Consider the following 144,179-nt stretch of genomic DNA (forward strand, 5'->3'; position numbering starts at 1 on the left):
CCTGTTCTTGGTCCATGCTAGTGACAGGGGCCCTTTGTGGTGCCACATGGTCCCGCAATGTGCTGACAATCTGATTGAGAGCCACAACGATGGTGCCCATTGCGGAACTAATGTTTCTGAGTTCCTCCCTGAACCCCATAAACTGTTCCTCCTGCAGTACCTGGATCTCCTGGAACCTGGCCAGGACCGTCGCCATCGTCTCCTGGGAGTGGTGGTATGCTCCCATGATGGAGGATAGGGCCTCGTGGAGAGTGGGTTCCCTGGGCCTGTCCCCCCCCTGTCGCACAGTAGCCCTCCCAGTTCCCCTGTTTCCCTGGGCCTCTGTCCCCTGGACTGTGTGCCTACTACCACTGCCCCCAGGTCCCTGTTGTTGTTGGGGTGGTGGGTTAACCTGGGTGCCCTGTAGTGGTGGACACACCGCTGATTGACGTGTCCTGGAGACAGAGGCATGGGCCCGCTGGGTGGGTGCTGTGCTGGTGTTCCCAGAGGGGGGTAGGTCTGCTGTGGCCTGTGCCTGTCTGAGGGGAACCGACTGTCCCGAGGTCCCCGATGGGCCGGGCTGGTCATCTGGGTCCAGGGAGACAGAGCTGCTGTCATCACTGTGGGCCTCTTCTGGGGGTGGAATGGACATTTCTGGACCCTCCTGGGCGGTGTCGTGGCGTTCGGGTCCTGCAGGGGTATAAGAGTATGGTTATTGCTTCTGTGTGTGGCATAGCGTGCAATGGGTGGGTGCCCGTGTACCCCAGTGCTGGCATTCCCTTGTGGGGGCTGTTGTGACGGTGGTTTGGGGGGGATGGGTATGTGCAGTGGGCATGCTTAGGTGATGGGTGTCCATGGTTTGTGGTCGCATGCAGGGCTTGGTGTTGGGATGGGTGGGTTGTGATGGTGAGACATTAGCAAGGAGGATGTGTGATGGGGGTGGGGGGGAGGGTGGGTGTATGATTTGGCATGCCGGTGGGGGGGATGAAGTAGTTGAGATTAGACTTACCAGAGTCCATTCCTCCGCCTACTCCTGCGAGGCCCTCAGGATGCAGGATCGCCAAGACCTGTTCCTCCCATGTTGTAAATTCTGGGGGTTGAGGTGGGGGTCCGCCGCCAGTCTTCTGCACAGCGATGTTGTGTCTGGATACCATGGAACGCACCTTCCCCCGTAGGCCGTTCCACCGCTTCCTGATGTCGTCCCGATTCCGTGGATGCTGACCCACAGCGTTGACCCTGTCCACTATTCTTTGCCATAGCTCCATCTTCCTGGCAATGGTGGTGTGCTGCACCTGTGCCCCGAAGAGCTGGGGCTCTACCCGAACTATTTCCTCCACCATGACCCTGAGTTCAGCGTCTGAAAACCTGGGGTGTCTTTGGGGTGCCATGGGGTGGTGTGGATGAGGTGTGGGGTGGCGTTTGTGGTGATGAGTGTGGTGAGTGTGGTGGTGTGTGGTGTTTTGTGCGTGGATGTTGTGTGAGTGATAGTGTTATTTGCCTGTGAATGCTCTGTACTAGCTGGTGGTGTCTCTCTCTGGCCTTAGTCAATAAATGGTGGTCCTAGGGGTTTGTGGGTGATGTGGGTGTGTGTTTTATATTGTGTTGGGTGTGTGGGAGTGGTGTTTGTATGTGTATCAGGTGTGTGTGTTTCAAAATGACCAATGTGGCAGTGTTTTGGAGCTGTGTGTGTATTTTGACCGCGGCGGTGTGTACCGCCAATGGAATACCGCGGTTGAAAGACCGCCGCGTGGATTCGTGGGTCGTAATGGAATGGGCGTATTTCTGTTGGCGTGACAGTGGAGGTTTGGTCATCGCCAGTTTTTCGCTGGCCATTGGTGTGGCGGACTTTTGTAGATGTCAGGTTTTTGGCGGTTTGCCTGTTGCGGGTCAGAATGACCGTGGCGGTTTCCCGCGGCCGCGGCGGTGTTATGGCGGTCTTCTGACCAGTGGTAAGCGCCTTTTACCGCTGAGGTCAGAATGACCCCCAAAATGTTGCTAAGTTTTCATTGCTGTGAAACCAGCTGACATGGCTGCATCCCCCTTTACAGAAAAGAGATACCCTCATAAGTAGCCCTGTAACCATGTCTCAGACCTGCCACTGCAGTGTCTGGGTGTGCAGTTTTAAACAGTAAATTCAACTTGGCAGGTGTGTCCACTTGCTAGGCCTAACCCTTCCCTTTTCCTACATGTAAGACACCCCTAAGGTAGGCCCTAGGTAGCCCTATGGGCACGGTGCAGTGTTTGGTTAAGGTAGGACATATACTATTGTGTTTTATATGTCCTTACAGTGAAATACTGCCAAATTCCATTTTCACTGTTGGAAGGCCTATCTCTCTCATGAGTTAACCCGGGGACTGCCGTTAGACATGATTAAAGCGTAGCTTCCCTTTGGGAGCAGATAGACATGTGGAGTTTGGGACCTCTTAACTCACAATTTAAAAATACATCTTTTAGTAAAGTTGATTTTGAGATTGTGTGTTTGAAAAGTTTTTGAATACTTTTAGAAAGTGGGCATTTTCTTGCTTGAACCATTTTTGTGACTCTGCCTGTTTGTGGATTCCCTGTCTGGGTTAGTTTGACAGTTGGGCTGTTTGCACTTCTGTCCAGACAGTGACACAAAGGGGGCAGGGGCGTAGCCTCCATATTCTGATGAGCCATCTGTGCAAAAAGAAAATCAACACAGTGCCAGCGTTGCGAACGGAACTTCGAAGCATGGCCCACCGGATGGGTGCACAGCCGACTCGGGGCAACGCAGCCCAACTTCCAGAGAGGAATCGACACAGCGCCTGCTTTGCCTTGTGTGTGACTTGCCCTGACTAGAGTGAGGGTCCTTGCTTGGACAGAGTGTAAAGCTGACTGCCAACCAAAGACCCCATTTCTAACAGGTAGGTTGTCTACCTCGGTCATAGATGTCAAGACTTCAGTCATTCTGGTTGATGGGCTTTACACAAGGACCTAAATGAGGCAATAAGCCAAACCTTTAAACCAAATTTGCAATTGCAATTATAATTAGGGGCATGTTGATACTCTGCTTGCGCTGAATGTGCGTCCAAAATTTTGATGCACATTCGGCGCAAACCGTGCACCATATTTAAACTTTGACGCCCAAGCATGCAAACGCCAAAATTCCGCTGTGTGCATCATTTTCTGGATACGGTAAACCGCCTTGCGTTAATGACATGCAAGGTAGGCATTCCCGTCCAAAAAATGACTCAAACACCCGTGCGCCTTATTTATCCAACCACACAAAAATCCTGCACGGCCGGGAGGCGAAGTCGGAAAATGATGCACAGCCCGACTTGCATAAAAAAATAACTCCTGGGTCCGGGCAGCCGTTAAAATGGGGCAAACACACCAGTACTTAATGAAAACACACAGAAGCAACAACAGAGCTCCAAAAGGAAGACATGGAGGTGCTTTTCATCCAGCATGCACGCAGACACAGAGCACAGGACCAACAACAGCAGCTTCCACAACACCAGCAGGGACCCCAAAGGCAACGAAGATGGCAGGAGAGTATATTCCGCACCAGGACAACCCTTCTGGGACTCCGCCAACAAGACATCATCCAGAGGTAAAGGCTCAACTGGCAAGCCATTCAGCAGCTGCTGCGTAACATTGAGCCACAGTTGGCACCCAGCTTGCAGACACCCCGCACCATTCCACCAGAAACCAAGCTGCTAGCTGTACTCCACATGTTGGCAAGTGTCTCCTTCCAAACCACTGGTGCCCAGGTTGTCGGGATCTCACAGCCCTCATTCTTTGCCTTTCTACCCAAGGTATTGGATGCCATCGTCTCTTTCACCCCCCCCCCCCACATCAGCTTCCCAAACACACAGCAGAAGCAGCAGGAGACCAAACAGGGCTTCAACCAAATCAACGGCTTCCCACACGTCCTTGGAGCCATTGACTGCACACATGTATGCATTGTGCCACCTGCTGCAACCGAGCATATATACCTCAACAGGAAGCACACACACTCCATCGATGTGCAGGCCATTGTCGGTCACCGGGGTTTGATCACCAACATCGTGGCAAAGTATCCTGGGACTGTACATGATGTATTCATCTTCCGTCACTGCACCATCAATCAACACCTCCAGGATGGACAATATGGAAACGGCCTACTTGTTGATAAGTACAGAAACCTACTTATATACACACAGCACAGCAACCCTCTACGACACACAAAACATACACCACGACATCGACACGTGGCCAGGAAGTGAATGAGGTTGTGACACTGCTAGGCATGTGTGATACCCTGACCCATTTGGAAATACACCTATGGATAAATGACAGTACCAAATAACAACAGATGCCACTCCACAGACACAGACACAAGGGAACAATTTAAAACAACACAATGATAATGAAATGGCCTCAACTGGCAGTACAACTTGGAAGATTAATCTTTCAATATCACATCAATACCACTCAATCAAATACCCTTCCAACCAATACGTACTGAGTAAGGGGTGTGTAATGTGTTATGCTGCAGGTCAAACACCATGATACAAATAGCATGATGATGACTACGATGAAGGTGACATGGAATCATTGAGGCTGTACCAATATCTCACATCACTCCTGCTCTCACATTTCCCACTACCAATAAGCAAGTGGACTTTGCGAAGAACACAAATTGATGTGACAATATTGAAAGTCCATATTCCTACACATACGGATTGAGACAATTTCACACACACACAACAGATGTAAAGGCATACGGACCTTCTGACACTCAAAATGACAACCTCACAACCAAGTTAGCCAGCTGAACTAGAACATGTTCAGATGTATAGGTACACGTTACAACCTGAGTCGACTTGGCAAGGACAGAGAAATAGGTCTGCAGAGAACTTGTCACACATGGGATATTTGGGATAGTCATTGTACTTCTGTCTGCGTGGACGTCTGGTTAAATAATTCACTGCCTTGTAGTCTGTAGGGCCTGTAATCACCTGTACATTGCTTCCCATGTGAAAGGTACTGTTGGCCCTTTGAACTTGATTCTCACCTACAGGACTTGTGAGAGAATGAAGCTGCAAACACCTGTGAGTACCTCAATGCAGACCAGCCATTTGAACATGCACTGCCCTTGCTGCTGCCTGGAACAGCATAGAAGCTGCCATTTTATGTATAACGCTGTTATGCATTGCTATATAAATCACTTGTGTAACACAGTCCTTGGGTTATGTGTTACGTTCCAAAACACAGGACAAACACAGTTTTCATTTTCCACAGTGTTGTTCCACCTTTGACCAGTCTCAGTCTGCTCACTGTGTATTTGCCTTGGTAAATTTGTTTATCCTGATTGACCCTGCATCCTATTAGCCTGGCTGGTTCCTGTCTTTGAGTTACCGTACAGGTTCCCTGTGGCTACATTTGTATCATAGTTGCTTTCTCAGCCCTCACTTTCCTCCTGGAGTATTGTGTCAGGTGGGTCTACAATGAATACTCAAATACATTGTATAGCATAATCAGTTTACTTATCGTACCATGGGTGGAAATTGTCTCCAAATAGCGTAATCATGGCCCATCCTTGTTTGGTTTTCATGTATGCATGATTGACAAATAGTGACAGTGTACCATGGCTGTATGCATGGATTGGGTATGGTGCCTCCAGCACAACAAACAACGTCAGATAATGTGCATGAAATGTCAACACATGTTAGGACCCTGACAGTCCACATGCTCATTCACATTGTCCCCCACATATTGTTGGGGCTTGTGTGGTGAATAGCTGTGAGATTAATCAGCACAGAGGCACTGATGTTCCCGGATGCAGTGGGAATTTTTCGAGGCCAACCTGTGCACAAATGTTGTGAGGAAACCTGCCGATTTAAAATTCCTGATCCATTAACTTTGTCAGCAAACCAGGGTTGCCCTGTTTTCAGTATCATAACACGTCTGCAGTGCCATAGCTGGACTATCCCCATGTGTGTTCTCAATTCCTCATTGGCTTAACTTCAATTCAGCTGTGAAGGATACTTTGTAGATGCAGGAAATGGCTCCACAGACTCATGACAAGACCTTTACGTAACTGTGACAAGATGGACCCCAATAATGATACAGGCTAAACATTGGCCCACACACTTGAACCGGACACCTTTGTGCATTTTACCACTGGAAATATGTGAATATGCATGGTCTGCTGGCTCTCCACTGCCACAGGAGAGTCCTGGCTGATTTATATGACTCCAACTGTGGCATGACATGACATTTGTGGTTTGTATTTGTGACTCAGTGCCACAAACACCGTACCCAGATAGCACTATCCCATGCCTGACTTATGGGGAGTAAACAAACAAGTACCTAGGAAGTAGTATCCAACATTCCAGGACATGTGATGGCTTAGTTTTGGAACATTGCCATGATCAACCGTCTGCTATCTATCCTGTGCATGCTTTATCATTGGTGGTGCTTATGTTCCAAAAAACCTAGGAAGTGAGCACAGCATTTGTTGCTACGTGTATGGCAAACACATTTCCTCTCTCATTTCCACACTGAATAGCATCTGATGGTTGGACACATTGACTCCACATGCATACAAGCAGATTTGCAAAAATGCGTCTTGTGATGTTCACACAGTGGGCCAACTACAATAGTAAGAGCCAAATCACACACGTTAATCCATAGGCATTGAGTTACTGTATTGAGTTGCGTAGCCTTGCTATCCTCTCTTGACGCGAAACATGCCCAAACTGGTTGTATAAAGTAATTGTATTTCACACGTTTGGCCATCGATTGCGTCAGTGAAGAGTGCAATTCCGGTACAACAAGTAGAGGATCATGGTCCGCTGTAGTATGATCTGTCACATGTGTCCATACACCAGAATGCACAATGTTGGTACAATCAACCTATCTCTGTATTGTCACACCTGTCATGTACTATTACAAATGAGAAATGACCTAAACCCAGTCAAAGACAGAAATTTTGATGCATACGCATCAAAAAAGACGCACATGCGTCAGAAAATGACGCATATGCATCGAAATATGACGCTCATTGCCATGAAACATCCATTGGCCCTGAGCGGTAATTCCCACACTGTACCCCCTGAAATTGGTTAAGTATGAAACATATTTCAAAATATGCATGCCGGGTTATTTCTAAGCACGTGCGTAAATATAATGACTCGCAGACTGTAAGCGTTATAATATTTTGAGCATAAGATTAAAAGTGCACCCCATTTGAGGCAGGAAGTGATGTAATAGAATATCCTGTTTACAGAATTGGTATAGTGGGTGTACTTTCACTTTCACTTTGCAGTCTGCGATATTTCCTGACTTTGTGGCTGTGTTTTGACTTGTCTCTCTGTGCATTTTGTGAATTTGTCTCCATTGTGCTCTTTAAATTGTCTTTTTGTGTTTCCTAAGTGTCTGTGGTATCCTGTGTTAGTGTTTTTTTGGTCATTTCTGGTGTCTAATTTTTCTTTATACTCTTGGGAGTCTGTTGTGTGTAGTGTTAGTTTGGGGATAGTTGGGCTGTGTCAATAGATGATGCAAATGTGGCTCTATCATATGTTTTATGCAGGGTCTGCGAGTGTACCAGGAAACACATGTTTTAAATCCAGATTTGTACAAGAAATATTGTGTCCCTCAATTTTTTCGGATACATATCTGAACTGGATTCTGACACATATGTAACAAGTTATAGCTGACCTCAGGTAACATCTTAGACTGATATTTGGACTTTGTAGTGCCACAATTAAGTCAGGGATGGATGCTAAAAGTTATGCACATAGGTTCATATCTCTATGGTTGGTGCAACTTACCATAGCTGTGGCACATAAAATGAAGAAAAAAATACAAATTGAGGGCTAACAACTGTCCCTGGCCCTCTGTACATTGTACCTGCGTGTTTTAAATTGGTCTTAGTCACAATAGCTGGGTGACAGGTATTGCAGTCCTCAAGGAAGTGGCTTTACATGTCTCTCATGGATAAACATGATGAGAGGAATACACTCCATGAATTAGTCTGCTAACTAATGATGGAGATTGTTTGACACCACATGATAGTTAGGGCCATTGCATGTGTGCAGATATGTGTTTATCACTCACTGGAGTCCCCGGGTCTGTACATGTTTGCAATGGTATATCGGATGCAGTATCATCATGTCTGAGAGGCTTTGACTTTCTGATTTAATATTACACATAGTATTTGTATTTGGAAGTGTTGTTCAGTGCACAGACATTGAGCACATTTCTCCCTTCCATGCCTTCCAGGTGGACCTGCCACCTACACTATCGGAGAGGTGGCTCGATTTGCAGACCCAGACATCTCTAGTAAGTGTTGATATTTCTGTTCTATGTTGTGTTTGCTGATGTTGTGTGATTAACTCCTGTGTTTTGGACACAGCAGTGAGATGCAGTGGTCAATGATCGGATATGTTCCTTGAGTGGAGTATCATTTTTCCCCATCTTTGAGTTGGCCATTCATTAGCGTATTTTCATAATTTGGGATTGTAAGTCAGTCCTGTAAGCATGTCCATGTGAATAGGGATGAGTTTTGTGGATAAAACTTAAAATCAGAAAATGTAGCAGAGGACCATATTTGTGATTTAGTCAGCAAGTCAGACCCTGATTCTCACAGAATAGGGATTCCAAAGTCTTACCCACAGACTTCAGCTTCCCTATTCACTAATGCACATGTTTGACTGTATGTTTGACTTCTAGCAGCATGTAGCTCCACATGTTGTGCTACGAGTATGATGCACTTGAGTACAATGGCCTAGGTGTGCATGCAGCTCATGGCCAGATGTGTGCTTGCATCTATCTACTTGTTATAAGTCATGTGTTACTGGTAGGAAATGAAGTTGACAATTTGCTGCATTTCCAAATTTAAGTGTGGATGGAATTGTCCAAGGTTTGGCTGTGTCCTAGTAGGACTTCGGGCCATATGTATGAACACTTTTCCCATAGACACAGAATGGGTAAAAACCTTTGCTACATCTGGCCCTTCGTCCTTACCTGTGGTGGGCTGCCCAAAACCATGTACAGCTGTCCGAAGCTTCCTGGGTATCCTTGTTGTTTGAAAGTATTTGTTGCCTGCCCCCCTCAGGCACAGGGGTAGGGTTGTGAAAAGTGTACCAAGGACTGATGATCCAATTTTAGCACACAGACATGTAAATCTGTAAGTGACTGGTCCTAGGATACCCACTTATGATTAGCAACTTCATTCTATCCTGGCAATTCCATTAACAACTTGCAGATCTTGTGGATCTTGATTGTCATGAAGAACATAGTCATTAGTTGGCCTGTCAGTGTCAGGCGTTGCAGCATTTTTTTACGTGACAAATGGCTGAACAATGATGCATAAGTCATTCAAGTTCTTACCCATCTTTTAGAGTATTGCTGTGCTGTTTTATAGGACATGTATAGGCTGCATTGGCATGTACTTCCTCAGGGACAATCAGTGATCTGTATGGTGATATGCCCAGTTTCTGGTACATTAGATGTATTGTCTGATTTACTTCTGGAGCCATATCACACAATGAAGTACCTAATGTTTGGTTTTCTATTTGTTTTAATAGCTGCCAATATGAGTCCCATCCAGATTCGGGAGTTTCAGCGCAGGGCAATGCGTTACTGCCACATTCTGGATGTGGAGTCGGTGTTCCACAACATGACAAGGTGTTATCGCCATGTAAGAGCCTCCGGAGTGTGGAGGGCATTTGCCCAAGGGTGCCCTTCCGTGTCCACCACAGCCACCACTACCATCCAGGTGGCAGCAACATTAGTAGGTACCTTTGCTAGACCGTCAACCTCCACTGCTCCAGGACCTGTCACAGCACCACCTGCACCTCCTCCTACTGACATGGCACCGACAAGGGCAAATACTACCTCAACTGGCACAGAGACCACCCCTGCTGCAGTCATAGACCCAGCAGCTTTTCAACAGATGCAACGGAACTTGGACCGTAAGTTGCGGAAAATGACCAGGCTGCAGCAAGAGGTGGCACAAGTAAGTCGGACCCTGCGGAGGGCAAACTTATAGACAATATACCCTCAGCCATGATTCCCTCCCTTCTCTTCACTGGGTCTTTAAATTAGTGGGTTTGGGGGGCTTAGTGTTAGGTTAGTATAGGCTATTAGTTTAGCTAGTAGTAGTGGGTGGGGGATGGGGTATGATACTTTTAATATCTGTTTTTTATTATGTGTGTGACTGGGTGGGTGGGATATGATGTTGGTCTTTTAAAAAAAAAGAACACAAAAAAACATATATATATATATATATGATGTGTTTAGTATAAGATAGTATGGCCCTCATTACAACCCTGGCGGTAAAACCTGCTTACCGCCATGCAGAAGACCGCCAACATACCGTCGCAGCTGTGGAATTCAGCTACAGGTATTACGACTCACAGCTCGGAATCCGCCACAATACAGACACCCATACAAGTCCGCCACACCAAAGGTCAGTGATAAAGTGGCGATACCAAAACCCACACCATCACGCCAACAAGAATATGCCCACAGTATCATGACCCACGAATCAACGAGGCGGTCTTTCAACCGTGGTAATCAATTGGCGGTACACACCGCCGCGCTCAAAATACACACACATATAGAAAACACAACCACATCGGACAATTCGAAATACACACACCTGAAACACATACACACACCACACCCACACACCTAATCCAATATAAAGCACACACCCACATCACCCAAAAACTCTTACAACCAAAAATTTTAAATAAGGCCAAGAGAGAGATCAGCTAACTCAACACCAGCATCCACAGACACACAACACCATCACTTATACAACATCCACGCACCTCAAACAACACACACCAACACATCCCCTCACACATCACAACAGACAGCACCTCACACATCACCCACACCACATCATGGCACCTCAAAGACCCCCCAGGTTTTCTGAGGAGGAGCTCAGGGTCATGGTGGAGGAAATTATCCAGGTAGGGCCACAGCTCTTCGGATCACAGGTGCAGCAGACATCTATTGCTAGGAAGATGGAGCTATGGCAGAGAATCGTCGACAGGGTCAACGCAGTGGGACAGCATCCAAGAATACGGGATGACATCAGGAAGAGGTGGAACGACCTACGGGGAAGGTACGTTCTGTGGTATCTAGATACTAGATTGCTGTACAGAGGACTGGCGGTGGACCCCACCTCCTCCCCCACAACTAACAACATGGGAGGAGCAAGTATTGGCGATCATGCATCCTGAGGGCCTCGCAGGAGTAGCAGGAGGACTGGATTCTGGTAAGTCAAATCTTAACTACCATATCCCCCCACCCCACCTGCATGCCATCACATACTCCCACCCTCACCCTCACACCCATCACCCCAACACCCCACAGATATCCCAAAATCAAGCCCTGCATGTAACACCAATGCATGGACACCCATCACCAAAGCATGTCCAGTAGAGAGACTCACTCATGCCCCAAAATCACCAATCACACAAGGGCCACGGCAATAATGCAAGCACAGGAGTAGAGGTTAACTCACCCATTGCACAAGATGGAACACACAGATACTAAGATTATGTATTCACACCCCAACAGGACCCCTACCCAATGTCACCGGACCGGAGGTGCCAGACATATCCAGTCCCCCCACAGAAGAAGCCCACAGTGACGATAGCAGCTCTGCACGCCTGGATCAACATGACCAGCCCAGCCTATCAGGGACCTCGGTACAGTCGGTTCCCCTGACACAGTAACAAACCACCACTGAACCTCCCCCTCCCGAAACACCGCCACAGCACCCACCCTGCGGGCCCATCCCTCTGTCCCCAGGACACGTCAATCAGCAGTGTGTCCACCACTACAGGGACCCCAGCAACCCCACAAACACAGGACGATCAGGGACCTGGGGTCAGTGGCAGTGGGCACACGGTTCAGGAGACAGAGGCACAGGACAACAGGGAAGCTGGGAGGACTGCTGTGTGATAGGGGGAGGATAGGCCCAGGGAACCCACTCTCCACAAGGCACTCTCCAACATCATGGGAGCTTACCACCATTCCCAGGAGACCATGGACCAGGTACTGGCCAAGTTACAGGAGAACCAGCGGCTGCAGGAGGAACACTACCTGGGGATTAGGGAGGCCTTGAAGTCCATTAACAACACCCTGGTCACAATTGCAGGGGTGCTGGCAGACCTTGTGAACACCAGGAGGGACACAGTGGCGCACCAACGAGCCCCTGACACTAGCCTGGACGATGAACAGCCCTCTACCTCTGCCTGCGCTAGTGGACAGGAGGCACTGCCACAGGAACACCAGGCCACCAGCACCCTACCCCCTGCAAAAGGAGAAGCACCCCGCAAACAGTGCCTGCAGTGCCTGAGATCCAGGAACAAGACAGAATACATTGCCAAGACCCCCGCCAGGAAATAAGACTCACCTGAATGTCACCCTTCTGTCACACTTTGAAACCCTGTCCACCTTAAACCGCCATTGCTCCAATTCCTATGCCCCATTGGACAATGCACCTGTGAAACAAATAGAATGGACCCTGCCATGGACATTACTCCACCATCCCCCCAGCCCATTGTACAACCCCCTCCACTTATATGCACAGAAATAAACACCCCTGAATCACAAAAGTGTGAGCTTTCACAAATGTGTAATTGGAAAATCTCTGGAATATAGCAATGTCAATGTACTTGTTCACATACCAATGTTACACAGCTGTAGGCCACCAGTAAACATAGCATAGGACACAAATTGGGACCCAGATCTGTGAAATGGAAAGGCAAAGTAACAAGTCAGGGTCCATACACTGAGTGAAAATGACAGACCTATGCTAGCTCCAACAATAGTATCTTCTTAACTGTGTCCCACTGGAAGTATTGCATGATGATGTTGTTTAGGTTGTCGACATCTTCTTCTTCTCCCTCCTATTCTTCACTGTTCACAGGCTCCACGGCTGCCCCAAGACTACCATCTGGCCCATCCTCCTGCAGAAAAGGCACCTGGCGTCGCAAAGCCAGGTTGTGCAACACACAGCAGGCCTCGATGATCTGGCACACCTTCTTTGGTGAGTAGTATAGGGAGCCACCTGAAAGATGGAGGCACCGGAATCTGGCCTTCAGGAGGACGAAGGTGCGTTCTATAATCCTCCTAGTTCACCCATGTGCCTCATTGTAGCCTTTCTCTGCTCTTGTCCTGGGATTCCTCACTGGGGTCAGTAGCCATGACAGGTTGGGGTAGCCAGAATCACCTGCAAATGTCGAGGGACAACTATTAGACAGACACTAACCCTTAGGGACAACCCCATACAACTATGTCAACTGTATTGGGACCTTGGGCTCACCTATTAGCTACACCCCATGCCTCTGGAGTTGCCCCATCACATAAGGGATGCTGCTATTCCTCAAAACGTAAGCGTCATGCACAGAGCGAGGATACTTGGCATTCACATTGGAGATGTACTGGTCTGCCAAACACGCCATCTGCACATTCATAGAAAGGTAGCTTTTCCAGTTTCAGTACACCTGTTCATTCCTGCGGGGGGGGACAAATGCCACATGTATACCATCAATGGCACCAATGATGTTGGGGATATGTCCCAGGGCATAAAAGTCACCTTTCACTGGGGGCAAATCCTCCACCTGAGGGAAAATGATGTAGCTGCGCATGTGTTTCAGCAGGGCAGATAACACTCTTGATAACACGTTAGAGAACATTGGCTGGGACATCCCTGATGCCATGGCCACTGTTGTTTGAAAAGACCCACTGGCCAGGAAATGGAGTACAGACAGAACCTGCACTAGAGAGGGTATTCCTGTGGGATGGTGGATGGCTGACATCAGGTCTGGCTCCAACTGGGCACACAGTTCCAGGATTGTTGCATGATCAAGTCTGTAAGTGATAATGATGTGTCTCTCTTCCATTGTCGACAGGTCCACCAGGGGTCTGTACACTGGAGGATGCCGCCATCTCATCACCTGCCCCAGCAGACGTGCCCTATGAAGGAGAACAGCAAACAAAGGGTCATCCAACACTTAGGTATCACATTGTGTTATTTGGTTAAAAGTTGCAAATTCGCAATGTGCCTTTATCTGTCCATATTCCAGGCCTAAATAGGTGTGACGCAGTTTTTTCCATGCCATGTGGACCCCTGAAATGTCGGCTGCCTGACCTGTAAGGTGGGACAAGGGGAAATGAGGTAACTGCGCTGGCATTGTACACCGTCGCGGTGGGCGGTCGAAGACAGCGGCGCAATTCAGCATTGGTTAACATTAGGCCCTCTGGGTCCCAGGAGCCAATGACGATGTACGCCGGCGGTGATGGTACGCACCGCCGCGGATGTGGCCGCCATTTTCTTACTGTTCATTCACTTGATACCTGACCTTCTACAGGAGAGGAACTACACTGCAAGTGCTGCTGTGACCTGTGTCTGGAAGCGACGATGGCTACAGTGTCTGGGGAAAGGGTCCATCCCTTCACTTTGGAGGAATTGGAGAAACTGGTGGATGGGGTCCTCCCCCAGTACACGCAACTGTACGGTCCTCCAGACAAACAGGTGAGTACACTGTGAGCATGGTGGATGGCACATGAGTGTATGAAGTGGTGTTGATGGAAGAGGGTGGGGAGGGGTACAGGCCAGCATGACAGGATTGTGTGTGTATGTATGTCTGGGCCAGGGTGGGAGATGAATTGTACGGATAGAAACATCCATTTTTACTTCACTTTTCCTCTAGGTCAGCGCCCACCAGAAGAAGGGTATTTGGCGTGCCATCGCTAAGGACGTCCGGACCCTGGGGGTCTAGCATAGACGGAGCACCCACTGCCGTAAAAGATGGTAGGACCTGCGCCGCTTGAGCAAGAAGATGGCGGAGGCCCAGCTGGGATGGCCTCCCAATGTCGAAGGGGTGCCCGTCGCACCATGACCCCCCTGATGTACCGGATCCTGGTGGTGGCCTATCTGGAATTGGAGGGGCGCTTGAGGGCATCACAGCAGCCACAAGGGGGTGAGTACACTCTCCTTCAGCTGACTCTGTGCGCGTTACGAGGTGTCTGGGTGGTCGAAGTGGGCTGTGGGTTCCCCTACGCCAGGGTGAACTTGGTAGGCTAGGTCCCTTGTTAGGCAGGCTCTGTGGCACCCCAACCCCAATACTGGTAATAGCCATCTACACCTAGTCAGGCTCCTGTGGCTTCCAGGTGTGCAGCAATTAGGCCTAAGCCTCGTCCCCCAAGCCCATGTGAATTTTCTAGGAACTGTTAGTGCATTGCTTAGTGCATAGGGCTGCTGCCTGTATGTTGTGTCCGCCAACTGTAGTGGTGTTGCATGCACTCTCTGTCTTTCCCCCCCATTTTGTTTTGTCTCCCTGTTCTTGCGTGGATTAGCATCATCTGGCGGAGGAGCATTGGCACCGGAGCAGGAGGGAGCTACAACCCACATGGCTCTGAAGGGTGAAGCAACGGAGTCTGAAGCCACCAGTGGGACGGAGGGCGAGGGGAGTCCACGACGGGGACAGGAGCATACACCAGCGACAGCGACTCCTCCTCTGATGGGAGCTCCCTTGCGGTGGCGGGCACCTCTGTGCCCACCGCATCAACACCTACCAGCACCACCCTCCCAGCAGCCCCTCAGCGTGTGTCCCGTGCCCGCTCACCCAGGAGGGTGGGCATCTCCTTCGCCCCAGGCAACTCAGCCCCTGTCCCAGTCAGCCCTGCTGCCCTCAGTGGGGAGGCTATTGACCCCCTGAGATCCCTCACTGTTGGGCAATCTACCATTTTGAATTCCATCCAGGGTGTTGAGAGGCATTTGCAACAGACAAATGCATACCTGGAGGGCATTCATTCTGGGCAGGCGGCCCAACAGAGAGCATTTCAGGCTCTAGCCTCAGCACTGATGGCAGCCATTGTCCCTGTGTCCAGCCTCCCCCCTCCAACTTCCTCCACCCTGACCCAATCCCCTGATCCTCAGCCCATCACAAGCACACCATCAGCCCAGCATGCACACTCATCAACACACAAGAGTTGACATGGCAAACATAAACCTCACACATCCCACAAGCACTCACACAAGCACAATACCCATTCAGACACAGCAACATCCACTGCCTCCACTGTGTCCCCCTCCTCCACGTCCTCTTCCTCCCTCCCTGTCTCGTCTCCACTCACACTTGCATGCACTACATTCTCAGCCACTACCTCCATCACCAGCATGCTCATCACCACACACCGCTGAAGTGCAATCACCACTCCCACTACTATTCACACATCCCCAGTGTCCTCTCCCAGTGTGTCTGTGAGCCCTCCTCCCAAAGTAAACAAAAGCAGACACACACCCACCCAACAGCCATCCACCTTACAACAGCCTCCGGCCCATACACCTTCACCCAAATTCAGCAAACGTACACCTCCTACAACCACTACCTCTTCCTCCACTCCCAAACCCCCTCCATCTTCCCGTTCCAGTGTGTCTAAAAAACATTTCCTGGCTAACTTTGACCTCTTCCCTTCACCTCCCCCCCAGGCCTTCCACTAGGGCCAGGCTTTCCAGGTCCCAGCCCAGCACCTCAGCCACCAAATCCCCAGGCACAGTGGTGCCAGCAACTGCAGGGTCATTGAGTGCACCACCCATCAGGGCTGCCAGTGTGCCACGTAGCGAGGCCAAGGACATTCCGCCACCTGCCAAGGTGAAGAAGGTGCCCACATCCCGAAGGAGAAGCCGCACCTATCAGCCACCAGGGGCTCATCCAAAACAAAAGGGGACAGTGGCAAGACACCTGTGGCACCATCAAAGGTGGGGAAGGGACACAAGCTGAAAAGCAGGTCAGAACAGCGCACTGTAGCTCCAACTGAGGGACTTGAGTCGCCCCTTCTGTCAACCACTACAATAACCTGTACGGCGGCGAACACCGCCACCAGTACTGCCACCTGCACTGCCACCAGCACCGGTGGTATGTGGTATGTGGTAATGGGACCAGCCACGCTGCATGTGGAGCACTCTGGGCACAAAGCTCCCTCCGGAACCAGTGGAGAAAGACCTCCACTACCTCAGTCATTGGTAGGATGTAGCACTCCGGGCACAAAGTCCCCTCCAGAACCAGTGGAGAAAGACATCCACTACCTTAGTCCTCGGCAGGAGGAAGCACCCTGGGCACAAAGCCCCCTCCAGAACCAGTGGAGAATCACATCCAGTACCTCAGTCCTCGGCACAATGAAGCACTCTGGGCACAAAGCCCCCTCCAAAACCAGTGGAGAATCACATCCACTATCTCAGTACTTTCACAGGATGAAGCACTCTGGGCACAAAGCTTCCTCCAGAACCAGTGGAGAATGTTATCCACTTGAGAGACTGTGGCTTTGCACTCCCCAGGATGGTACAGTGGGCAAACCACCCACTGAAAAGACTTGTGAGACTGTGGCTTTGCACTCCCCAGGATAAAACAGTGGGCAAACCACCCACTGGAAAGACTTGAGAGACTGTGGCTTTGCACTCCGCAGGATACAGCAGTGGGCATGGAGCCCCCTCGGGCAGCAGTGTTGTCGTGCGTTCATCCAGCTGAGGTGCATTCCCTCCCTTTCCCCCTGAGGTGCCTGTTTAATTTCGATCTGATGCCCCAGCAGTGTTCTCTCCGTTTCGTGTCAGGTATCTTGTGTGGGCTTCACCCATGCATGTTGGGACCACTGGTCTTGTGTAGTTGGTGTACATATTTGTATATACTGAATTGTGAACTTTCTCTATCTGATTTTTCATGATTACACTTGTTACAATCATTTCCTTTTGTCCTTGTGTTCTTTCAGGGGGTGACAAGTGTATATGTAATGTTGCTGCATGTATTTGTGTGTATGGTGTTGTGGGTGAGGGTGGTGGTGTTGTGTGTTGCGTGTGCGTGTCACTCTCTTTTCCCTCCCCACTCCCCTGTGTTGTAGGTGCAGTACCCACCGTGGTCATCGACGGCGTCTGTCCTGCTACTGATAGAGCAGGAGGAAGACGAGCATGGGCAGTACGTGTAACTCGGGCACCATGGAGTCCTGGTTCCTCGTTGCGTGTCGAGAGGTGAGTGGTTTCCCTTCTGTGTACTGTTTCTGCTGTGCTTTTGATAGCGTTGGTTCCACCCTGGAAAAGGTGTTGGAATACAGTGGGCGGTACTTTGTCCTCCGCCTATCTGTTGGCGGTTACCGCTGCGGTGTTTGTTTCTACTGCCGTGGCGTTCGGAGTGTTAAAGTGGCTGTCTATGTTGGCGGTTTCCACCATGGTCGTGTTTTTTTTTTTTTATTTCCGCTGGCCTGTTGGTGGTATTACCGCTGCTTTAACACCGACTGCCAGGGTTGTAATGAGGGCCTATGTGTTTAGGTTAGTATATGTTGTCCTCCATGTGTCCCGTCTTATAAGGGGGGTAGGGGGTTGTTTTTAGATCGTTTCATTAAAAGTAAGTTTAGCTTAGGTTAGTTAGGGCCAGTTGTGGGTAATGTGTAGTTAGGATAGGTTAGGCTAGGTAAGGTGTTTCCCCTGGTTTTAGCTTCTGTTTTTACTGTTTAATAAATATTTAGGTAACCCTTTACAGTATGTGCCACATGCTTGGAGATCAGGGCCTTGGCATGAGTGAACGGTGTCTCTTTTGTATTAGCTTTTGTGTCCCATGCTGCAACCAAATCCCAACTGAGCTGTTACATTGGCAGCTACACCATAGCTAATTTGCTAAGATTCTGCCATTCATTGCACCCACCACTCATGGTTACTATGGATCCAAAAGTGTTGTTAATTTTTGATTTATATTTTCAATGTCACATACTTTGCTAACAGAATTGGTATTGAGGACACTGTGTTAAGTCTGCCTGCAGCCTGATGTCCAAGTGAATCCTTATAAGGTGAGTGGCAGTATGCTCTCATGTAGTATGGCATACATAACTCACACCTATCATTTGTTACAATGTTCAGCCCGGTGACATCTTTGTATGTAAACTCATATACATCCATTCATGCAGTATGGTGTGTGTTAGGTAAAATTTGGGTCAAATGTCACATACCTATGTTTTGGCTTGAAGAAAAATTTGAAGGCAATATTTTTTGGCTTACACATCCCTTGAGGAAGCGTTATTCCGTCCAACAGAGAATTATGGTGTATAGTTTCTATTTTCCTCTGAAATAACCCTCAGGAAGGGCAGATGATGGTACAATCCAGTCCACTGTGCATAGTTATCAGCCAACATTCTTTCAGGTCAGGTGTATTGACAATCTATAATCATTGACCTGAGGTAAACATCACTGATCTACCTCACGGTTGATGTTTCACATTACACAGAGACAAAGTTTTTGTGTAAGTGCTATTTATTTTAAAGTGCTGTAGTGCTATATGTACATTGTCCATGATTGATGCATTAGTGTGACACCTTCCATTGTGATCCTACACAAGTGCAAAAGGACATTTCATTGGACATGCTGGGATGAAGTGTCAGACAGTGCAGAGGGACAGGATTTGCCAATGAGTTAGTGAGAGACAATCACAGGGCAGGTTGACAAGATAAACAGTGGGCTGAAGAACAGTGCTTGAGTACAGTTGTTGCAAGACTGGAATGTTACAAAGTACAAGACCTTTGCAATAGGTGGCCATGTGGCAGGGACTAGTGCTACCGGCTACTTTTATGGGTGAAGGTGATCTGTTCCACGTCCTCATCTTCTGATGTGTGTGTTGTCTCCTCTGCCCTTGGTGGTGGTTGTGAACGGGCAACACACACCTCAGTGTTTGAAGACGTGGAGTCAGACATCCCGGTAGCTGCCAACTGTGGGGCTATTAAGGGCAGTACTGCAGCAAGGAGGAGCTGCTGGTTCTTAAGAATAGCAGCCACATCACTGTGGTAGGCAGCCAGGTCGGCCCTGAGGGTTTCAATATTGCATTTGTGCATGCGTTGACAGGATTGTTGTTGTAGGTGTTGGGTCAACTCTCTTACAGCTGTGCTGATTTCCTTCAACCTTTTTTCAAGTTCCTACAAGACAGATGTTCGCCCTTGCATGGCTGCTGTCTGTTCTTCAGTTGACATCATGCACAAACGCACCTCCTCTAGGCTGGCTGTCATATTTTGCATCCCCACCCACACGTCCTTGGCCAGCTCCAGCTGTACTCCAACTACAGTTCTCTCAAAGCTGCTGCCAGTGTCGTAAGAGTCCTCAGCTGTGTTGGAGCTAGCAGGTTGTACAAATGGGGTGGTGGGTGGCTCTTCTGTGATGGCTGCTAGTTCTGTTCTCCTCCTTGTGACTGAAGGTGGGGTCTGGAGGGCTCCAAGGACATCTTGGAGGGTCTGCTGGCTGATGTTTGTCAGCTCATCATCCATGTCATCAGGGTACTCCTGGACAGGCATTTCCGCAGGAGAGCCATCATCCTCTGCAATGAGATATGGTACAATTAGTGTGTCTGTGTTGTAGGATTTGTAATGTGAGGTGCCTGCCTTCCTATTATTTTCACATTGTGATCTTGGTTATGTTCATTGTTCCTGTCTTTCATATTTGCATTCTCCCAGGCCTATGCCCAACCTGCATGTCACATGTATTGTGGTCAGTTTATGGACTTGTCAGCCTCACATCCTCCAGGTGTTGGTTGTGGCCAAATTGTGAATTGCCACCTTCTTGTCCTACTCAACCCTCCGTCTACTTCGATTCTCATGGTGAGGCCTTTCACTGGCTGTGGGTGTTCTGATGGCACTAGCAGCACACTTAAAATTCTGGAACTGCCCCAGTCTCTGATATTTCACATCCACCTTTATGTTACTGAGATCTAGCATATACTATATATAGCATTGGCTTGGCACGATACGGATGCCAGCATTGGTAATGTGTACTGCTGATGTTGGGAAATGTGTGCTACATTAGATTGCACTGATGGTCCTAGCAGTGCTCCATTTCCTCCTCTGACTGTGCGGGTGAATTTCTGTAACCAGTTACATATGCCCTCCGCCTCAATGCTGTTGTCTGAGCAGTATGACATTTGGGATGTTGCATTGTGACCCAGGCACAGGGTGGACCCTGACATATGCAGCATGGGTATGGCATTAGTGCTGTGTACCTCATAATGTTTATGACAATGGCTGATGTTTGTAGCAACTATGGAAAATCACATTTGACAGAATTGGAACATTTGTATTGATTTCAGGGCACTGATAACGTTGTCATCCTGAACCCTCTAATTTGGGTGTGTTTGATCCATGGGGACGTTACTGCCATTAGCTACTTGACCTGCACACACAGCAGAGGTGGTAATGGCAACTGTTTTCAATGTTAAATTCCACTTGTAGATATGGCCAGAGGTTGTTAATCAGGCCCTAGTTCATGTAGGGAGAATACAGGCTGACGTGTGACAGCGTGCCAGTTTTATGTCATACCCTACCCTCCTGGCCTGGCTTTACCTTTCCAATGTCGCGTAGCCTCTCATTATCCTAATGAGACTACTGGATTTTGAGCAGCAAGATCGTTCACAGTGTGGAGGACTAAGTCTGACCCACGGTGAAGGACCCTTATCACTCTAAATCTGGGTTTTCCTCAGGCTAACTGGCAGTGCCTCATCTCTCCCAAATTGGAGAGACAATTGGGCAGCCGAGCGCATGACATCTTAGCACTTCCCAGGGTAGTCGTGGTCACTCAGGTCACAACCGTTCTCTCATACACAGTACAGTCTCATATATAAATGACAAAGGCATTTTAGATAGCAAAGTGTGAGCTGCAATAACCAGAACTACACAACACAGTAGGATTAAAATAGTAACGATGAAAGTGAAGCACAAGAATAAGGCTATCATAGTGCCACTAGATTATTTTCTCTCTAAGTTATATTCCGAGCACAGCATGTGAAGCTCTAATCCTGCCTTTGAGGTTCCCCTGGGAGGACATCAACCCTAATACCTGAGCAAAGACCTGTAATCTGCATCAGCATCTGCAACGGGGCATTCAGCATCTAGTTGTAGGTTCCTGGCTGGAATCTCCCTTTTGGCGTGTACTAGGACTAGGAAGTGTTTTTATACTAACACGCAGATGTTCTAGAAAAATGTCCCTGCGTAAGGATGTGTATTTTCTATGAATACTGGAGACTAAACTTCTACCACGTTTACCGGCAATGTACCAGACTGTAACCTTGACTGAAGCACAGGGCGATCAAGAATGCATTATTTGAGAACACAGTGCTGAACTAAGCTAAACAGTGCGATAGAAGAAATTAAAACAAGACCGTAAAACTGTTTATTGTAAAATAAAAGAACAAAGTTGATTCAAATATATCTAGGGCAAAGTGCACAGCGGCCTAGAATGCTAAACTAATATGCATGAAGCTATATTAAAAATGGCTATACTACACCCTCTCCTTGTCGGTAGAAAGTGGTTTAAGCCTAAGCTAAAATGCCCTAAGCTAAAATATATGTAAAACCCTACTTAATTTTAACAAGTTAAGAGGACACACAAGCATACTATTTGGTAATTTTAAAACGAGCATGCAGCCAAAAAGCCGAATTCAAAGGAAAATGTCAATTTAGGACCGTTCCAAATCAAGCATCAGTCATGGAAAGCAGGAGATTCTCCACCTCGGCCGATGACAAAACCGGTAAATCCATGCCAAAAACTATCAAGGAGCAGGTGTGTTCCATAGCCCCAGTGTCAACTAAGGTGGCATCCCGTGCAGTGCCTGTGAACGAGTGAATGGTAACTTCCTCCAGGAAGGGTAGCTCATAATCGGCTTCTCTGAGCTAATGCAGCCGAAGCGTGTATGTCTGGTAATGAACCCTCAACGAGAACATTAATAGATCAGCATCAATCACTGAGGGGCATTGCTGTGAGAAGCAAACTTCTAGTGCCTGTTCAAAAGAGCAGCAACGGCATCGAAACACGGGCTGGACACAATCCAAAACCAGTCTGAATGACAGAGACCAGTCACCCCCCCAAATGTTCCAGGAGTGTTGCTCCAAAGTGCTGCATCATGCGTTCACGACACAGCTGCACTGATGGGAGCAACCTCATTTGTATTGTTGCGGCGGGACAGCCATTGCAGAAAAACAACAGCAACAGCAAAATGCCGGCTAATAAAGCCAAAGTTATCGGAAATCCCCCAAAAATGCTTCAGAAAATTGAATGAATAGCCAAAGGTATTAAACCGAATATGGAGGATAAGGTGTGAACAAAACCAATACCAACAGCTTTGAAAAAATGTGCTAATCCAGCAGTGCAGGACGCATTAAATATACATCCCACGAGTTCACCAAAATGTCTCGGAAAGTTTGTATTTAACAGGGACTGTATTTCAGCCGATGACCTTGCCACCTGAAGTGCGTAGGTCTCGCGTGCAGATGTAAGGGCGACATGGTTCTGAAACAATAAAGCCTTTAGTCTACTTAACTTGTCAAAATTCACCTTGGAAGTAGCAATGTGAGGCCAAATATCTGCTACCTCCCTAATTTTAGTGGGGGGAAACAACACATTCCCGCAGCATGTAACGACCTTAGTGACCGAAACAGCATAAACTATTCCGGCCTGTATGCCACAACAGTCTTCATTATTGAGAAGGACGTAGGTGCCGTTTGAAAGGACCTGGAACGTGCATTTAATCAATTGGCGTGGAACTCCCTTCAGATAGCAAGCCAAGTTTGCAACCGAGGCATTACACGCCCCATGCAAGGACAGCTGCTTACAAATCGTCGAATGGCTGACTGAAGTCTCGCATTCACTACCGCTAAGAAAGACCTATTTCATACCATTGAGGCATTTGTACGAGAAGGGAAGCTCCCACACCTCATGGATGTAACTATCTCCCACCTTTCATATCTGCCCACCGGAACATGTTTCAAACAAGAAGTGAATTGTAATGTAGAAATAGGCAGATTAATAACCCCGTGTATCAACCACTCTGCTGAGGGAATCTCAGCCACAGTAAAAGGCAATCTTTCTATATTTTCAATGTTAAGCATGACATAAGTCGCTTCCTTTTTAGCCATTAGTTGTTATTGTCGCGTCAAGTTAAAGGAAACAAATATTTCCCTGGCACTGATGTGCTGCCACGGAACGCGACCTGCCTTCAATGTCTGAAGTGTCCAACCCAACTGTATAATGGACCTAGTCTGTCCATGATATAAAGAAGACATATCAGATTGTATAATGTCTATAGCATAAGAAACAATGTTGTTAATTGTGTATATCCGGTCGGACAAGGTGTGAATCCCATTATCCACAACAGCTAATGCCTTTTTCAGATTTACCTGATCCATCTGCCTTAACCGGGCTGCAGCCTCTTTTTGGGAAAGTTTCCATATTTCATTGTTTACCTCATACAAGAAATACTTCCTACGTGGTATCTTTGGGCCTGACAAAAAAATCTTGGAAGTCAGTGTCGTTAGACAGGAGACTGAGGCGTGTCTTAACCACATCAAGTGAGGATGATTTCAGCCGCTGTTGGCACAATTTTCCTACACTATGGCCCTCATTCTGACCTTGGCGGGCAGCGGAGGCCACCCGCCAAGTCCCGCCGGCAGAATACCGCTGCGCGGTCAAAAGACCGCCGCGGTTATTCTGAGTTTCCCACTGGGCTGGCGGGCGACCGCCAGAAGGCCGCCCGCCAGCCCAGCGGGAAACACCCTTCCATGAGGATGCATGGCAGACACTGAAAATCTTTGTGGGGCCCTGTTACGGGGGCCCATGCAGTGCCCATGCCATTGGCATGGGCACTGCAGGGGCCCCCAGGGGCCCCACAACACCCCATACCGCCATCCTCTTCCTGGCGGCCAAAACCGCCAGGAACAGGATGGCGGTATGGGGCTCGGAATCCCCATGGCGGCGCAGCAAGCTGCGCCGCCATGGAGCAATTCCCCAGGGCAGGGGAGAACCGGCGGTACACCGGCAGTTCTCGGTTTCTGACCGCGGCTGTACCGCCGCGGTCAGAATGCCCAAGGGAGCACCGCCAGCCTGTTGGCGGTGCTCCCGCGGTCGTTGGCCCTGGCGGTTTTAACCGCCAGGGTCAGAATGACCCCCTATATGTTGTAATTATTTCAGCATGTTCTGGTGATATATAGCGAGGGTCTGACTTACTCGTTCGGACATCCCCCGAGGAAGTGACAAAACGTTGATGACACCCGTTGGTATCTATTGGCCACAATAACCACCCGCCTGAACGTGTCAATGAAGCATTAAACGTACCATTCTGGATCCACTCATTAAGCTCACTAAAAGTTGCATTCGTGTAGTTTTGCAGGGGCAGGTATACTGGGCATGTTTAATTCTCTAATTGTAGCTAAGCCTAAGCAACTGGTCTGTTGTACTGTTTCATTTAAAAAAATCATTTGAACGGGGATGAGACATGCTCTAAACAATGTTTCTCTACCCTTGGTCTGCCAATTTTTTGTTCCCCAAACACTTTTCAAATCAACATTTTTTTACCAATATTCATAACCTTCAATTGATAACTGGGAAACAAAGGAGTCCGAATTTATAAATTTTGTGTTGGTCAACAGCATTTGTTTATCCCTAGTCGGAGTTATCTTAAAATAATATGACATTTTTTTTATGATGCCCTAAAAATACGCAAATTTTTCAAAATACGTTTTCGAACTCCCTTGCAGGGGGGTTGGGAAATGTTCCCATTGTGCATAATCAAATATCATTTTTGGACTGCTCGCTTTATGTATGAATTGTTGCCCATAATAATGATAGCAAAACATGTCACTATAATTGTCTTTAAACTAGTAAACATCTCAGTTTTCATAGACAGTATAATATTGCAATTCTGTCATCATTGAATCAACTGTTTTCACATCCCACTTATACGATACAATGCCTGGTATTACTATATCGTTCATAGGTAACTTTAACACATACGGTATTTGAATTATTTCAGTGGGACCATATATATCAAACATTACTTTATCCCACACAATCCCATCCAGAATTGGCACTGCTGAAATGTTCACAAAGGGCAAGTCTCTTCGAACCTTATGTGATGGAAAATGTGGTTTGAATACCTCCTCCACCTTTTCAACCGCTGATCTCTCGGGAAGAAAATGACCATGTATTAACAAAAAAAAGGTAATAACAAACCCAATCCAAAGAAAAAACTCTAGGACAGTCAAGAAAAGCCACACATAGTTCGGTGGAAAAATGAAATACATATCTTTAACCCAATGTATCAGCTTACGTGCACCTGATCATTCAGCAGTCGAGGAGGCAAACGAGTCCGATAGACCGTCGTTGTAGTTGGCAAAATTACCAGAGGCAGTTATTGCAAAAGGTGTTGCCGTAGTCAATGGAGGAGTTGGTGTTTCCTGTGGTGGTACACTGTAAATAGCACCATCCGTCTGGCCTGTAGTCATAGTGACTTGATCAGATGTTTCTAAGTTGTTTGTCATTAGTGGAACCAATGCAAGATCATCATCTTCCACCCTCCCCAAGGTCGGAGAGGCATCAGTGTTGGTGTAAACAACTTGAAGCGGAACTTCTTATCCAGTAGTGAGAGGGATTCGCAAACTACTGGATGTTCCTCTTGGTCGGCTGTGTAGAATCGGACACATGTTGTAGCTTGACATTGTCAATGGAAACAAAGCGGTTTTCTTTGGCACCTGGCAACGGTGGTAGAATAAAAGTTCTGGTACTGTGTATCCCCAACACAGGGACTGGTGCTCGATATGAAGGGCTGAATTCTTTTTTCACTGCGACCTTTTCACGCACAAGATCCCCAACTCTGGGAACCCTGCCGGTAGGTGTTACTGGCATATCCTTAATTCCTGTGGAGGCAGCACTTTTAGAAGAGTTATCTTCATGGAACTGCTGTAATTCCTGCAAAACAGTGACACGTTCATTTATGTCAAAAGGTGTTTCCGCCGCCTCCGCACCAGGACCATCAAGATCCGGAAAAAACATTTGTGTTCTGAACAGGCACTCATATGAAGTCCGACCCCCCAGGGACCTTCTAGGCAGGTTATTTAGTGCTCTCTGAACTCCATTCAGGTGGGTTAGCCAACTACGACCCGTACCTTAGACTCTGGCCGTTAAGGATTGCTTTAAATCACGGTTTAAACGCTCCACAACAAAATTTTCCTCGGGATGAAATGAAGACGATTACTGGAGCTGGACCCCAACGAAGCCATGGTGTCCCTGAATGCCCTTGAGGCAAAAGCAGGGCCCTGCTCCGAATGGAATGCCGCAACTGCATATGTACCAACAAAGACTCACAAATCTTTAATAACAGTCCGAGCGTCAGCTAGCGTTGTGGCCACACCCACACAAATCTGGAGCAAGAATCAACAGCGACTAGTATATATTTGTATGCACTATCAGGTGTTAATGGACTGCAATGATCCAAGTACACACATTGTAATGGTCTATTTGAGATTAAGAGGGGTGTCTGCGGCGGGCGCTTAGCTGTGGAAACTTTAATTTGTTGACAGATGTCACAACAAAGGACATACTGCTTAGTCTCTTTATAGAGACCAGGCCATCAGTAACGGGCCTGCAAGAGTGATATTGTAGCCGCCACGCCAGCATGTGCAGATGCCACCCCCTCATGCACAGCTTTAATCAATTGTATTCTTAACTCTTTATTGGGGATGTCACGAACACCTACGCCTGGAATTTTAACTTCAGCATTTAGCATACTTCCCATCAAGTATTGATATTTATTAGGAAATCCTTTAGGATAAGACGTACCATCAACCGTAGCTTTTATAGCAGCCATAATGTCTGTGTCTGGTTTGGAACGCGAACGAGTCACTGCAGCTACAGTGGCAACTGCCACTGCCAACTTTGCGGCTTCATCAGCCAAAGTATTTCCAGCAACTTGTATCCCAACGCGCTGGTGTCCAAGTGTATGCACAACATGGACTTTGGGTAGCGTCTCTTTCAGGTCTGCTAACTTTCCCCACGGGAGTCTGTGTTTTATGGTGTTGCCTTTCGAATCTCTGAACCCATTCAAGCGCCAGTAATGCAGGTATTCATTAAAAAAATGGACGCATGTAGGAGGCTGGCCTGGCTTGTAGTGGGTACCAAGGGGTACTTACACTCTGTACCAGGTCCAGTTATCCCTTATTAGTGTAGAAGAGGTGTTTCTAGCAGCTTAGGCTGATAGAAGGTGTTGTAATTTAGCAGTGATTAGATTAAGCATTAGCAGAAGACATCTTGTATTTATTAACTATTGTGAACATCTTGCGGAATCCATTTTGTATTCATGGCAGCCATTTTCTCTGCTACATGCTGCCATGTGCTCACCATGTGCTCTGTCCTACCTTTCTGTTAACTGCTCTTGAAATCTGCCTAGTGACAAGTTATATTTAGCATCTCTTACTTTCGCACATGCTCAGTAAGGTCTGCAGCTGTTAGTCCTTGGAAACTGTTAGCTCCTCCTACATGTCGACTGTGCATTTTCCACATGACCTTACATGTATACAAGTCTTGTTTCTATAATTGTACCATCACCTTTTAGCCCCTGTGTGGGTATAAAAGGACCATGCTCTCTCAGTTCAGTGTGCTACTTCAGACATTACCCTAGGGTGCTGTTTGAACTGTAGTACCACCTCATGAGGTTAATAAACTTTTGTCTTTTGTTCCAGTTTCTGTGCCAACTTCTTCCTGCATGGTCTGAGGACTTTGTGCAGAGAAAGGTGAACCCCTTGCACTAGTAAGCCTTGCTGAGGCTTACTTCAACAAATTGGCGCCCGAACAGGGACTCATCGGCGACTCGGATGCCCAACAGATTGGTCGCGACGAAGGATTGGGATCTCGCTGCGGACGATCAATGCCTGAGGAGACCCGAGTCTTGGCAACCACGGCGTTTTTCCCTTCTTTCTGATTTGACAATCCAGGTGGCGCCGGTCCTCGACTGAGATCCTTTTTGTTCATTCGTCATGCAGTGACCATTTGGTCAATTTTAGAACTTGGCAGTTGGAACCTGGACACCCTGTGATTGGTAAGAGCCGTTTTACAGCACTTGCTGTGGGTTTTGATGCCTGTGTTTGGTAATGTAGTTTAGCACTACTTACTGTGGCTCTCGTGATTTGGGTGACTAGTCAATTTGTATTCTTTGGATTTGATATATAAACTGCAATTTTATATAGGCAGGTAATGAGGAGAATTTTCTCCAATTTAATTTTGATTTGAACGGCACCTTAAGTGCTACTTTGATTATAATATTGCATATTCTGCACTATTTTTGGCATGCCTGTTTTTAGCGCACTTCGTAGGATGAGTTGCTTTTGTAATGGTACCAATTTGAGATTGGAAGAATCGCAACCGGCACCCCCAGAGGGGACGCCAAATAGAGATATGTATGTTAAACATGGTCTTTCTTCTATAATGTACAGCACATTATGGAATAAATACACCCGCGCGGATCCTGAATTACGTTGGCCTATGCATGGGTCATTTGATTTGCGAAAGATTGAGTATGTGGAACAATGTATGTGTAAGCGAAAGTCTAGGCAAGATATGTTTGACTGTGTACGAATGTGGGAGAAAGAAGCGCGTGGACGAGTGAAGCATGAGCAAGCCTTGCTTGAGAAAGAGCAGCGGAAGAATGTATATGTGAAAGCATTGGAAATGAGAAAGAAAGAAATAAATGACTTAAAGGAGCTAGAAGAGAAAGAACGTAAGCTACAGGTAACTGGCCAATACACTGTTAGACAACCTCTCTATCCTATCCTTAATAAACCACATGATGATCTATTCTTACTAGATCGCCCTCCACCTCCGTATGTCGTCCCTTCTGCCCCTCATGAGTTACCTAAAGTCTCCAGTTCGGAGCAACAGAAGATGCGGGACAGTCGCTCTATGCTGCCTGCTGACCGTGCGTCTGAGCTTAGATCTATTGCTTGTAAAACAATTCGTAGCGTTGTTTCTGCTTCTGAACTTTTAGACAACATGAAAGGGTGGACGGAAAAGGAGCAGCTATATTTTACTGAGGCATTTGGCTCAGAAGTTATTGAACTATATCGGAAATATTCTGATGAGTTAGATCCCGATGATGTAGCAGCTGATCATAAGCAAATGCGTGATGGTCTTTTTGTTTTCTCCCAGGTGGCTGATGCAATCAGGCGTTTAATAAAATTACGTATTGTGGCAGTCCGTTTGCAAGAAGAGAAAAGGGCTGCGGACGCAGTTGCACGAGCATCTCAGACCGAAGGGGTGCAAGCTTCCATCTTTGAAACAGATAAGACTATGATAGTTCACGCGAAACCAATGCGGGAGGCCGCGCCTTTGTATGTTCCTCCTAAAGGATTGGGTACAAATGATGATAAAACTTCTGTTGATGCTAAGGGTTATTTTATTTATAATTGGGTGTATACTCCTTGGAATAGGGCAGATGTAATGGCACTTAAAACAGCTTTACCTGACCCGCGGAAAAATCCAGCCGCCTTTTATGAGGAAGTTGAGGGAGAAATTAGTTCTTGTACTATGACTTTGGCTGACATTGATTTATTTTTCGGATTGATATTACCGCCAGATATGTGGAGAACTGTTCGTTCAATTGATGATCGTACAGTTTTTGGGGCATCATGGAAAGAAATAGAACAGATGGACGGGATAGGGAACCTGCGAAAAAGCCATATCAGTTGATTCTAGATCTTCCTGCAGCCATATTAGTTAGGTTGAAAACGATTATTCCCCCTAAAAAGATAGATTGGACTGTTTTAGCGTCATGTAAACAAAAGGCAGATGAATCGGTCTCTGATTTCTTTACACGCTTTGAAGAAGCATTTCATGATTTTAGCGGTCAGTCATTGTCAGATGATACGGGCAGACATTTGTTCGTCGATAAATATGTTGCAAATCTGTTACCAGGAATAGCTAGTCGTCTAAAAGCTAGTGAAAGTTCATGGACTACCTCTACTCCGGTTTCTCTTTTGACTATGGCTCAGTATTATGAACGACAGGAATTAGAAGCAAAAGGTAGCGAGGAGAAAAAGATTAAAGAATTAAAGACGAAGGTTATGTTGGCTCAAGCTTATGGTCCGTCTTTTAGAGGTAGTGATAGAGGTGGACGTGGATCTTATGGTTCTTTTTACACTCGTTCGAATTTGTCTGATGATCAGTGTGCGTATTGTAAGAAATGTGGGCACTGGGCTGCCGATTGTCCAGCACTACGTGTTCAGCAGTGTTCACGTGGTCGGGGACAAATGAGAAATCGCTCAGGATATTCAGGACCTAGAAGAAGCACAAATGATCATGCTAGGGTTGATGCTAATACACAAGGGCAGGATGGGTTTAACACTTTTGATAGACGGAACCAATACCAGATGTCTGATGTGCAGCCTGATTTCCAAGATTCTGCTTATGCATTTGGATTGCCTAGGATGAGGTAAGGAATCAGTTGAAGTTCCAGTAGATCAGAGGGGTCCCTATGTTACAGCACATGTTTTGGGTCTGACTGATCAGTTTCTGGTTGATACAGGAGCTACTCGTAGCGCCTTGTCTAAACAATTGATTCCAAGGGCTCCCCTGTCTGGCTTAACTATTACATCGATAGGTTTCGATGGAACACCTTCCCCTAGTACATTGTCACAACCACTTGCATTCCATGTTGATAAATTTACTGCTCCATGTCCAATTTTGCTTTCTCCAAATACACCAGACAATATTGTGGGTCTTGATATGCTCAAGTATTTCAGGGCTACAATACGATGCTCTCCTGAAGGGGTGCGTGTTATTTTAAATGATAATCATCCTGTGATGGAAAGAGTTTATCTTGTTAAAGAGGATGTTGCATTAGCTTCACTCCCTAGTACTTTGTGGGCTACTTCAGATACTGATGTGGGACAAATGATTATTTCACCGGTACATATTAGTGTCAAAGATGGAGCTGTATTGCCACGTTTGCCTCAATACAAAATTTCACAGGAGGGTGAAGAAGCACTCATACGAATTGTGCATGATCTTATTGCAGTTGGAGTTGTCGAGGAAGTTCTGTATAATGTTTGTAACAGTCCGATTCTTCCTATTCTGAAAAAGGATACTGATACTAGGATTTACCGATTCATTATTGATTTACGAGAAGTCAATAAGATTGTGATACCACAATATCCTGTGGTATCTGACATCACGACACTCCTTACTTTGGTTCCCCCGACAGCAACTACGTTCTCTGTGATAGACTTGAAGAATGCTTTCTTTTCGATCCCTATTCATCCTGACAGCCGATATTTGTTTGGTTTTACTTTGAATAAACGATCATTTAGATTTTGCAGAGTTCCTCAAGGCTAAACGGAGAGTCCAAGTATTTATAGTCAGGCGTTAAAACGACAACTTGATTGACAACTTGAAGGTGTGGCTCTCATACAATATGTTGATGATATTTTGTTGGCAGCTGATACCCCGGAGCAATGTGAAAAGTGCACTTTGTCCTTACTTTCTTTTCTTGTTTCACACCATCATAAAGTGTCACAAAAGAAATTGCAATATTGTAGACCAAAGGTAATCTATTTAGGTCACCTTTTGTCTAAGGAGGGCCATGCACTTACATCAGATCGTATTCAAGCAATTTTAGACACACCAGTACCCTCTACTCAGAAAGATGTTCGTGCATTCCTTGGTCTTACTTCTTTTTGTAGGCAATGGATATTAGGGTTTTCACACATTGCCAAACCTTTGCTAGCACTTTTGACTAAAGATACTCTAATGCCCCTCCCATGGACAGATGAATGTGAGACTGCTTTCCGGCAGCTGCGACAAGCCCTTTTTTCTGCACCAGTGTTAGGTACTCCAGATTACATGAAGCCTTTTGCACTTTACGTACACGAGAAAGATGGATGTGCATTGTCAGTTTTAGTACAGACACATGGCGATAAGCAGCGTCCCTGTGCATATTTTTCAGCAGTACTTGATCCTGTCACTCGAGCGTTGCCCGGGTGTTTTCGTTCAGTTGCCGCAACAGCTGTCTCAATACGTCAGAGTGAAGGGATAGTTTTATCACATAAGCTGTTGGTGCTAGTACCCCATGCGGTTGATGCTCTTTTAAATCAAACAAAGACACAACATTTAACTAGCGCCCGTATGACAGGTTATGAGTTGACATTGTTGGCTCCTCACATTACACTGAAGAGATGTGCGACACTAAATCCAGCTACTTTGTTGCCATATCCGGTGACTCAGCCTCAGTCACAAGAAACACATGATTGTATATTCCTTACCAAAGAACAGACAAAGGGTCGTGTTGATTTACAAGATACGCCCCTTTTAGATGTAGACAGGGAACTGTGGGTTGATGGGTCTTGTTTGAAGCTGCCAGATGGTACGACCTCAGCTGCATATGCAATCACCACAATACACACGGTAGTGGAGACAGCTCGTATACCACAGAAGTCAGCTCAAGCAGCTGAACTAATAGCTTTGACACAAGCATGTGAGCTTAGTACTGATTTAAGTGTGAACATTTACACAGACAGCCGCTATGCTTTTGGAGTGGCTCATGATTTTTGTTTGCTTTGGAAGGAGAGAGGTTTTTTCACATCCCACGGGATGCAGATAATGCATGGAGAATTAGTGCATAACCTCTTGACTGCATTGACATATCCAAATAAACTAGCTATTGTGAAATGTAGTGCACATAAGAAAGTGACCGATAAGATAGGGCAAGGTAATGCTCTTGCAGACCGTGTAGCACGTGAGACTGCGATGCAGCGAAGTACTACTTCTATGTATGTAGTGAAGTCACAAGCTGAACGTTGGCATAATGCTAGACAAGACGTATTAGATATACAGAAATCTGCTTCTGTGAAAGAACGTGAGCAATGATCTAAAGATGGAGAATTGGATGATGAGGGCTGTTGGCGGAATAAGCAGATGGATAAATGGAAATTGCCTATAGCTTTTGTACAACCTATGGTTCAGATGGCACATGGGCTGGCACATGTTGGAGCTTCAACAATAACGAAGTTGCTTACGCAAGTTTGGGAGCATCCAGAAATTTCCAGTACAGCTAAGAGAGTAGTACAGTCTTGTTTGATCTGCTTACAATACAATCCTGGAAAAGGGACACGTACTCCTGCAGGAGGGTTTGCTACACCAACTGCACCTTTTGAAGTTCTACAAATGGATTATATTCAGCTTGAACACTGCAACAATTTAAAGTATGTCTTGATGGTGGTTTGTGCCTTCAATAAATGGATAGAGGCGTACCCCACAAAGGATAATACTGCTATTACCACAGCGAAGGTGCTTTTGAAAGAATTTTTCCCTAGGTTTGGTGTTTGCAGACTTTTATGGAGTGATAACAGACCTCATTTTGTTGGGGAAGTTATTAAGTATGTCCTGAAAGGATTAGGGATCAAACAGAAGTTCCATGCGGTTTTCCACCCACAATCAGCAGGGTTGGTGGAAAGGTATAATGCTACATTGAAGCTGAAATTAGTGAAGATACAGGCTTCCACATCCTTAACTTGGCCGGATGCATTACCATTGGCATTATTGTCTATTAGGTCAGTGCCACACTCCCGACTTGGCCTTAGCCCCTATGAAGTAGTATTTGGGAGACCAATGAATATTTGGGGAGTTCCTAAACCAAAATCTGTATATGATGTACCTTGTGTCCTGATGAATAATTATTTGGCACAGTTAACTGACAATTTGGTTTCTATTCATCAACAGGTTCGAGAAGCACTTCCTGACAGATCTACAGGTGAAGGCCATGAACTCCGACCTGGTGACCAGGTGATGATTAAGTCTTTTGAAAGATCAAGCAGCTTGGAACCAAGGAGGCGAGGTCCAGAACAGGTGCTCCTTGCGACAAGGACAGCAGTTCGAGTGACGAACCGAAAGAATTGGGTCCATAGTACTCACTGCAAGAGAGTGCTACCTACCTTGGTGGAACCTGCTGTGCTGTCCGATCATGAAGAGATTTTGACTACGGAGAAAGGCCGTGCTACATCACCTGATGAATCTGCAGAGGTCTTCCCGGACCATACGACTTCTGGAGTGTCGCGATATAATTTGAGACCAAGGAAAGAATCAGAAAATTGTTTTGAAAAAACTGGTTGAGCTACCGCCCTGGGTTAGTGAAACGGAGAGCCAATGTGGCAAGGGGGCTGGATCAGCCGTGCATTAGAGTAGTGACACCCGTCTTGGCCCGTGGTGAAGAAATCAGCGGCTGCCCAGGGATAAGAGCTCCAACGATTGTTTTTAATTCATTTCTGAAAGGGTCGATTATCACTGTTGCTAAAATGAATAACAAATTGATCATTAGTATTATGGGGTTTGTTGTTGTTTTGGTGGTTACAGCAACAATCACCTGGTTTATTGAAAAGAAGTCTCCTGCTCGTGAGTTTTTTGTTGCCACTACTCCAGTACCAGAGGATCACTATTACTTTACGCTTCCCTATCAGGAGCAGAAGCACCGTCAATCGTACTTCAATAATACTTTCATTCAGATGTTGCATCATACTCATAATGCTACAAATACTACTAACTGTTGGGTATGTGGAATGATACCTGCGCATCAAAAGAAAGGAGGAACACCTTTCATTCCTCTTCCTTTTTCACACAATGGTTCTTGTCAAGCTTGGTACATGCTTTTGTTTGCATCTGGAAAACGTACAGAGGGCGGACTTCTTTTTCGCCTTAATAAAGTGTGCTACCAAGACAAAGATGGGTATCCCCAAGCTAAAGGAACTAAATGGGAATCGGAAGAGTATCAACCGGACAATGTTTCAATACCTAGGGGGTTATTCTAACTTTGGAGGAGTGTTAATCCGTCCCAAAAGTGACGGTAAAGTGACGGATATACCACCAGCCGTATTACGAGTTCCATAGGATATAATGGACTCGTAATACGGCTGGTGGTAAATCCGTCACTTTTCCGTCACTTTTGGGACGGATTAACACCTCCTCCAAAGTTAGAATAACCCCCCATATGTCTCCACAAATATACGAGACTCTGACAAGAAAGAACAATTTGTGATTTCTGTTACAAAAACTAAAGCAGATTTATGTATACGAAGCATTGGACGAATTCCAGTAGGGATAAGCGATTGTACCTTGATTTTAACTATTGAGGGTGTAAATAATAGTAGTTTTACAGCTTCACATAGTACATATTTTGTTTTTGGTAACTATGGATATTACCAACTACCTGTTGGGTGGTCAGGTGTGTGTTATGTATCTTTTCTATTACCCCCTGTGTTTTTGGCCCCTGCATCATATCACTGAGATTTAAAACTGTTCAATGACATCATTAACAATAGATATAAAAGGGAAATAAGTACAAATGAGGTAGACCAAACGGATACTAGCCTGCAACAATATGTTGATTTTAATTTAGGATTGTTCCCCTTTGTAGGTGTTGCGTTAAACAGTAGGAAAGTGAGACAATTGACTAGGGTTGTGGAAGCTGTTACCAATCAGGCAGCTCTGGCACTTGGGAATATTACCGAGGAGCTCCAAGTTGCGAGGATTGTAGCGCTCCAAAATCGTATGGTACTAGATGTGATATTAGCTGATCGAGGTGGTGCATGTCGAATCATCGGTAGTAGTTGTTGTGTTTTTATCCCAGATCACTCACCTTCAGTATATGATGCAATATCTAAATTGCATAAAATTGCTGCAGAAATCCATACAGAGACTGGTACTTGGACTTTTTCTGGATGGTTTTGGGCTCTTGTTTCCGCCTGGGGCTGGAAACTACTGACTATCCTGTATGTAATAATTGCAATATTTTTTACATGCTGTATCTGTATTCAGTGTGGTCCAATGTTCTGCTCCATGTGTATTACTGCTTGTATGCCTACCAAAAGAAATATTACAGAAATGAAGGCACAACATATGTTAGATAAGGAAATAGCTGAAATGATGAGCATAAATGTACAGGATGAATATTTAGATTATCCCAGAAAGACGAAGGTCTTCAGCTAATGCTGAAATGGTCGTCTGTTGTAATTTAGCAGTGATTAGATTAAGCATTAGCAGAAGACATCTTGTATTTATTAACTATTGTGAACATTTTGCGGAATCCATTTTGTATTCATGGCAGCCATTTTCTCTGCTACATGCTGCCATGTGCTCACCATGTGCTCTGTACTACCTTTCTGTTAACTGCTCTTGAAATCTGCCTAGTGACAAGTTATATTTAGCATCTCTTACTTTCGCACATGCTCAGTAAGGCCTGCAGCTGTTAGTCCTTGGAAACTGTTAGCTCCTCCTACCTGTCGACTGTGCATTTTCCACATGACCTTACATGTATACAAGTCTTGTTTCCATAATTGTACCATCTCCTTTTAGCCCCTGTGTGGGTATAAAAGGACCATGCTCTCTCAGTTCAGTGTGCTACTTCAGATATTACCCTAGGGTGCTGTTTGAACTGTAGTACCACCTCATGAGGTTAATAAACTTTTGTCTTTTATTCCAGTTTCTGTGCCAACTTCTTCCTACATGGTCTGAAGACTTTGTGCAGAGAAAGGTGAACCCCTTGCACTAGTAAGCCTTGCTGAGGCTTACTTCAACAAAGGTAGCTATAGCAGAGCAGCTTAGGCTGAACTAGGAGACATGCAAAGCTCCTACTATACCACTGGTGTCATATGCACAATATCATAAGAAAACACAATACACAGATATACTAAAAATAAAGGTACTTTATTTTTATGACAATATGCCAAAAGTATCTCAGTGAGTACCCTCAGTAGGAGGATGCCAAATATACACAAGATATATGTACACAATACCAAAAATATGCAGTAATAGCAAAAGGAATTAATGCAAGCAATGTAGAATTAAAGTAGATTGCAATAGGAGAACATAGGTATAGGGGCAACACAAACCATATACTCCAAAAGTGGAGTGCGAACCACGAATGGACCCCAAACCTATGTGAGCTTGTAGAGGGTCGTTGGGACTGTAAGAAAACAGTGAGGGTTAGAAAAATAGCCCACCCCAAGACCCTGAAAAGTAGGTGTAAAGTGCACCTATATTCCCCAGAGAGCACAGAAGTCGTGATAGGGGAATTCTGCAAGGAAGACCAACACCAGCAATGCAACCAAAGTGGATTTCTGGACGAGAGTACCTGTGCAACAAGGGGAGCAAGTCCAAGAGTCGCGACAAAGTCGAGATTGGGCAGACGCCCAGGAAATGCCAGCTGAGGGTGCAAAGAAGCTGCCACCGGATGGTAGAAGCTGTGGATTCTGCAAGAACGAAGAGGACTAGGAACTTCCCCTTTGGAGGATGGATGTCCCACGTCGTGAAGAAGCTTGCAGAGGTGTTCCCACGCAGAAAGAGTGCAAACAAGCCTTGCTAGCTGCAAGGGTCGCGGTTAGGGTTGTTGGATGCTGCTGTGGCCCAGGAGGGACCAGGATGTCGCCACTTGGATGAGGAGACAGAGGGGGCACCCAGCAAGTCAGGGAGCCCTCACAGAAGCAGGCAGCACCTGCAGAAGTACCGGAAGAGGCACTTGGAAGAGGAGTGAACCGAAGTTCACCCGAAGACACAAAAGGGAGTCCCACGACGCCGGAGGACAACTCAGGAGGTTGTGCACTGCAGGTTAGAGTGTCGGGGACCCAGGCTTGGCTGTGCATGAAGGAAATCCTGGAAGAGTGAACAGGAGCCGGAGCAGCTACAAATCACGTGGTACCCAGCAATGCAGTCTAGCGTGGGGAGGCAAGGACTTACCTCCACCAAACTTGGACTGAAGAGTCACTGGACTGTGGGAGTTGCTGAGTTCCAGGGACCATGCTCGTTGTGCTTAGAGGGGATCCAGAGTACCGGTGATGCAGTCTTTTGTTGCCTGCGGTTGCAGGGGGAAGATTCCGTCAACCCACGGGAGATTTCTTCAGCGGTCCTGGTGCAAGAAGGAGGCAGGCTACCCCCAGAGCATGCACCACCAGCAAAACAGTTGAGAAGGTGGCAGGATCAGCGATACAAGGTTGCAGTAGTCGTCTTTGCTACTTTGTTGCAGTTTTGCAGGCATCCTGAGCAGTCAGCAGTCGATCCTTTGGCAGAAGGTGAAGAGAGAGTTGCAGAGGAACTCTGATGAGCACTTGCATTCGTTATCTAAATAATTACTCAAAGCAGAGACCCTAAATAGCCAGAAAAGGAGGTTTGGCTACCTAGGAAGGAGGATAGGCTAGCAACACAGGTGAGAGCCTATCAGGAGGAGTCTCTGATGTCACCTGCTGGCACTGGCCACTCAGAGCAGTCCAGTGTGCCAGCAGCACCTCTGTTTCCAAGATGGCAGAGGTCTGGAGCACACTGGAGGAGCTCTGGGCACCTCCCCTGGGAGGTGCAGGTCAGGGGAGTGGTCACTCCCCTTTCCTTTGTCCAGTTTCGCGCCAGAGCAGAGCTGGGGGATCCCTGAACCGGTGTAGACTGGCTTATGCAGAGATGGGCACCATCTGTGCCCATCAAAGCATTTCCAGAGGCTGGGGGAGGCTACTCCTCCCCAGCCCTGACACCTTTTTCCAAAGGGAGAGGGTGTAACACCCTCTCTCTGAGGAAGTCCTTTGTTCTGCCTTCCTGGGCCAAGCCTGGCTGGACCCCAGGAGGGCAGAAACCTGTCTGAGGGGTTGGCAGCAGCAGCAGCTGCAGTGAAACCCCGGGAAAGGCAGTTTGGCAGTACCCAGGTCTGTGCTAGAGACTTGGGGGATCATGGAATTGTCTCCCCAATGCCAGAATGGCATTGGGGTGACAATTCCATGATCTTAGACATGTTACATGGCCATGTCCAGAGTTACCATTGTGACGCTGTACATAGGTAGTGACCTATGTACAGTGCACGCGTGTAATGGTGTCCCCGCACTCACAAAGTCTGGGGAATTTGCCCTGAACAATGTGGGGGTACCTTGGCTAGTGCCAGGGTGCCCACACACTAAGTAACTTAGCACCCAACCTTTACCAGGTAAAGGTTAGACATATAGGTGACTTATAAGTTACTTAAGTGCAGTGGTAAATGGCTGTGAAATAACGTGGACGTTATTTCACTCAGGCTGCAGTGGCAGGCCTGTGTAAGAATTGTCAGAGCTCCCTATGGGTGGCAAAAGAAATGCTGCAGCCCATGGGGATCTCCTGGAACCCCAATACCCTGGGTACCTTAGTACCATATACTAGGGAATTATAAGGGTGTTCCAGTATGCCAATGTGAATTGGTGAAATTGGTCAATAGCCTGTTAGTGACACTTTTGTATACAGAGAGAGCATAACCACTGAGGTTCTGATTAGCAGAGCCTTAGTGAGACAGTTAGGCATCACACAGTGAACACATACATATAGGCCACAAACTTATGAGCACTGGGGTCCTGGATAGCAGGGTCCCAGTGACACATAACAAGCATGCTGAAAACATAGGATTTTCACTATGAGCACTGGGCCCTGGCTAGCAGGATCCCAGTGAGACCGTGAAAACACCCTGACATATACTCACAAACAGGCAAAAAGTGGGGGTAACAAGGCTAGAAAGAGGCTACTTTCTCACAACGCAATAATAGGAATCACAAACAATCAGTGTAAACTGTGTCGGATCTGTGTGTTCTAGTGCCATTAGTAGAGCCTTTAGCTCAGCCAACTGTGGTGTAGAATCCCCTAAGGTCTGTGTATAGGTATGTTGGGGACAGATATTCTGGATATGAAGGTTGAATCTCGTTACGACAGTGATCTTTACCCTTGTTGCCTTACTCTATTCAATAAAGCCTTTGGGAGAACTCAACATCTAGAGAACACTGACGTCCCGATCCCTTCCCTAAATTCCAGGCAAACCCGTGTTAGTTGGCCAAAAGTTATATCTAACCCATTTTTGGTCAAACAAATTTATTCCTTTTTCTTACAGTTGTTCTCTGGTCTTGAAAATCAAGAGGTCAATAGTCTTCCAATCATGAAAATTCATGTTGAATTGACAAATCTTTTACAGAACATTTTCCCTTGGACCACTACCTGCCCTGAAATAATTGTTTTGGGTCCATTCGCAAAGGGGAAGGGGTCCCATGGGGACCCCTTCCAATTTGCGAGTGGGTTACCATCCACTTGAAGTGGATGGTAACTGCGATACCATTTGCGACCGCATATGCAGTCGCAAATGGTATTGCATGCCACTCCGAATCGCAAATAGGAAGCGAACACCCCTTCCTATTTGCGATTCTGAAATGCATATTGCGAGTCGGTCCCGACTCGCAATATGCATTTCTGCATAGGGAAATGCGATTAGCGAGTCGCAAACGGCAATTTTTGCCGTTTGCGACTCGCTAATCGTTTCCTGCATCTGGCCCTAAATTTGTAGCCGATTTTGGCAAACCCTACACCAATGCGGGCTACCCATCTTAAATGTTGTAGTAACTCGTCATCCATGAGATATATATCGTCCACATATGACAATGCTTCAGGGTATACCTCGTGTAAAATAGCAGTCACACGAGCTGCAAACAGTCCTTGGCTGTTTTTATACTCTTGAGGCAAACGACAATTTTTTTTTCTAGGAGCCTAGTGTGCTAAAGCTTGTTAAATCTCTACTTTCAGGTGCTATATTCTGGCAGAAGAATCCATTCGAGAAATCTAAAGTCGTTTTATATTTTTTTCCGCACAATGTTGCTCATTAGTGCAGTGCTGTGCAAATTTTGTATAGCATATGTACATGTATGTCCGTTTAAATGTCTGTAGTCTAACACTATTCTGTATTAATGGTCCAATTTAGCTACAGGAAACAAGGGATTATTCATCGGTGAGACACAGGGTTCAATCACCCCCTGGTATTCTAATTGCATAAGTATTTCTCTCACCGGTGCCCTTGCTTTATGTTTTATGGGATACTGCGGCTGTGGCTGAGGTTCACCTTTAATGGGAATTACATGGTATGGAGAATCCCTATCCAACCCTACGTGATTTCTATATAAGGCAGGTGCTTGTGGTAGAGCCCATTCTATAGAATAGGACTCAGCGAGTTCCTCCGGAACAAGGGGTGAGAAGGAAAGTTTAATAACCTCCTCTCCATATGGGCAGGTGCGGACAAAATCAGGCGGCCAATCTTGTTCAGCCAACAAAATGTCATATATTTTTACTACACGATCCCACAATATTGCGTGTATGGTGCATTCAATGTCTCCTTCTAATTGTAGAGTTACTCTATACACCCTATCGGGTTCAGAGACACGCATATCTGCTGTTTCTACTTGTATGAAGTCATCAGTTGCTTTCACCTCCAAATGCTCTAGAAGATGCCGGCGAACTATTGTGACCTTTGCCGCGCTGTCTAGCAGTGCTAGAGCCCATTTCTTGTTCTTCAAGAGAACCCTCTTCCTAAGTGGCATGTCTAACTGAGACAACTGCCACTTTTTTCTTTTTAAATTGTTGTTTTTGTTATACCGGTTTCTCTTCCTTCTTAACAGAAACCTCTGAAGAGCGTTGTGATTCCTGTCTCAGTTTCACGTACTCTGTTCTCTGTTCTGATCACCCACCTCTCTCATTTCTCTTTTCCGATGAGTCTTGAAAGGAACAAGATTGGCGTGTATCAGTATATTGATATCTATCCGGCCTTTTTATATTCTTTCTATTTCTGAGATTATCCCTATTCTGTGCGGTCTCTGTGCATGGAGATTCTCTCCTTTCTTTTTTAGGCGTTTGTTGTTTTTTCTCCCAGCGTTTCTTATTACCCTCAGGTTGTTGTTTAGTATTTTCTTTATGAATTTTACCCTGAAATTGAGGTTTTAGTGGTCTAGCTCCAAGGCTATCTCGACCAATACTGGAATATGTTTCCGCTATTATTTTAGGCAGTTCTCGATCCTGATCTTGTTGCGGAACGTCAGGAAGATGCATGCGCACTGCAAGTGCAACTGCTTCCCCTTTAAGGTTACTTAGGATAATTGAAGAAACTGTGGCAAAATTGCCCATCAGTTGCATTCCCAAGTCTAGGGCCGGGCCAGCCCCGTATTCATCTTGAATTTGTTTAAGCACTTCCAGTAGGTTGGCTAGCGTTGGTGTACCGCGTGCCGTTGTATAGAGCGTGGCAAATACCGTGCCCCATGTATTACAGTGTTCAACTATAGCAACCATCCCAAAGGGAAAGCACATAGTTAATATTCTATGTTGATCCTGAGGTCCCGTATGGGGAAATACTGCCTCCAGCGTATTAATTATTTATGCTAGCCAAAACGGAGTCTCCTCTTGTTTGGCTGGGACCTTACCCATAATAGAGTGTACAGTCACCGGATTTATACCTGGTGTTACTGCATGTGGTTGTGCTGGAGCAGCACGCGCTGGGTTTGTATTTAGAGTCTGCATCACAAATTGTACTAATCGTCCATATATTGCTGTTAATTCAATATATAAGCGTCGAACCTCAGCTACCGCCATATTCGCAACCGCAGGATGAAGTGTATATGTGGCCAATAAAGGCCAGGTAGGACCATCATTACTTAGTGGACCTAACCGTACTGGTAATATTGTATGGGGTAGGGATCCATCAAGCCAATTATTATGTTCTTGATAAGATAGAGGTATCTCTAAGTATGCGTACACCCTGTACTGCCCAGGCGCGTTCACAACTGTATATATATGAAATGTATTTGTGTTCCCATCAACTGCTGGAAATGTGACCCAAGAGTAAAACAGCTCTGTTCTATAGGCTGCGTGAGCATCCACCACAAATGTGACTGGACCTCCCTGTGCTGTAAGACCATGTGCTAGTAAAAGTGTCATAAGTGGTTGTCTCATGTTAAGAGCTATTTGTACAGCCTGGGGATTCGCCATAATAAAGACACTAAGAGTTCAGAGAAGGCACACCAAGATGTTTTTTTTTCCTTTGAAGGTTCAAGCTTGAACAACCACCCGCTGTAAAATAGGGTTACCTATACGGCGGTGGTGGAAATCCTCAGTACCACGGACGTCTCCGTATACGGAACTGACAGGCCATTATATAAAAATGAGACCGAGATATGCTGGTGTACCCAAAAATTAGAGCCTGACCAAACGTTGGCGGCGCCATGTCGCGTAGGCTCTCATTATCCTAATGAGACTACTGGATTTTGAGCAGCAAGATCATTCACAGTTTGGGGGACTAAGTCTGACCCACGGTGAAGGACCCTTGTCACTTTAAATCCGGGTTTTCCTCCGGCTAACTTGCAGTGCCTCATCTCTCCCAAAAGGGAGAGACAATTGGGCAGCCGAGCGCATGACATCTTAGCACTTCCTAGGGAAGTCGTGGTCACTCAGGTCACAACCGGTTCTCTCATACACAGTACGGTCTCATATATAAATAACAAAGGCAGTTTAAGTTTTAAAGATTGGTTAATAAAACAACTGCATTTTAGATAGCAAAGCGTGAGCTGCAATAACCAGAACTACACAACACAGGAGGATTAAAATAGTAACGATGAAAGTGAAGCACAAGAATAAGGCTATCATAGTGCCACTTGATTATATTATATTTCGAGCACAGCATGTGAAGCTCTAAGCTTGCCTTTCAGGTTCCCCTGGGAGGACATCAACCCTCATAGCTGAGTAAAGGCCTGCAATCTGCATCAGCATCTGCAACGGGGCATTCAGCATCTAGTTGTAGGTTCCTGGCCGGAATCTACCTATTGACGCGTACAAGGACTAGGAAGTGTTTTATACTAACACGCAGATGTTCGAGGAAAATGTCCCTACGTAAGGATGTGTATTTTCTATGAATACTGGAGACTAAACTTCTACCACGTTTACCGGCAATGTACCAGACTATAACCTTGACTGTAGCACAGGGCGATCAAGAATGCATTATTTGAGAACACAGTGCTGAACTAAGCTAAACAGTGCGATAGAAGAAATTAAAACAAGACCGTAAAACTGGTTATTGTAAAATAACAGTACGAAGTTGAATAAAATATATCTAGGGAAAAGTGAACAGAAGCCTCGAATGCTAAACTAACGTGCATTAAGCTATATTAAAAATGGCTACACTACACCAACATTCTTGGCATGGCAGCATACCCCCATGCAAAGGTTGCTGGTGTAGTGTAGTACTGTGCCCCAGGTTTCCTCTGAATGGGCCATGCCCCCGTACCGTGCTCCTTTAACTATGCCACTCCCTGAATATCATGACTTCCATGCATTGTGAAGTGGGTATGTTCCCCCCCCTCGGTTGCAGTTAACAATTAGGCATTTTAGTTCCCCATGTGACTTACCCTTCATCTGTGTTGTCCCCTGGTAGTCTTCCCTGTCCTTAAATCCCTGTGACGATCTCCTCAGGGATGACGGCTGCCACCATCTCCTCCATGTGGTCCAGGGCCTCCTGCGGTGCTGGACTCCCAACTCCAGTCTGCAGTGCTGCTTTCCTGTTACTGTCCATCTTTTCCTTGGTCCTGCGCGTGCAGTCATGCCAGCGTTTCTTGCACTCAATTATGGTTCTCTGTACTTCTGCCACACTGTTGATTTTGTCAACAATTTGTTGCCATATTGCCTCTCTCCTACTAATTGGCAACTTTGAGGTGACAAACAGTTGGTTCTGGTGTTCTGTCACCTCTTTCACCAGAATTTCCTGCTCCTCTGCACTGAAGCAACACTTTCTTTTCTTCTTCTCCCTGTCCTGGGTCTTGTGTGGGTCCTCCTGGCTGGTTCCTGGTCTGTTGTCATCATTCCTGGTCTCTGTGCAAGCATCTGGGATCCATTTTGGCTCTCCTTAGCACATTTTGCTGTGTTTGTGCCGCTTTTTGATGCTATTGCGTCAAAAAATGGCGTGTTTCCGGTGTGCGATGTTGTAAACCGGCTCACAGTCATTTTCACTGCATTAACCACAATTTTCTTTACGATGTGACGCATTAGTTTAAGTAAAAAAAAAGACTCACACCTGTGGTTTGCGCCGCCATGTGTCAAAGTAAATAATTTGACGCCTGCACGGCACAAAGAAATGGCGTTAGCAGGCGGTAACATTTTTGATGCAAAACTGCATTGGCGCAGTTTTGCATCAAAAAGTATAAATATGGCCCTTACCTTTTTAAAAAGATAATCAATAAATATAATGATATTAAACAATGAGTTAGTGAATAAATTGGAAAGCAATATTTTTTCAATCAAAATTGGAGAAATTATCTTTGGGCAATGGTTGACAATATTTATCCCTTCAGACCTAATGCTGATCTACCAAATTGAGTGGAAATTGCTTCTTTTTTGATGAGGCTAGGCACATAAATAATGTGCAAACAAAAAAAAATCTTATGATTCGATCTAGAAGATGCAGGTGTGCATAACTTATTTATACCTATTATTATCTTGAGGTGATATGCTTCTTCTTCCTTTTATCAATCTTAAACACTTTTTAGGTTTTTTGTCCGGTTAACATTTACTCAAATGAGTCTAAGACTAGACAATAAAAAATTAACAAATGTGACTAGACAGATAAGGAGAACATATAGCATGGGATGCCAATCTGTGTGATTACACAGATGTCTAAAATATCATTTTACCTAAAGAAATGGATTCCCTAGCAACTAAATTTCATAACTAAACAATGACATAAATACCAGAAAATACAGGGGGATATCTAAGAGCCCATAGCAATACTGGAGTGCCGCTTTATGTGGCGCTCCAGTGGCGCTAACCTCTGCTCCATATTTACAAGGACGTGTAATGCCACTTTTTGTGGCGTTACACCTTCTTGTAAAGATGGACCACTCCGAAGCAGTTTTCTGAGTCAGATCGGCATGCAATGGGTTTTGCTGTGGGCATGCCGGAGCAACACCCATTTCATTTCGACGGTGCCTCAGATTAATGAGATTTCTTAATTTTGAGGCAGTGCTAAAATATAACACCACCCTTGGGTGGCATTAGCAAAGCTCAACAATTAGGAATACTTTTATTCCTCCTCATTTTTTGCTTTTTCTATGTGTGAAGCATTCGGCAGCACGCATAGAAAGAGCAAAATGTCAGACATGATTATTTATGTGCAGGAAGGTGTCCCTTCCTGCACATAAACAATTATTTCAAAATGATACTTTAGCACTTCTGTGTGTGCTGCATTTTGCAGCACACACAGAAGTGCCAAATCGCCATTAGTGATTGTTTATGTGCAAGAAGGGACACACATAAAAAAACAAACCCCTCAACACTGACATCCTTCCACGATGGTGCAAGGATGCCTGTGTTGGTGCATGCAGCATAATTTAGTGCCAGTGCAGGGGACAACACAGGGGTAGGCCATATTCAATTAAATACGGCGCATACCTGCATTGTGAAAATGATGGAGCGCTGTGCTGTCAATTTTTGCGCAGCATCAGGCTTCATAATTTTCTTTTAAACATAGGCCTGCATTGTAATAAAAATGTGTCTATTAGAAGCAGCTACCAATCAAAATACACACTGTTATAGATTGTGATAAGCAAATAGCACAGCAACAAATAGGTGACATTTTCAGAGCAAATCACTAAAAGCAAAAAACAAATTGAAGATACAACATCGATCCAAAGTGGCATGATTCCACTAACATGAGACACCAGTGTCATCACTGTCACTGTAGCATGTGGAATGTTCATTAGGAGTAGAATTTAATACTGAATGATGCTACAGTTTACAATGTACTAGGTTAGACTAAAAAGGTCTGAGCCCAGTACAATGGATATGGAGTGTAATTAGATACACATACAAGTGCAACCCCTCCAGGAGAGCACAGAGTGCACAAAGATGGTGGTTAAGAAAAAGATTCAAGGAGAAAAAAAATGAGAATGTATACAGAGATGTAATCAAGACAACAAAAGTAACTTTCTACCCATTATCATACCTTATACCCCAAACAAGAGGAAGGCACCCCCCATACTGGTGGCAGAAACAAATCCTGTATGTATTTTAGAATATTAACCACTAAATTCCTAAGTGAGTAAGGTGAAACACAAGTCACATCCTATTACTATCAGTATGCTAGGATTAATGTTAAGTTATCTATGCAGTCAACCCAAAGGTATATGCCAGAAGAGGTACAACAAGGGCAGAGAAAGCTTGGCTTGCCCGTTCCCATAGTTGAAATTAATTTATATTAATTACACACATATGGTTATCAAGAAGCTGTCAACACTCTGGCCCTCATTCTGACCCTGGCGGTCGGTGATAAAGCGGCGGCCAAGCCGCCAATAGGCCGGCGGTCTAAAATATGCAATCCTGACCCTGGCGGGAACCGCCAACACAGCCCGCCAACTTAACACTCCGACCGCCACAGCGGTACAAACAAACAGCGCGGCGGTTCCCGCCAACAGCCCGGCGGCAGACAAAGTACCGCCCACCCTATTACGACCCACCAATCTGCCACCTTTTCCGGAGCGGGAGCACCGCCGATAAGAACACGGCGGAAACAGACTACGAACGGGAAAACGCTCACCTCTACGCACTCCACGCGAGATTCCGGCAGTATGGAGCCAGAGTTGCAGGTCATCCCCGCACTCCTATTCCTGCTCATATACCAGGAGCACGCCCGGCGGCGCGGAAGACATCGGTGAGTACGGCACCTACGACACAGGGGAGGGAAAAGATTACCGGCACACACCCACCCACCCACACCCACTACAACACACACATCAATGCATTCCCACAGATCACTGTCACAACCCACAAACTACCCCCCTCCGAAATAATGCAAAGACCAAAAGAAGAGATCATAAACGGGCAGATATATTGAAATATGTACACCATTAATCCCAATAAATAAATAAACTATGTACAAAATATATACAGCTACTAAATGTAGTCCAACCACTGTCCGTGGATCACAGGGGTCCTGTGCAAAGGGGCAAGGCCCAGTCCCACAACAAGAACTCCACGGAGAGAACACTGCAGGGGCATCAGAAAGAAAATAGGACAGGCACCTCAGGGGGAAGGGAAGGGGGGGCACCTCAGCCACTTGAGTACACGACGCCAGATCCACGAGGGGACTCCATGACCACTGGCCCATCCTGGGGAGAGCAAAGCCACAGTCCAAACAGTCCATACAGTGGGTGGCCTGCCCACTGGGCCATCCTGGGGAGAGCAAAGCCACAGTCCATACAGTCCATACAGTGGGTGGCCTGCCCACTGGGCCATCCTGGGGAGAGCAAAGCCACAGTCCATACAGTCCATACAGTGGGTGGCCTGCCCACTGGGCCATCCTGGGGAGAGCAAAGCCACAGTCCATACAGTCCATACAGTGGGTGGCCTGCCCACTGGGCCATCCTGGGGAGAGCAAAGCCACAGTCCATACAGTCCATAACAGACCCCACTGCCACTGGAGGAGGCAAGTTGGCCAGAGGACATCCTGCAGCCCTGCCCGAGATAGATCCTGCCCTGCCACGTCTGCCAAAGGGCCAGCGGTTCTTGCCCTGAAGGGCCCAGTTCAGCGGTTCTTGAGACGGCGGGGCCCAGTTCAGCGGTTCTTGAGACGGCGGGGCCCAGTTCAGCGGTTCTTGAGACGGCGGGGCCCAGTTCAGCGGTTCTTGAGACGGCGGGGCCCAGTTCAGCGGTTCTGGAGACGGCGGGGCCCAGTTCAGCGGTTCTTGAGACGGCGGGGCCCAGTTCAGCGGTTCTTGAGACGGCGGGGCCCAGTTCAGCGGTTCTTGAGACGGCGGGGCCCAGTTCAGCGGTTCTGGAGACGGCGGGGCCCAGTTCAGCGGTTCTTGAGACGGCGGGGCCCAGTTCAGCGGTTCTTGAGACGGCGGGGCCCAGTTCAGCGCTTCTTGCCTTGAAGGGCCCAGTTCAGCGGTTCTTGAGACGGCGGGGCCCAGTTCAGCGGTTCTTGAGACGGCGGGGCCCAGTTCAGCGCTCCTTGCCTTGAAGGGCCCAGTTCAGCGGTTCTTGAGACGGCGGGGCCCAGTTCAGCGCTCCTTGCCCTGAAGGGCCCAGTTCAGCGGTTCTTGAGACGGCGGGGCCCAGTTCAGCGGTTCTGGAGACGGCGGGGCCCAGTTCAGCGGTTCTGGAGACGGCGGCCGGTCTATGGCCAACTGCTAATTGCCTGGTGGTGCCCTCCTGGCCAGCGGGGATGGTGCTCCTTCACTGCCCACCTGGGCTGTGGGTGGTGGGGCCCTCCTGGCCAGCTGGGCTGGGTCCTCCCTGGGCAGCGGCTATGGGGGTTGTGGGCTCCTCCTGGGCAGCAGGCCTGCTGCCTGACCTCTCCGACTTGCTGCCCTTGCCCTCCTTAGTCGTGGGCCTGTGGCCCTTTCCTCCCTTTGGAGCTGTGGCTGGTGACTGTCTCTGGGTGGTGTCCGGGGGGGATGTAGAAGGCGGGCTCCTGCGGCGACCCTTCCGCCTTCTGCTCCTCTTCCCAGGGGGTGGGCTGGCTGTCCCCTTGCTGCTGGGCGAAGATCCAGACATGCGGGCTGGCGGGCTCCAATACCCCTGCACCCTTGTCAAGGGGGCTGCAGGGCTGGTGGTGGCTGAGGTGCTCTTCTTACCCCGACGAGAAGGAGGGGGGGGCTCAGGGTCAGGAAAGAAGTTAGTAGTGGCGAGGAAGAGCTTCTTGGGACAATGGAGATTGGTAGGTACAGTGGGAATGGGAGTGGAGGGAGAGGATGTGGTTGTAGGTGAGTCACGTTTGCTGTCTTTGGGTGCAGGTGCAGGAGGGATAGGCTGTCGTGAGGTGGATGGCTGTTGGGTGGGTGGGTGGCTGCGTTTGTGTGGTGTGGAAGAGGGGGTGACAGACACAGTGGGAGAGGACACAGGGGACGTGTAAATGGCAGTGGGGGTGGTGACTGCACGTGTGCGGACTGGAGTGGAGGGTGTGCTGGTGATGGAAACATTGGCTGATGGTGAGGTGAATGGAGGTGTGAGTGTAGACGTCACAGGGAGGGAGGAGGGAGACGAGGAGGTGGGGGTCACAGAGGTGGTAGTGACTGTTGGCATGTCTGCATCGGAATGTTGCGTGTGTGAATGTCTGCGTGATCTGTGGTGCTTATGTTTGGATGAGCTTCTCTTGGGTGTTGAGGTGTGTGCAGGCTGGTCTGATGGTGTGGGTGGGACAGGCAGAGGAACAGGAGACTGGGAGGAGGGAGTTAGTAGAGGCAGGCAGGAGACAGGGACAATGGCTGCCATCAGTGCTGAGGCCAGAGCCTGGAACGATCGCTGATGGGCAGCCTGACCCGAATGAATGCCCTCCAGGTACGCATTGCTGCGATGAACCTCCCTCTCCACCCCCTGGATGGCATTCAAAAGGGTAGTCTGCCCAACAATGAGCGTTCGGAGGAGGTCAATGACCTCCTCACTGAGGGCAGCGGGGGTAACAGGGGCAGGGCCTGAGGTGCCTGGGGCGAAGGAGATGCCCGGCTTCCTGGCAGAGCGGGCACGGGGCGAACGCTGAGGGGCTGCTGGGAGGGCGGAGATGGTGCGCTGGGTGGCGGCTGTACCTGTAATGGCGGGGGGCACGGATGGTGCCACCCCCGCAAGGAAGCCCCCTTCCGAGGACGTGTCCGTGTCGCTGCAGGGTCCAGTCGTCCCCGTCGTGGAGCTCCCCTCGCCCTCCGTCTCACTGGTCCAGTCTGACTCTGTGGCATGGCCCTCCTGGGCCATGTGAGATGCAGCTCCCTCCTGCCCCGATGCCACTTCTCCTCCGCCTGATGATGCTGATGCACACAAGCACAGAAAGACAAACAAAAAGGGTGGGGGAGAGAGAAATAAAGGGATATTGAGTACATGGATCTCCGGTACAGTTAGCGGACATGACAGACACAGATGCCCCCTGCACTAAGTTGCGCACTTGGGGTACGCTACGCATTCCGTGGAACATGGCCTACACGCCTAGAGTTGACAACTGCACCCATGGATGACACGGCCCAGGGATGGCTGTACTGACAAACTACTGAGGGTGGTGGCTGGGGACACAGGGGCTTACGGGGGTGCCCAGCCTACAGATATCGCCCTGGCCTAGGGGGACCCCCAGCCCTCCTCCCCCACCCAGACATCTCCACTGCGCGACAACAGAGTAGATAATGCTTGTACTCACCCCCTTGTGTCTGCTGTGCTGCCCTCACGCGCCCATCCAATTCAGGGTAGGCCACCGCCAGGATCCGGAACATCAGGGGGCTCAGTTGACGGCAGGCACCCCGCCTACGTTGGGAGGCCATCCCCAGCAGAGACTCAGCGGTCTTCTTGGTCCCGCGGCGGATGTCCTCCCACCTCTTGCGGCAGTGGGTGCCCCGTCGATGGTGGACCCCCAGGGCCCGGACTTCCTTGGCGATGGCACGCCAAATCCCGATCTTCTCATGGGCGCGGACCTATGTGACACGTACAGGGAGGGAGAAATACCACGTTCAAGTTTCTCAGCATTTTCCTTTCCAGTGGCCTAACGCCCCCCATCCCCGCCAGGCCCCCGCCATGCCCAACATGCCCCCCATCCCCGCCAGGCCCCCCGCCATGCCCCCCGCCATGCCCAACATGCCCCCCATCCCCGCCAGGCCCCCCGCCATGCCCAACATGCCCCCCATCCCCGCCAGGCCCCCCGCCATGCCCAACATGCCCCCCATCCCCGCCATGCCCCCCGCCATGCCCAACATGCCCCCCATCCCCGCCAGGCCCCCCGCCATGCCCCCCGCCATGCCCAACATGCCCCCCATCCCCGCCAGGCCCCCCGCCAGCCCCAACATGCCCCCCATCCCCGCCAGGCCCCCAAGCCAGCCAGTGGCCCCAAATCCATATTGAATTAAACTCACTTGTTGGTCTGGAGGACCGTAGAGTAGCGCATACTGGGGGAGGACCCCATCCACAAGTTTCTCCAACTCCTCTCCAGTGAAGGCAGGGGCCCTTTCCCCAGTCGCAGCAGCCATTGTCCCTTCCAGACCGAGGTCACAGCAACACTTGCAGTATAGGTCCTCTCCTGTGAAAGTTCAAGTGGATAAGTAGATAGAAAATGGCGGTCACGTCCGCGGCGGTGCGTACCGCGGCTGTGCGTCCCGCCACCGCCGGCGCCCTTCGCCATTGGCTCCTGAAACCCATAGGCTTCAATGTTAACCAATGCGGCTTCGCGCCGCGGTCTTCGCCCGCCGCCCGCCGCGGTGTGCCACGCCAGCGCATTGACCTCACATCCCATTGTCACACTTCACAGGTCAGGCAGCCGCCATTTCCAGGGCCCACATGGCTCAATTTCAACTGCGTCACACAGGCCTAGGCCTTGCATAGCCACTCAGACACGCCATTCACTGCATAGAGAATCGTATACTGTGCTAGCTGTGAGTACGTACCTGTGGGTTGCTTGACTGTGTGCTCCATGTTGTCCTTCCTAGGCACCGTCCGCTGGGTTGGGCGAGGAGACGGATGAATCCTCCCGTGTACCGACCGCTGGTGGACCTGTCGACAATGGAAGAACGCCACATTATCCTGACCTACCGTCTTAACCGTGCCACTATCCATGAACTGTGTGCCCAGCTGGAGCCCGACCTGATGTCCCCCATCCGCCAACCCACAGGGATTCCCCCTCTGGTGCAGGTCATGTCAGTACTACATTTCTTGGCAAGTGGGTCATTTCAGACAACCGTGGGAATTGCTTCCGGGATGTCTCAGCCCATGTTTTCGAAGGTGTTATCCAGAGTGTTGTCTGCCCTGATGAAATCCGTGAGGAACTACATCATTTTCCCTGAGGTGGGCGAATTGGCTACAGTGAAGGGTGATTTCTACGCCCTTGGACATATTCCCAACGTAATTGGTGCCATTGATGGGACCCATGTGGCTTTGGTTCCCCCAAGAGACAGGGAGCAGGTGTACAGGAACAGAAAAAATTACCATTCAATGAACATCCAGGTGGTGTGTTTGGCTGACCAGTACATCTCGCATGTAAATGCCAAATTCCCAGGGTCAGTGCATGACGCCTACATCCTCAGGAATAGCAGCATCCCTTACGTGATGGAACAGCTACAGAGACACCGTGTATGGCTAGTGGGGGACTCTGGGTACCCCAACCTGTCGTGGCTACTGACCCCAGTAAGGAATCCCCGGACCAGGGCAGAGGAACGGTACAATGAGGCCCATGGGCGTACTAGGAGGGTGATCGAACGCACCTTTGGCCTCCTAAAGGCCAGGTTTCGCTGCCTGCATATGACAGGTGGATCCCTAATGTACTCACCTAAGAAGGTGTGTCACATCATCGTGGCCTGCTGCATGCTTCACAACCTGGCTTTGCGCCGCCAGGTGCCTTTCCTGCAGGAGGATGGTCGAGACGGTGGTGTTGTGGCAGCGGTGGAACCTGAGGAGAGTGACGAGGAGGAAGACGACGGGGCTGAAACAGACAACAGGGACAGAATCATTGAACAGTACTTCCAATAGGACACAGGTAACATTTCAAAGATAATTTAGTAAATGTTAACTACTCTCCAGCATCTCTGCTGCCTGTCTATTTGCCCCAGTGTATGATGACTGAGTTTTGGCTTTTCCCTCCCTATTTCAGATCTGGGGTCCCCACTACGAGTCCTGTGCTTCGTTTCCCCATGGACTACAGCTTTGTGGCAGCTGTTTGTTGACTTCACCATGTACAAGGACATATTTGCACTGTCATGTCAATTACAATCTATTGAAATCACAGCCAGACTCCTGATATTTTGGTGCAAAATAGGTGTTTATTGAAGTGCTCAAAATGGGATGGGTGGTTTCAAGTGGGTGGGGGCTATGGTGAAGGTATGTCCATGGCAGAGTCCAGAGTAACAGTCACACAGGTGCATTGTCCAGAGGCCTGTGGAGAGATGGAGCATGGGCAGTTCAAGGATGGACAGGGTGACAATGTGGGACAGTGGGATGACATCAGGTGGTATCCTTTGCTGGCGGGGGTCTTGACATCCTACTCTGTCTTCTTGCGAGATCTCAGGGCCCTCTTGCGGGGTGGTTCTTCTCCTGCAGGAGGTGGGGGTCTGGTGGGCTGCTGCTGTGCGGGGGCCTCCTGTCCACTAGCGCCGGCGGAGGTGGATGGCTGTTCTTGGTCCAGGCTAGTGGCAGGGGCCCTTGGGTGTTGTTCAGTGTCCGCCCTGCTGTTTACGAGGTCCTGCAGCAGCCCTACCATGGTAACCAGGGTGGTGTTGATGGCTCTGATGTCCTCCCTGTACCCCCGATAGTGTTCCTCCTGCAGCACCTGGATCTCCTGGAACCGGGCCAGTACCGTCGCCATCGTCTCCTGGGAGCGGTTGTATGCTCCCATGATGGTGGTGAGGACCTCGTGGAGAGTGGGTTCCCTGGGCCTCTCCTCCCCCCCCTGTCGCACAGCTGCCCGCCGAGTTGCCCTGTTTCCCTGGGCCTCTGCCCCCTGGCCGGTGTGCCCACTACCACTGCCCCCAGGTCCCTGTTGTTGTTGGGGTGGTGGGTTATCCTGGGTGCCCTGTAGTGGTAGACACACCGCAGATTGACGCGCCCTGGAGACAGAGGCATGGGCCCGCTGGGTGGGAGCTGTGCTGGTGTTCCCAGAGGGGTTTGGGTCTGTAGTGGCCTGGGCCTGTGTGAGGGGAACCGACTGTCCAGAGGTCCCCGATGGTCCGGGCTGGTCATCGGTGTCCAGGTCGACAGAGCTGCTGTCATCGCTGACGGCCTCTTGGGTGGGGGGTGGGGATAATTCTGCCCCCTCCGCCGCGGTGTGTTGACGGTCGGGTCCTGCAGGGGTATAGAGGTATGGTTATAGTTTCAATGTGTGGCATATGGGTGTATCTGTGGGTTCTCGTGTCCCCAAGTGCTGGCATTCGTGTGTGGGGGCTTTGGTGAGGGTGGCTTGTGGGGGGGATGTGTATATGCATTGGGCATGCTTTGGTGATGGGTGTCCATGCTTAGTGGACGCATGCAGGCCTAGGTTTTGGGATGTGTGGGTTGTGATGGTGAGACATTGGCGGGGAATAGGTGTGCTGGGGGTGGGGGTGAGGATGGTGGTGGGGGTGAGGATGGTGGTGGGGGTGAGGATGGTGGTGGGGGTGAGGGTGGGGGTGAGGATGGGGGTGGGGGTGAGGGTGGGGTTCGAGGATGGGGGTGAGGGTTGGGGTCTGATTTGGCATGCAGGTGGGGGGGAAGCAGTATTGAAGCTTCAACTTACCAGTATCCATTCCTCCGCCGACTCCTGCGAGGCCGTCAGGATGCAGGATGTTCAAGACTTCCTCCTCCCATGATGTGAATTGTGGGGGTTGAGGTGGGGGTCCTCCGCCAGTCTTCTGCACGGCGATGTTGTGCCTGGATACCATGGAACGCACCTTCCCCCGTAGGTCGTTCCATCGCTTCCTGATGTCTTCCCGATTTCTGGGGTGCTGTCCCACTGCGTTCACCCTGTCGACAATCCTCTGCCATAGCTCCGTCCTCCGGGCAATGCTGGTGTATTGTATCTGTGTGCCGAACAGCTGGGGCTCTACCCGAACGATTTCCTCCACCATGACCCTGAGTTCTTCGTCTGTGAAGCGGGGTTGTCTTTGGGGTGCCATGGGGTGGTGTGTATGATGTGTGGGGTGGAGTATGTGTATTTAAGTGAGTTGAGTGTGGTGGTGTGTGTTGTTTTGTGTGTGGATAGTGTGTGGGTGATGGTGTTGAGTGGCTGTGGCTGTTATGTTTTGGATGCTGGTGTCTCGCTCTTGCCTTCTTTCAGAATTTTTAAGCGTAGGGGTTTGTGGGTGATGTGGTGTGTGTTTTATATTGTATTGTGTGTGTGGGAGTGGTGTGTGTATGTGTATCAGGTGTGTGGGATTCAAATCGTCCAATGTGGCTGAGTTTTGTTCGTTTGTGTGTATTCTGACCGCGCCGGTGTGTCCCGCCAATGGAATACCGCGTTTGAATGACCGCCGCGTGGATTCGTGGGTCGTAATGGGATGGGCGTATTTCTGTTGGCGTGGCGGTGGAGGTTTGGTCACCTCCACCTTTCCGCCGACCGCTGGTCTGGCGGTCTGTTGTGGCGGTCGGATTTTCGGAGGTTTGCCTTCTGCGGGTCAGAATGACCGTGGCGGGTTTCCGCGACCGCGGCGGGATTATGGAGGATTTCTGACCGGCGGTAGGCGCCTTTTACCGCCGAGGTCAGAATGACCACCTCTGTATACATTATGGGCCTGATTCTAACTATGGAGGACGGTGTTAAACCGTCCCAAAAGTGGCGGATATACCACCTACCGTATTACGAGTCCATTATATCCTATGGAACTCGTAATACGGTAGGTGGTATATCCGCCACTTTTGGGACGGTTTAACACCGTCCTCCATAGTTAGAATCAGGCCCTATGTCTATAGGCTACACTATTCTTAACATGCTCTAATAACTTTGCTTGTCCATGGACGAATGCATTCATCCTAGATGTCAGTCAGTTTTTGTCCAGGATCTAAAGATCATAGGATTAAGACACCAAAACTGCGTTCTATTATGTCGTTGCCCACATTGGACACTGGACTTCCAAGAGTTATTCTCCTATTGTTGATGGATTGGCTCCTACAGCTACACCTCTCTACAAATATTTTGGATGCCATAGACCAGGGTTCTGCAAAGTCGGTCCAGGAGAGCCGGGTCCATGCCAGATTTTTAGCAAAACCACATTTAGAAAATGTAGATTGCTGAAACATCTGTCTTCTAAATGTGGATATGCTAAAAACCTGGCATGGATCCGGCTCTCCAGGACCGACTTTGCAGAACCTTGTCATAGACTTTTCAGTAGGCCTACTGACTGTAGTCTGAATCGTAATGCTGACCAATGTGGCAGGCCTCATGCAATCAAGGAATTAAACACTTGTGTGGTGGGACAGACAAAGATAACATGAACCACAAGAGTTACTGTGTATAATTTTCAGTGAGTTTATGTTCCCTAACGCAGAAGCCTGATCACACCGGAAGAATGGAATTCACATGACTAACTACAGCAAGAAATTTTCTTTAAAAAAAGTCAATAGCCACATTCATAGATACACATCTGCATGAAAAATATGGCCTGTCCCCGCCTCTTTGTTTCTTAACAACAAGTAATTATCTGAGGGCCACACAAGAACCTGTATAATTTAATCCAACATAACTGATACCAGAAAAAAAAAAAACACAATCAAGGATTGAGACTTACCCTATGCTTTCAAGAAGGAATGTAGCAGCTGTGAGGGAGAAAACCAACCTCCCCAGTTTTCTTCAGTAGGAAGCAGGATAGCAATTCTGATACCATTATCATCAGATCCTTAAGAAAGAGAGAACGGGAAGTCATACTACATGTATCCTTTGGGTTGTGATATTGTGTTAGCAAAGGCAATCAATGTAACAGTCAACCATAGGTTATGTTGGGTACAATAGGTGAATTAGGTTATCACAAGGAGAGTGCAACAGGTAATGGAGTGAAGCAGGAGACATACACTATGACTTAGGTATGTCTCTTTATCAGGATGGTGTTTTCCTAATGGAACATCAGACTCAGGGGTGCACAGACAGATGTTGCTTTCAAGATACTGCCTTGCCTAGGCCAGGCCTCAGACACAAACCAAGGGGTTAGAGACTGACTTGTGTGAGGGCAGGCATAGCCCTTTCAAGTGTAAGTGACCACTCCTTTCTTCCTCTCTAGTCCAGATGGCCCATCAGGCTACACCCCAGCTCCCTTTGTGTCAATGTCTAGTGGAGAGATGCAAACAGCCCAACTGTCAAAGACCCAGACAGGGAATCCACAAAAAGGCAGAGTCACAGAATGGTTTAAGCAAGAAAATTCCTACTTTCTAAAAGTGCCATTTTCAAACATACAATTGAAAAAACAACTTCACTGAAAGATTATTTTTTTAATTGTGAGTTCAGAGACCCTAACTGCCATGTTTCCCGAAGACCCTAACCGCCATGTTTCCCAAAGGGAATCTGTGCTTTAAACACATGTAAGGGCAGGTCCCATGTTAACCTGTGCGAGAGAGAGGCCTTGCAACAGTGAAAACTGAATTTGGCAGTGTTTCACTGTTCGGACATGTAAAACACATAAGTACATGTCCCACCTTTAACATACACTGCACCCTGCCCATGGGGCTACCTAGGGCCTACCTTAGGGACTCTTTACATGTATATAAAGGGAAGGTTTAGGCCTGGTGTTAGAAATGGGGTCTCTAGTTGTCAGAGGTATGAACCTTTGTCAAAATAGGGATCACAATCCTAGTCAGGGTAAGTCATACACAATCCAAATTATCCTGAGCCCACCCGCTGGTAGCTTAGCACTGAACAGTCAGGCTTAGCTTAGAAGGGCATGTGTAAAATATTTGTGCAATAAATCATGCAATAATAGAGTGATAACACCACAAAAAGACACCACACAGGTTTAGAAAAATATAAGATACTTATCTGATTAAATTAAGGTCAAAATGATCAAGATTTGATAACTGCAAGTTGAAGTATTGCTTTTGTAATGATAAGAAGGGTCTTTAGTTCTTAAAAGCAACAATTGTCTCTTCCAAGCACAAAGGACCTGGTTTGCGTCAAAATTACATGCACAAAGACCGCAGAGGAGTAGATGCGTGGAAAAACATAGGTGTCCAGCAGATTTCCAGGCGCACAGACGATGCATCGATTCTTTTCCACGGAGCGAGGGTTTTGCTTCGAATTCCGGCATGCAGGCTTGAATCCTCTTTGCGATGCGAGGTCTTTTGATGCCCAGGGACGATGCGTGGAAATCCTGGGCGTGTGGGATGAAGTCACGGCTGTTGCGTCGATCCAGTGGGTGATTCGGCGGAGTTTCTGTTACACGGCTGGCGCTGCATTGATTCATCTCACAGGAAGTCAGGCTGCATCGTTCCGGCTCGGCGATGCGTGGATCCGGTGGGCTGTGTATCGATGTTTCAGTTGCGATGTTGGTGCTGCGTCGATCTCCATTTGCGGAGCTGGGCTGCGTCGTTCTGGTTCGGCAGTGCATGATTTTACCACCGCTGGGCAGGCTGTGGATTGATTCCAGCAGGCTGTGCATTGATTTTCGCCACACAAGGCGTTTCTTTGCAGAGATAAAGTATTTTTGGCCCTAAGACTTCAGGAACAGGAGGCAAGCTCAATCCAAGCCCTTGGGGAGCACTTCTCAGCAGTACCATAGGCCAGCAAGGCAGCAGCGCAACAGCAAGACAGCAGTCCTTTACAGCAAAGCAGCACAGGTGAGTCCTTTGGGCAGCCAGGAAGCTTCTATTGGCAGGTTGCAGGTTCTAAAGCAGAGTGTCTTTCTCAAGAATTGTCTATCTTGGTAGGGTCAGGGACCAGGTTTATTACCCAAAAGTGCCTTTAAAGTGGGGGAGACTTCAGAAAGTGGTTTGAAGTGCACAAGGTCCCCTTTCAGTACACCCCTGTCTGCCAGGGACCCAGTAGGGGGTTTGGCAGTCCATTGTGTGAAGGCAGAAATGTAAGTATCAGGCCCTCCACCCTTCCAGGCCAGGAAGACCCATTCAATATGCAGATGTGTGCAGGTGTGACTGAGCATCCTGTGTTTGTTGCTGTCTGGGTGAAATGCACAAGAGAGCTGTCAACCAGCCCAGCCCAGATGACATGGATTGGAGACAGGCTGTAAGGCACAGAAGGATTCTAAGTGCAGAGAAATGCTAAAAGTGGCATTTCTAAGATAGTAATATAAAATTCAACCTCACAAGTCAACAGGATTTTGTATTACCATTCTGGCCATACTAAATATGACCTGTCTACTCCTTTCTGATCAGAATCTACCTCTCAAACAGTATATGAGGGTAGCCCTAATGTAAGACTAATAAAGGAGCAGGCCTCACAGCAGTGGAAAACGAACTTGGGAGTTTTCCACTAAAAGGACATATGAAACACATAGGTATATGTCCTGCCTTTTATCTACAAAGCACCCTGCACTCTGGGTTACCTAGGGCCTACCTTAGGGGTGACACATATATAGAAAAAGGGGAGTTTAAGGCTTGGCAAGTACTTTTACATGCCAAGTCAAAGTGGCAGTGAAACTCCACACAGACCTTGCATTGGCAGGCCTGAGACATGGTTAAGGGGCTACTTATGTGGGTAGCACAATCAGTGCTGTAGGCCTACTAATAGCATTTAATTTACAGGCCCTGGGTAAATGCAGTGCACTTTACTAGGGACTTACAGGTAAATTAAATATGTCAATTAGGTAGGAGCAAATGTCACCATGTTTTAAGGAAGAGAGCATATCCACTTTAGCACTGGTTAGCAGTGGTAAAGTGTGCACAGTCCTAAAATCAGCAAAAGCAGTGTCACAAAGTGGAGAGAAGCAGGCAAACATTGGGGGTGACCACCCTAAGGCTGTCAGGTCTAACACCTGGCAAGTGGGTACACTTGCCAAGTCGAATTGGAAGTTTAAAACTGGACACATAGACACTGCAGTAACAGGTCTGAAACATGTTTACAAAGCTACTTATATTGGTGGCACAACCAGTGCTGCAGGCCCACTAGTTGCATTTGATTTACAGGCCGTGGGAGCCTCTTGTGCACTTTACTAGGGACTTACTAGTAAATCAAATATGCTAATCAGCAATAAACCAATCAACAATACAATACAATTCACACAGACAGCATCTGCACTTTAGTCCTAAAGCCAGCAAAACATGTCAGAAAAAATAGGAGAAAGGAGTTAAAAAAAATGGGGATGACCCTGCAAAAAGGACCAAGTCCAACAATGAGGAAAAGACAGTGACTACTGTATCAGTTACCGACTGGAAGTGCCTTCTAGTTCGTGATTCACTATGAACGTAGCATACCAAAGGTCATTTTGGAGTGTGCCCAATAGGATAATATGATGATAGATAATTTGACTGCTGCTCTCTTGTGGTTAGATGTAGTACCAGATAAAGTCTATACAGATGCACAGATACATAATGAGTTTGTAACTGTGTAATTTCAGTTTTAAGAACCTTGGAGTATAACACTATCCTCTACTCAGATCTTCATCAAACACTGTGGCTCTTTATTCTACTTGTTTTCTAGGGTTAGAGAAGATATGTATATAGTTATATGTTTTGCCAATGATGTTAATAGCATACTATTATAATTTATAAAGTTTGAATTTATGTTGTATTATGTATGGTATTCTTTTTTGTAAATATGTTTTTGTTATTTGCTGATATTCATTATTTGTTGTTGAATTCATTTTTCCCCTTTTGGTGTGGGTTTTATTGGGAGAATAAGGCCCATATTTATGAGGGCCTAGTGACTCCTTGCACCACATTAGGGTCATTTTTCTACGCTAATCTGGCCCAAGGAGGCCACACCAGATTTACAAAGTGGTGGAATACATTAATTGTGCCACCTTCTAACCCCTTGCACCACATTATACTTGTGCTAGGCATAATGTATGCAAGGGGGCGTGCCCTTCTTAAGGAAAATAGTGTTAAAGATATCTTAAAAGATTTTTAGAGCCATTTTTTGAGGTCTTTTTAATACCAGAGCAGGCGTTAAAAGGAGGCCCCCCATTATTTATAATGGGCCTCAATGTGCTTTGCAGCATTAGCGTCAAAGTTTTTGACGCTAATCCTCAAAGAGCCAAACTAGCACCAAAAATGTTGTTGCAAGTTCCCTAACTACTGCCATGGTGTGTCATATTTTAAATACGGAGTACACATGGTGCTGTTAGGGGGGCACTAAGGGGTGCAAGAAATGTGTCGCTGCATTGGATGCAGGACCACTTTTCTTAAATCTGCCCTTTAGTCTCATTGGAAATGTTTGAAAATGAAATAGAACATTTAAAAATGATGTTTAAATGATTTTATTTCTCCTTTATTTGATGATGTTCATTTATAATGCATTATGTACTCTAATTATTTGGGCTCATAATTTATGTAGCAAGTGATAATTGCTTTAATACTTATTTGTGGATTTGTGGGGCTATTGGAAGAATTTATGGGGATTGTTTTCAATGTTACAACTTAACTACTAATTGATTTGTTTGAGGTAATTAGTGAAACATTTAAAGGAATATAGTTCAATTGGATTCTGTGCCTTTTGTATTCATTGTTGGTATTAACTTGAAATTATAAAAATTATTTACATTTCACACTTTGAAAGGTGCCTTTAATATACTTACTAATTATATTTTACACATTTGGGGATACAAAGTAAAACATTGTTTAATAACTAAATAATTAATAATGTTAAAGGAAAAAAAAATGAACTGTGCAAATTGTTTTTAGTTAAGGTTTGCAGAGTGGCCCAGGTATCTTGAATAATGCATGAAATTCATGAATAAAAAAGAAAATTGGGAAAATAGTATTCTATGCCCTTCTTTTGAGCTTGGTCAATGAACATGTCATTAGCCATACTCAGTGGATTGAGAGCTAAACCTAGCCCAGTCCAGTCTTTGTGACCAAACCCGATGTGAAAGACTAAAGGCATTGTCCTGTGGGTATTAGCAGCCTGTGGTAGTTTTGGTGGCCAAATCCTTCTTCCATCCCTATTGTCAGGAGTTGGGGACAGCGTGCTCTCAAACATGCCCCCCCATGATCGTCTTCCTGCTACTGTGCTCACCTGCTGCACCCTTTCCTGCACCAGGCCACGCTCTGCTCTTCATCCTTGTGGCAAGACTCATCTCCCTGAAGGAAGCCCTCGATGGTGGTTGAAATGCCCCCATTGTGCCTCATTCGGGTGCACCTTGTGACTGGGACTTCAATTTCCAGCAACCTCAGGAGGTGGCCATTTTAAGGGTGTGGCTGGTCTATAAATGCCAGCCACACCCAGGTTCCAGCGATTACTATTCTGGAATCCTCCTAGTTCAGACCCCTCTTGCCCTGCTCATCATTTCAAGACTATCTCACCAGAAGCTTTCCTTTGTTTGAGCGAGTGGACGTACTCACTTACAATAAGTTTGTTCGGACGGGGTTTTTCCCCCCCGGCATTTTATTCTGTCCCCAAAACTGCACCATTGTATCCACTTCTCCCTTTGCTCTCAGGAGGTTGAGCAGCTGTTATTGGTTATTGTTGCATTCGTCGCTGGGTTTCTCCAGTGCCTATGCCCTTCACAAATCAATCTTTGTGAGTGAAGTGCGATGCAAGTAGACAAACAAAAACTGCAATGTAAATGTATTATTATGTATTAGGGATTTCTGTGTGGTGACTTACTTCTGAGTGTTTCATGTCATTTGCAAAATAGTTGTGAAGATCCTGACTTGTCTAAAGACGATCTTTAATGTTGATTACGTTATATGTTTCCGATCTGCAAAAATACTCCGCAGAAGATTTTGAATTGGCATTCTTTGAGCTTCTGGCATACGCTCATGTGTAGGGATGTAATATTGTTAAGACACATCGGTTTTGGTTTAGATTGCATTCATTTGAGGGCAGATTGCATTAGAGACTTTGTTGCACTTTGCCTTTGGTTTACATTGCATTCATTTGAGGGCAGACTGCATTAGAGACTTCAGCTGCATTTAATGGTGTCATATTAGAGCTTTTTGCGCAACGTGATTGGTATGTGATAATAGTTGCTGTTGTTTGTATTAAGTCACAAACAGTTAGGAGCGCACCTGCCTAACATCCCAGCAATTAATCTGCCGCATTGCATCATGGTAGATGTAGTTTCTTCAAAAAACGAACTCCATTAATTTTTAAATATTTCACCTCTAAGTAGGTACAGCCTTTACTGTGCATCTCTGGACACATGTGTTTCTGGGTTAATCCCTTCTTCAGCAGAGAACAAATTTGCAGGGTGCTGGAAATGCTGCCATTAATCACCCGGTTTCAATACCTCTTCACTGGCATGCTGGTGCCTGCTCCAGAGCTCGTCAGCCCAGTAGCTCAAGGGAGCCTTTTTAAAGTCACAAACAGTTAGGAGCGCACCTGCCTAACATCCCAGCAATTAATCTGCCCCATTGCATCATGGTAGATGTAGTTTCTTCAAAAAACGAACTCCATTAATTTTTAAATATTTCACCTCTAAGTAGGTTGTTTGTATTAACCCTTCTCCTTTCCAGATCTCCTCCCTGGCTGTTCCCTTCCTGTTTTTCCCTTCCCCTGCCTGGCCCCTCCAAACCTCAGCGCCATAAAGGTATCTGAGTTGGTGTTGCCCGGAGGTGGGCCCCTTGATTAGCAACGTGCGGATCCCAAGGAATTGGACCCTGACACATATTTGCAGGAGGTCACACTTTTCAGTCAATTCCCATTACTCACAGTCAAAGGCCATGCACAGCAATGGTAGTTCGCCCATTGTAGTTTGAACATAGCTTGGGCAGAGGCAAGATGTGCAGATTGAGATGACAGGTCCTTCAGGTAACCCCTGCTGTGAGTTGTCAAAACCACAGTATGCACGGCCAAATCCCTTATCCTTTGGGGATTGACCTACAGAGCCAGGTGATCTGAGGCGCCTGGCCAGAAGCAAGCCCCATTGGCCAGCTCCCATGCATGGACAAAGAATTTGTACAAAGTGGGCTGCCTGTCCATGGTCAATTATGATGGGTTTCGGCCACCAACAATAGTTTAGGAGCAGTGCCTGGCCTGAGGAAAATCCCTGTGCCCAACGTGTGCTCCGTATAGCTGATGCACACTGTGGATTTTCCTCCTGTGTAGAGTTAGGTGACGGGCTTATTGGGACTTGACTGCCCTTGGTGGGTGGGTGCAGGGCCTGACCCAGCATCACCAAGACAAAGGCAGGGGGTTGAAGTTCTTGTGCATCAGAAATTGGCTGTATAAAGAGGTTTGGGTGCAGGGAATTCTTGCATGTGTTACATCATCAATATATTTCAAAATACACTTGAAACCAACAGTGAAATTGAAGTTATAATTGACTTTGTTATAATGCCTTAGATATGTATGAATAAACCTGAGTAATTCACCTAAATACCATACTGTGATGGTTGCAAAATATAACTGAAAAATCATTGAAATTTGCAAGCTATCTTTAGCGTAACAATTCGTAATTCACATAACAGCCATGCAAAGCATAACTTGTCCACCAAATGCAATGCTTAAGACAGCACAATATTTACACTAATAAGTGGCAACATTGCAGAGCAAAATTTAATCAACAAACAAGACATGGTTAACCTAGTAAATAATAGTATATTTACAGATGCCTCTGTTAAAGTTATAAGGGAAATGTGAAAGAAACTATTTCACCTAAATGTTTAAAGGAAATTTGCAGGATGAATGTATTTCATCAATTCATCGAAACCAATTCATATAATGTTCTTTACTTGGCTTTTGCATGCTCATTTTTAGGTGTACAAAAAATGCCTGAAGAGCTTACTTTCAGAACCATTTTGGTTGGAGTATTTTACTTCAGTGCTTTACTTCAAACAGCATTATTTTGGATTGTTTGTCTTTTAAACTGTCAAAATTTTACTTTTTATGTTTTTCATTCACTCACCTCTCACTACCTCTGTGCGAAAGTCATCTTTTTTTTGCCCTGATCACCCCGCAAACGTTTGGACTGACACACTGTGGAGTGTAAATGTAAGCAGGGACTTTATAAAAGATGTTTTATAAACAAGATGAGGGAAAACAGCAAAATGTGTTTATCTCCATTGTAGTCAATGGGCTCCATGAGCTAACATTGGAGACTTAATTTTAAAATAATAAAGCCTTATTTTAAATAGAGATGAGCTAAATATAGCAGGTTTGGTACCAAATTAAATGTTATACTAAATCCAACATCTTGCCAATGTTGAATTTAATATAACTATCACAGGGAAAGAGTTTTAGACCTCTTTCTCAAAGTTACCAAATTTAGCCCTGTTGTGCCCTTTCCTGATTGGTCAGCCTCTGGCAGCCTGAGCCAGGCTGCCTTAATGTGGTGTGAAGTGGCCAGCGCTGACACAAAGGAAGCATATAAAGGGTGGAGAACTGCTACAGCAGATGGCAGCGCAGGATGGAGGGAGATTAGCCAAACTGGTCTTCAAAGGAGGGAAAGACACTTGGGACAGAAACTGGACCTCCCTCATTTCCTGCACCCTTAGACAGCTAGTAGCCCGCTGATTAGATCAGGAGAGGGGCTGGAGGAGGTGTGGTAGGGAGACTTGACCAAATCAGTTGGTGGGCTCAGCCAGATGTAACAGTCAAGGGAAGATTTCCTCCATGTTGCATTTTTAAAGAATGTTGCTTTCTGGGATAGATTTTTGCCACACTTGAAATGAAGTGGTCACCCCATAGGCTGTTGGACTGCATCCCATTGGAAAGGAGCACCCCCTGCTTTCCACCCCCAAGAGCAAGGATAAATATGGCAGAGCTGCCCCACCAGTCAGAACCCTGCTGGAAGAAGATACTGAAGAAGGACTAGCCTGCTGAACCCCTAGTCTATACCTGATCCACTGCACTCACAAGGATTGCACCAGCTGCACGCTTTGGGATTCACCAAGAGAAAAACTTTAGCCTTTCTTCTGCAAATACAGGAGTGGACTCCCTTGGCTCAAGTTTGTGGATGCTTTGAGGAGCAAAGGGTACTTCTGGAAGGAGATCCAAAAGTTTTGAGAAACTTGGAGCAACTTTGGAAAAAAGCTCCATAAAGTGACTGGCCCAACCATAACAGTCAAGCAAATGACATCAAACCTTGACCCGGCCTGAATTTCAGGTTTCTCCTGCTAAAGCTCAAGAGGTTTTCCCCATTGACAAGACTTTCAGGAGTTGACCAGGATCTTGTACTGAAGCAAGCCATCCTGTTTGCACTGCAGAAAATGCTCCAAAAAGTGTCTGAAGGTAAAATTCTGGCTGAGGCCTCCAGCTCAGTGTAGCTGAGCAGGGTTCCATTGTGGTTGGCCTCATATTTTAACTTTGCCCCAGTCAAGTTGTTGCTACTAGTGCAAGGGGTTCACCTTTCTCTGCCCCTCTGGGGGTGCCGGTTGCGATTCTTCCAGTCTTAAATTGGTACCGTTACAAAAGCAACACATCCTACGAAGTGCGCTAAAAACAGGCATGCCAAGAATAGTGCAAAATATGCAATATTATAATCAAAGTAGCACTTAAGGTGCCGTTCAAATCAAAATTAAAATGGAGAAAATTCTCCTCATTACCTGCCTATATAAATTGCAATTTATATATCAATTCAAAGGACACAAATTGACTAGTCACCCAAAACACGAGTGCCACAGTAAGTAGTGCTACACTACATTACCAAACAAAGGCATCAAAACCCTCAGCAAGTGCTGTAAAACGGCTCTTACCAATCACAGGGTGTCCAGGTTCCAACTGCCAAGTTCTAAAATCGACCAAATGGTCACTGCATGACGAATGAACAAAAAGTATCTCAGTCGAGGACTGGCGCCACCTGGATGGTCAAATCAGAAAGAAGGGAAAAATGCTGTGGTTGCCAAGACTCGGGTCTCCTCAGGCATTGATCGTCCGCAGCGAGATCCCAATCCTTTGTCGCGACCAATCCGTTGGGCATCTGAGTCACTGATGAGTCCCTGTTCGGGCGCCAATTTGTTGAAGTAAGCCTCAGCAAGGCCTACTAGTGCAAGGGGTTCACCTTTCTCTGCACAAAGTCCTCAGACCATGTAGGAAGAAGTTGGCACAGGAACTGAAATAAAAGACAAAGTTAATTAACCTCATGAGGTGATACTACAGTTCAAACAGCACCCTTAGGTAATGTCTGAAGTAGCACACTGAACTGAGAGAGCATGGTCCTTTTATACCCACGCAGGGGCTAAAAGGAGGTGGTACAATTATAGAAGCAAGACTTTTACACATGTAAGGTCATGTGGAAAATGCACAGTCGACAGGTAGTGGGAGCTAACAGTTTTCAAGGACTAACAGCTGCAGACCTTACGGAGCATGTGCGAAAGTGAAGGGAAGCTAAATATAACTTGTCACTAGGCAGATTTCAAGAGTAGTTAACAGAAAGGTAGGGCAGAGCATATGGTGAGCACATGGCAGCATGTGACAGAGAAAATGGCTGCCATGAATACAAAATAGATTCTGCGAAATGTTCACAATAGTTACAAATACAGATGTCTTCTGCTAATGCTTAATCTAATCACTGCTAAACTACAACAGACAACCCTTTCAGCATTAGCTGAAGTCATTCGTCTTTCTGGGATAATCTAAATATTCATCTTGTATATTTATGCTCATCATTTCAGCTATTTCCTTATCTAACATATGTTGTGCTTTCATTTCTGTAATGTTTCTTTTGGTAGGCATACAAGTAGTAATACACATGGAGCAGAACATTGGACCACACTGAATACAGATACAGCATGTGAAAAATATTGCAATCATTACACACAGTATTGTCAGTGGTTTCCAGCCCCAGGCGGAAACAAGAGCCCAAAACCATCCAGAAAAAGTCCAAGCACCAGTCTCTGTGTGGATTTCAGCAGCAATTTTATGCAATTTAGATATTGCATCTTATACTGAAGGTGAGTGATCGGGAATGAAAACACAGCAACTACTACCGATGATGCGACATGCACCACCTCAGTCAGCTAATATCACATCTAGTACCATACGATTTTGGAGCGCTACAATCCTCGCAATTTGGAGCTCCTCAGTAATATTCCCAAGTGCCAGAGCTGCCTGATTGGTAACAGCTTCCACAACCCTAGTCAATCGTCTCACTTTCCTACTGTTTAATGCAGCACCCACAAAGGGGAACACTCCTAAATTAAAATCAACATATTGTTGCAGGCTAGTATCCGTTTGGTCTACCTCATTTGTACTTATTTCCCTTTTATATCTATTGTTAATGATGTCATTGAACAGTTTTAAATCTCGGTGATATGATGCAGGGGCCAAAAACACAGGGGGTAATAGAAAAGATACATAACACACACCTGACCACCCAACAGGTAGTTGGTAATATCCATAGTTACCACAAACAAAATATGTATTATGTGAAGGTGTAAAACTACTATTATTTACACCCTCAATAGTTAAAATCAAGGTACAATCGCTTATCCCTACTGGAATTCGCCCAATGCTACGTGTACATAAATCTGCTTTAGTTTTTGTAAAAGAAATCACAAATTGTTCTTTCTTTCTTCTCAGAGTCTCTTATATTTGTGAAGACATATGGTATTGAAACATTGTCCGGTTGATACTCTTCCCATTCCCATTTAGTTCCTTTGGCTTGGGGGTACCCATCTTTGTCTTGGTAGCATACTTTATTAAGGCGAAAAAGAAGTCCGCCCTCTGTACGTTTTCCAGATGCAAACAAAAGCGTGTACCAAGCTTGACAAGAACCATTGTGTGAAAAAGGAAGAGGAATGAAAGGTGTTCCTCCTTTTTTTTGATGCGCAGGTATCATTCCACATACCCAACAGTTAGTAGTATTTGTAGCATTCTGAGTATGATGCAACATCTGAATAAAAGTATTATTGAAGTACGATTGACGGTGCTTCTGCTCCTGATAGGGAAGCGTAAAGTAATAGTGATCCTCTGGTACTGGAGTAGTGGCAACAAAAAACTCACGAGCAGGAGCCTTCTTTTCAACAAACGAGATGAATGTTGCTGTTACCACCAAAACAACAACAAACCCCATAGTACTAATGATGAGCTTGTTATTCATTTTAGCAACAGTGATAATCAACCCTTTCAGAAATGAATTAAAAACAGTCGTTGGAGCTCTTATCTCTGGGCAGCCGCTGATTTCTTCACCACGGGCCAAGACGGGTGTCACTACTCTAATGCATGGCTGATCCCCCCCCTTGCCACATTGGCTCTCCGTTTCACTAACCCAGGGCGGTAGCTCAACCAGTTTATTTAAAAAAAAAATCAGATTCTTTCCTCGGTCTCAAATTATATCGCGACACTCCAGAAGTCGTATGGTCCGGGAAGACCTCTGCAGATTCGTCAGGTGATATAGCACGGCCTTTCTCCGTAGTCAAAATCTCTTGCTGATCGGTCAGCACAGCAGGTTTCACCAAGGTAGGTAGCACTCTCTTGCAGCGAGTACTATGGACCCAATTATTTCGGTTCGTCACTCGAACTGCTGTCCTTGTCGCAAGGAGCACCTGTTCTGGGCCTCGCCACCTTGGTTCTAAGCTGCTTGATCTTTCAAAAGCACCTTCGCTGTGGTAATGGCAGTATTATCCTTTGTGGGGTACGCCTCTATCCATTTGCTGAAGGCACAAACCACCACCAAGACATACTTTAAATTGTTGCAGCGTTCAAGCTGAATATAATCCATTTGTAGAACTTCAAAAGGTGCAGTTGGTGTAGCAAAACCTCCCCCAGGAGTACATGTCCCTTTTCCAGGATTGTATTGTAAGCAGATCAAACAAGACTGTACCACTCTCTTAGCTGTACTGGAAATTTCTGGATGCTCCCAAACTTGCGTAAGCAACTTCGTTATTGTTGAAGCTCCAACATGTGCCAGCCCATGTGCCATCTGAACCATAGGTTGTACAAAAGCTATAGGCAATTTCCATTTATCCATCTGCTTATTCCACCAACAGCCCTCATCATCCAATTCTCCATCTTCAGACCATTGCTTACGTTCTTTCACAGAAGCAGATTTCTGTATATCTAATACGTCTTGTCTAGCATTATGCCAACGTTCAGCTTGTGACTTCACTACATACATAGAAGTAGTACTTCGCTGCTACGCGGTCTGCAAGAGCATTACCTTGCCCTATCTTATCGGTCACTTTCTTGTGTGCACTACATTTCACAATAGCTAGTTTATTTGGATATGTCAATGCAGTCAAGAGGTTATGCACTAATTCTCAGTGCATTATCTGCATCCCGTAGGATGTGAGAAAGCCTCTCTCCTTCCAAAGCAAACAAAAATCATGAGCCACTCCAAAAGCGTAGCGGCTGTCTGTATAAATGTTCACACTTAAGTCAGTACTAAACTCACATGCTCGTGTCAAAGCTATGAGTTCAGCTGCTTGCGCTGACTTCTTTGGTATAAGAGCTGTCTCCACTACCGTGTGTATTGTGGTGATTGCATATGCAGCTGAGGTCGTACCATCTGGCAACTTCAAACAAGACCCATCAACCCACAATTCCCCGTCTACATCTAAAAGGGGCGTATCTTGTAAATCAATACGACCCTTTGTCTGTTCTTCGGTAAGGAATATACAATCATGTGTTTCTTGTGACTGAGGCTGAGTCACCGGATATGGCAACAAAGTGGCTGGATTTAGTGTTGCACATCTCTTCAGTTTAATGTGAGGAGCCAACAATGTCTACTCATATCCCGTTATACAGGCGCTAGTTAAATGTTGTGTCTTTGTTTGATTTAAAAGAGCATCAACCGCATGGGGTACTAACACCAACAGCTTATGTGACAAAACTATCCCTTCACTCTGACGTATTGACACAGCTGTTGCGGCAACTGAACGAAAACACCCAGGCAACGCTCAAGCGACAGGATCAAGTACTGCTGAAAAATATGCACAGGGACGCTGCTTATCGCCATGTGTCTGTACTAAAACTGACAATGCACATCCATCTTTCTCATGTACGTAAAGTGAAAAAGGCTTCATGTAATCTGGAGTACCTAACACTGGTGCGGAACAAAGGGCTTGTTGCAGCTGCCTGAAAGCAGTCTCACATTCATCTGTTTATGGGAGGGGCATTGGAGTATCTTTAGTCAAAAGTGCTAGCAAAGGTTTGACAATGTGTGAAAACCCTTATATCCACTGCCTACAAAAAGAAGTAAGACCAAGGAATGCCCAAACGTTTTTCTGAGTAGAGGGTACTGGTGTGTCTAAAATTGCTTGAATACAATCTGATGTAAGTGCACGGCCCTCCTTAGACAAAAGGTGACCTAAATAGGTTACCTTTGGTCTACAATATTGCAATTTCTTTCGTGACACTTTATGATGGTGTGAAGCAAGAAAAGAAAGTAAGGACAAAGTGCACTTTTCACATTGCTCAGGGCTATCAGCCACCAACAAAATATCATCAACATATTGTGTGAGAGCCACACCTACAGGCAAAACAAAAGAATCAAGTTGTCGTTTTAACGCTTGACTATAAATACTTGGACTCTCCGTATAGCCTTGAGGAACTCTGCAAAATCTAAATGATCGTTTATTCAAAGTCAATCCAAACAAATATCGGCTGTCAGGATGAATAGGGATCAAAAAGAAAGCATTCTTCAAGTCTATCACAGAGAACGTAGTTGCTGTCGGGGGAACCAAAGTGAGGAGTGTTGTGATGTCAGATACCACAGGATATTGTGGTATCACAATCTTATTGACTTCTCGTAAATCAATAATGAATCGGTAAACCTTAGTATCAGTATCTTTTTTCAGAATAGGAAGAATCGGACTGTTACAAACATTTTACAGAACTTCCTCAACAACTCCAACTGCAATAAGATCATGCACAATTCATGTGAGTGCTTCTTCACCCTCCTGTGAAATTTTGTATTGAGGCAAACATGGCAATACAGCACCCTCCTTGACACTAAGATGTACCGGTGGAATAATCATTTGTCCCACATCAGTATCTGAAGTAGCCCACAAAGTAATAGGGAGTGAAGCTAATGCAATATCCTCTTTAACAAGACAAAATCTTTCCATCACAGGATGATTATCATTTAAAATAACACGCACCCCTTCAGGAGAGCATCGTATTGTAGCCCTGAAATACTTGAGCATATCAAGACCCACAATATTGTCTGGTGTATTTGGAGAAAGCAAAAATGGACATGGAGCAGTAAATTTATCAACATGGAATGCAAGTGGTTGTGACAATGGGCTAGGGGAAGGTGTTCCATCGAAACCTATCGATGTAATGGTTAAGCCAGACAGGGGAGCCCTTGGAATCAATTGTTTAGACAAGGCGCTACGAGTAGCTCCTGTATCAACCAGAAACTGATCAGTAGAACCCAAAACATGTGCTGTAACATAGGGACTCCTCTGATCTACTGGAACTTCAACTGATTCCTTACCCCATCCTAGACAATCCTATGCATAAGCAGAATCTTGGAAATCAGGCTGCACATGGTCAGACATCTGGTATTGGTTCCGTCTATCAAAAGTGTTAAACCCATCCAGCCCTCGTACATTAGCATCAACCCTAGCATGATCATTCATGCCTCTTCTAGGTCCTGAATATCCTGAGCGATTTCTCATTTGTCCCCGACCACGTGAACACTGCTGAACACGTAGTGCTGGACAATCGGCAGCCCAATTCCCAAATTTCTTACAATACGCACACTGATCAACAGACAAATTCGAACGAGTGTAAGAAGAACCATAATATCCATGTCCACCTCTGTCACTACCTCTAAAAGGCGGGCCATAAGCTTGAGCCAACATAACCTTCGTCTTTAATTCTTTAATCTTTTTCTCCTCGCTACCTTTTGCTTCTAATTCCTGACGTTCATATTACTGAGCCATAGTCAAAAGAGAAACCGGAGTAGAGGTAGTCCATGAACTTTCACTAGCTTTTAGACGACTAGCTATTCCTGGTAACAGATTTGCAACATATTTATCGACAAACAAATGTCTGCCCGTATCATCTGGCAATAACTGACCGCTAAAATCATGAAATGCTTCTTCAAAGCGTGTAAAGAAATCAGAGACCGATTCATCTGCCTTTTGCTTACAAGACGCTAAAACAGTCCAATCTATCTTTTTAGGGGGAATAATCGTCTTTAACTTAACTAATATGGCTGCAGGAAGATCTAGAATCAACTGATATGGCTTTTTCGCAGGTTCCCTATCCCCCTCCATCTGTTCTAATTCTTTCCATGATGCCCCAAAAACTGCACGATCATCAATTATACGAACAGTTCTCCACATATCTGGCGGTAATATCAATCCGAAAAATAAATCAATGTCAGCCAAAGTCATAGTACAAGAACTAATTGCTCCCTCAACTTCCTCATAAAAGGCGGCTGGATTTTTCCGCGGGTTAGGTAATGCTGTTTTAAGTGCCATTACATCTGCCCTATTCCAAGGAGTATACACCCAATTATAAATAAAATAACCCTTAGCATCAACAAAAGTTTTATCATCACTCGTACCCAATCCTTTAGGAGGAACATACAAAGGTGCAGCCTCCCGCATTGGTTTTGCGTGAACTATCATAGTCTTATCTGTTCCGAAGATGGAAGCTTGCACCCCACCGGTCTGAGATGTCCGTGCAACTACGTCCACAGCCCTTTTCTCCTCTTGCAAACGAACTGCCGTAACACATAATTTCACCAACCACCTGATTGCATCAGCCACCTGAGAGAAAACAAAAAGACCATCACGCATTTGCTTATGATCAGCTGCTACATCGTCGGGCTCTAACTCATCAGAATATTTCCGATATAGTTCAATAACTTCTGAGCCAAAAGCCTCAGTAAAATATAGCTGCTCCTTTTCCGTCCACCCTTTCATGTTGTCTAAAAGTTCAGAAGCAGAGACAACGCTACTAATTGTTTTATGAGCAATAGATCTAAGCTCAGACGCATGGTCAGCAGGTAACATAGAGCAACTGTCTTGCATCTTCTGTTGCTCCTAACTGGAGACCTTAGCTAACTCATGAGGGGCAGAAGGGACGACATACGGAGGTGGAGGGCGATCTAGTAACAATAAATCATCATGTGGTTTATTAAGGATAGGATAGAGAGGTTGCCTAACGGTGTATTGGCCAGTTACCTGTAATTTACATTCTTTCTCTTCTAGCTCCTTTAAGTCATTTATTTCTTTCTTTCTCATTTCCAATGCTTTCACATATACATTCTTCTGCTGCTCTTTCTCAAGCAAGGCTTGCTCATGCTTCACTCGTCCACGCACTTCTTTCTCCCACATTCGTACACAGTCAAAGATATCTTGTCTAGACTTTCGCTTACACATACATTGTTCCACATACTCAATCTTTCGCAAATCAAATGACCCATGCATAGGCCAACGTAACTCAGGATCCGCACGAGTGTATTTATTCCATAATGTGCTGTACATTATAGAAGAAAGACCATGTTTAACATACATATCTCTATTTGGCGTCCCCTCTGGGGGTGCCAGTTGCGATTCTTCCAGTCTCAAATTGGTACCATTACAAAAGCAACACATCCTACGAAGTGCGCTAAAAACAGGCATGCCAAGAATAGTGCAAAATATGCAATATTATAATCAAAGTAGCACTTAAGGTGCCGTTCAAATCAAAATTAAATTGGAGAAAATTCTCCTCATTACTTGCCTATATAAATTGCAATTTATATATCAATTCAAAGGACACAAATGGACTAGTCACCCAAAACACGAGTGCCACAGTAAGTAGTGCTACACTACATTACCAAACAAAGGCATCAAAACCCTCAGCAAGTGCTCTTACCAATCACAGGGTGTCCAGGTTCCAACTGCCAAGTTCTAAAATCGACCAAATGGTCACTGCATGACGAATGAACAAAAAGGATCTCAGTCGAGGACCGGTGCCACCTGGATGGTCAGATCAGAAAGAAGGGAAAAACGCCGTGGTTGCCAAGACTCGGGTCTCCTCAGGCATTGATTGTCCGCAGCGAGATCCCAATCCTTCGTCGCGACCAATCCGTTTGGCATCCGAGTCACCGATGAGTCCCTGTTCGGGCGCCAATTTGTTGAAGTAAGCCTCAGCAAGGCCTACTAGTGCAAGGGGTTCACCTTTCTCTGCACAAAGTCCTCAGACCATGTAGGAAGAAGTTGGCACAGGAACTGAAATAAAAGACAAAGTTTATTAACCTCATGAGGTGGTACTACAGTTCAAACAGTACCCTTAGGTAATGTCTGAAGTAGCACACTGAACTGAGAGAGCATGGTCCTTTTATACCTACGCAGGGGCTAAAAGGAGGTGGTATAATTATAGAAGCAAGACTTGTACACATGTAAGGTCATGTGGAAAATGCACAGTCGACAGGTAGGAGGAGCTATCAGTTTTCAAGGACTAACAGCTGCAGACCTTACTGAGCATGTGCGAAAGTGGGAGATGGTAAATATAACTTGTCACTAGGCAGATTTCAAGAGTAGTTAACAGAAAGGTAGGACAGAGCATATGGTGAGCACATGGCAGCATGTGACAGAAAAAATGGCTGCCATGAATACAAAATGGATTCCGCGAAATGTTCACAATAGTTACAAATACAGATGTTTTCTACTAATGCTTAATCTAATTGCTGCTAAACTACAACAAAGTGTGACCAGATTTCCCCAGAGTGCGTTTTTAGGTTTTAGTCACTAGAAAGCATTTTTTTAGATTAAGGGCCTGATTACGACCTTGGAGGATCGGATACCCTGTCTACCATATTACAAGTTCAATTGTATCCTATGACACTTATCAAAAGGCGGGCAGGATACCCGTCACGTTTGTGATGGAGTATCCGACCTGCCAAGGTTATAATCAGGCCCTTAATCTTTAAAAATTCACATCTCCAGTTCTGTACATTGGATTTTTGTCATTTTAAAGATAAAAATATGTTCTTTTTTTGTAAATTGGTGTTGGGTTTTTATATTGTGTTGTGTTTTAGTTATTTACTGTTTTGTTGATATGAAATGCTTTACAAACCTGTCTCCTAAGTGAAGTCTAACTACTCATGGGCCAAGCTACCAGGGGTTGAGCAACGATTAATTTACATGAACATAAACAGAACAAATGGTAGTGATGGTAACATAGAAGCACTTCCTACATGTGTCCAGTAGTTGACATAAGGAATTATTTCTGGTGTTACATGGTCAATTGCCTTACTACCTCAAGACAAAACAGTATTTATCACAAGAATACACAACATACAAGTATCCAATTAAGACCACAGCACTCTGGCATGAGTACATGGAACGTGAATGATGGTTTACATATAGATGATCATTTTTTCTCCAGTCCCTAAAGAAAACAAATATCTTCTCTTGATGTACCCTCATAGTTTATTCACGTCAGTGAAAGTCCTTTGTATTTTATTCATTCACATACAGCCATTAGCAATAATTCTTCATGTTCAATCCATGACATAACAGCCAACACGTGTTTCATCACAAAGTGACTTTTTCATGGCAGAGACGTTAAGATGATGAGTCCATTATAAATGTAGGTCAGTCATATATGAGAAAGCTGTGCTTAGGCGTATAATATAGACATCAGTCATAGCACATGGTCCAAAAACTGTCCTTTCTGTTGTGTCACAAATGATGACGAGTTCCAAACTCCAAAAGTGTACAATTATGATAGATGTTCACAGGACCATCATAAGTCCTATGTCTGGAGAGAGGCAAGCGTAGTGTCAGCTCTCGGCGTTATAGGAAGTGAACCCTTAGGATTAATTTACTAAGATCATGGCTGGACCTAGTGGGGGTTTGTGGCCTATTGCTAAATGTAGGTACCTACCTGAAATTACCAATAATCCACTTTTCAACAACCCCTAAACATCATCCATCCATTACCCCCTTGCAGACCCTAAACACCATTGATCCCTGCCTCTAAAAGCACATACAATACTTAAACTACACCCATCCTCAACCCCTAAATTCTACCCACCCCTGAACCCTAAAAGCAAATTCTACCCAAGAACTGCACCCATTCCCTAACCCTAAAAACTCCTCACCACACCTAAACTACACCTATATCTGACCCCTAAATTCCAACCATGAGTGTTCCCTAAAAGCACTTGATATGCCTAATCTCCACCCATTCCTGAACCCTAGAAATCTTTAACCACCCCAATCTCTTCCCACCACTGAACCTAAAAAACCTTTGCAACACTAAGGGGCTGATTCAGAACTCGGCAGACAAGTTACTCCGTCACAATAGTGATGGAAATCTGGTCCGCCAAAACCTAAATCGAATTAGATATAAAGAGATTTAGTTTTCGTCGGACAGGATATTCTTCACTGTTGTGATGGAGTAACCCATCTGCCCAGTTCCAAATCAGGCCCTAAAAATCCCTCACTGAGCCCAAAGTTCACCTACACTTGAACCTCAAAAAGTAATTTCTATTCCATAAAATACCTATTTATCACCCTTAAAACCATTCATACACAATACCACCCACACCTGAACCCAAATGCCCTTACTACCCCTACACTCCACTCCACACAGGGTTAGAGTAATTTGGGATTTTTCCTTAAAATTATCTTTCAATTAAAATAGTTATTTTAATTTTAGATGTCTTTGTATTTACTTAAAATTGCTTTCCCATGATTTGGTCCTATACATTACGAAACAAATGACAGCTTAATTTTCCATCAGTCAGCAACTGTGCTCATTTGAATGCAGGGATTATGGAGACTTGAGGTTGCTTGGTGAGTAACCAACTTCAATTAGAAATATGAATATTTGCATGGAGCATTCCATCAAAATAAAATATTCTCATCACAAATTATTTCCTTCATAACCCCAGAATATCTTTAGCAATTTATATATGAGCTAAATGAATCTGATTGTACACATCCTATGGGGCCTCTGCTTGCCTATCGTTCCTTCTTCTTCACAAGTGATTGCCATAGGCCCTCTTTTTCCATTCCCTGTCCCCTTTCATCCCACCACTGTCCCCTATCAGACATACAACAGAGAACATACACAGATTTAAGGGGATAAAAACATCCATTTGGTTACCTCAAGTCACAGTTCAAATGTCTCAATCACATGTTTTTAATATTGAATTACATCTGGGCAAACAGGTGGATCATAATCCTATCTCAATCCATATCCAAGATCCATTATAGGGTTGTGTGACAGAATATTGGGAAAAGTATTGTGACAACATAGTCAAAAATATTATAGAATGGAATAGTGTTGAAAAAGGTAGGTATATCGAAATATTCATATAGTTATTTATATCTACCATTATATGTCATGTTTTAAACACATTAAAATACAACAGGAAGATTTAAGAAAAGTGGCGCTGCAACGGGTGAGGCGTCAATTTTCTTGCACCCTTTAGTGCCCCACTAACGACACCATGTGGTCGCTGTATCTAAGATACGGCGCACCATGGCGGTAGTCAGGGAACTAGCCTCAAACTTTTTTACGCTAGTTCGGAGCTTTGCAGGATTAGCATAAAAAATATTATGCTAATCCTGCAAAGCCCGTTGAGGCCCATTGTAAACAATGGTGTGCCTCATTTTAACGCCTGCTCTGAGCAGGCGTTAAAAGTGCCAAAAACAGTGATGCAAAGAAAGCTCTTATGTTTCTTTGCACCATTTCTCAGCCCCCCTAACAGGGGAACGCCCCCTTTGCAAACATTATGCCTGGCACAAGCATAATGTAGTGCAAAGGGTTACAAAGTGATGCAATGCATGTATTGCGCCACTTTGTAAAAATGTAGAGGGAAAAGGCTACCTTAAAGAAAAAGAATTGACGCTACGGTGGCGCTTAAGTGGCACTTGGCCCTCTAAATCAGGATGGATAGATAGATAGATAGATAAATAGATAGATAATTAAAAAATAAACAGTTTTAAAAACATTACTTTAAAAACATGAATATTATCTTAAAGTTAGCATTAACAAACGTACATAAGAGAAACATATGAAACAAAATTTACAAAAATAATATAAAAATCATTTCAAACATTAATGTGAATATTACCTCATGGGTGGCAAATGGGGTTCTTTCGTCTGAGTGATTATTAATGAATTAAGCCTTGGTCTCTCCTTTTTTAAAGGATTTTACTTTAACTGTTTACATAATTGAATCAAAAAGTTATCTTGTGAGCACAACGTTCTTTGAGAGATAAACAGTTGCCGGGACTTGTTCAGCCCAACAGGATTAGGAGCTTCTATAATGCGGCTCTCCTTTTTTTCCCCAAGTTCAGCGAAAGGCAGGATGGTCCTTCGGCATAAAAGCACATTTATAGGTAAGCAACGACAAATAGTGGTCTTTCTTTTGATTTCTTTTCCTTTTCTTTAATTTGTCACGATACTTTCTAAACTTTCTTCTTAGAGAAATCTTCCTTTCTCTCTTCTCCTTCTCTTCCAGAGAAACATTTTATGCCAGTTACTTTCTCCTGTCTTTGTATATACTAGCAGAGTCAAAACAATAAAACGACGCAAACTAAAACCTCAGAAATGGCTTCCACGTATCGGTGCAGGCCCTCACCTCCGGGACTGAGAGCAGATAGAAGGCAATAAGGATTTGTTGATTGCACATTACACAAACAAATGTCATGTTTCGGAGTCTTCTGGGTTATTTTTCCACATGCTTGCACTTTCTCCCTTCCCCTTCGGGTATGCATGTCTAGCTTCTGAACTGCAGTGGCGGCTGGTGAGGTTTGTCATTGGTGGGGCTGGGCTTGGTCCGAGGGTGGGGGAGAGAGGGCAGTATGCAGCATTTTTTTGAGAGCTTAGTCGCCATTTCTTGTGCAAATCCAATTTAACAAAAATGGGGTAAAAAGCTGCATTTTCCAGCTACATTTTTATGCGGTGGCGGTTTCTGTGCACGGGCGTCGGGGCTCCGTCCCCTTTATATTTACAGTTTTCAAAGGCAATCATTCCAATGTTATATGTTTTTAATTAAAAAAAAAAAAAAACCCTCTTGTAACTTTAAAGAACGGGGAGCACTGTCTGCCCCAGTCGCCGACACCAGTGTTGTAGTTTCTGTGTTTAATAACAATGCAGACACGTGACTGACACTTTAACTGCTCTCCCAGCGTACCCACAGTCTAAGTATTTGCTGGGATGACAGTCTCACAGCCCTGAGGGCTGTGATGTCATCAGCTTGGCAAAGACCTAGCATCGAGGCCCAGTCTCCACCCACTGATGACGTAGAGGTAAAGTTAGCCCTGGGCGTTTTTAATGCAAGCCCTGTAGGGCTTATCCTCCACGTCAATCAGAGAGTGGAGAGTAATATCACCCCACCCTTTCCTAACTTGTTACAGGGTGTGGGTGGGACCCCACCCTGTGACAAGTTGGGAAAGGGTGTGGCAGGTGGAAAGCCATGAAATCGAGTCTGCGCACATTCGACTTGAATGGTGTCTGAGACTGCCAGTACTCCCAGGCTTGAGTAGGTGACGCCATTTTAGTAACAGTGCATGCTGTGTGTCTGTTGCGATAGATCCATGATTCAGATACAGTGCCCCGTTGACATATGTAAAGGAGCCAGGCCAGCATTTGGCAGTTCACCAGGTAAGGGCCATAAAAAAGATATTAATAGCTGCCGGGCCCAGGGTTCACTTGCGGAGCTGTAACTGGGTCATTGTACGTGGGGGTGTACTGCAGCAGCAGGCCTTGGGACCGGGGGAGCATTTTGCCTCAGGAGTTGAGTATGAATATAAAACATGACTCGAGCCACTTAACATACTTTGCACTGTTTGCCCCACTCACGGACATATGTCCGTCCGTGCATAACCCTTGGCATCTGGCATGATTTATTACTTTGTGTACAGGCAGAGGGCAGAGGCATGTAAAATGATGGGGGCCCTGTAAGCACAATCCTATTATGGGAAAGTGCATTCTTCAAAAGGACTGTGCATTTTCTGTAGAAATTCGGTACTATTTTAAAAATTTCTTCTCTTGACAGCTGCACACATCGATAAGAAGGAAATGATGCTTTCCTAACTATCCAGGCTCACGAAACGTATTCCTCAGGGTCCCTTTGCTGCGTGCGCTCTTGTGCCTGGTGTCTGGCAGTGTGTGTTCCTGACGCTCTCTCATACCTGGTGTACAGCAGTGGCAGAGCTCCAGGATCTCTCCTAGCAAGTGGCTGACCTTCGCACTGGCTTGTGCCAAGTATGACAAAAGTTGTGTCCCGTAACCTCGCAAGCCCATGGCCAAACCAGCTGTGACTAATAGGTCTCATTTCTTGTGTTTAAGGGTGGTTGTCCCTAAATCTCTCTCGTGTTTCTCAAGTGTCTCACAGAGGCTGTGCACAGCTTCAGCTCTCGCATAACGTGCTCAAACATGCAGCTTTTTGTTTCTTTTATTTTTAAAAATGTAGCTGGAAAATGCAGCTTTTTACCCCATTTTTGTTAAATTGGATTTGCACAAGAAATGGCGACTAAGCTCTCAAAAAAATGCTGCATACTGCCCTCTCTCCCCCACCCTCGGACCAAGCCCAGCCCCACCAATGACAAACCTCACCAGCCGCCACTGACCGCCACTGCTGAATTGGGCACTGTGAGAACAGCTTTCCTGCAGGAGCGTGGCGGAAGCTGGTATTGAATCCTGTTGTGGGTGGATCACGAGTCTCTGCATGCGTTAACTCTCTTTCCGAACGGACTATGTCCAGGCCGTCTAGGAACCCCACTTGCGTTCTGCCCGAGGCATCTGTGCCGGCTTCCGTTCCTGATGGCTCTTGGTATACTGTCCACTGTTTTCCTCTTTAAATCTCGCCCCTGCAATCCTTGTATTTGTCTTCTCTCTTCTTGTCCTCCTCCTCTTCTGTTTCCTCACCTTCCACATTAAATGCCTGAAGGGAAAGAAACTGAAGAGTTTTTTTCATTTTTTCTTCCTATTTCTTCTTGTTTTTCTGTTCAATTTATATTTTAACTGTTTTTTTTTTCTTAAAGCGAGTCGCAAGGAGGAGCTGTTGAAAGCAAGCCCTGAGGTTAGTTATGAACATTTGGACATTTTCTCTCCCTTATACTTTCCGTTTCAGGAAATCTGTGAAATGTCTCGAATGGAAATCTGCATTGGTTTGTTCCTTTACTTTCCGGTGTCTAACATCTGAGCTATAAGTTTATAAGGATAGATAGATACCTCGGTAAAACTTATGCATTAATATCCTTGTTAGCAGTCATCTAAGTGAGACGTGCCTAGTTTTAATACCACTAGGGTTGGCCTGCAAAATGATATTGTAGCTTATTTTTCGTAGACAGTCCTTCTCTATTGCAGGATATTTTTGTTCTCTGATAAATAGCTTTTAACTGGTAAAAGGAACGGGTACTTCTTCATTTTGACTATTCACTTGTGATAATAATGTCTCTACCTACGTCCAATATATCTGTTTGCAGAATAAATGTGGAGGCAAAGAGTGGTATTTGTAATACCAGTTTAGAATAAATATTTTGGGAGTTTTGAAGGTCTGACTTTTGTAACATATTAAGTGAGCTGATATCTGTGAGTATTTAGGAACAAACGTTCTGTAATAACGGAGAAAAACTAAAAAGCCCCCGGTGTCTCTTTTGTTTTTGGGAAAAGGGACAGAACTGACTACCTTAACTTTTTATTCTTGTGTTTCTATTAGTCCAGTTCCTAATTAATACCGCATATATTTAACCTTACTGTATGCGATAGTTGAAGTTTCTACATTTATGTGTAACACACATCTTTTAAGGACTGCAAGACATTTGTTAAATGTGTTAAATGTTCAGTGTAATCCTTGCTGAGTATTACAGTATCATTTACGTATGATGAGACTTCGCTCTGGTGTGGCTTGAAAAGTTTATTTATGAGGTGCTGGAATGTAGTAGGTGCATCCTGCAACCCAAAGAGGAGCACCTTGAAGTGAAGAAGACCATAAGGTAAGGAAAAATACAATCTTTTCTATGTCCTCCGGGTGTAGAGTGATGTACTGGTATCCCTTCATGAGGTCAGTGGTGGAAGTATATTGTCATTCCTGTCCAAGCAAGGACCCTCACTCTAATCAAGTTAAAAGAGAATCACCCTCAGCTACCCCCTGCTTAACCCCTTGATAGCTTGGCACGAGCAGTAGGCTTAACTTCAGAGTGATAGGTGTAAAGTATTTGTACCAACACACACAGTAACTTAATGAAAACACTACAAAAGGGCACAACACAGGTTTAAAAAAATAGAAAATATTTATTGAAACAAAACAAGACCAAAACAACAAAAATCCAGGATACACAAGTCAAGTTATCAATAAAAGTGCAAAAAGAGTCTTCATTTAATTTTAAACACACACTAAAGCTGTTAGCGTAAAAATGTACCTTGGGTGTGTTAAAAATAACCCCACACGGGCGAGTGTGTGTCAAAAAGGGCTTGCGATGCGTTGATTTCACTCACGAGCAAGACCTCGCATTGTTTCTCCTTTAGTCAGGTCGGCGTGTGTCGTTTCTTCTCTCCGCATGAGAGCGATGCGTCGATCTGGTCAGCACTCTCAGGTCCAGGCAGGCCTTGCGTAGTTTTTACACACCCAGTGGTGTTTGCGTAAAAAATTCAGCCGCACAATGATCCGAAAACCACGCAGCGCAGTTTGTGACCTCACCGGTCTCCGTCAGCAATGCAGCCGCTGGTGTTGATCTTCCTGTCGCTTTGCAGGCAAGTGTCGATTTTTAGCCGCAAAGCCAGTGGCACGTCGATTTTAAAGCCTCAAATCAGAGTTGCGTCAATCTTTTCCCCACACAGCAGTCTGTGCGTGGATTTCTCACTCTTGGGCTGCCAGCTTCTCTTTTCAGGGCCCCAGGAACTGGATGGGAACCACTTGGCAGAGTAGGAGTCTCTCCAAAGGCTCCAGGTGCTGATAGAGAGAGGTCTTTGCTGTCCCTGAGACTTCAAACAACAAGAAGGAAGCTCTAAATCAAGCCCTTGGAGAGTTCTTCACAAGAAGGAAGGCAACACAAAGTCCAGTCATTTTCCTCTAGCACAGGCAGAAGCAGCAACTGCAGTAAAGCTCCACAAAGCACAGCCACAGACAAGGCAGGTCTTCTTCCTGAGCTCTTCATCTTTTCTCTAGGCAGAGGTTCCTCTTGGTTTCCAGAAGTGTTCTAAAGTCTGTGGTTTTGGGTGCCCTTCTTATACTAATTTTGCCCTTCGATGTAAGGCTACTTCAAAGGAAAGTCTCTCTTGTTTGTGAATTCCTGCCTTGCCCAGGCCAGGCCGCAGAAACACACTAGGGGGTTGGAGACTGCATTGTGTGAGGGCAGGTATAGCCCTTTCAGGTGTGAGTGACCATTTCTCCCCTTCCTCCTAGCACATATGGCTCATCAGGAGATACAGGCTATCCCCCAGGCCCCTTTGTGTCTCTGTCTAGTGAGATGTGCAAGCAGCCTAACTGTCAAACTGACCCAGACAGGGAATCCATAAACAGGCAGAGTCAGAGACATGGTATAAGCAAGAAAATGTTAACTTTCTAAAAGTGGCATTTTCAAACACACTATCTTAAAATCAACTTTACTAAAAGATGTATTTTTAAATTGTGAACTCAGAGAGCCCAAACTCCACATGTCTATCCGCTCCCAAAGGGAATCTACACTTTAATCATATTTAAAGGAAGACCCCATGTTAACCTATGAGAGGGACAGGCCTTGCAACAGTGAAAAATGAATCTAGCAGTATTTCACTGTCAGGACATATAAAACACATTACTATGGGCCTCATTACGACCTTGGCGGGCGGCTAAAGCCGCCCGCCAAGATCTGACTGTCGGGCGTCCGCCAATGCGGCCACACTCCCGCCACGGTCAATTTGAGATCCCCGCTTGTCCGGCAGGCAGAAACCTGGATTCCGCCCGCCTGCCCAGCGGGGATCACGGCCGCAACACAGGAGCCGGCTCCTAATGGAGCCGGCGACAGTGAAAAGCTGCACAGGGCTGTGTCAGGGGGGCCCTGCACTGCCCATGCCAGAGGCATAGGCAGTGCAAGGGCCCCCAGGGGCCCACGACTCCCCATACCGCCAGCCTTTTCCTGGCGGTTCAAACTGCCACGAAAAGGCTGGCGATAGGGGGACTCGTAATCCCCTGGGCGGCGGTGCGACCGCGGCGCTTTCACCACAGTCGTAATACTAGGAATTTCACCGCCAGCCTGCTGGTGGTGAAATCCGCCACAACAACCCTGGCGGTCCAAGAACGCCAGGGTTGTAATGACGGCCTATATGTCCTACGTTAACCATACACTGTACACTGCCCTTGGGGCTACCTAGGTCCTACCTTAGGGGTGCCTTGCATGTAAGAAAAGGGAAGGTTTAGGCCTGGCAAGTGGTACACTTGCCAAGTCGAATTTACAGTTTAAAACTGCACACGCAGACACTGCAGTGGCAGGTCTGAGACATGTTTACAGAGCTACTAATGTGGGTTGTACAACCAGTGCTGCAGGCCCGCATTTGATTTATAAGACCTGGGCACCTCTAGTGCACTGTACTAGGGACTTACTAGTAAATGAAATATGCCAGTCATGGATGAACCAATCAACAATACAATTTACACAGAGAGCATATGCACTTTAACACTGGTCAGCAGTGGTAAAGTGCTCAGAGTTTAAAAGCCAACAGCAACAGGTCAGAAAAAATAGGATGCAGGAGGGAAAAAGATTGGGATGACCCTGCATATGGAAAAAAAGTCCAACAATTCCCCTGGCTGTTCAATGAGGTTATAATTTCTAGGTTGTACAGCATCAAGCTCAATATAAAGATGGATGCTCCATCCTGATAAAATAACCAAAAAATGTCAGCACCAATTGCTTGATGTGGGTTCTATTCCTTTCATCTCTGACATCTGTTCAAACTCTTCTTTAAATGCCACATAGCTTGCTTTAGGAATACGGTATAGTCCTTGTTTAATATTTTTTGTGGGCTCCCTCATGTTAATAAAGGGACATAAGCAATAATTGTTACTTACTTAAACATTTTGCTATGCTCAGTTCTTCAATGATACTTTTATCTGTAGATAAGAAAGAGGTGATCTGCACATGTTGGGGAAAAGGACCCGATAATTGTTCCAATGGACTAATGTGGTAAATCTGATCCTTGTTTTACTGTACTCAATATTTGAAAGCAGGGCACAAGTCCTAAACAAAGAAGTGTGGGAACTAACCAAGTTAGGCAGTATAGAAGTGACTTCATGATGTGTAAAACAACGGCGTGTGACACTGCACACTACATTACAGGAAGTGGCATCATGACCCATGACTTTACAGGAAGTTACATCCCAAAAAGTGAAATCAGATCGTAAGACTTCACACATACATTTAGTGGCTCTATCATCAGGTCATTTTAGTGCACTATGAGTATACATTCAAATACTCTAATTTTGGCAGCGTAGAGCTTATTTTACCCAAGAATTGAACAAACTAACTCCACCACCAGATCAGGCATAATAATTCATATGCAACACATTTCCATGTAGATATGATTGTTTTAGCTGCCTGCTCTCTCTAGAGGTGGGGCCGCTCCCCAATGTGAAGTATGCTTACCCAGCCCTATCCACCACTTAATGTGTCTGTGGTGGATATCTGCACTCTTTTTTGGAGTTTGGGTTCCTTTTTCACCAATAGACCATGACCCAAAGCAACATAAAAAGACATAAAGAGAAGAAAGGAGAACGAGAGATAGGAAAACAATGATCAATTTAGAAAAGGAAGTGAAAAAAGTACGTACAAGAATAAGCAAGTGTAGAGTAGCAAAAGAAAAAGGTTATTGGAACATTTACATTCAGCAATAGGTCTGTAAGAAAAACTTTGAGGATGTGCATTTATACTATATTTTCACAAATGACACACTGCCCCCAAAATGTCACCTTCGCATTCAGCAGTAGGCATTTCTTGTGTTCTTTTTATTGGCATAACTATATCTAAACCACCTTCACATTCATTAGTGCAGCCTGACTGTTCACCGTAAAATCAGTACAACCAGAATACAAGTACAAACATTGGACCTTAAATTTCAAAGGAAGTGGTTTTAGCTCCCTATTAAAATCGGTGTAAGTCACCCAGGAGTATCTTTACTAAACCTTTTGCACCATATTTGCATCACACAAGTCAAGCAAATTGACGCAAAATCTTTTTTCTTTCCAGCACAAAAACAAATTTTGCACTGGAAAATCATTTAAAGGTAATGCAAAGCATCGCATAGTGCTGCTTTGCATTACATAGCACAAAAGGGGTGTACCATGCGTGGTGCATGGGCATTCCCATACCACCACCCAAGGTTTTTGAAGCAAAACCCTATTTATTAAAAAAAAGTAGACATGGTTTTGCATCAGAAAATAGCACCAATTCCTTTCACATGGAAATGTTTTTATTTCTCCTTTCCTTTCCTGCTTTGCATGTGTGCTACATGGTACAGCATTCGTACAAAGTCGGCAAAGTTTTAAAGTTAGTCTAAGCACAGTATTTTGTACTGGAAGGCTATCCTTCCAGTACATAACCTATGCTAGACTCACGCAGACACTCTTGCACTATGGTGCAAAGGGGTGTGCAAGGAACCCAGCAGCAACTTTTGCTGCCAGCACTAGGGGAAAGGGAGGAGAGTGCCATAATTCTGTAAAGATGACACTCTTCTGCCCTCTCCTTCTCACATTGTGCAGCACAGCATTTTGGCTGCTGCACTGCACTGCATGACAGGTTAGTAAATCCAAACCTCACTATCCAGGTATGAGAAGAAAATTGTGATAAGGTTAACTCACAAGAAAAGGGCACTTGTAATTCCAGTTCTGACAACCTCTTTCAAGAAATGTATGGCCTTCAGAAGGAAATATTCTAGATTGCAAAGAAAAACTAAGCAAGTGGCTAGATATAAGAACAGCAAGAGAAACCACAAGGCATGGCCAGCAACCCGATTCTACACTGGACCAGGCTCTCTAATTAGAAATTTGAATATTCAAGATATGTTACACTGCCATCATGATGCACTGGAGAAGGCCTAGTAGGCCTTCTTGCTTAAAGAAACACTGCCTTGTCAGCTCTCCTATTCACTGTAACCTCACTCCTGGTAAGGGACCCAATCTTTCATCCCATACATAGTACAACTATGAATTACATCAATCTTCAAAACTGAAGAACATCATAAGAAAGCTACCCTATTTTATTGTGTTATAATACAGTACATTTCAAACTTTACAGCGTTGCTGCAGTAGGAATTGAGAAGGACAAAGAGCAAGACTTCCCGTATCCCGGCAGGGTAACCACTTGTACAAACCTAACGCAGACATATCCAGTGCTCTTCAATTTCCAGATCAACAAAAATTCAAATTGTCTTCCTTTCAAGGAAAACTGATCTTTTACAATTAGTGATTGGAACTGGTTGATAAAGCACATAATTTTAAATGTTTGGAAATCATTGTTTGTTGTGGTGTTACAGATTTAGATAGTTCTGCACAAAACCGAGATATTTGGATCCTGAAGGAGCAACCCGTTCTTATTTGAAGTGAGTTCTAAAAGTTGGCAAATAAGTGCGCATGAGCTGATCAGTTCAAGTTGACAAGTGTAGCAAACTTGTACTGGTCTATACACTTTCACAAACATACAGCAATAAGGGGAAGCTGAATTCCTGCCTAGCTATGAGTGGTAGGTATAACTCTTTTGAGTGAGTTAATTAATTATAATTAGGACTCACAGTTTTATGGTAAATATTTTTTAGCACTTTTGGTTGTATTTATCCATATATATCTTTTGGCAATCCTATTAGCATTTATTTGTATTTATTTTGTGTTTTGATAGGTATATATTTCAACAGTTATTTATTACTCATTCATTGATGACTGTCACATTTTAGCAAATTAAGCAGCCATATATAACAAAACACGACACCCACAGGTACATATTAACTTTATACTACAAATATATGTTAACATATGCTTGTATTTAAGGACATCTCATCCTGTTTTTCTAACTCCCTATGAAGTCTGTCTCTATCTGTAAAAATCTGTAAAAACGCAAAACTGGGAATCCTAATTCTAATGTTGTCCCTTGTTTAATAAGACTCTAGGCCATTTACAGGGTGCACACGACAATTGACTTGCATGTGGCTTCTGCCTGCCATCCACTCTTCAACCTCATGTGCCAAGAATTAAAGACAAAGCATTAACAAAGCATTAACCTTTAATGTAAAACAAGAAAAATAAGTAGATGTCCTTCTAGTGGCTGAAATAAACAATATGAACGCAGAAAATCTGGGATTACTCCCTGGTTCCCAGCTTGACTAAATTGTGTTATTCAAGGCAAAACTTTCTCCTGTGTTTGATTTAATAAGCTGTAATGTTGTACCATGTATAATAGACATCTAGGTCACATATAGCAATCACTTGACAATTGACTTTCATGTGTTCGTCTGCCTTCCACATACACTTTAACCTCACGTATCAAGAATTGAAGACAAAATATTAACCTTTGATGTGAAATAGTAGAAGATAAGAGTTGTCCATACAGAAAGCCTATGTGCTGCCTACGACCTTCATATTTCAAAGAGGACCGCAGTGATGATTTAGGGCTGTGGTACTGATGCATTGCTCTATCAAGAAGAGGTCTATCACCCTTTTCAATGTTGTGACCTTAGGGGGCAGTGTTCTTGTGTGTGCTGTTATAAACCCGTTATGCCAGGAGGGGTCCACGATGAAGTGAGAGGGCTGTCACCCTGGAACAGCATGCAGTCATGAAGAAGAAGCAAGCTATTACTTGCAGAGAAAGATTAATTTTTCAACTACCCAACAATCCAGGAGGATCACAGAGACAAATATCCTCTCTAAAAAAAAAATCATATGAAACAGCAGACCTAACTATAGCTACCTAGTGGTGACCACCACCACTAGATACACACAGACACACACATGCAAACACACATGCAAAAACACACACACATATATATATATAAATATATATATATATTTACAAGACAGGAATCACCTGACGCGTTTCGGTCACGGCCACAAGGTCCGGTGTGACCGAAACGCGTCAGGGGATTCCTGTCTTGTTTGTTTGTAATCCCACGAATTGAATAAAAGTTTAATTATTAATTGCACAACGACGGAGTGCGGTTCTTTTCTCTTGACAAAGTGAAAGAGAAATCCCCTTCTTTTGAAATACGGACGTCCTGCCTTCAATCAGCACCACCGGTGAAATAAGTGCGCCACAACACGCTTGTCAGGACAATTCTCCTCTTTTTAAATATATATATATATATATATAAATTAATTACCTAGTGGCAGTTGCCAGTAGATAGGTATAGTTAGTACCTAACTTCTATCGAAAAAGTTTTATTTTACTTGCCTATATCTTTGGCAATGCTTGACGAATCTTCACAAACGTTTCCAAAGAAATGCAATTCTCATGTCAGTTGCTGTCTGGAAAGTTTTGGGGTGATTCGTCAAGCAGGGTCTGAGAAAAAGTAGGGGTCCCAAAATCCATTTTTCCATATGAATTTTGAAGTGATAGCGCCCAAACCGCTGGAGGGAATGACACCAAATTTGGCAGAAAGCTAGGTCCAGGTCCAGAAAGCGACCTTTTTGCGATTTGGTTTGAATCCATTCAGTGGTTTTCATGTAAGTAAGTGAAAAACAAATTTATATATATATAGGGATGCGGATCCGTTGCGACTCCGGTGTGGAGTGTTGCAACTCATGCCAGAAGGAGTAGTGTGATTGGCTGGCCGCAACCAGTGCAGAAAGTTGTAGTCGCCATTTTATGAACTAGGGATCGGTCCAGGAGGATCAAATTAGAGGCTGGAAAGAATAGAAGGGGTCAGGGTAGAGACTCTCTGACCCCATGAGGCTGATTAATGGGTGTATCAGGGATGCCTTATTAGTTTAAAAGTCTCGAACCCTGACAAAACAAAATAAAAATTATATAGAATCACACACTCACTCACACACTAATGTATGCACTATCAGACCCATTCAGATGCTCAGACCCACTCAGCCACTCTTTCACCCACTCACAGACATGATGACACTCATACACCCACTCAATTACTCAATTACTCACTCAGACATTCACTCAAAGACCTATTAAGGCACTTAGACATCCACTCACAAACCCACTCACACTCACTCACATCCACTCACAGTCCACGCAGACACTCTAGCAAACTGACTCTCATACACTCACTGAAAGACCCATTCAGATACTCAGACACACACTCACAGACCCACTCAGGAACTTATACACCCACTCAGAGACCCACTCAGTCGCCCATACACCCACTCACAGACCCACACATACTCATGCACCTACTCACAGAAACAGGCATCTACTCAAGGACCTATTCAGACACCCACTCAGAGAACTACTCACCCTCTCTTACATCCACTGATAAACACACTGAGACACCCATGTACCCACTCATAGACACAGTGAAACTCAAATGTCCACTGAAAGAGCCAGTCAGACACCCATTCACAGACTCACTCACACTATCTCACACCCTCTCACAGATGCACTCAGATACTCTCAGACCCACTCACAGACCTAGACAGACACATGTACACAAACTCACAGACCCACTCAATCACTCATGTACCCAATTACAAACTCTGTGACATATTCATACACCCAGAGACTCAGCAACACTCGTACACCCATTGAAGGACCCAGTAAAACAGTCAGACACCCAATCAGTGATCTTCTCACACTCTCACACCCACTGACAGAACTACACAGACACCCATCCTCCGAGTGACAGATGCACTTACACTCATATACCCAGTCAAAGATCCATTTAGATACTCAGACACCCACTTACAAACCCACTCAGACACTTATACACCCACTGACAGACGCAGTCAATCACTTAAACATCTAACCACAGATCCACTGATACAGTCATTCACCCACTCAAAGACAGAGTGGCACTGATAGACCCACTCAGATACCGACTGATATACTAATAAACTCACTTTAAGACCCATTCAGACACTCGGAAAATTACACATAGACCCACTCGCACCCTCACACACCCACTCACACACATACACAAACACTCATTCACCCGCTGGCAGATGCACTGAAACTCACATCCCACTCAAAGAGACTCTCAGGTACACACACACCCATTCAGACACCTCCTCATACACTTATGCACCCACTCAGAGACCCACTCAAACTGTCACACGCCCATTCAAAGACCCACTCAGACACTTACATACCTTATAATACACCCAGAGACACACTTATGCATGCACTCACAGACTTATTCAGCCGGTCAGACATGCACTCACACTCATGCACCCATTTACACACCCACTCACACTCTCACACACCCACTCAGAGATCTACTTTCCTACTTTTGCACCCTTTCAGATACGCCATTATACTTCCACTGAGGTATTCAAAAATATTTTGCTACATAGAGAGTGTTGTGAGATAGGGCCTGTTTTGACATGGTAGCACCCCACTGTGCACATTCAAATATTGTGGTTTCAAACTGTAAGCGCCCTGGGCCCCTGCTAAACAGGTTTCCAAGGAATTTCTCTTTCTTCAACACTGTACTATGTTTGACAATTCAGCTACCCTTTTAAGCCCCTTGTACACTGTACCTGTTTGAAATTGTGTTTCTAGTTGCCACCTTGTCCAAGTAGGAAACACAATCCTAGTCAAGGTAAGTCACAACTCAACCTAAATTATCCTGTGCTCACCCTCTGGTAGCTTGGCACAGAGAAGGGAGGCTTAACTTAGAAGGCAATGTGTAATATATTTGTGCAATAATTCATACAACAACACAGTGAAAACAACACAACAGTACTCCATACCTGTTTAGTAAAGTAGATAGTATTTATCTGAATAAAATAATACCAAATTGTCAAAAATACCATGTACACATGTAAAGATATACATTTTACAAGATTGACTTTAAGTATAGCGCTTAGAAACACAAAAGCTTTAACTGAGTCTATTATGACTTCTTGATGGAGTTGTTTCCAACAGCCCAACACCACTCTTGAGGGAGTGCCAGCCGATCATAGAGTCGTACGGACCCCAGGCGCAGTACCTTTGGTAAACAAGGAAACAAAGACATAGCACAGAGCAGGGGAGATGAGGTGTTGTTGGGGCCTGTGCATCGGCAGTTCCTGCACAGGGAAAGCAGGGCATCTGTTCCATTCAGTTGCAGGGGAGGTGATGCAGTGTCAGTGGCGAGGCATCAGTTCCTTATGACCCGGTGGGTTAGATGAATCAAACAGGTCAAGATGCGATGTGTTGACTTTGCAGTGTTGCGACCACACAGGGGACTTCAGTGGCATCACAGCAATATTGGGCTGACATTACAGGACCACAGAGCAGGCAGTGGTGAGGCATTGGAGAGCAGTGGTAGTTCTGGAGTTGCTGAAGTCGGTGGAATAGCTAGGAGCTGTTGGGCCAGAGGCTTCAGAGATGGAAGCAAGTTCAATGCAAGCCCTTGGGAGCAGTTATGGTGGAAGGCAGAGTCCTTCGAGCAGAGTCCGGGAGCAGCAGGCAGCAAGACAACAAGCACAATAGCAATGCTTCCAGAAAAGCAGTCCAGATGAGTCATTTGGGCAACTCAGCTGTCCTTCTGTATACCCAGAAGTGTCTGATTTGGTGGGGTCACGGACCCAGTATATATACCCAAAAGTGCCTTTGAAGTGGAAGAAAGTTCAAAGAGTGTTTTGAAGTGCACAAGTTCCCCTTTCAACCCAGCCATGTCTGCCAGGAGCCCTACTGGGGGTTATCAGCCTTTTGTGTGAGGTCAGGCCACCACACTTTGAAGTGTAAGAGAGAGCCCCTGCTCAGTGAGACCCATCTGTATGCAGATGAATGCAGATGCAGCTGAGTGTCCTGTGTTTATGACTGGGTGGAATGCACAAAGGGAGCTGTCAGCTAGCAGATGTGGTTTGGAGCCATGCTCTTAGGCACAGATGGCAGTAAGTGCAGTGCAGAGAAATGCCTACTTTCTAAACGTAGCATTTCTAAAATAGTAATGTAAAATCCAACTTCACCAGTAAGTAAGATTCCAACCATAACAAATAGGAGACGTCTATTTCTCTCAGATCAAAGATTACCACTTAAAAGCATTTAAGGGGATCACTAATATTGGCCAATGAGAAGAGTAGGCTTCAAAGTAGTGAAAAATGACTTTAGGAGCTTTTCGCTACCAGGACAAGTAAAACTTATAAGTACATGTCCTATCTTTTACTTACATAGCACCCTTTCCTGTGGCCTACCTTAGGGGTGATTTATGTGGAAGAAAAAGGTAATTTAAGGCTTGGCAAGTAGTTTAAAGTGCCAAGTTAAAGTGGCAGTGAAACTGCACACACAGGCCTAGCAATAGAGACCTGAGACATGATTAAGGGGCTAGTCATGTGGGTGGCACAATCAGTACTGCAGGCCCACTAGTAGCATTACATTTACAGGGCCTGGGCACATCTAGTACACTTTGCTAGGGACTTATAGGTAAATTAAATATGTCAATTGGGTTTGAACCAATGTTACCATGTTTAGGGGAGAGACCACAAGCACTTTAGCACTGATCAGCAGTTGCAAAGTGGGCAGAGTCCTAAAACAAGCAAAAAGTAGATTATTAAAATGAGGACGGCAGGGAAAAAGTAGGAGGAAGACCCTAAAGCTGTCAGGTCTAATGATACCCCTAGTACACAGTGCATGGGTACTGATGAGGGTACCCCAGAGCTGCAGCACCAGCTGTGCCACTCTAAGAGGCCCCACACTAGCCTCATGCAGACTGCTTTTGCAAGTGCATGACAAGGTGTATTTAAAAGTTGCAAACTCAACATGGCACTCACCAGAGAGTCATGTCCATGAACACTGCCTGCAATATAGGTAAGTCACCCCTTTGGCAGGCCTTACAGCCCTAAAGCAGGGAGCACTGTAACACATGTGAGGATATATGTGTGCATGAGCCCCGGCTGTGTCTTTGGTAATCCTTAAGACTTCATAAGTGTACAGAGAAGCCATAGCAAATACATGAGCTTGACACTGGTCATTACGAGTTCCCCAGTTACATGATGCCCTCTCTGAATACTGCCCTGGCAGGGATGCTAGCTCACCTTAGCCAGCCTGCCACCATTAGACAGATGTCTGGACTCTTGGGGCGAGAGCCTTTGCTCTCAGGAGTCAGAATACAAAGCCTTTCCTGGGTGGCTAACCGCCTTTGAAATTTGACCCCTGTCTCTGCTGCTAGCAGCAGATGGCCAACCAATATGTTTTCCCCACTTTGAGTGGGACAACCAGTGGGAAAACGTACCCAGAGTAGAAGAGTGACCTCTAACAGCCTGCACCACCCCCTCAGGTGTGGCAGGTGAGGTAAGCACCACATTTCATTTTCCTACCATCTAGGATGGTAGGAAAATATCAATCAGGGTTAGGGATGTGACCCCTTCCCACAAGAAGTGGTCACTTTATGGGTGTAGCCACCTAAAAGTAGGTGGCTCACTGGCGACTATTAGCTACTCCCCCTAACACCCACCAAATGCAGTATTTAGTGGGCATTCCTAAATCAGAAGATCAGATTTGATGGTTACAAAAATATCAGGAACAAAGAAGACTCGAGGCAGGAGAACAGAAGTCCTGCTGCACCATGAAAAAGGCACTATCAATCAATCAAGGATTTGTAAAGCGGGACTACTCACCTGTGAGGGTCTCAAGGCGCTGGGGGTGCTGTGCAACTGTCAAAGAGCTAGGTCTTGAGGTCCTTCCTGAACTGCGATAGAGTGGGGGACTGCCTGAGGTGGATGGGTAGGTGTTCCAGGTCTCGGCGGCGACATGGGAGAAGGATCTTCCTCCGGCTGTGGTCTTCCGGATGTGGGGGACGTTGGCGAGGGCCTAGTCCACAGAGCGGAGCTGTCTGGCGTGAGTGTAAACCCTGCCTGCTGCTTTTAGGATGTGACAATTGCTGCTCAGGTGTCGCCTGAAAACCTGAAGGACTCTACAAAACCCCAGAGCATCTCCAGCCGTCTGAAAATTGCCAAGACCTCCCTCAGAGTGAAGTTATCACTCTTGCAACCTGCAAGCAAGAAACTAATGAAGTCCAGTTTACTGACTAGCCGCTGACCAAAGAACCAAACCCAGTAGCCCAACCAAAATCCACAACAGACTTGAAGGCAAAAACCAACCAGTTGCCAAGTTTATTGGTACTACTACTTTTCAGGACCTGAGACGTAACATTCCCCAGGGTACTGGACTCCCAACGCCAAACACCAAGAAGGAAAGTCCACTCTGGACTCTCAAAAGCAAGCAAAAATTGAGGGACTTCAGTACACCCAAGAACCACCCATCAGAGTGGCCCTGCTTACTTGCAATTTACCCTCCAACTGACCTGCTCCTGGCTCCAAGGACTCCCTGACGTAGAACTCTTGGCTGACCTATCTACACTGTACCTTGCCTCCCTGACCAATGCATCAGAATAACAGCTGTGCTCTAGGGGTCCTTCACTCCTCACAATCTCTACCCTCCAAGGGGACCCACTGTACTTACCTTTAAGTCCACCTGTTCAGTGTGTTTCCAAGTGGTCCCCTTCTCAGCTCCAAGATTTTTAGCCGCTACTCCAACTTGAACCAGGAACCACCTGAACATCTCAAGCCGTGCCACAGAGATCTAGTTGACATCTACATAAAAATAGAAGCTGACACTTGTGAGAGCCTTGCCTGATTTTATATGCATTTTTAAAGATTTTCCTATTCATTCCTATCGTGAGGAATTACAAACAAAAGTTTTTAAAAATCGTAACTAAACTAGAACTTACCATATGTTGATGATCTTGGTCTTATAAATGTTATACAAATCTTAACTATTTTTGTAAATTGATCTCAAGTTATTCTTCTGAGTGTGTTTCCACATTTATTGATACGGTGAGTACAACAAATGCTCAGGACATCTCTAAAATATGTCTAACAGCTCGCCCATCGTACCACAAAAACAAAACATTAGGTGGTCTGTTTTTTACCTCTGGATGCCAAAGTGGGGTTAATTGGACTCTCTGCACAGTGCATGTCTTTTTCTTGAACTATTTAGAAAAGTTTTGCAAACAGTTTTACAAAGATGCAGTAGGGACATATTTGTTCATGGACACGTATGCCCTCACATATATTGCAGTGCATCCTGCCTTAGGGCTGTAAGGCCTGCCACAGGGGTGACTTACCTATATTGCATGTATCGTTAGTGAGCATGGCACTCTCAGTGGGTGCCAAGTCTAGTTTGCAACTTTAGATTCACCTTGTAATGCACTTGCAATGGCAGTCTGCATGAGGCTGGTGTGGGGCCTCTCAGAGTGGCACAATTGATGCTATAGCTCTGAGGGGCCTTCTTCAGTACCCATGCCCTAGGTACCAGGGGTACCATTTGCTAGGGACTTACAAAGGTGGCTGAAGTGCCCAACATAAAACAGTTTTGGGGAAAGAGATCTGGCCCTGGGAACTTGTTTAAAGGAGCTCTGGCACTTACAGTTTGAAACCACATCATTTTCCAGGCCAAAAGTGGGGGGCTACCATGTCAAAAGATGCCATTTCTCACACCCAGACACTCACTGATACCACCACTCATACCCCCTATAACTCACTCATATAGCCACTCATACACCCTATCACTCACTCATAAAGCCACTCATGCACACACTCACTCAGCAATAGAGCCACTCACACACCCAGTAATTCACCCACACAGCCACTCACACTCCCAGTCACTCACCCATACAATCACTCAGGCACCCATTCAATTAACCATACAGTCACTCATGTAAGCTATCACTCACCCATACAATCACTCACACATGCAGTCACTCACCCATAGTTACTCACATAACCACTCACTGAACCATACAGTACTTACTCACTTATACACGTAAATGATGCCTGGAGTTACTTGCACATGCAAACACTCATGTTTTTCTTTGTTCAAGTAAAAGACATGGTTCTAACAAGAACCATTTCTCGTCTTTTTAACATTTTTATATTTTTTGTACTTCTTAAAAAATGTTGAAATTTTGGGGGTGTTATTTCACGAAAAAAGGGAACATGGCTTGCAAGAGCAAGCACAAAAAATCACAAACTGTGAAATAGCTCAGAAATGAAAAAAAAAATGTCTGTTCATTATTCGTCTGCACTAGTATAGAAACTGCTTGTTTATTAATAGTCTACACTAGTATAGAATCTGCTTCTTCACCTACACTTAACATTTGTTTGAGTTTCAGGCAAAAAATGCCTTCTTTGGCAAACTCAGTTATGATGACAGAAACTCCTGAAAGCTGCACTCCTGCAGATGATGTTCCAGGCTGTCTGTTGGTTCCACTGGAACTGCCTTGTTCCGTTATCAGCCTCCGCATCTCAGCTCTCGCAAGGTGGTTTGAGTGGTTAGAAGTGCTTATACATGCTGGAAGTTCAGCACAAGTATTATTCTTCACTTCCACGTGACAGAACTTTCTTGCAGTGTGCACGTCACTTTATGTGCATTAACATATTTCCCACCCATCAGGGATACTCTCCTTGCATTTTTTGGGATAAGTTCCTCTTTCTGCACAAGATTTTCTACACCCTTTTCTCGATGTTCTCCAGAAGATGTCATGGAGTTAAAAGTGCCATCAAAGAAAGGACTAAATAAAATTCCAAAAGATAATGTTGGACACTGAAGTGTGAAATCTCACAGTCACTACCAAATGAAAGAAGATGTGTGGGACCTTTCTATATAGAAGATAGTGTAGTGTGGTCGGTTTTATGTATCCTTTGCACGTTAGCTTCAGGCTTTAGGCCTTAGTGCACTTTGCCCTGGATGTATTTTATTCCTTTGCTCGCAGCTTAGAGCCTCTGTGCACTTTGCTCTAAATGCTTTTTATTCAGCTTCGTACTGTTATTTTTCATGTAACCAGTTCTACGGTCTTGTTTTATTTTTTATATCACACTGTTTAGCCTACTTCAGCACTGGAGTTCTCAATAACACATTCTTGTTCACGCTGTGCTTCAGTCAAGGATACAGTCTGGTACATTGCCGATAGACGTGGTAGGAGTTTAGTCTTTGGCATTCTTGTGTAGGGACATTTTGTGATCACACTGACATGTTAGTTATAAAAACACCTCCTTGTCCCAATACACGCGAGAGGGAGATTCCGACCAGGGAACCACAACTAGACGCTGACTGCCTCGTTGCAGATGCTGAACCAGATCACAGGCCTTTGCTCAGGTATGAGGGTTGATGGCTTCCCAGGGAATCTGAAAGGCAAGTTAGAAGCTTAGCATGCTGTGCTCGAAATAGAACTAGCTGAGAGAGAGTAGAAATTGTTAACACCATGATAGCGTTATTCTTATGTTTCACTCTCCTCGTGTCTATTTCAATCCTACTGTGTTGTATGGTTCTGGTTATTGGTGCTCACGCCTTAATATCTAAGATGCAGTCTTTTTATTAAAACAATATATAAAACTTAAACTGCCTTTGTCATTTGTATATGAGATCATACTGTAAATGAGAGAGCTGGTTTGGATCTGAGTGACCACGACTTCCCTGAGAAGTTCCAAAGATGTCATGCGCTCGGCTGCCCAATCATCCCTTCCCCTTGGGAGAGATGAGGCACTGCTAGTTAGCCGGAGCAAAACCGGATTTAGGGTGACAGAGGTCCTTACAAGTGGGCCAGACACCGTGAACGATCCTGCTACCTAGAAATCCAGTAGTCTCATGTAGGATAATGAGAGCCAATGCGACAATAGAAAGGTGATTAACCAACTAAATCCTTTTTTTCTAGGTCACAAGGGAATGTGCCCCAGGGTCGCGGTCTGTCTTTGTGGAGACGTGATTCCGCAAAAAAATATTGAAAACATGTTAAAAAGTATTTCTTTTCCACATATATTATTTTTTGTGTGCTAGTTAACCTCTTTGTTTATTAATATTAATATTCAAAATTTCTAAATATATTTTTAACGTCATTTAAGAAACTGAGTTGCGTGCCCTGTGTGATTCTGGAAATACATACCTACACGGATCGCGATGATATCTCAACTCCTAAAAAATTGTATAAGGACGAGACAATTATAAGATTTATTATCTATTACTTTGCTACTTAATAAACAATATACCTGAACCTTTTAAAATAAACTACATTTGATAAAGTTATATATATATATTCTCTATAAATATAAATAACACAGTTAAATCTCGTACTGCTTACAAGGGTTTGTGTATGGTCCACAAATTCTAAAACATAAAAAAGAAAAAAAAGAATGCCATTACAATCACTACAGGTACCTAAGAAGCTTGTGCTATCTGGGCAAAGCTGGTCATTTATAGCAGGTTAGCAGCACAGCTGGGCTGCAACCCAGGTCCTGCTGCCAACCACCCCTGAGCACAACCAAAGGCAGTGCACTGCGGGGTTTACATTAATTTATTGTAATTGGCCTACTTTACATTAAAAAATACAGAAATTCACCTAAAGAACCAAACGTTTACATTCAATGAAAAACTCCAAGCTTACAGGGACGTTATAGTCAGGATTACATTTCACATGTATAATAGTTATAGTTACCTGACCTAACTATAACTTGCACCCTCCTAATGCACTGCTTATGACATCATATATTACATCACTCATGAAATGATCAGTGACCTCACTAATCACATCACTGAAAACACCTCAAATGACATCTACGGTTTCTACGTTTTTTTTATTCTATTTCCTAACTATACTATAACATCACTGTAACTCTGGTCTTTTATAGATAAAAAAAAAAATATATATATATATATACACATATATATATATATATATATATATATATATATATATATATATATATATATATATATATATATATATATATATATATATATATATATATATCTCAAACCAAGGCCCTTTCAGGGTTAGAGTGACGCATAAGCAGACATTTGAGGTGAGCAAATCTAGAGTGTCGCTGGTGTTGCAGAGTGCTTCTTACTAGAGCAGCTCTCCACCTAAATTGGGAACTTCCCAGAGTTCTCCTTTGTTTTTTTGTATATATATATATATATACATATATATATATATATATATAGGAATGCTGAAAGGTGGTTCCTTTGGTCTCTGGGAAATTATCAATTTGTTCTGTTTGTGGTTGGTCTAAGAGTGCATATTACACACAGGCACTTGATAAACACAAATAGGCACACTGCAAGCCGATGAATGTCTGTGGGTTCTTACAGAATGCTGGCCTGAAATGTAGAATGTTATGAGGACCTTGTAAACCTGCTGCCAGAATAACTGCATGTCAGGAAACTACTGACTGACTGGACTGAAGAGGGTGCACAGGCACAACAACTGATTCTGAAAAAAATGAGGCAACAATGCCAGGTACTGTAACAGAACCTTCAAGAAAGAACAACCAAGAGGTCGTACATGAACACTAATAACGGCTGCAGTGTGCTAGAAGAGAAGATTAATGATGACACCCTCAGGTTGGTGCTATCCACTGAAATAACAACCACTCATGAGCTGCATTCATAACAGCTGGTCACCATGACTGGAAATCCCAATCTGGGTTGAGGCCTTGGTTCCACTCAGAGAAAAAGGAGTCTCTCTTGTGTTTTTTTTAACAATCCCCGTTAGAGGGCAGGAAACCCATGTCAGTGATCTCCAAAACAATAAGTATGCAGGAGCCTGCATTCTAAGCCTGTAGTGGCTCTGTGCATGTGCCATGGCCCACTCACTGGCTGCTCCCTTTGGGTAGCCATTGTAAAGTGACTGTATATTCTTTCCTGTTCTCTGTACCTATCTCTTGGGATCAGAGAGAGAAGAGCAGCTGGCTGCTGACAGGGAGGAGTGAGTGAGTGTGCATAAGTGCCAAAAGGAAGGTGCCTGGATAAAAGCACCTAAGTTTCTAGTGGGTTAGTCAAATAGAATTTTACAATGAAAAAAACTAAGAGGGAAAGGAAAATCTGCTGCATCAAAGATAATACTGCAAGAAAAAGAAGTGTCCCATAAACACTTGGCATGGCCTCCAAATTTGAATTTATTGTTTGGTGGTCACTGATAGACAGGAAGTACCACAAGGACAATTTACTGTTTCTGTGGGATCGCCAGAAGCAGTGCAGTCCACCCCTTACACATGTACCAACATTCAGAGGAAAATGAGGCACCCTAACTCCCATAGGTTTCTGCATTGAATCTTTTTTTAGGTAAAGGTATTTATTGACCAAGCAATGTAATACATAAGAGAACATTGCAAATATAGACTTTGAAGTTGAAGCTTTAAAAAACTGGGAATATATTATATGTAAATCACGGTAGGAGAAAATGAGAACTCAGGCAATATTAGCAATGTAAGATTAGATAATAAACTTTTAAATAGAAGAGAGAAAGAGGAAGAGAACAGAGTGTAGGAAGGAGAAGAGGGAAATAGGCTATATTAGAAATAAAGTTATAGCCATAAAGGTATGCAAGAAAGAAAACTGTTAAAACAGAGGAATGAAAATACATACAGTATTACACATTGATAGTTGATAACAAATTAAAAAAGATAACCTTAAATTATAGTTTATACATTTAGGTAGGAGACGGCGAAACAATCCCCTTCTCAATAAGTAATTAGTGAGTGGTAATCAACGCTGGTGACGCTTGATAAATAGCTGTATAGAATCAAATTTGTAGGTCTCCAATCTGTAGTCATGAAATACTGGTTTCCACTATTTTTGTACGGTAATATAATCTGTGGATTTCCAATCAGATGTAATACAAGAGATAGCTATGGAGCTCAAGAGATCAACACTTTTCTCAAGCGTTCTGTGGGAATTCCGCACATCATGTACGCTGCCCAAAAAGAGTAAATCATGAAATAGAGGGAGGTGAATCTGAGTAATGATTGTAATGCAATTCATAATAATATGGAAAACCAGAAAGATTACAGAGCTGGACAAGCAAAGAGCATGTGGAAATCCATACCTGATTGAGTGTGACAACACAAGGCAAGCATCTTGCTGTGCAAGTTTAGGCTTAAAAAGATGAGCAAGAATGTTAAAAAATATGTTGTAGAAAAAAAATTCATGTTTAAGTTAGATTGGCCATACAATGTATTTTGCTCCAAATGCCATCCCACACACAGATTGGCAAAAGGAAACAATGACCTGATTCCAAAATTATTTCTTTATTTATTTTGACCCTTTCTGGAGCTGGCGGTCTCAAAAGTTTGTATCTACATGTCGCTTTAGGGTGATGAATAGATGTAGCAATCAGATAGGGGATGAACTGGAATGGGAGATATCAGGAGGAAAGTTGTGCACAAGAGTATTTTGAACTAGAGTACAGAGTTTGTGATGCTGTTCATGAGGTGGAATATTATAAGTGAGTGATACCTTTGAAAAAGGAATAAGGGTACCTGAGGTATATAATTGTGAAATAAGAAGCATACATTTGTTCATCCACACCTTCCAACACAGACTTCTGCCATGTCTTTAAAGCAGATTACTGTGTCAAATAGGGCTGTTAAAGAATTGATTAATAGGGGAGAGGGTAAAAACAAAGTAAGGTTCCAATAATGTGCAAGTGTGATATACATTGTTAGGTGGCCAAATTTGGGATGGTTAGACACAAAAAGAATGTGTTTGTGTGAGAAGGGGAAGACATAGGGGGTCATTCTGACCTCGGCGGTAAATGGCGCTTACCGCCGGCCAGAAGGCCGCCATAACACCGCCGCGGCCGCGGTAAACCGCCACGGTCATTCTGACCCGCAACTGCCAAACAACCGAAAACCCGACATCCTCAATAATCTGCCACACCAAAGGTCAGCGAAAAAATGGCGCTGACCAAACCTCCACCGTCACGCCAACAGAAATACGCCCACACCATTCCGACCCACAAATCCACGCGGCGGTCTTTCAAACGCGGTATTCCATTGGCGGTACACACCGCCGCGGTCAAAATACACACACCCATAGAAAACTCAGCCACATTGGTCAGTTCGAAATACACACACCTGATACACATACTAACACCACTCCCACACACCCAACACAATATAAAACACACACCCACATCACCCACAAGCCCCTACGACCCGAAATCATTGACGAAGGCTAGAGACAGAGCACAGAATCGAGAATCCCACAACACAGAGGCACACAACACCATCACCCACACAGAATCCACGCACCAAACACCACACACCACCACACGCACCACACACATCACCACAAACGCCACCCCACACCTCAACCACACCACCCCATGGCACCACAAAAACACCCCAGGTTCAGTGACGCCGAACTCAGGGTCATGGTGGAGGAAATAGTCCGTGTAGAGCCCCAGCTCTTCGGGGCACAGGTGCAGCACACCACCATTGCCAGGAAGATGGAGCTATGGCAAAGGATAGTGGACAGGGTTAACGCAGTGGGACAGCATCCAAGCAATCGGGAGGACATCAGGAAGAGATGGAACGACCTACGGGGGAAGGTGCGTTCCATGGTATCAAGGCACAACATAGCGGTGCAGAAGACTGGCGGCGGACCCCCACCTACTCCCCCAGAATTTAGCGCGTGGGAGGAGGAAGTCTTGCACATCCTGCATCCTGAGGGCCTCGCTGGAGTAGGCGGAGGAATGGACTCTGGTAAGGCAAATCTTTACTACTGCTTCCCACCCCCACCCCACCTGAATGCCAAATCATACCCCCACCCTCACCCCCTCCCCCATCACACCAACCCCTAGCAAAAGCCTCACCATCACAACCCACCCATCCTAACACCAAGCCCTGCATGCGACCCCAAAGCATGGACACCCATCAGCAAAGCATGCCCACTGCACACACACATCACCCCCACAAGCCACCCTCACAAAAGCCCCCACAAGGAAATGCCTGCACATGGGTACACGGACACCCACCCATCACACGAAATCCCACACACAGAAGCAATACCCATACCTTTATACCCCTGCAGGACCCGAACGCCACCACACCGCCACGGAGGTTCCAGAGATGTCCATCCCACCCCCAGAAGAGGCCCCCAGCGATGACAGCAGCTCTGTCTCCCTGGAGCCAGACGACCAGCCTGGCCCATCGGGGACCTCTGGACAGTCGGTTCCCCACAGACAGCCACAGGCTACACCAGACCTAACCCCCTCTGGGAACACCAGCACAGCTCTCACCCAGCGGGCCCATGCCTCTGTCTCCAGGGCACGTAAATCAGCGGTGTGTCCACCACTACAGGGTACTTAGGTTGACCCACCACCCCAACAACAACAGGGACCTGGGGGCAGTGGTAGTGGGCACACCGGCCAGGGGACAGAGGCCCAGGAACACAGGGGAACTGGGAGGGCTGCTGTGCGACTGGGGGGACAGGCCCGGGGAACCGACTCTCCAAGAGGCCCTCTCCTCCATCATGGGAGCATACCACCGCTCCCAGGAGACGATGTAGACGGTACTGGCCCGGTTCCAGGAGATCCAGGAACTGCAGGAGGAACGGTACATGGGGTTCAGGGAGGAACTGAGGAACATCGGTTCCGCAATGGGGACCATCGTCCTGGCCCTTACCCAGATCGTCACCAAATTGCGGGACCATGTGGCACCCCAAAGGGCCCCTGTCACTAGCCCAGGCCAGGAACAGCCTACCACCTCCGCCGGCGCCAGTGGACAGGAGGCCCCCACACAACGACAGGCCACCAGAACCCCACCTCCTGCAGAAGAAGAACCACCCCACAAGCGGAACCTGAGATCTCACAAGAAGACAGAGTAGGATTGCAAGCCCCCCGCCAGCCTAAGATACCCCCTGATGTCATCCCACTGTCCCACATTGTCACCCTGTCCAACCTTGAACTGCCCCTGCTCCATCCTTCCACAGGCATATGGACAATGCACCTGTGCGACTGAGAACTGGACTCTGCCATGGACATTACTCCACCCCCACCCATCCCCGCTTCTCAATCATTTACCTATATCTAGCACTTAAAATAAATCACTTATTCCACTTAAATAAACAGGAGTCTGCTTGTATTCTTAACAAATGTATTACACATAACGGTTCAATAATGTCCAGTTACTTTGTGATGACAACATACCAATTTCAATAAGCTTTAGTCCATGGGCAAACAAAGCTGAAGTCAGGCAGTGGGTCATACAGCTCTGAAAAGGGAAGGGAACGTCACAAATCATTTAACAGGAACTGGGGGGAAACACAGACAGTGGAGACGCATGAGGCCTTAAGTAAATGTAAATTGGGGTGGCTGTCTCTTACCTGTGTGCTACTGAAAGTATTGTTGTATGACTGTATCCCTGTTGTCCGTGTCGTCCCCGTCGTCTTCCTCCTCTTCACTCTCCACAGGCTCCACAGCTGCAACAACACCACCATCTGGACCATCCTCCTGCAGAAAAGGCACCTGGCGTTGCAATGCAAGATTGTGAAGCATACAGCAGGCCACGATGATCTGGAACACCTTCTTTGGTGAATACATGAGGGATCCCCCTGTCATATGCAGGCACCTAAACCTGGCCTTCAGGGCCCCGAAGGTCCTTTCTATGATCCTCCTAGATCGCCCATGGGCCTCATTGTACTGTTCCTCTGCCCTGGTCCGGGGATTCCTCACTGGGGTCAGTAGCCACGACAGGTTGGGGTAACCAGAGTCACCAATTAGCCACACACGGTGTCTCTGTAGCTTTTCCATCACATAAGGGATGCTGCTATTTCGCATGACATACGCGTCATGCACTGACCCAGGGAACTTGGCATTTACATGGGAGATGTACTGGTCAGCCAAACAGACCACCTGGACATTCATCGAATGATAACTTTTTCTGTTTCGGTACACCTGCTCACTGTCTTTGGGGGGAACCAAAGCCACATGGGTCCCATCAATGGCCCCAATGATGTTGGGGATATGTCCAAAGGCATAGAAATCACCCTTCACTGTAGCCAATTCGCCCACCTCAGGGAAAATAATGTAGCTCTGCATGTATTTCATCAGGGCAGACAACACTCTGGATAAAACCTTAGAAAACATAGGCTGAGACATCCCAGATGATATGGCCACTGTTGTCTGAAACGACCCACTTGCCAAAAAATGGAGTACTGACAGAACCTGCACCAGAGGGGGAATCCCTGTGGGTTAGCGGGTGGGGGACATCAGGTCTGGCTCCAGCTGGGCACATAGTTCATGTATAGTTGCTCTGTCAAGCCGGTATGTAAGTATGATATGTCGTTCTTCCATTGTCGACAGGTCCATCAGCGGTCGGTACAAGGGAGGATTCATCCTTCTCCTCGCAAGTCCCAGCGGACGGTGCCTAGGAAGAACAACATGGAGCACAGAGTCAAGCAACCCACAGGTTGGTTCACACAGCTTGCGCAGTACACGAATCGCTATGCATGGAACGGCTTGTATGAGTGGCAATGCAAGGCCTAGGCCTGTGTGACGCAGTAGAAATCATGCCATGTGGGCCCTTGAAATGGCGGCTGCCTGACCTGTGAAGTGTGACAGTGGGATGTGAGGTCACTGCGCTGGCGTGGCACACCGTGGCGGTAGGCGGTCGAAGACTGCGGCGCAAAGCAGCATTGCTTAACATTGAACCCTATGGGTCTCAGGAGCCAATGACGATGTGCGCCGGCGGTCGTGGTACGCACCGCCGCGGTACGCACCGCCGCGGACGTGACCGCCATTTTCTATCTGATTAATCACTCGAGACCTGATCATCCACAGGAGAGGACCTATACTGCAAGTGCTGCTGTGACCTCGGTCTGGGAGATACAATGGCTGCTGCGACTGGGGAAAGGGCCCCTGCCTTCACTTCCGAAGAATTGGAGAAACTTGTTGATGGGGTCCTCCCCCAGTATGCGCTACTCTACGGTCCTCCAGAACAACAGGTTAGTACACAGGGTGCACGCTGAATGGGCTATGCCTGTGTTGAGTGGGGTGTATGTAAGATGGTGGGGAGGGGATCGAATGAGGAGTGCAACGCACGACAGATGGGAACATGTGCCACATGGCAAGGTTGGGGAGGGGGGGCCACTCACATCTACCATGCAGAAAAGTGATGATATTTCCTTTCCCACCCTGTACATGTCAAATAGGTCAGCGCCCATCAGAAGATCGACATTTGGCGTGCCATCGCCAAGGACGTCCGGGCCTTGGGGGTCCACAACAGACGAGGCACCCACTGCCGAAAGAGGTGGGAGGACATCTGCCACGGGACCAGAAAGACCGCCGAGTCTCTGCTGGGGATGGCCTCCCAACGTAGGAGGGGTGCCAGCCGCCAATTGACCCCCCTGATGTCCCGGATCCTGGCGGTGGCCTACCCCGATTTGGATGGGCGCATGAGGACATCACAGCAGACACAAGGGGGTGAGTATCAGCACATTCTGCTATCTTTGCGCGCAGTGGAGGAGTCTGGGTTGGGGAGGAGGGCTGTGGGTAACTCAAGGCCAGGGCGCTTTCTGTAGGCTAGTCCCCTCTGTTAGGCATGGCCCTGTGCCCCCGCCCCCCACCTCTGTAGGGTGCCAAGTACAGCTATCCATGGTCCTGCATCACCCATGTGTGCATTTGTCGTCCATAGACCTGTAGGCCTAGTCACAAGAACTGAGTGGTGTACCCCGATTGCGCAGCGTAGTGCAGGGGGCTTCTGTGTCTGTCCTCTCCGCCAACGGTGTTGCCAATACATGCACTCAACCTGTCTTCATTTCTCCCCCCCACCCATTTTCTTTTTCTTCCTGTGCATGTGTGCATTAGCATCATCAGGCGGAGGAGAAGTGGCATCGGCGCACGAGGGAGCTGCATCTCACATGGCCCCGGAGGGCCATGCAACCGACTCCGAGTTCACCAGTGAGACGGAGGGCGAGGGGAGCTCCACAACGGGGACCCGTGGAGACGTCAGCGATACCGACACGTCCTCGGAAGGGAGCTTCCTTGCGGTGGCGGCAACATCCGTGCCCACCGCCACAACAGGTACAGCCGCCACCCAGCACACCAGCCCCACCCTCCCAGCAGCCCCTCAGCCTTCGCTCCGTGCCCGCTCACCCAGGAAGGTGGGCATCTCCTTCGCCCCAGGCACCTCAGGCCCTGCCCCAGTTACCCCTGCTGCCCTCAGTGAGGAGGTCATTGACCTCCTCCAGACCATCATTGTTGGGCAGTCTACCCTTTTGAATGCCATCCAGGGTGTAGAAAGGGAGGTGCATCGGAGCAATGTATACCTGGAGGGCATTCATTCGGGTCAGGCTGCCCATCAGCGATCGTTCAACGCTCTGGCCTCAGCACTGACGGCAGCCATTGTCCCTGTCTCCAGCCTCCCTCTTCTAACTCCCTCCACCCAGTCCCAGCCTCCTGTTCCTCAGCCTATCCCATCCACACCATCAGACCAGCCTGCACACACCTCAACACCCAAGGGCAGCTCATCCAGACATAAGCACCACAGATCCCACAAGCATTCACACAAACAACATCCAGATGCAGACATGCCAACAGTCACTACCACCTCTGTGTCCCCCTCCTTCTCGTCTCCCTCCTCCCTCCCTGTGAGGTCTCCACTCACACCTGCATGCACACCACCATCAGCCAGTACTTCCATCACCAGCACACCCTCCATTACAGTCAGCACACGTGCAGTCACCACCCCCACTGCCATTTACTCATCCCCTGTGTCCTCTCCCACTGTGTCTGTCACCCCCTCTTCCAAACCACACAAACGCAGGCAGCCACCCACCCAACAGCCATCCACCTCACGACAGCCACCAGCCCAAGCACCTGCACCCAAAGACAGCACACTTGACTCTCCTACAACCACATCCTCTTCCTCCACTCCCATACCCACTGCACCTACCCTTCCCATTGCTCCTAAGAAACTTTTCCTCTCCAAAATTAACCTCTTTGCATCACCTGACCCACCCCCTCCATCTGGTAAGAGTCCAAAGAGCACCTCAGCCACCACCAGCCCTGCATCTAGTATCACCATAGTGCAGGGCTATTGGAGTCCACCAGCTCCTAGGGAAGGAACATCGGCCAGCAGCAAGGGGACAGCCAGCCCACCCCCTGGGAAGAGGACAAGAAAAATTAAGGGCTGGCGCGAAAAGCCTGAGACGGCTGCCACCAAGGAGAGTGGCCTTGCCACGTCACCTGCCACATCATCTAAGGGAGGCAAGGGCCAGAGAGCTGCAGCGAAGGAGGGTAAGGGCAGCAGGGCGGAGAAGACATGCAGCAGCCGAGCGCACCAGGAGGGCCCCACCAGCCCCATACCGGGTGTGACGGACGACACCCACGGGCCCAAGACTCCATCACAGGAGGGCCCCGCTACCACAAGGTCGGAGGGCGACTAAGTGGGGAGTCTTGGCCAGGTCTGACTCCCTTGAAAGACAGGACAAGCACCGCTGAAGAGGGCCCGCCAAGACAGTCACCGCTGAACAGGGCCCCGCCGTGAAGAGCACCGCTGAAGAGGGCCCCGCCAAGACAGGCACCGCTGAACAGGGCCCCGCTGTGAAGAGCACCGCTGAATAGGGCCCCGCCGTGAAGAGCACTGCTCCGCTGGGCCCTTCCTGTCAAGCACCGCTCCGCTGGGCCCTTCATCTCAAGCACCGCTCCGCTGGGCCCTTCATCTTAAGCACCGCTCCGCTGGGCACCGCCGTCTCAAGCACCGCTCCGCTGGGCCCTTCCTGTCAAGCACCGCTCCGCTAGGCCCTTCATCTCAAGCACCGCTCCGCTGGGCCCTTCCAGTCAAGCACCGCTCTGCTGGGCCCTTCATCTCAAGCACCGCTCCGCTGGGCCCTTCCTGTCAAGCACCGCTCTGCTGGGCCCTTCATCTCAAGCACCTCTCCGCTGGGCACCGGCGTCTCAAGCACCGCTCCGCTGGGCCCTTCATCTAAAGCACCGCTCCGCTGGGCCCTTCCTGTCAAGCACCGCTCCGCTGGGCCCTTCCTGTCAAGCACCGCTCCGCTGGGCCCTTCATCTCAAGCACCGCTCCGCTGGGCACCGCCGTCTCAAGCACCGCTCCGCTGGGCCCTTCCTGTCAAGCACCGCTCCGCCAGGCCCTTCATCTCAAGCACCGCTCCGCTGGGCCCTTCCGGTCAAGCACCACTCCGCTGGGCCCTTCCTGTCAAGCACCGCTCTGCTGGGCCCTTCATCTCAAGCATCGCTCCGCTGGGCACCGCCGTCTCAAGCACCGCTCCGCTGGGCCCTTCCTGTCAAGCACCGCTCCGCTGGGCCCTTCATCTCAAGCACCGCTCCGCTGGGCACCGCCGTCTCAAGCACCGCTCCGCTGGGCCCTTCCTGTCAAGCACCGCTCCGCTGGGCCCTTCATCTCAAGCACCGCTCCGCTGGGCACCGCCGTCTCAAGCACCGCTCCGCTGGGCACCGCCGTCTCAAGCACCGCTGGTCCATTGACAGTGCCGGTTCTGTGTCGAGCAGGTGTTCACGAAGCACTCTGGGCACCATGCCTCCTCCAATTCCAGTGGAGTCGGTCATCCATCTGATGGACTGTGACTTTGCACTCCCCAGGATGGTACAGTGGGCATGGAGGCCCCTCGTGGATCTGGCGTCGTGGACTCATGTGGCTGAGGTGCCCCCCTTTCCCTTCCCCCTGAGGTGCCTGTTGTTTTATCATCTGATGCCCCTGCAGTGTTCTCTCCAATGGTATCCGGTCTCCTGTGTGGGCTTTGCCCATGTGTTTGTACACATTGGCCCACGGACTATGGATATTTAACGGACTGTGCAGGACTTATTGACTATGTTTATACTTTGCACTATGTTCATTATTTCTTTTGTATATTTCATATGGCATATTTACCATGACTTCAATGAACCTATTTTATACATAAATTTTAAACTTCATTTTAATTATGTCTTTGCATTCTTCCGGGGGGTTTGGGGGGTGTCACTCTGACTTGTTGCTCTGCATTGGTGTGTAGGTATTGGGGGGGTGGGTGTATCGCGTATGTGTGTGCACGTAACCTTTCCTCCTCCCCCCTCCCCTGTGTCGTAGGTGCAGTACTCACCGTTGTCGTCTGCGCCGGCGTTCGTACTCCTGGTAGATGAGCAGGTAGACAATAGCCGGTAGGATGTGTAATTCGGGCTCCATGCTGTCCTCCTTCCTCGTGGAGTGTGTATAGGTGAGCGTTTTCCGGTTCGTAGTCTGTTTCCGCCGTGTTTTTATCAGCGGGGCTCCCGCCCCGGAAAAGGTGGCAGATTGGTGAGTTGTGATAGGGTGGGCGGTACATTGTCTGCCGCCTGCCTGTTGTCGGTGACCGCCGCACTGTTTGTCGGTCCCGCCGTGGCGGTCGGAGTGTTAAAGTGGCGGGTTGTGTTGGCGGTTCCCGCCAGGGTCAGAATTGCATTTTTGGGACCGCCTGCCTGTTGGCGGGTTGGCTGCCGCTTTATCACCGACCGCCAGGGTTAGAATGACCCCCATAGCGTGTTCCAAAGATAGCCAGAGCTTCTAAGGAGTGTCAGGTGGTGCATCCAAGTAGATTTGTAGTTGCCTGCTATCAAATGCCTTGTGATGGTTGAGAAAATCAGGAAAAGTAACTCCCTCTAATGATTTGGGAAACTGTAATTTTGATGAAGACATTAAAGGGGATTTGCCATTCCAAAGAAACTCTTGGCAATCATGAGAAAGAAGTTGGTAAAAGGGAGGAACATCATTCTGATAGTGTGTAGACAAACCCACCAAGAGAGAAATAATGGTGACTATTTTTTAGAAAGAGTGGTGAGCTTATCTGACAATACATGGGAATTAATTGTAAGTGTGTCCTTGAGAGTGTTACCATACTATATAACTAAACATTTGATTTTGGAAGAATTCCTGAAAATACCTGCATTAACAAAGAAATTTTTGGAACAAAATGTAATCAGTGGCAATATGTCTGTTTTGTCTACATTGAGTTTGTATCTGGAAATGGCAGAGTATAGACTTCATCTGTGAAAACAGGAAGGAAATGATCTGGATGTGACATAAATAAGTGGATATCTTCTTCATATGGTTTAAACCTAATGTGAGTGTTTTTAATTTTGAACCCTGTGAAGTCATCTGAAGTCCTTAGTTGTTGAAGAAAAGGTTCCAGGGCTCAAACAAATAATCAGAGAGACACAGGGCATCCCTTATAAATTTGTCTGTTAAGTGGAAAGGTGAGAGATTGAATACCATTTGCAGTAACTGAGGAACTCGTGAGGAATATTGCAAGAGTATGAGTTCAAGAAATTTGGGACCAAGACCGTGTTATTGCAGAGCCTTCTTTAAAAATGTCCAGTTGACCCTATCAAAAGCCTTTTCAGCATCTAAATATAATGCTGTTAAGGAAACATTTAGGCGGTCATTCTGACCGCGGCGGTCAGCGGTCGCTGCCAAGCGGTTCCCGCCGAAAGACCGCTCCGCGGTCAAAAGACCGCGGCAGCCGTTCCGGCTTTCCCGCTGGGCCGGCGGGCGACCGCCAGGAGACCGCCAGCCGGCCCAGCGGGACAGCCCCTTCAACAATGAAGCCGGCTCGGAATGGAGCCGGCGGAGTTGAAGGGGTGCGACGGGTGCAGTGGCACCCGTCGCAATTTTCACTGTCTGCACAGCAGACAGTGAAAATCTTTGTGGGGCCCTGTTAGGGGGCCCCTGCACTGCCCATGCCAGTGGCATGGGCAGTGCAGGGCCCCCCAGGGGCCCCACGGCACCCGTTCCCGCCATCCTGGTTCTGGCGGTGGACACCGCCAGAAACAGGCTGGCGGGAAGGGGGTCGTAATCCCCATGTCGGTGCTGCAAGCAGCGCCGCCATGGCGGGTTCCCTGGGCCAGCGGGAAACCGGCGGGAAACCGCCGGCTCCCCTTTTCCGACCGCGGCTTTACCGCCGCAGTCAGAATCGCCCAGGAAGCACCGCCAGCCTGTTGGCAGGGCTTCCGCCGCACTCTGCCATGGCGGTCATGGACCGCCAAGGTCAGAATGACCCCCTTAGTTTGTGAGCTTTATTGATGATATACAGGAATGTATGAGAATTATCTGCAACATCTCTGTAAGGAATAAAGCCAGATTTATAACCATCTATGAGGTCAAGCATTAGAGGGAGTAAGTGAAGGCCAAGGCTTTGGCATATATTTTACACTCTGTTTGACTGATGAGATGGGTTTATTTTTTTGTATTAGGTCATCTTGATCTTGTTTAGGAACTGAGCAAATAAAGGCTTCTTCAAAGGAACCAAAGGCTGAGTTTGAATCAGTGAAGTGATTAATTAATTTAAAAGGTTTTGGAAGGAGGCGATTAGAAAAATGAAGATAAAATTCAACACTAAAACCGTCAGGACCAGGTGCCATCCCTTTAGGAAGTGACTGTTCAGCCGAGTAGAGTTCTTCAGTTTGAAGCGGGTGTTCTAAACGTGAGCAATCAGTCATTGGCAAAGCTCTAGGTTTGAAATCGGAGAAATTAGTATTTAGGAATTCCTCTGATGGGGTAATATCTGTAATATATACTTCCTTGCAATAGGATGCAAAGCTTTCTGCAATATCATCACTGCTGAACACTTTTTCACAGAGTTATTAATAATGGATTTAGTACTTGTCTTTTCCTTTCTGCATTTTAAATAGGAAGTTAAAAGCGAACTAGATTTATTATTTCCTCCTTAGTATTTAGCGTTTAATTTAAGGAGTGTACCACAGACTTGTTCTGTCACATATTTATTGAATTCAATCTTAGCAGGAATTAAGGCTTGAAGATCCAATTTGTTATTTTTACTTGCACAATAGTTGTTTATGTTTGAGGGATCCCTTGAAGCTGCCTTGAAAGCATCCAAAACAAACTGGAATGATGTTTGTTTTTTGTCATTGAATTAGAAAAATGTGTTAATGAAGGTGTCATAGGAGGCAAGAAAAGAGGCATCCGATAGTAACTAGTTATTGAATCTCTGAGAACATTTGCTAGTCCGTCTGGTGAGGATGTGTAAATCGTTTAATATTGGAGCGTGGTCCTATATAAGTATAGACCAAATCTCTGAGATAAGCATGTGTAATAATATACTTTTAATAAGGAAAATATATTCCATTTCAGCCTCATTCTGCATCCAAGTCTATTCCATTCTTATTCCAGAGGGTTTGGGCTCCTCAACAGCTTCCCTCTTAGTGAGGCCTTCCGTGAAGTGAGTTGATTGCACGGTCTCAGCTGGTTCTCTACCTGTTTCCACATCCTCTTCAAATACACTATACATTCTTTTCATAGGTGCTGAGGGATCCACTATTCCTTTCATACAGTTTGCAACTCCTGACTGAACTCCGAATGGGTGGGGGTCCAACACCTTTCCCGCGCTGGCCTGACCTCTGTTGCACTAACCCCAGCATGAAAGAACTCTGTAATGGCTGTCTGTGGCCCCTCGTATTGTGTATGTAATGCGGAATCAGTACCATGCAGAGTTAAAGAGGGATTATCAGCAAGTTTATTGTATTCAGAAGAGCCTGCATTAGCCCACCTACCTGCAGTGGCCCCACTAGCCCGTTCCTATTTTTGCTGTCCAGTACCAAGCACGACCATCCTCCAAGCACCACACCATCTATCTTGTCTCTAGTGCCTTGAGCACTTTTTGGCTCCATAATATTTCTGGCCTTCTTGGCCACCTCAATATTGTTTCTTGCAGAGCCGATGCTCAGCCCTGCTCCACAGGCTCCACTGTAAAAAGAGCATGCCCTAAAGTGAATCAGAAAAAAACAGATGGCACCCGGGAGCCTCGTCCAATGCCCGCTTCCCCAGTTTTGATCCTCCTCAACAGCACAGTGCCACAGGCCTCATGTTTCCCGGAGCAGCCCAGAAAGAGCATTAGATTGTCTTTCCATTTACTCTTTCCCCATCCGCTCCCTCCACTGCTTCATCGTGAAACAGGACAGAGCCTGGTAGAGCCGGCAAGGAAACAGCACTATGCATTTGCCATCTGGCCTCTCTCTCTCGAGCCACTAACAGTGACTTCTGTATAAACAATAATGTCCAGAACTGTCTGAGGGAAATAGTGTAAAAAGTAGTCTGTGAAAGCCTGAGCTTCCTCTCAGCCCTCTCGACCCTAGTGACCTGGGCATCTCGCAGACGATGGGTGATCTGTCATTGTCAGGGGAAGACATAGACACTGCACTTAGGAACAGCCAGGGCAATCCACATGATGCACGCTTGGAGTGGAGGGCAGATAACATTATTAAACTGTCCACCTGAAGGGGCCTCACGAAATTTGGAAATAAAGGAGATGCAGGGAGGAGTGGCAAAAGTTCAGATTGTCCATAGAAGGAGAAGTTAAGGTTTACTCCCTCACTGATGGCTCAGGATCTACCAGAAGCAGCCCCAATCTAAGTGAAGACGTGGCCAGTCTCTCACTTGAGAGTGGAAGTAGTCTGTTAACGGCACCTGGAGGTATTCTGAAATGATGGAGACAGCGTAAATGGCTGAAAGTAAGATTGGCACCTTTAGCAGTGAAAGAAAAAGTACTGCAGGAAGCAGCAACACTGAAGTGGCACTATTCCACCTCAAGACTATTATATCAAGAGAAGGGTCCCAAGAACATATCAGTATCTAAAAGAGAAGATCATGTTGATATTGAACTTGCTGCTGGGACAAATAATTCAATGCTGCGTCTTATCTCTGGCACAATAAAAGAACTTCAGACAGAAACCCGGGCAGGTAACAGGAGAGGATCGGTTTTCAACCAGACTTCTCCAGGGGGCATTGAAGAAGGTGTCAAAAACCTTCAGAAAGTTTGAAGAGAAGCTCAACGTGATTGAAGAGATAAATTTGTCAATAGAAGTTAAAGTAGGGGTTCTGAAGGAACAGGCTAATTCCAAGTGAGGGCAACTTTCTGACATCATGAGGAAGCTGTGAGGTTTTGAGAATCGCCAACAGCGGATTACCTTTTGCATTCTCAGGATTAAAGAAGGGTCAGAACGCAATGACATCCAGGTATTTATGATGGGCATCCTTAGAAATGCCTTCCCAGAGCTCATGTCCTAAGATTAAGAATCAAAAGTACAGAGTGTACATAGATTCCCGCTAATTCCAAAAAAGAGGACCCTGCTGAAAGTACAAATACAACATCTGAGTACAATTCTTATCTTTTTTGGGAATCTATTACTAAGACAAGCCATTTTTTAAAAAGCCTTCCTGATGCTCAGAGATGCTTTGAGGGTCATTCTTTTTTGTGCAGCCTGATTCCTGCCAGGTCACAGTGGAGTGCAGATGTTGATTAAACCATTTCAAAATGATGGGGTGGAAGCCTTTTTATTGGCCCCTAACTACCAGAAAACATTGTTTAAGGCAAAAACTAGAGTTTTTACCTCTGAGATTTTGACTTAAAAATATTTAAATGTTTGACCCTACAGAAGTTAATGTAACTAGAGGGCTTTGATGATTGTTGGTAGCCGCTGTTTGGTTCTGTCAGGGCCTAGCTAAACTTGTTTATGCATCTACTTTTGTTTGTGTGGGAGGATGCATAATTTGAATTAAGGTTTCTCAGTTGTCTGCCATGCGGATAAAGGTCAGAAGCTTGACTATATACATTCAGTTCATGATTAGGGGTATTCAAGTAATTAGAGTTGTTGGCAAGCCAAATGTTTTGCAGAAGCAAAGACATCGCCATACTCCTTTCCTTATATAAAAATGTATAGATGATTAGATGAATTGATATTTTTTACACAGGTGCAGGTGGTGGGATCCCACAGCAGCACAAAGGGGACACCTCATTCAGGCTGTGGAGGACCTGATTGCCTCAGGTAGTGGAGGGGAGGGGGGGAGAGTTGAAGTAGGTGGAGGGGTTGGGAAGGGAGATAGAAGGGGCCGGGTTCGGAGTGTAGGATGACGGGGGTTGGTGGGGGTAAGGACAGGGGTAAAGAAGGATGCACGTAAAATATGCTTGGGGAGGGGCAGGAGGATCTATTCACAGCAATAGAAGTAGGGGAGAGATTTGATTGCTGCAAGGATGAAGAGTGGATATGTTGTTGGAAGAAGGCTGCTTTTTGTGATGGCATGTATGGCCAGCGAGAATGGAACCAGTTTGATCTAATGTTTGTCGAGCTTTGTCTTGAGGTTGGATTACAAAGGGATCATGGCTAAGCTACACATGGCTTCTATTAATGTATGTGGTTTGAATAATGCCGGGAAAAGAAGAAGAGTTGCTGAGGACTTGAAAGCTCTGAGGGGAGATACTTACTATCGCCAGGACCCGCATATAGATTGTCTTAATATTCATTTATTAGAATCTCTAGTTCTGACTTATGTGGCTAGCACCGCACAGAACACTAGAACAGGGGGTTGCACTTCTTGCTCAGGGCAAGGTAAGCGATTTTACTTCTCTCCAGCAGACAAATGAGGGAGATGGACTTTAACAGAATATCACTATAATACAGGGTGGTTTACCTTATGCCTACTGTACTGTCCGGTATTAGATGACCCGGGCTTATTAAACTTCATAGCTGTGGAACTTGTGAGTTGGCACGCTCCCAATGTTGTTTATGACGATCTGAATTTTAATGGGTCTTGGAACATCTTGAGGGAGATTATGGGTTCAATCTTCAAAGCTGGTATACTGGTCGGCCTGTTAGATGCCTGGCCTAAGCTCAATGCGCTGCATCCTGGATTTACATTTTATTCACCTGCATGGTTCTTTAACCTGTTTAGATTATTTTTTCTTGCCTCAGAGTTAATAACTGGGGCATGATTAGAGTTATTCCCGCAATTTACGTCTAATCATAATCCTTTGGTAATCGCACTTTCCCTGGAGGTGTTCAGAAGGTGTGGTCAGAACTGGTCCTTTGAGAGGGGTCTTCTGACCTACCACACCTATGTCCAACATATGAATATATGGTTATCTGAATTCTTGGAATTCAATAGGGACAGTGCCCCACTAGGTATTACATGGGATTCTTTGAAAGCTGGTGCCCACGGGGAAACTCTGAGGGTTAGTCCTAGGCATCAGAAGCAGACCCAATCTTTAATCAGGCAATAACATAAGAATCTTGGTGAGACAAAAACCCTTCTTGTTTCAGTAGTAGTCGAGGAGTCAGATCTTGTCACTGCCCAGAAGCCGTTTGCAATCGTTAAGGCTGCAATCACTTATATCACGGACAAAAAGGTAGCAGAGAAGTTCCTCTCCAGGTAGCTGGAATTCTATGAATATAATGAAAGGGTAGGACATCTCTTGGCAGTACGTACCTGTCAAAAGGTGGCTGCCGGGCCTTACCAAAATAAGGGATGCACAGGGCAGTTTAGTCTCGGACCTTGTAGATATTAAAGATGTTTTCTGAAAGGATTATGAAGAAATTTATAGTGCTTCCCCTATAGGGGGAACAGTATATGGAACTTTTTTTGCATAATGGAAGATCAGATAGAATCACCAAGGCAGAATATGAAGGTTTAGGAGCAATAATGACTACTGAAGAACTACAAGCTGCAATCCGGGAAATGCACTCAGGGAAGACTGTGGGTGTGTATTTAATTACCCTAGAATTTTATAAGACTTTTAGGGCCAGATGTAGGAAGCCTGCGAAAAACGCAGTTTGCGACGCGCAAAAGGCTTAACGCGATGCACAACCTCAAATTGCGAGTCAGTACCGACTCGCAATTTGAGGCTGCGACTCGCAAATAGGAAGGGGTGTTCCCTTCCTATTTGCGACCGCATCGCCATGCTGAGTTGGTTTGTGACCGCGAATGCGGTCGCAAACCAACTCGCAGTTATCATCCACTTGAAGTGGATGGTAACACATTCGCAAAAGGGAAGGGGTCCCCATGGGACCCCTTCCCCTTTGTGAATGCCCCAAAAAATATTTTTTCAGAGCAGGCAGTGGTCCTATGGACCACTGCCTACTCTGAAAAAAACGAAACCAAATGGTTTCGGAAGTTTTTCGTTTTGCAGCTCGTTTTCCTTTAAGGAAAACGGGCTGCAAAAAGAAAAAAAAAAAAATGCTTTATTTAAAAGCAGTCACAGACATGGTGGTCTGCTGTCTCCAGCAGACCACCATCCCTGTGAGTGCATTGACTCGCTAATATTCATGAGGTGGGTCTTTGCGACCCCATAGCGAGTCGCAGCAGATGTCTGAGACACCTTTCTGCATAATATTTTGCGAGTTGTAAATTGCGACTAGCAAAATATTTTTTTGCTACATCTGGCCCTTAGTGTAGTACTGCTTTGGGTTATGTTAGAATTTTTCATCCACGTGCAACATAGTCAAATGTCCCAGAATCCTGATCTACAGCTAATATAGTGTTTTTTTTAGAGAAAGGGAAAGCCCCTCAACTAGGCCTGGGTGGAGTACGTGGAGTTCTGCTATGCAGAAATCCACAAAGTGGGAAAAAATCTCTGCTGTGCTACGCGGTGTACCTCGAGCAGCAGAGTTTGGGTAAAGCGCGCTGTTTACACTGAATTTCAGCACAGTTGTTTCTCCCGCGTTGTAAAATCAGTGTGAAAGTCATCACCCGGAATACAAGAGGGTGCTAACTTCTTTTTGCCGCTCGAGTAGATCTTCTACTCGAGCGGCAACTTCCTCACTGTGAGCAGCAGCTTTCACATTGCGAGCAGTCACACCCTACCTCAACCGCTCGTGTTCAGAAATCTCGCTTGCACTTACCAACTTAGAGATTTCTCTCACTAGCACTCAACAACTTAACATTGGCGAGCACGAACAAGAGAAAAAACTCGTTTCGGGCACTTGAAGTCAAGCAGGAAATCCTAGAGACAAAGATACTCAGATTTCGGTAGCTGGATGGGGGAACATGGCGGGCGGCAGTATGGTCGCGCGCTGAATCGCCTATCTGAGGTTCCCCGACTGAGAGCTTTGGGTTTCTTTCTTCCCCTTTTGGATCCTCCCCCCGGATCCTCGTAGCGGTGTCTAGGGGGAACGTATGAGCGCAGGGAGACGCTCGCTGTTGGCAGAGGAGTCCGGGGCAGCAATTTGGATTTGGGCTGCCCTGGAACTCCGAAGGAGTCGTCGGGCAGCGTCACGCATTCCCCTCCGGGGGAATGCTGGCAGAGGCAGCACTACCTGCCAGGTGACGCGTGCTGGAGGAGGAGGGTCCCAGGGGCCTCCAACTTTACAGAAGCTGGTGAGAGGGGTAAGGAAGTCGGTCTCTGAGGTTGGTACATTCACCTCAAACCCCCCCACTGGTAAAAGATTCTTTTTTTAACACGGCTGGACTCGAGGGAGGAGTAAAAAAGGGCAAAAGTTTGCTTATGGACCAGGACAGTAGAGGGGGAGGACAGAATTTGGGAGTTAACCAAAGAAGTCTTCAGGAAAAAAGAGAGGATTTAAATGTAAAAAAATTAAAATTGAAACAGAGATCTGCTGCAACCTTTACTAAAATCACCCCCTCCCTCCGGGCATATTTTAGAGCTCTTCCTAAGATATCTACTACCCCCAAATTACCAATGAGTCAAGAAAGGGTGGGGGAGGGGGTGTCTGCCTTGATTCCCTTAGTAGACTTACCCTCTAATGTAGCCACTGCTTTGTCCCCTGTGTTCCAGAAAGAAATTGTGGGGAATGGGACACAGGAAGCTTCGTCTTGCCTGGCAGAAGCAGGACCTGTAGAGCTTTTACATTTGTCTGATACTCAAACTCAAATTATAACTCCAGAGCCTAATGTATTGGAAATTATGCTTGTTTCGCTGACAGAGAGTATAAAAAAGGGGTTTTCAATCTGAGAGGTGAACCAAGCGGAAATAAGGTTAGCTTGTGAGTCACGCGAGAAAAAAATAGATTTGTTGGCACTCAGGACTCAGGCCCTTGAGGAGTCGGTTGAGACTTTGAGAGAGGATCTGAGGAGAAACAAGGAAGAGATCCAATTGTTATAAGGGTCGGAATGGGATTTGCAGGAGAAATTGGAACATTTAGAAAATAACTCTAGAAGGAATAACCTCAGAATTTTGAATATCCCGGAAGGCATAGGAGTCTCTGATCTAAAAAAGTATATAGTTACTCTTATTAAAAAGGTAATCACTATTGATGAAACTGAGGTTGAGATCTCTAATGATACTCAGAGAATTCACCGGGATCCCTTTAGGAGGAACCTGAATATTAAGAAGCCACAGAGGATTTTGGTGAACTTTCAGACTTCTCACAAAGGCTTTAGACCTTGGATCCCTGGGCAGTCATGAAATGAAATTTGAAATTAGGTTTGACCTCTCTAGGATAACACTGAATAGGCAATGGGAGCTAGGAAAACGCCTGGAGGAATGTAAAAATTTGGGAGCAGTAGCTCGACTGAATTTTCCAGCAAATTTGCGTGTGATGTTTAATAACAAAATGTATAACATCAGGGATCCTGCTGCAGCAAATGATCTTTTAGATGCAATAAAAAAGGGGAATATGATTTAAGGAAGCCGGGGAGCTCATGGCGTTCTGAATTGGGCCAATGGGTCAAGTAATAAAGGTGGGGGTTCTCCCAGGGAGGGGGGGAGGGGCACGATAGGGGGGTTTAGGGGTGCATCAAGGGGGAAGCATGTGGGCAAAAAAGTAAAAATAACCTCCTACACCTCATACACCTCGGGTTTATTTCTACCTGGATAACAATCAAGGGGTCTAGGGAGAGAAGAAAAGCTCAGTGCAATAGATGTCATGGAATGTTAATGGGTTACGTGTGAATGCTAGAGCAAGAAGGGTCTTGCAGTTTCTTAGGGATTCATCAGCCCATATTATACTTTTGCAGAAAACGCACTTAACTAAAGATGAAAGTGTAACTTTGTTTAGATCACAATACTGGATAGGAGACTTTGTTACCACCGAGCATAATTTTAACACAAAGGGAGTGGCAATTTTGGTGAAGCGTCAGTTGAATGTAACTCTATCTAAGGTGATAACAGACAAATGAAGGAGATGGATTATACTCAGGTTGCAGCTCGGCCGTAGGGCTTTTACTTTGGTAGGATATTACGGTCCTAATTGTGATGATTTAGAGTCTCTTAGAGAGGTTTTCTCCCAGCTTTTGATTTTTTAGATCCAGTTATTATGGTGGGTGATTTCAGTGTGATTTTAGATAATAGGCTCATAGGTCAGCGAAATCTAGGTCGGTCAGCACTCCAAAGTCCCAAAAATATTTAAAGTTAATGATGAAAGACTTCAGGTTGAGTGACTTGTGGAGGCAGAGAGCAGGGCAAAAGCAGGAATTCTCATTTTATAATTGAAAGTATGGTCATGCGTCACAAATTGATTACTTCTTATTTAATTACACTATCTGTGATTTGGTGGAGACTATAGTTTATTCACCCTTTCACTTATCAGACCACCCAGCAGTGATGTTAAGATTGAGTTGTCCCCATGGGGTGGGTGGGGTGAGATGGACCTTTGATCTGACTCTTTTACTGGAGGAGGAGGTGATTTGTGTTCTCCGTAGGGAGTCTGAGGATTTCTTTAGATTGAACCAAGGCTCAGCATCAAGAACGGTAGTGTGAGACACCTTTAAAGCAGTAATGAGGGGTAAAATCATAAGTCTAGTGAGTTATAGGAACAAGATGTACAGGGAAGAAGTGAAATACCTGAACAGCAAATTGCGTTATTTAATACTTTTTATGATATGGGCGGAGATGAAGTGTATTTGAGGAATAGGATTTCCCAGCTAAAATTACAGTTGGAATCCATTTTACAAGTCAGGATTCCGAAGCAATGGGAGTCAAGGGAGCAAATTCACTTTGAACATGAAGAAAGCATGGAAAAGTTACTGGCTTGGAAGTGCAAAAAAGATCAGCCGCGCAACATGGTTAAGGAATTGGTGGACACACAGTCAGGGGCGAGTGTAACTTCTTCTGAGGCTATAGGAGAGACCTTCCATACGTTTTTTTCAGAACTTTATATGGAGGAGAGAGAGGTAAGCGAGGGGATGATCGATGAATGGTTGGAAAGGGATGACCCCCCCATCTGTTGGAGAATAAACAGAATTAATTAGGAGGGGGGTATAAGAATGGTGTTAAAAGAAAGTAAAAGTGGTAAGGCCCCTGTGCCAGACAGAATTTCGGTTGAGTTTTATAAGGCATTGGGGGATGCTATAATTCCTATTCTTCTGCAATTGTTTTCAGAGATTTTTGAGGGGGGGGGGAGTTTCCTTGCCAGTTTCATGGCAGGATGATACTATCTTGCTCAGTTTAAAACCTGGAACCTCCCCTTTAAAGTGTGAGTCTTATAGACCAATTTATTTCCTTAATAGCAACTATAAGCTGTTTTCTAAGATATTGGCAAACATGTTTTAAGTATTGTGGTGAGCGATTTGGTTCATTCTGACCAGAGATGATTCATTAGGAATAGATTTTTTACATGAGCAGACATTTATCTTAATAGGGGCCTTTGACTTAGCAGCCACGTTTCAAGATCCCTTGGCTGTTATAGCTGTAGATGCAATGAAAGCCTTTGATAGAGTGAATTGGAAATATTTGTACAGGATTCACGATCGTAGTAATTTAGGGCAGAAATTCTGTCATGTAATACGATCTATTTACCAGGCACCCAAGACTAGGTTGTTGGTTAACGGTAGGGTAACGGACTCATTTTGAATAACCAGGGGTACTCGACAGGGCTGTCCCCTTTCCCCTTTGTTGTTCAACTTGTACATACAACCTTTGGCCAGGAGAATCAGGCAGGATTTGAGAATTCTCCCTTTCAGGAGTAAGGGTTGGGTGAAGAAAGTAGCCCTGTTTGCTGACGATCTTTTGATTTATACCTCTGATTTGTTGACAGCGATGCCTATTCTGTTAGATATTACAGAAGGGTTTGGCAAGATTTCAGGCTATTGCATTAATTCAGATAAGACTGATATTACGGTCTGGAATTTAAAGAGTGCAAATTGGCGTACTACTAACTGTATGAGGTATTTAGCTTTAACAATTGTCCATGATTTGAAATGAATCCCCGTGGTAAACATTAGGGTGGTCATTCTGACCGCGGCGGTCGGCGGTCGCCGCCAGCCAAGCGGTTCCCGCCGAAAGACCGCACCGCGGTCAAAAGACCGCGGCGGCCATTCCGGCTTTCCCGCTGGGCCGGCGGGCGACCGCCGGAAGACCGCCGGCCGGCCCGCCCAGCGGGACAGCCCCTTCAACAATGAAGCCGGCTCGGAATGGAGCCGGCTGAGTTGAAGGGGTGCGACGGGTGCAGTGGCACCCGTCGCGATTTTCACTGTCTGCTAAGCAGAAGGTGAAAATCTTTGTGGGGCCCTGTTAGGGGGCCCCTGCAGTGCCCATGCCAGTGGCATGGGCAGTGCAGGGGCCCCCAGGGGCCCCACGGCACCCGTTCCCGCCATCCTGGTTCCGGCGGTGGACACCACCAGAAACAGGCTGGCGGTAAGGGGATCGGAATCTCCATGGCGGTGCTGCAAGCAGCGCTGCCATGGCGGATTCCCTGGGCCAGCGGGAAACCAGCGGGAAACCGCCGGCTCCCCTTTTCCGACCGTGGCTTTACCGCCGCGGTCAGAATCGCCAAGGAAGCACCGCCAGCCTGTTGGCGGTACTTCCGCCGCACTCCGCCATGGCGGTCATGGACCGCCAAGGTCAGAATGACCCCCTAGGTCTGTTATAACAGAGTGTAGTAAGCTAATGCTAAGATGGCTCCATCTGCCTCTCACACTTATTGGGGGGTCAATTTGGTAAAAATGATAATACTACCTAAGTTGAATTTTCTTTGTAATTCTATCCCTCTATACATTGACAAAAAATTATTGGCTATGTTCCAACAGAAAATTAATACCTTTATCTGGACCCATAAGGGTCCCAGGATAGCCTGGAAGAAATTACGTAGAAGAAGGGAGAAGGGTGGTCTGATGCTTCCTGATATTCAATATTATGCGTGGGCGTTCCATCCTAAGAACTTTAGGATGTTGTTCTCCTCCCCAGATTTGTCAGTAGTGGGTACAATGTTTAATTCTATGGTGGCCACCGAAAAATATGCAACAAAGTACTTTTTGTATAAGTTTGGTGATCCTAAGTTTTTTAAGAAAGTGAAATTGAAAATACTACAAAATGCCGCCAAGGTATGGTTTGAGGTCCGCAGAGTGGTTAAAATAGAATATTATAGTTTGAGGGCTCTTGTTTGGGATTCTCCAGGTACCCCTGAATGTCTAACAGATGTATTGGCTTGGATTCTTAAGAGGGCAGGAGTTGAAGTTTGGGGTGATCTGATTAGGGGAGGGACTTTGTTATCTTGGGATGAGCTTTCGGAAACAACAGAGGGATCCCTCTCAAGACTAAAGTATGTTCAATTGAGGAATTGGACATGTGAGCCTACAATTACCTTTGGGTCTGTGAATCTCTTAGAGGACACTTTGATAATGAATTATGCATGTTTACAAAAAGTTTCAAAACGGTATTGGGGATCTTGGATGTTCTAGAGGGTGATTTGGATTACTGGTTGTCCTTTGTGGGGAGGAGTTCTCTTCAAGGCAGGTTGAGGTGCAGAAATGGTGGGAGTCATCAATGCAAAGGGTGTTCAAAATAGTAAAACCTGCATCACTGAGAAGGAACCATCTTTATATACTGCATAGGGCTTTCTTTTCCCCTAAGAGGCTTTCTAAGATTAGGGGAGGAGAGGAAGTGATTTGTGCAAAATGTGGTCTGTCGGGTGCTTTTGATAGGCATATGTTTTTGAGCTGTCCAGTGGTGTTAGCCTTTTGTCGAAAAGTATGTATATCTCTTTCAAGTATCATTCGGCAAAATATTTATCCAACCTTATCTTTAGTAATTTTTATGGTTCTGGAAGAAGATGCAGTAGTGAATAAAGAAACAAGATCAATACTTTTCTATGCAATACTTTTGGCTAGGAGGGAGATCTGTAGGAAATGGATGGCTCCCTCGCCCCCCTCTTATATAGATTGGCTTAATGCCTTGATGGGAATTTCAAAATTGGATGTGGGGGCGAGTAAATCGAATAAGGAGTAAAAAATTAAGATGTGGTCACGTTTATGGGAATGGCATAGCACTTTAGTATAATGTACTATTTGTATATGTTGATATCTGTCCTATGATTACAAACGCATCTACCCTTGTGCCTTTGACAAATACCGCGGTCTAAGGCTGAATGAGAGAGTTCTATTCTCCCTGGCACCAGACTTCTCTAGGAAGGGTGAACACTACCAGGGTGATATGGAGTAGTTCTGAAGGCCAGAGATGTATAAGGACAAAACAAAGGAGAGAAAAAACTCCACTCTGCATCACTTGGTGGTACTCCACTCTCCGCATGGAGTGCAGAGTGGTGAAAACTTCACAAACTCAAATGGTGGAGCGGAATTCTTCACCCACCCCTACACTCAATATCCAAGGTCATATCTGCCTATTACACTAATAAATAGATGCCAAGATTTATTCCAAAGCTTTTTTCTATCAGCTGATTCCAATTAATAGGGATTTGTTTTTCGTAAATCAGCCTGTGCCGGAAAGAGACACAATGAGACACCACCGACCATATTTGTGGGGTATAGCACTCTTTGATGCTACCAATGTTACAAGAAAACCAATGGCTTTGGCCCTGTTAGATACTGAGAAAGCATTTGGCAATGTCAACTAGGAATATCTATGGAAAGTGTGGGTTCTGAGGGTGTTTTATCAAAGCCATGCAGGCTATTTAATATAAGCCTTTTGCTCACCTACAACTGATGGGAGGCAAGTCTAGACCCATGCATATTGGAAGAAATACCAGACAGGGATGCCCCTGCTCCCCACTACCTAAGTGCTATACATTGATCCCCTACTTCACCATCTAAAAGCTAATCCAGCCTTACTATAGGTGAGGCACGCTAACTGGGATACAAAAATCCTAATTTATGCGGATGATGTGGTAGTTGTAACTGCTAATTTAGATGCTGTGTTGGGAGAAATTGAAACCAAGGTTTATAAGTCTTGGAGTACTTTTTGAAAAGTGGTAAAATACAATTAATTGTCAGTAGCCACACTTCTACTCAAAATGTCCAGATGGTAGGATACGCAGTGTATTTGTGGGTCTGTATTAGGGCCAAAGTGGATCACACAGTCAAGTTAAATCTAACACCGATTATGGGAAAAGGGAAACAATATTTTACAGATAGAATAACTTACTCATGTCCTTACTGGGCCAGTGCAATATTGTTAAAAGGTTATTTTTACCAAAAGCTCTTTATCTATTCTGAGCTATTCCTGTAGAATTTGAAAAATCATGGTTTACAGCTATGAGTACCCTGATTGCTAGATTTATCTGGTCATATGGTAAGAATAGGAGGGGGAGTAAGTATTGACTTTACCCAGGGAAAAGGGTGGATGATCCCTTCTGAATTTAAGGTTATATCAGCTGGCTGCGGCCCTCCTATACATGAGACTTCATCACTGGAAAGGAGGCATGGGAAGTGCCATAGATTATACACCAAATATTTAGGAACTGCTAATCTCAATGTTGAATGATAGCTTGCTAATGCTGTTAGAGACCAGCTTCTACAAAAAAGTCTGATTTAAGGTGCTGGAGGCTGCATTTAGGGCCTGGATGTTATGGTGGTAAAAGGCTGATCTAGGCAGGTTTAATCAGTACACTCCAGTCCTTTGTAATCTCCTTCTACCAGATATATTTCAGAATGGGGAATTTTTTCAGGGGGCCGGCCAGATAACTTTTGAGGTTGTTTTGATCTAGACCACAGAGACTTCATTAAGTACCTTCAGACAGATTTCCTGCATAAAGAAAAAAACTGGTGGGACGATTGAGTTTTCTAAGGCTCTGCTTATGGAGGTATTGACAGGGGTTAGGGAGTGTTCAATAAGACAGTTACATTTAATACTTAGCGCTGGACAATGTGATAATTTAGAGACTTGATATGAATTGTTCTAGCTTTTATGTATATCTGGAGCTCAGTTACACTATATTCTGCTCATATGGGCTTCAGGTGCAACACAATAAGATGATTTTTTATCTATATACTACCCCCAACTAAATTACTAAGTGGGGGGGGGTGCTGGGGGATACACTGCCCACGGTGTTAATCTTCCGAAGTGGATCTTTCACCCATGCCCAAAGCTGTGCCCATTAACGATAGCAATTTCAAAAATTTTAAGGGAAGTGTAAAATATCGATACAATACTCCAATGATTATGCTGTTGGGGGTACAGGAAACACCAGAAGCCACTAATAGATCTTTAATTTTTATTGTGATGGCTATATGTTGTGTCTGTATAGCTGCTGCATGGTTTAATCCACAGCCCCATCCTGTCAGCAATGGCAGGGACAACTCTTTTCATTGTTTAATTTGGAGAAGGTGCTGTATCAGCATAAGGAAAGGAAGACTATGCGGAAGGGGAAGAAAACCTGTGTACTACTTGCAGAGTAGGTTAACCCCCATCGTCCGATGAATGTGTGAAGCAGTAGTCAGAGAGGTGAAATTACATCTGTTTTGCACTCAGATATTTTTAAGATACTGATCCGGATGCCCGTCAGCATGTTAGGTATAATGAGCACTGTATGGACTTAAACACTTTAGGAAATGGTGGGCCAAAATGGATCCTGGGGATGCTGGTATTATGATTATTTAAAGTTGGTGATAGTCTTTGGGATTTTTATATTAATGAAACAATTAATGTTGGTCATTGTCTGTTTTAACTTCTTTCTTTTTTTAACGCCTTCACTACCAGGCCTTTACCCCTCCTGTGCAAGGCCTTTTTTTGCCTATTTGGGGCACTTCGCGCTTAGGCCCTCATAACTTTTTGTCCACATAAGCTAACCAAGCCAAATTTGCGTCCTTTTTTTCCAACATCCTAGGGATTCTAGAGGTACCCAGACTTTGTGGGTTCCCCTGAAGGAGGCCAAAAAATTAGCCAAAATACAGTGAAAAGTTTGTTTTTTTCAAAAAAAGTGGAAAAAATAGCTGCAGAAGAAGGCTTGTGGTTTTTCCCCTGAAAATGGCATCAACAAAGGGTTTGCGGTGCTAAACTCAGCAGCTTCCCAGCTTTCAGAAACAGGCAGACTTGAATCAGAAAACCCAATTTTGCAACACAATTTTGGCATTTTACTGGGACATACCCCATTTTTGCAATTTTTTTTGCTTTCAGCCTTCTTCCAGTCAGTGACAGAAATGGGCATGAAACCAATGCTGGATCCCAGAAACCTAAACAGTTCTAAAAGGTAGACAAAATTCTGAATTAAGCAAGGGGTCATTTGTGTAGATCCTACAAGGGTTTCCTACAGAAAATAACAACTGAAAAAGAAAAATATTGAAATTGAGGTGAAAAGAACATCAATGTTTCTCTACGTTTTACTCTGTAACTTTTCCCTGCAATGTCAGATTATCGAAAGCAATATACCGTTACGTCTGCTGGACTCCTCTGGTTGTGGGGATATATAGGGCTTGTAGGTTCATCAAGAACCCGAGGAATCCAGAGCCAATAAATGAGCTGCACCCTGCAGTGCGTTTTCATTCTATACCGGGTATACAGCAATTCATTTGCTGAAATATAAAGAGTAAAAAATTGCTATCAAGAAAACCTTTGTATTTCCAAAAAGGGCACAAGATAAGGTGTTGAGGAGCAGTGGTTATTTGCACATCTCTGAATTCCGCGGTGACCATACTAGCATGTGAATTACAGGGCATTTCTCAAATAGATGTCTTTTTTACACACTCTCCTATATTTGGAAGGAAAAAATTTTGAGAAAGACAAGGGGCAATAACACTTGTTTTGCTAATCTATGTTCCCCCAAGTCTCCCGATAAAAATTATACCTCACTTGTGTGGGTAGGGCTAGCGCCCGCGACAGGAAACACCCCAAAACGCAACGTTGACACATCACATTTTTTTTAAAGAAAACAGAGGTGTTTTTTGCAAAGTGCCTACCTGTAGATTTTGGCCTCTAGCTCAGCCGGCACCTAGGGAAACCTACCAAATCTGTGCATTTCTGAAAACTAGAGACCTAGGGGAATCCATGACAGGGTGACTTGTGGGGCTCGGACCAGGTTCTGTTACCCAGAATCCTTTCCAAACCTCAAAATGTGGCTAAAAAAACACATGTTCCTCAAATTTCTGTGGCAGAAAGTTCTGGAATCTGAGAGAAGCCACAAATTTCCTTCCACCCAGCATTCCCCCAAGCCTCCCGATAAAAATGATACCTCACTTGTGTGGGTAGACCTAGCGCCCGCGACAGGAAACGCCCCAAAGCGCAACGTGTACACATCCAATTTTTGGAAAGAAAATAGAGGTGATTTTTGCGAAGTGCCTACCTGTAGATTTTGGCCTCTAGCTCAGCCGGCAACTAGGGAAACCTACCAAACCTGTGCATTTCTGAAAACTAGAGACCTAGGGGAATCCAAGATGGGGTGACTTGTGGGGCTCGGACCAGGTTCTGTTACCCAGAATCCTTTGCAAACCTCAAAATTTGGCTAAAAAAACACATGTTCCTCACATTTCTGTGGCAGAAAGTTCTGGAATCTGAGAGGAGCCACAAATTTCCTTCCACCCAGCGTTCCCCCAAGTCTCCCGATAAAAATGATACCTCACTTCTGTGGGTAAGCCTAGCGCCCGCGACAGGAAATGCCCCAAAGCGCAACGTGGACACATCCACATTTTTGAAAGAAAACAGAGGTGTTTTTTGCAAAGTGCCTACCTGTAGATTTTGGTCTCTAGCTCAGCCGGCATCTAGGGAAAACCTACCAAACCTGTGCATTTCTGAAAACTAGAGACCTAGGGGAATCCATGATGGGGTGACTTGTGGGGCTCGGACCAGGTTCTGTTACCCAGAATCCTTTGCAAACCTCAAAATTTGGCTAAAAAAACACATGTTCCTCACATTTCTGTGGCAGAAAGTTCTGGAATCTGAGAGGAGCCACAAATTTCCTTCGACCCAGCGTTCCCCCAAGTCTCCCGATAAAAATTATACCTCACTTGTGTGGGTAGGCCTAGCGCCCACGACAGGAAACGCCCCAAAGCGCAACGTGGACACATCCAATTTTTTTAAAGAAAATAGAGGTGATTTTTGGGAAGTGCCTACCTGTAGATTTTGGCCTCTAGCTCAGCCGGCACCTAGGGAAACCTACCAAACCTGTGCATTTCTGAAAACTAGAGACCTAGGGGAATCCAAGATGGGGTGACTTGTGGGGCTCGGACCAGGTTCTGCTACCCAGAATCCTTTGCAAGCCTCAGAATTTGGCTAAAAAAACACATGTTCCTCATATTTCTGTGGCAGAAAGTTCTGGAATCTGAGAGGAGCCACAAATTTCCTTCCACCCAGCGTTCCCCCAAGTCTCCCGATAAAAATGATACCTCACTTGTGTGGGTAGGCCTAGCGCCCACGACAGGAAACGCCCCAAAGCGCAACGTGGACACATCCAATTTTTTGAAAGAAAATAGAGGTGATTTTTGCGAAGTGCCTACCTGTAGATTTTGGCCTCTAGCTCAGCCGGCACCTAGGGAAACCTACCAAACCTGTGCATTTCTGAAAACTAGAGACCTAGGGGAATCCAAGATGGGGTGACTTGTGGGGCTCGGACCAGGTTCTGTTACCCAGAATCCTTTGCAAACCTCAAAATTTGGCTAAAAAAACACATGTTCCTCATATTTCTGTGCCAGAAAGTTCTGGAATCTGAGAGGAGCCACAAATTTCCTTCCACCCAGCGTTCCCCCAAGTCTCCCGATAAAAATTATACCTCACTTGTGTGGGTAGGCCTAGCGCTCGCGACAGGAAACGCCCCAAAGCGCAACGTGGACACATCCAATTTTTGGAAAGAAAACAGAGGTGATTTTTGTGAAGTGCCTACCTGTAGATTTTGGCCTGTAACTCAGCCGGCACCTAGGGAAACCTACCAAACCTGTGCATTTCTGAAAACTAGAGACCTAGGGGAATCCAAGATGGGGTGACGTGTGGGGCTCGGACCAGGTTCTGTTACCCAGAATCCTTTGCAAACCTCAAAATTTGGCTAAAAAATCACATGTTCCTCACATTTCTGTGGCAGAAAGTTCTGGAATCTGATAGGAGCCACAAATTTCCTTCCACCCAGCGTTCCCCAAAGTCTCCAGATAAAAATTATACCTCACTTGTGTGGGTATGCCTAGCGCCCGCGACAGGAAACGCCCCAAAGCGCAACGTGGACACATCCAATTTTTTGAAAGAAAACAGAGGTGATTTTTGCGAAGTGCCTACCTGTAGATTTTGGCCTCTAGCTCAGCCAGCACCTAGGGAAACCTACCAAACCTCTGCATTTCTGAAAATTAGAGACCTAGGGAAATCCAAGATGGGGTGACTTGTGGGGCTCGAACCAGGTTCTGTTACCCAGAATCCTTTGCAAACCTCAAAATTTGGCTAAAAAAACACATGTTCCTCACATTTCTGTGGCAGAAAGTTCTGGAATCTGAGAGGAGCCACAAATTTCCTTCCACCCAGCGTTCCCCCAAGTCTCCCGATAAAAATGATACCTCACTTGTGTGGGTAGGCCTAGCTCCCGCGACAGGAAACACCCCAAAACGCAACGTTGACACATCACATTTTTTTTTAAAGAAAACAGAGGTGTTTTTTGCAAAGTGCCTACCTGTAGATTTTGGCCTCTAGCTCAGCCGGCACCTAGGGAAACCTACGAAATCTGTGCATTTCTGAAAACTAGAGACCTAGGGGAATCCATGACAGGGTGACTTGTGGGGCTCGGACCAGGTTCTGTTACCCAGAATCCTTTGCAAACCTCAAAATGTGGCTAAAAAAACACATGTTCCTCAAATTTCTGTGGCAGAAAGTTCTGGAATCTGAGAGAAGCCACAAATTTCCTTCCACCCAGCATTCCCCCAAGCCTCCCGATAAAAATGATACCTCACTTGTGTGGGTAGACCTAGCGCCCGCGACAGGAAACGCCCCAAAGCGCAACGTGTACACATCCAATTTTTGGAAAGAAAATAGAGGTGATTTTTGCGAAGTGCCTACCTGTAGATTTTGGCCTCTAGCTCAGCCGGCAACTAGGGAAACCTACCAAACCTGTGCATTTCTGAAAACTAGAGACCTAGGGGAATCCAAGATGGGGTGACTTGTGGGGCTCGGACCAGGTTCTGTTACCCAGAATCCTTTGCAAACCTCAAAATTTGGCTAAAAAAACACATGTTCCTAACATTTCTGTGGCAGAAAGTTCTGGAATCTGAGAGGAGCCACAAATTTCCTTCCACCCAGCGTTTCCCCAAGTCTCCCGATAAAAATGACACCTCACTTGTGTGGGTAGGCCTAGCGCCTGTGACACGAAATGCCCCAAAGCGCAACGTGGACACATCCAATTTTTTGAAAGAAAACAGAGGTGTTTTTTGCGAAGTGCCTACCTGTAGATTTTGGCCTCTAGCTCAGCCGACACCCAGGGAAACCTACCAAACCGGTGCATTTCTGAAAACTAGAGACCTAGGGGAATCCAAGATGGGGTGACTTGTGGGGCTCGGACCAGGTTCTGTTACCCAGAATCCTTTGCAAACCTCAAAATTTGGCTAAAAAAACACACGTTCCTCACATTTCTGTGGCAGAAAGTTCTGGAATCTGAGAGGAGCCACAAATTTCCTTCCACCCAGCGTTCCCCCAAGTCTCCCGATAAAAATGATACCTCACTTGTGTGGGTAAGCCTAGCGCCCGCGACAGGAAATGCCCCAAAGCGCAACGTGGACACATCCACATTTTTGAAAGAAAACAGAGGTGTTTTTTGCAAAGTGCCTACCTGTAGATTTTGGTCTCTAGCTCAGCCGGCACCTAGGGAAACCTACGAAATCTGTGCATTTCTGAAAACTAGAGACCTAGGGGAATCCATGACAGGGTGACTTGTGGGGCTCGGACCAGGTTCTGTTACCCAGAATCCTTTGCAAACCTCAAAATGTGGCTAAAAAAACACATGTTCCTCATATTTCTGTGGCAGAAAGTTCTGGAATCTGAGAGAAGCCACAAATTTCCTTCCACCCAGCATTCCCCCAAGCCTCCCGATAAAAATGATACCTCACTTGTGTGGGTAGACCTAGCGCCCGCGACAGGAAACGCCCCAAAGCGCAACGTGTACACATCCAATTTTTGGAAAGAAAATAGAGGTGATTTTTGCGAAGTGCCTACCTGTAGATTTTGGCCTCTAGCTCAGCCGGCAACTAGGGAAACCTACCAAACCTGTGCATTTCTGAAAACTAGAGACCTAGGGGAATCCAAGATGGGGTGACTTGTGGGGCTCGGACCAGGTTCTGTTACCCAGAATCCTTTGCAAACCTCAAAATTTGGCTAAAAAAACACATGTTCCTAACATTTCTGTGGCAGAAAGTTCTGGAATCTGAGAGGAGCCACAAATTTCCTTCCACCCAGCGTTTCCCCAAGTCTCCCGATAAAAATGACACCTCACTTGTGTGGGTAGGCCTAGCGCCTGTGACACGAAATGCCCCAAAGCGCAACGTGGACACATCCAATTTTTTGAAAGAAAACAGAGGTGTTTTTTGCGAAGTGCCTACCTGTAGATTTTGGCCTCTAGCTCAGCCGGCACCCAGGGAAACCTACCAAACCGGTGCATTTCTGAAAACTAGAGACCTAGGGGAATCCAAGATGGGGTGACTTGTGGGGCTCGGACCAGGTTCTGTTACCCAGAATCCTTTGCAAACCTCAAAATTTGGCTAAAAAAACACATGTTCCTCACATTTCTGTGGCAGAAAGTTCTGGAATCTGAGAGGAGCCACAAATTTCCTTCCACCCAGCGTTCCCCCAAGTCTCCCGATAAAAATGATACCTCACTTGTGTGGGTAAGCCTAGCGCCCGCGACAGGAAATGCCCCAAAGCGCAACGTGGACACATCCACATTTTTGAAAGAAAACAGAGGTGTTTTTTGCAAAGTGCCTACCTGTAGATTTTGGTCTCTAGCTCAGCCGGCACCTAGGGAAACCTACCAAACCTGTGCATTTCTGAAAACTAGAGACCTAGGGGAATCCATGATGGGGTGACTTGTGGGGCTCGGACCAGGTTCTGTTACCCAGAATCCTTTGCAAACCTCAAAATTTGGCTAAAAAAACACATGTTCCTCACATTTCTGTGGCAGAAAGTTCTGGAATCTGAGAGGAGCCACAAATTTCCTTCGACCCAGCGTTCCCCCAAGTCTCCCGATAAAAATTATACCTCACTTGTGTGGGTAGGCCTAGCGCCCACGACAGGAAACGCCCCAAAGCGCAACGTGGACACATCCAATTTTTTGAAAGAAAATAGAGGTGATTTTTGCGAAGTGCCTACCTGTAGATTTTGGCCTCTAGCTCAGCCGGCACCTAGGGAAACATACCAAACCTGTGCATTTCTGAAAACTAGAGACCTAGGGGAATCCAAGATGGGGTGACTTGTGGGGCTCGGACCAGGTTCTGCTACCCAGAATCCTTTGCAAACCTCAGAATTTGGCTAAAAAAACACATGTTCCTCATATTTCTGTGGCAGAAAGTTCTGGAATCTGAGAGGAGCCACAAATTTCCTTCCACCCAGCGTTCCCCCAAGTCTCCCGATAAAAATGATACCTCACTTGTGTGGGTAGGCCTAGCGCCCACGACAGGAAACGCCCCAAAGCGCAACGTGGACACATCCAATTTTTTGAAAGAAAATAGATGTGATTTTTGCGAAGTGCCTACCTGTAGATTTTGGCCTCTAGCTCAGCCGGCAACTAGGGAAACCTACCAAACCTGTGCATTTCTGAAAACTAGAGACCTAGGGGAATCCAAGATGGGGTGACTTGTGGGGCTCGGACCAGGTTCTGTTACCCAGAATCCTTTGCAAACCTCAAAATTTGGCTAAAAAAACACATGTTCCTAACATTTCTGTGGCAGAAAGTTCTGGAATCTGAGAGGAGCCACAAATTTCCTTCCACCCAGCGTTTCCCCAAGTCTCCCGATAAAAATGACACCTCACTTGTGTGGGTAGGCCTAGCGCCTGTGACACGAAATGCCCCAAAGCGCAACGTGGACACATCCAATTTTTTGAAAGAAAACAGAGGTGTTTTTTGCGAAGTGCCTACCTGTAGATTTTGGCCTCTAGCTCAGCCGGCACCCAGGGAAACCTACCAAACCGGTGCATTTCTGAAAACTAGAGACCTAGGGGAATCCAAGATGGGGTGACTTGTGGGGCTCGGACCAGGTTCTGTTACCCAGAATCCTTTGCAAACCTCAAAATTTGGCTAAAAAAACACATGTTCCTCACATTTCTGTGGCAGAAAGTTCTGGAATCTGAGAGGAGCCACAAATTTCCTTCCACCCAGCGTTCCCCCAAGTCTCCCGATAAAAATGATACCTCACTTGTGTGGGTAAGCCTAGCGCCCGCGACAGGAAATGCCCCAAAGCGCAACGTGGACACATCCACATTTTTGAAAGAAAACAGAGGTGTTTTTTGCAAAGTGCCTACCTGTAGATTTTGGTCTCTAGCTCAGCCGGCACCTAGGGAAACCTACCAAACCTGTGCATTTCTGAAAACTAGAGACCTAGGGGAATCCATGATGGGGTGACTTGTGGGGCTCGGACCAGGTTCTGTTACCCAGAATCCTTTGCAAACCTCAAAATTTGGCTAAAAAAACACATGTTCCTCACATTTCTGTGGCAGAAAGTTCTGGAATCTGAGAGGAGCCACAAATTTCCTTCGACCCAGCGTTCCCCCAAGTCTCCCGATAAAAATTATACCTCACTTGTGTGGGTAGGCCTAGCGCCCACGACAGGAAACGCCCCAAAGCGCAACGTGGACACATCCAATTTTTTGAAAGAAAATAGAGGTGATTTTTGCGAAGTGCCTACCTGTAGATTTTGGCCTCTAGCTCAGCCGGCACCTAGGGAAACCTACCAAACCTGTGCATTTCTGAAAACTAGAGACCTAGGGGAATCCAAGATGGGGTGACTTGTGGGGCTCGGACCAGGTTCTGCTACCCAGAATCCTTTGCAAACCTCAGAATTTGGCTAAAAAAACACATGTTCCTCATATTTCTGTGGCAGAAAGTTCTGGAATCTGAGAGGAGCCACAAATTTCCTTCCACCCAGCGTTCCCCCAAGTCTCCCGATAAAAATGATACCTCACTTGTGTGGGTAGGCCTAGCGCCCACGACAGGAAACGCCCCAAAGCGCAACGTGGACACATCCAATTTTTTGAAAGAAAATAGAGGTGATTTTTGCGAAGTGCCTACCTGTAGATTTTGGCCTCTAGCTCAGCCGGCACCTAGGGAAACCTACCAAACCTGTGCATTTCTGAAAACTAGAGACCTAGGGGAATCCAAGATGGGGTGACTTGTGGGGCTCGGACCAGGTTCTGCTACCCAGAATCCTTTGCAAACCTCAGAATTTGGCTAAAAAAACACATGTTCCTCATATTTCTGTGGCAGAAAGTTCTGGAATCTGAGAGGAGCCACAAATTTCCTTCCACCCAGCGTTCCCCCAAGTCTCCCGATAAAAATGATACCTCACTTGTGTGGGTAGGCCTAGCGCCCACGACAGGAAACGCCCCAAAGCGCAACGTGGACACATCCAATTTTTTGAAAGAAAATAGATGTGATTTTTGCGAAGTGCCTACCTGTAGATTTTGGCCTCTAGCTCAGCCGGCACCTAGGGAAACCTACCAAACCTGTGCATTTCTGAAAACTAGAGACCTAGGGGAATCCAAGATGGGGTGACTTGTGGGGCTCGGACCAGGTTCTGTTACCCAGAATCCTTTGCAAACCTCAAAATTTGGCTAAAAAAACACATGTTCCTCATATTTCTGTGCCAGAAAGTTCTGGAATCTGAGAGGAGCCACAAATTTCCTTCCACCCAGCGTTCCCCCAAGTCTCCCGATAAAAATTATACCTCACTTGTGTGGGTAGGCCTAGCGCTCGCGACAGGAAACGCCCCAAAGCGCAACGTGGACACATCCAATTTTTGGAAAGAAAACAGAGGTGATTTTTGTGAAGTGCCTACCTGTAGATTTTGGCCTGTAACTCAGCCGGCACCTAGGGAAACCTACCAAACCTGTGCATTTCTGAAAACTAGAGACCTAGGGGAATCCAAGATGGGGTGACGTGTGGGGCTCGGACCAGGTTCTGTTACCCAGAATCCTTTGCAAACCTCAAAATTTGGCTAAAAAATCACATGTTCCTCACATTTCTGTGGCAGAAAGTTCTGGAATCTGATAGGAGCCACAAATTTCCTTCCACCCAGCGTTCCCCAAAGTCTCCAGATAAAAATGATACCTCACTTGTGTGGGTATGCCTAGCGCCCGCGACAGGAAACGCCCCAAAGCGCAACGTGGACACATCCAATTTTTTGAAAGAAAACAGAGGTGATTTTTCCGAAGTGCCTACCTGTAGATTTTGGCCTCTAGCTCAGCCAGCACCTAGGGAAACCTACCAAACCTCTGCATTTCTGAAAATTAGAGACCTAGGGGAATCCAAGATGGGGTGACTTGTGGGGCTCGAACCAGGTTCTGTTACCCAGAATCCTTTGCAAACCTCAAAATTTGGCTAAAAAAACACATGTTCCTCACATTTCTGTGGCAGAAAGTTCTGGAATCTGAGAGGAGCCACAAATTTCCTCCCACCCAGCGTTCCCCCAAGTCTCCCGATAAAAATGATACCTCACTTGTGTGGGTAGGCCTAGCTCCCGTGACAGGAAATTAGCGCCCACGAAAGGAAATGGCCCAAAACACAACGTGGACACATCACATTTTTTCATAGAAAACAGTGCCTACCTGTGGATTTTGGCCTGTAGCTCAGCCGGCACCTGGGGAAACCTAGCAAACCAGTGCATTTTTGAAAACTAGAAACCCAGGGGAATCAAAGATGGGGTGACTTGCGGGGCTCTGACCAGGTTATGTTACCCAGAATCCTTTGCAAACATAAACATTTGGCCAAAAAAACACTTTTTCCTCTCATTTCGGTGACAGAAAGTTCTGGAATCTGAGAGGAGCCACAAATTTCCTTCCACCCAGCGTTCCCCTAAGTCTCTCGATAAAAATGGTACCTCACTTCTGTGGGTAGGTCTAGCGCCCACGAAAGGAAATGGCCCAAAACACAACGTGGACACATCACATTTTTTTATAGAAAACAGTGCCTACCTGTGGATTTTGGCCTGTAGCTCAGCCGGCCCCTGGGGAAACCTAGCAAATCAGTGCATTTTTGAAAACTAGAAACCCAGGGGAATCAAAGATGGGGTGACTTGCAGGGCTCTGACCAGGTTATGTTACCCAGAATCCTTTGCAAACATCAAAATTGGACCAAAAAAACACTTTTTCCTCTCATTTCGGTGACAGAAAGTTCTGGAATCTGAGTGGAGCCACAAATTTCCTTCCACCCAGCATTCCCCTAAGTCTCTCGATAAAAATGGTACCTCACTTCTGTGGGTAGGCTTAGCGCCCACAAAAGGAAATGGCCCAAAACACATCGTGGACACAACATATTTTTTCACAGAAAACAGACGTGTTTTTTGCAAAGTGCCTACCTGTGGAGTTTGGCCTCTAGCTCAGCCGGCCCCAGGAGGGGGGGCAGAAATGCCCTAAAATAAATTTGACCCCCACCAAACCCCCCTTGCCCGGGAGCGACCCTTGCCTACGGGGTCGCTCCCCCTGCGTGACATTGGCGCCAAAAAACAAATCCCCGGTGCCTAGCGGTTTCTGCCCCCTTGGGGGCAGATTGACCTAAAATCGACCAATCTGCCCCCAAGGGGGGCAGAAATGGTCTAAATACAATTTGCCCCCCAGGGGAGCGACCCTTGCCTGATGGGTCGCTACCCATCTCTTAAAAAACAAACAAACGAAAAAAATCACAAAAAAAAATTGCCCTGGCGCCTAGAGGTTTCTGCCCCCCCCTGGGGGAAGATCGGCTTAATAATAGGCCGATCTGCCCCCAGGGGGGGCAGAAATTGCCTAAAATAAATTTGGCCCCCCACCCCCCCTGCCCCCCCCCGGGAGCAACCCTTGCCTACGGGGTCGCTCCCCCTGCGTGACATTGGCGCCAAAAAACAAATCCCCGGTGCCTAGTGGTTTCTGCCCCCTCGGGGGCAGATTGACCTAAAATCGTCCTATCTGCCCCCAAGGGGGGCAGAAATGGTCTAAATACAATTTGCCCCCCAGGGGAGCGACCCTTGCCTGATGGGTCGCTCCCCATCTCTAAAAAAACAAACAAACAAAAAAATGTTTTTTTTTATTGCCCTGGTGCCTAGAGGTTACTGCCCCCCCCGGGGGCCGATCGGCTTAATAATAGGCCGATCTGCCCCCAGGGGGGGCAGAAATGGCCTAAAATAAATTTGCCCCCCCGCCCTCCCACCCGGGAGCGACCCTTGCCTAAGGGGTCGCTCCCCACCTAAAAAAATAAAATAAAAAAATAAAAAAATATATATATATATCACTGGTGTCTAGTGGGGTTTCAAAAGCCGAATTGAAAGCAATCCGGCTTATGAACCCCTGGGAGAGACTTCAAAGGGAAGGAAATACATTTACTTCCCTTTGAAGCCCCTCCGGGCCTCCCCCAGTGATTGAAAGAGAAATGCTTTGCATTTCTCTTTCAATCGCACTGGAAGCAGAGCTTCCTGCGCGATGGGGGAGGCCCCTGTGACAAATCAGCGGGGGCTCGCGCGCTGAAGTCACGGGGGGGTGGAAGGGGAAGGTCTTCCCCTTCCATCCCGCCTTAGGAGGGTAAGGGGGGTGCACGAGGGGCGCGATAGCGCTCCCCCAAGTTCACCTGTGCCTTGGACGAGGTCACCTCGTCCAAGGCACAGGGGAACTGTAGCCTTGGACGAGGTCACCTCGTCCAAGGCACAGAAGCGGTTCAGGTAACAATGATGCTGACGGATATGTCAAACATTGGTATATCTGATCCATATGTTCAAATGTGTTTGTTGAGCTTTAAGATGCCATTGCACTAATGCACCTTCTTTCAAAGTGTTGATTGAATATGCTATTTCCATTTCCCCTCTCTGTGACACTTGTAATTAATTTAATATGGATTGTTTATAGAGCAACTAATAAAAATGTAATTGAAAAAAGAAAATATAATCCAATCTAGATTAGGAGTGGTGAGTACGGGAGTAAAAATAGTATTCTAACAGATCAGGATTGTATAATCTCCAAGAGCCAGAGAGTGAGTGTTGAGAAATGAGGTTTCTGAGGGCTTTATGAGCGGCATGTGTAATGAAATGTGAAGTGGAACACCTATCCAGAAAGGAATCAATGACTTGACTTGATTAAAGTCCCATTTCTACCATTAAATTACCAGAGGCATGTTCAGGGATGGTGCGCAAGGTCTAAATGGGTTGGCCCGTAAAAGTTAAGGATAGTGGAAGTAGTATCATCATTAATTGTGATGATGAGTAGTAGCCAACACCCTATGTATGGTGATGTTGAGAGTGTATAGCAGGAGAACAGGATCTTTAGCTAGGTATGAGTTAGATCAGAAAGAAGATATATAAAAGAAGGAAACAAAACATATTAATTTGTATGACCGACTGTATAAACAAGCAACAAATTATGACATATGCATATGAGCACAGAAACAACGAGGGAAATCAGACTTACCATTGCAAACATAAAGAAGGTCAATTGGGATGATGTGAACAGAACATGAGGGGAGAAGCTATAAAAGGGGAATTTTAGAAGAGGATCCTGCTGGGAAACAGTTAGGTGGAGAGAAGAAGAACAGGTTGATGTATGGTAATAAATGGTAAAAATTTACAGTAACCATTTATCTCTACGGAAAGATAAACAATAAGAGATTAACATATTATAATAGTCATGTAACAGTGTAACAGTGAAAGCCCCTAGGTCCATGGCTACTGTTTTGTGTTAGTTGATGAAGATTTGCAGGTCGGTAGGTCCCTCAAAAGAGTATGATTGGTCCTTGAAAGTGATTTTAAAGTGGCATGGGTTAAATAGGCCGTATCTGATATTCAAGGATCCCACTTGAGGACATATGTCTAAGAATAGTTTCTGATGAACTGCTATTGCAGGAGATAAATCCTTTGGAAAAAAACCATGTTGTTGTTTGGACCATTAAAGGTATTCAGCCTTTTTAGCCACATTTAGTATTTGCATTAGTTCAGTGAATTGAAGAAAGAGCTTAATAGTTACTCTGGGATGAGAGTTGGGTCCTGATGAAGATCTGGGACTGAGACGATGAGCCCGTTGGGTGGATAACAAAGAAGAAGAAGGCAAGCATAAGATTGACGGTATCAACTTCTGCAGGAATGTGATTATATTGGGCCACTCTGAACTATCAAAGAGATAAAGGTTATTCCCCCTATTCCTGTTTTCAAAGTTTTCTGTGAGACATTTAAGTTGAGAAATGTCTTTAGTCATTTGAGAGGTGTTAGGTGAGAAATCCTCAAAGTTGCTCATGTGAGGACCATTTTTC

This window comes from Pleurodeles waltl, chromosome 8 (assembly GCF_031143425.1).
Source record: "Pleurodeles waltl isolate 20211129_DDA chromosome 8, aPleWal1.hap1.20221129, whole genome shotgun sequence".
Taxonomy (NCBI): domain Eukaryota; kingdom Metazoa; phylum Chordata; class Amphibia; order Caudata; family Salamandridae; genus Pleurodeles; species Pleurodeles waltl.